Raw genomic sequence first — 121,896 nt, forward strand, 5'->3', positions numbered from 1 at the left:
AGATATAAAAGGACCAGCGAGGAGAGGGACCTCATACCACCAACAAAGAGCCGGGAGCACCACGTGTCCTTTGGATCTGGGGTTCCTGAACTGAGAAGCTCCTGGACCAGGGGAAGATCGATGACAAGGACCTTCCTCCAGAGCTGACAGAGAGAGAAAGAATTCCCCAGGAGCTGGTGCCCTGAATTAGGACCTCTAGCCTCCTAAACTGTGAGAGAATAAATTTCTCTTTGTCAAAGCCATCTGCTCGTGGTATTTTTGTTATAGCAGCACTAGATGACTAAGACACCCCCAAACCAGATGAACATTGTCCAGATGTTCATCAGCAGTTGTTGTGTTGCTGTTAGCTGCCACCGAGTCAGCCCCCAACACATGGCAACCACATGACATCAACAGTAGAATAAACAAATAAATTGTGGTATAGAAATGGAATATGCTGTCACAATGAAAAAGAATGACCTACTGACAGACAACCAACGTGAACGTATCTCACAGACATTAGGTTGAGCAAAGGAAGCCAGACACAAAAGACTACATACTGTATAATTCCATTTATATGGAGACCCAGAACGGGAATAAAAGTCAGAAGAGGGGTTATCTCAGAGGTGGGAGAGGGGAAAGGAGTAGACTGGAAAGGGGACAAGGGAATTTTGGGGGGAGACTGGAAATGTTCTATATATGGATCTGGGTGATGGTTACTCAACGGTCCAAAAAACCAAAAACCAAACCCAGTGCCGTCGAGTCAATTCTGACCTAGGGCAGAGTAGAGCTGCCCCGTAGAGTTTCCAAGCTGCACCTGGAGGCTTCGAACTGCCGACCCTTTGGTTAGCAGCTGTAGCACTTAACCACTACGCCACCAAGGTTTCCACTTAAGTGTAAACGTACGTAAAAAGCCATCAAGCTGAACACTTAAGATTAGAGCACTTTACACATTGTCATATGCATGTTATGCCTCAATTTAAAAAAATTAAGGAATAAGTGGGATAATTTTGTCATCTTTCATAGCAAAAATCATTATGTTCAGTCTCAATCTGAAATCAAGAGCTAAAATTAATGCCTCAAGCATCTTACTGTTCGTCATACTCATTTTGGCTAACTTTAGAAGCATTTTTAATAAACTGATCTTCTATAGTTACAAAAACGTTTCTTGAACTTAAAAAATTCCTTCATTTTGTTTTCATTTCCTTTTTCTCCTGGTAAATGAATGCATAATTAAATTTAAACTTTCGTTTAAAAAGCCATGTCTGTCATTTATAAAAACTGTATTGGTGGTAGCAGAGTCCTCTGAAGCTGGGGCGGGGTGGGGGTGGGGGGCAGGGGGCTGGGCCGAGGCACAGAATGTGGGCGGGAAGTTGGTGTGAGAAGCAGTTAGAAGCCCCCAGTCACCTCTGGAGACTGTGTAGTCAAGTGGATGCCCTCTGCCGCCTTGGAAGAGGTCTGGTGGTTACATTCTGGAGATTTTGTGACAGAGCGGATGTGAGCATTAGGGACACAGGCCATTGCAGGGGGCGGGGGTTGAGGGAGGGTGAGGCAAGGGTTGAAAATGAAACTGTCAGAGCCCAGCTCCCTCCCTCCCAGCCGGAAGCTCAGCTTCCAGACGGAGACAGCCTCGCTAAGGCAGGACAACCTGGGCAGGGCATCTGCAGTGTCCTCTGTGGAGAAGTAGAAGAGGACCTGATCAGCAAAAAGACTAATCGATAATGACATTTGGGTCCCTGAATGAAAAATCTGGCTCACTGCCCAGCCCCGTTACAGGGAAACACATGGTTCTTCCAGATAGCTTTTCAGTGCTTCCTTTTCAAATATGAACAGAGGTCCAGAGAGCCCCTGATAAGTGAGGAACACTTCAACATGAAAGACAGAAACCAGCGCCAATAAACACAAACAAGGATGGGGAACAACCCAAGACACTGCAGGAAGCAGACGAAGCAGCATCCGGGTAGAAGGCTGGCAACAGGATTTGCATTCCAGCTCTGTCACTAGCAGGGCCGCCACATACAGTTGTGCAGGTTGAGGACTGCCCAACTCTATGGGGTGCTCTTCACATTGAGGCTTGTGTGGATGGTCCACCTGGGATTGTACAGGGCATCATTATACTACGTGGGGGCCTGGCCCATTGCCTGGCCCTGGAAAGTAATAATAATAAAACCTCACACTGGGGGCACCTGAGAGCAGAGAATCATCTAGATTGTTTTCATAACCTCCGTCTAACGTAAGTCTCCTAAATTGGGTCTCAGTAAATGTCTGTCAACTAAATAAATTAGTGACAGAGTGAATGAGTGGGTAAATAATTATGTGTTCAGTGATTTATGGTGTCCACAGCACTTCCCCCACAAGACTACGATAAAGCAGACAGCATAATGTAGTGGTCATGAGTCCTGGTTCTGCCGACTATCTGCTTCAAATCCCAGGCATTTAATCCCTTTGAACCTCAGTTCCATCATCTATAAAATGGAGGTAATAACAACGATGCCTGCTTAAAAGGGCTGTTGTGAGGAGAAACTGAGGTGCATGATAAGCACTTAACAAGGTCCTGGCTAAACTTTATCAATTAGAATTAGATTTGACTACAAAAAGCAGAAAACCCAAATAAATGATTTAAACGAAGATACAGGTTTATTTTTTCTCTCTCTTCTCTTATTTAAGAAGTCAGGAGGTGGGGCACCCTGGGTTGGTATGGTGACTACACCTTCATCAAGATCCTAAATTTTTCTATCTTTCTGTTCCAGCAGCCTCAAGATTCCTCATGGACCAAAATAGCTGCCAGGGTGCCAGGCATTATGTCCATGTTCCAAGTAGGAAGAAGGAGAAACCAAGGGAGGGCAAAAGGTGTGTACCTGCCAGCTGTCAGCCCTACCTAACGACTACTGCTTGCTTCTCATTGGCCACCTCCAGCTGCATGGGAGGCACATTGCTGCCCAGAACAAAATCAGGGCCTGTTAGTAAGGAATGGATATTGGGAGGGCAGCCGGCCATCTCTGCCACATGAGGGCTCAATAAATATTAGCTGTTATTATTACTATTGTTTTTCCCACTTTAGAGAGGAGAAAAATAAAGCTTGGAGAAATTGGCTAACCTGCCCAAGGTCTTTCTTATTCAATTCATTCAACAAATGTTAACTAGGTGCCTACTTTGTGCTCGTCCCTTGAGATACAAATGCTGAATAAGACACGGGCTGTGTTCTCCAGGATATGGAAACAAATCATTTCAAAGAGTATGGCAAGAGCACAGAGGGAACCGACCTAAGGCACAGGCTGCAGCACGATGGCCCAAAGGACAGAGAGCACTCGGTCTGGGGTGAGGGTATGGGGCTGCAGTCAAGGAGGGCTTCCTGGAAAAGGTGGCGATCTCCACCATAGGGATAATAACTGTTCCTACTTCATAAAAAAAACTTCATAAGGAGAAGGTTAAATACGACAGTGCTTGTGACGGGCCTAGCACAGTGCCTGACAGTCAGTGCTGCCATAGTCGCAATCTCATCACCATCATCATCGTCATCACTTTTATTATTATCCCACTCACTTTGCAGAAATAAAAATGGCCACTTCCCCCTTTAGAACATATTGCAAATGAAATAATCTTCAAAGGCTACTGATCTCCAGTACGTATTTAAAAACAGAACAACATGAAACAAAAATGCTCCATTTTCCGTTGACCCCAGGGCAGAAACTGACCTTGGGAACAGTAACATTTCTCATCCGCACCCTCTCAGGGAGGAACTAACTGGATTTAGAAAGCTGGCATCTGAAGTTTTTATTGCAAACACTGCTGCTGTCTCTTCACTCCATAAAGAGAAAGAAACAGCAAGAGATTAAAAAAAAAGACATTTAAAAAAAAACTTTTTTTTTTAAACCAAGACAGCTTGGTTCTCCTGAAAGGGCTAGAGAAATGAGGCTAGTTCACAATTTTACTCAAGCGACCCCAGAAGAAACCCCAAGAAAGTTTCCTGGAAGTCCATAAATCAAGGCAGGATCTGTTTAGAAACAGGCCCAGAGTGAAACCAGACTACGGTGGGGACCGCAGGGCAGCCTTTAAGCTGAACCTCAAAAATAGCTTCTGTCCCCTGGTATTTTGGGAGTGTCCTTGGCAGAGCATAGCAAGAGCCAGGGGCCTGTTTGGATGTCTCCTCCAAGGGCACACCTAAAGAATGCTTCTCCTGGCCTCCCCTTGATCTCAAGCCCCACCTGGCCATGGAGCTATGTCAGCAGCAGTATAAAAGGTGCAGAGACAAAGGGGGCATTTAAGCACCCAGAAATCATCTTCTAATTTAGGAACTGGGCTGCAAAATATCCTTCTCCCTTAACGGCTTGGGTTGAGAATTTGATTTTGAACTTCTCCTGCCAGGTCTCCAAAACTTCTTCATGCCTTAACAGAAGGCGAGTGTAAGACTTTTAGGGACTGAAGAGTTGTGGGTCTGAAGTTGTCCAGAAGATGACACCCATAAGAGCCCCTTCCAGGCCTCTTTGTTTACTCGGTGCCTTCCTCTGGGGCTGAGGACGCCTGGTCTGGGCTGCTGGCGTGGTGGTAATTAGGAAGCACTCATTACGCTCGCACAAGGAGTGTGCAATCCCGTAATTACTTTACTCCCTACATCCTTGCTGGGAGGCGAGTTGGAATTGTTCTCCCTGTTTTGCAGAAAAGAAAATGAAGGCCTCGGTGAGTGACGGAACAAGTTCAGGGTCAAAAATTAGTCAGCACAAGGGAGATGGCAGGATGTGGGTGGGAATCTGGCCGGCACTGGTTCCAGCCCATTTTCAAATGCTTGCAGGTCTAAGTTCAAGGTCCGTGTGCCTTATTCTTGAAGAAGAGGCCAAGGAGTGGGTGCGTGTGTGTGTGTGTGTGTGTGTGTGGTGTCTGTGCATGTTTCTGTGTGTGTATCTATGTGTCTGTAGATCTCGGTGTGTGTCTGCGTGTGGTGTTTTGTGAGCTCGTCTGTGTATGTCTGTGTGTGTCTATATGTGTTTCTGTGTTTGCCTATGAGCTTCTGTATGGGTTTGTTGGGTGCCATCGAGTCAGTTCTGACTCATAGCAACCCCATGTGACAGAGCAGAGCTGCCCCCATACGGTTTCCTTGGCTGTAATCTTTACAGAAGCAGATTGCCAAGTCTTTCTCCCACGGAGCCACTGGGTGGGTCTTTTGGTTGGCAGCCGAGCACATAACCATTTTGCCACCAGAGCTCTTTTCTGTGTGTGTAGAGGGAAGGAAAGAGGAGAAAGATGGAGGAGTGGCCCGGAGACAAGGAGAGGATCCAGTAAACAAAGCTTAGAATGGCAAAGCTGGAAGACCCATTACAAATCATCTGGTCCTGCTAAGATCTTACCGTTAATTTTGGTAGGTGTGATAATAGCATGGCTGTTTCATTAAAAAGAAAAAGAAGCGATCACGAGGGAAAGGCGCACACAAGTAACTACTGTGAAATGACAAGATGCCTGCATTGTGCCTTAGAATACTCTAGCAAAGAAAGAGTGAGGTGGGAGAGACTAAACAAAATGACACAGGGAAAATGCCTTGGTTCAAACGCTGGTGCCACCATTTACCAGCTCTATGCCTTTAGGCAACTCACTTGACCTCTCTGACCCTCCATTTCCTCATCTATAAAATAGAGACGATAATAGACACCTACTGCTTGGGGTTCCACATGAGGATTCATATCAGATGGGGTCCTGGCAGGAAGCAGGTCACATGTTCACACTGGGGAGCTGAGAAGAGTTTTACAAATGGACTGTTCATATAGGTGTGGGCAGATGCAGGGAACTCAGAAAAGGTTGCTGCAATACCCCAGGCTAATAACGGGGGTGTTACCACCAGAAGCTAGTAACAGAGGGAGCATTACAACTCCTGGATAGCAACCCAGTTGTGGCATTCACGATCTCCAGACCTGAAGGCTCCAAGAAGGGAGTAGTTGCCAGACCAGAGGGAGGGAGCCCTATGGAGAGGGTGCCTGCCCGGAGCTGTGACCTTTGGTCGAGGGACACAGTAGTCCATGGTAACTCAAAAGGAGAGCTGGTGAAATAAATACTCAAACCTTCCTCTGCTCCCTTCCTCCCATCTCCTGCCAATGTCTCTCATGGGTCAAACCCAATGGAAGTCAGAGGGCATCATGGATTAAATTATGTCCCCCAAAAATGTCTATCCACTTGGCTAGGCCCTGATTCCCAGTATTGTGTGATTGTCCGCCATTTTGTCATCTGATGTGATTTTCCTACCTCTATGATGTTGATGATGTTGAATTAGCAGCATTTATGTTAATAAGGCAGGACTCAATCCACAAGACTAGGTTGTGTTTTAAGTCAATCTCTGTTGAGATATAAAACAGAGAAGCTAGCAGAGAGACAGGGGAATCTCATACCACCTAGAAACAAGATTCAGGAGAATAGTGCTTCCTTTAGACCCAGGGCCCCTGCAATAAGAAGCTCCTCACCAGGGAAGACTGGTGACAAGGACCTTCCCCCAGAGCCGAGACAGAAAGCCTTCCCTTGGAGCTGGCACCCTGGATTCAGAATTCTAGCCTCCTAGACTGTGAGAGAATAAATTTCTCTTTGTTAAAGCCATCCACTTGTGGTATCTCTGTTATAGCAGAGTACTAGATGACTAAGACAGAGGGTAAGAGAGCCCTCTGATGCTGTCCCACGTGGGTCAGTGCCCATGGACTGGAGAAGGGTGGAGGAGGAGGATAGAGACCAGGACTGGCAGCCCAAGTTTGGACAGCAAGCTTCTGGGTGTGCCATTAGAAGGAACAGGGGAGCCCTCTCCTTCTCCTTCACTTCTTCCCACTGGCAGGAATATGGACGTGATGGCAGGAGCTGCGGCAGCTCCCCTAGACCACTGATGGCAGCTACATGTTGAGGTAGCCACCATGGCAGACAGGGCACAGCCTTGGGCGGTTCCCTGAGAGAATCGACCTTTTAATATAATCAAGCCAGTTGCTTTGGCTGTTATTACAGCAGTTGAAACAATATCCTGACTTATACAAGATTTTAATTAAGTATTTGCTCACATTTTGGAACTATTTTAGGCTGAGATTTTTTAAAACAAACAAAACTGACTGGAAAGTTGTAGACTCTTCTCATAACAGCGGTAAGAAATCTGCTATCCAGGGAGATTCAATATAATACAGCAGGGAACAGTGTTTGGTGAAAAAAAATTTTTTTTTATAAATCTTCTGGAATTGAGATGTTCAGTAAACCAGTTCCATTCATCAGTTCCCCCAAACACTCTAAGCTCACAAGTGAGCAAACCAGACCATGCCTTCCTGGTAGATACCAAAAAAGTCCTAAGAGGAACTCTGACTGGACCAATGTATACCACATGCCCATCCCTGAACTACTCAATGTACTACTGTAGTCAACTGCTCTGATTGGCTGGTGCATAGTCAAAAGCTCTTCGTGGGTGGAGTTCCCTGAGAACCTGAGGGGACAAAGAGAGTAGGCAAGGGGTGGTTCCCCAGTGGAGATACTGGATAGTGGAACAGAAGGTAATAGATGCAGGAGAGCCCAAAATCAGCAAACATTCTTCATACTTATGGAGACAAAGAGAATTTAGAAAATAATATAAAGTAGCTTGATCCTAGTGTGGTTGCTTTGGGATTTGCCATCAGCCACCCTGCAAAACGTCCTTCTCGCAAGTGAAAGTGTTGAGCCAAGCTACCTCTCCCCTTCCAATACTCAACATGTGCAACTGTCCCCAGAAAGTAACCAAACAGGAGAAAGAGACACCCCCAGAGACAGAGACACTCCCAGCTCAAGACCCAAAGAACATCTCCAAAGCTGTCAACAGAGCACCCTGTGTTTCAGTGGGAGTAACTTTCTGTGGATACAACAGAGGAGTTATGTGAAATAAAGGGGCAATTATGTGCCAAAGGGTGGGGTGTGAGGCTTGTCAATGTCACGGGAAAGATGGCCCTTCCACCCAATGAATAGGAGTCATCTGCTCCAACCCCCAGATGGCATTATTACAGGGGTGCAGTTTAATTGAAGAACAGCATGTTCCACCCTATTCGGGGGCGGGGGGGAGGCAGTATTTAAAGCAAGAGTGTTTGTAATTGGGTCTAACTGATACCTGTCTTAGTTTCAATTCCCCTGAAAGCAGACCCTGTATCTTAGTTGGGGTTTCCCCAAATGCAGACCCTGAGACAAAGATTGAAGGACAAGTCATTTATTTGGAAGGTGAAGGAAACACCAATAGGAAAGGTAAGTGAGCCAGGGAAGGAAAAGCAATCAGTATTAAGCAAGTTATCGAGACAGTTACCACTGTGGGCAACTGGAGCTTAATCTCACCAAGGAACTCTAGAAGCCGACGTAGGAAACATGTCTGAGTTACCCTCCCTGAAGAGCGAGGGAGCTGGAGAGTTTATACACCACCGCCTTCCATTCATTGTTTGAAGACTGCTGGGAGCGAAAGAACCCCCTTGCCGATGAGTTGATTCTAACTCATAGAGACCCTGCCACACAGGGTAGAACTGCCACACAGGGTTTCCAACGAGCCACTGGTGGATTTGAACTGCTGACCTTTTGGTTAGCAGCCAAGCTCTTAACCACTGTGCCACCAGGGCTCTGGGACAGAAAGAAAGGGGAGCATTAGTCTTCTAGCACTTCTAGCCTCCAGGGAAAGACCTGTGTATGAAAAGATAAGAGGTGCTAACTATTAGAAGGTAGGCAGACAAAGTTGGCACGTAGTTTATTTGAGAGACAATCCCAGGAAGAACAATGAGGGCGTAAGAAAGTGAGATAGGGAAGGGAGGAAAGTAATAACGGTGCATTATTAATGGACTGGTAATCTTTTGGGGCAACTGGGGCTCAATCCCACTAGAAAACTTTGGGAGACTGTGTGGAGTACACTTCAGAATTTTCCCACATGCGAGGGAGCTGAGATATTGATCCACAGTGCAGCCCTTCACTGGTTGAAGGTTGTGCCTGGGGGCATCAACTCCCAGGCACTTCCCTTGTGACCTGTCCTGGGCACACTGAGCACACTGGTCACACACAGAGATGCAGGAGCTGGGAGTCAGCAGCCACAGGTGTGTACAGAACGATCCACCAAGCTGTGAGGAACTACAACTGGGACCAGGCTACTTCATGTTATTTTCCTAGATCTTCTTTCTCTGCATGATGAAGAGTATGAAGAATGTGTGCTGATTTGGGGCTACCCTGCATCTTCAAGTACCAAGGGGAACAAGAGTGGGCATCAGCACTGGCCAGGAAACTCAAGAGAAGGAGAATAAAAAGAGGAAAGTAAAAAACCCAACATTTACAAGGTGCAGGGCCCTTGACATCCATTAGCTCATTTCATTCTGAGCACAACTCCATGAGGGAGCTTATAATTTTCATTTTACAGACGAGGAAACTGGGGCTTAGAGAGGGAACGTGATTTGCCGTTGGTTATGCGGCAGTTCAGAGGCAGTGCTGGAATTCCAGCTCAAGTTTAGTCTACGACGTCAATTCTCTCTCTAATACATTTTTTTTTTCACAAATGTTTAAAAAGTTATCAAAGAGGAAGTCAAAAGGAAGCTTTCTGGTGTCCTCAAATTGAAAAGATGTTTTACAAAAGATGGTTTTCATTTGTTCTTTTGCTCATTCCACACATTTATTAAGTACCTAGGATATGCCATATCTGGAGAACAAGATAGATCACTTCTTGCCCCTTGGGGTTTATATTCTAGCAGGTAAAAGAGACATTAAACAACTAAATACACATATGGGATTGAAACAGGAGGCAAGAGAAGCATGGATGGACGAATGGGGAAGTGAGATGGGGAAGGCAAGGTAGCCAATTAAGAGTAATTGTTTGACTACAGTTGTGGTACAGTGTTTCTCAGCCTTGGTCCTTTTGACATTTGGGATGGATCATTCTTCGCTGTGAGCAAAGAACCATCCTGTGCATCACAGGATGTTTACTAGCATCCACGGCCTCTATCCACTAGATGCTAGTAGCAGCCCTACCCTGGAAGTGGTGATCAAAAACGTCTCCAGACGGCCACAATCGATGTCTGTCCTGTCAGGGAGCACAACAGACAACTCCTGAGGGAGCAGGAGACCAATGGGATACAGACCCCAAATTCTCACTAAAAGACCACACCTAATGGTATGATTGTGACTAGAGGAATCCCAGAGACAATGCTCCCCAGAACTTCTGATGGCACAGGACAGGAACCATCCCCGAAGACAAATCATCAGGCATGAAAAGGACTGGTCAGTGGCGGGGAGAGAGATGCTGATGAAGAGTGAGCTAATTAAATCAGGTGGACATGGGAGAGTGTGTAGGCAACTCTTGACTGGAAGGGGGATGGGAAGATAGAGAGAGAGGGAAGATGGCAAAATTGGCACGAAACGAGAGACTGTAAGGGCTGACTCAATAGGGGGAGAGCAAGTGGGAGAAGGGAGAAAGATGTATGTAAACCTACATGTGACAGACTGATTGGAATGCTAAAGGTTCACTTGAAGCTTAATAAAAATTAAAAAAAAAAAAAAAAGTCTCCAGACAAAGACAAACGCCCCCTTGGGGGGCAAAATTGCCCCTAATTGAAAACCATTTCAGTAAGGGCTAAATAGGAAAGGCAGAGGGAAATATGAAAACATGTAACAAGGGAATATATCCTAGCTACACCCCTGAGGAAGTGACTTTAGGGTGACATCCAAAGGTCAGTAGGCATTAGCCAGGGAAAGGGCAGGCCTGGCGCGTCCTGAGTAGAAGGAACAGCATGTGCAAAGGTCCTCATGCAACTCTGAAAGAAGGCTGGGCCACAGAGAACGAGGGGAAAGGACACTATATGACCTCAGTAAGATGGCCAGGGACCAGGTCACACAGGGCCTTGTGGTCTGGGTTATGGATTTTAAACATTATTCACGTGGCTTTTGCTTTTAAAAGTATTTTAGGAATGGTTAAAATAAAAAGAAAAGTAAACTAAACTAAAACAGACAATACAAAGTGCTGATGAAATGTGGAGCAACTGGAACTCTGAACCATTGCTACTAAGAATGGAAAACGGCACAGCTTCTTTGCAAAACAGTTTGGCAGTTTTTAATGAAGTTAAACATACAATTACAATACAATTTAGCCATCTCACTTCTAGGAAGTTACCCAATGAAACTCGTCTATATAAAAACCTGTACAAGAATGTTGATAGCGTATTTATGATGGCCAAAAATTGGAAATGACCTGTCCTTCTACTGGGGAATTAATAAACAAACTGTGGTATACTCATACAGTGGAACTCACCAATAAAAGGCAGGAACTCTTGACACATGCAACACATGAATGAATCTCAAAAGCAGTAAGCTGAGTTAAAGAAGCCAGAGTCTAAAGGCTCCACGTTGTATGATTTCATTTATATGACATTTTGGAAAAAACAGAAATACAGGAACAGAAAATAGATCAGTGTTTGCCAAGGGTGAGCAGAGGGGTAGACTACAGATGGGCACCGGGGAATTTTGTGGGGGTGATGCAACTGTTCTATATCTTGATTGTGGTAGTGGTTACACACTGTGTGTGTCTGTCAAAATTCACAGAACTGTACACTCAAAAAAGTAAATTTTACTGTGTGTAAATTATGCCTTAATAAAAAAAAAAGGATTTCAGAAGACTCAACAGTAAGACCATCAATTGTACATTTGGGGAGTGGGGGTAATCAAGCTTAGCTAAACCATTTGGGCCACACTTAACTGCAATCAAACCGAAGGAACGTTATGGAAATACAGACTTTTGGTAATCGACTTAAGAAATGACTGTTTCTAGCAGACACGAAAAAGGAGTGTTCCAAACGAACAAATGCAAAAGGCATTTGAGGAAACACGACTGGATTTCACCCTTGTCTTTATGAACTTAGCTCACTGACAGACCAACCTTGTCGAAGGAGGGGGAAACTATGCTGAGGGGGAAAGAATCCTCTTTGCTCAGACTTGGCCATCGCCAGATTATAGACACATTTAATTGTGATTCAATTTCAGAAATTTCGCAAATCGTCTATAAGAGTGTCATTAAAACCCAGCCTCAAAAATAGGAAGCTGACATAACAGTTAAAATTGATGTAGACCTTTAAAATTATATCTGGCCCATCCAAACCCCATCATTTTAAATGAGACGCCGTGCTGCCAATAACTACAAAGAGTGTCTAATGAGTCAATGCCCCTTGCAATTTCAAAACTGTGGTTTTTCATCTTATGGCTGGTGGGGACTTCCACATAAGTCACAGTGTTAACCGTGGAACAAACAATAAAAAGATGGCAAAGTGACAGAGGCACAGACCAACATCTGTATGGATGAGAGTCCAAATAAATTCTATACTGGCGGTGCTTAAAGCAGGGCCAGCAACTGTCCCGCCTCTGCCAGTTAGTAGCTGTGTGGCCTGAGTAAGTCCCTTCATTTCTCTGTTACATCAGTTCCCTCATTTCTAAACTGGGAATGATAACAGTACCTATCCCACAGGACCGGTGTGAGAATTGCATAAGGTAATGTGCATAAAATGCTCAATAAAGTTGTGCGTTAGTTTTCCATGGCCGCTGTAACAAATTACCAGAAACTCAGTGGCTTTAAGCAACACGAATTTATTACTTACAGTTCTGGAGATCAGAAGTACAAGAATGGGCCTTATAAGGTTAAAATCAAGGTGTCAGTAAAGCTGTATTCCTCCTGGAGGTTCAAGGGGAAATCCATTCCTTGCTTTCCCAGCTTCTAGAAACCACCTGCATGCCTTGGCTCACGCCCCCACCTCCATCTTCAAAAGCAGCAGCACAGCATCTTACAACCTCTCTCTGACTCTGGTCATATTGCCTTCTCTGCCTTTGACCCTCTTACCTCCCTCTTATAAGGACGCTTGTGATTACACTGGGCCAACCCAGATAATCCAGGAGAATCTCCTCATCCTCAAAATCCTTAATTCAATCATACCACCCATGTGTGGTAATATATTCCCAGGTTCAGGGGATTCAGGCATGGATATCTTTGGGGGGAGGTGGCATTATTCTGTCAACCACAGGTGACTATTATTATCACCATTATTAGTATAGCTTGATGGTTATAAAAACTCCATGTCAATTTGGAATAATGATGATGACATAATGATAAAGGAAAAAAATGCTCTTAAGCTACTATACAGGCATATCTTGGAGATATTGCAGGTTGGGTGCCAAACCACCGTAATAAAGCGAATGTCACAATAAAGCAAGTCACACGAATTTTTTGGTTTCCCAGTGCATATAAAATTATGTTTACACTATCCTGTAGTCTGTTAAGTGTGCAATAGCATTATGTCTAAAAAAAAAAAATGTACCTGCCTTAATTTAAAAATATTGCTAAAAAATGCTAACCATCATCTGAGCCTTCAGCGAATCATAATCTTTTTGCTGACGGAAGGTCTTGCCTCGATGTTGATGGCTGCTGACTGACCAGGGTGGTGGTGCTGAAGGCTGGGGTGGCTGTGACAATTTCTTAAAATAAAACAACAATGAGGTTTACTGCAGTGATGGACTCTTCATTTCACCAAAGAGTTCTCTGTAGCATGTGATGCTGTTTGGTAGCATTTTAGCCACAGTAGAACTTCTTTCAAAACTGGAGTCTTTCCTCTCAAACCCTGCACTGCTTTATCAACTCAGTTTATGTAATATTCTAAATCCTTTGTTGCCATTTCAACAGTGTTTACATCATCTTCACTAGGAGTAGATTCCATCTCAAGAAACCACTTTCTTTGCTCATCTGTAAGAAGCAACTCCTCACCCAGTCAAGTTTTATCATGAGGTTGCATCAACTCAGTCACATCTTCAGGCTCCACTTCTAATTCTAGTTCTCTGGCTATTTCTACCTCGTCTGCAGTTATTTCCTCCAATGAAGTCTTGAACCCCTCAAAGTCATCCATGAGGGTTGCAATCAACTTCTTCCAAACTTCTGTTAACGTTATTTTGCCCTCCTCTCTTGAATCACGAATGTTCTTAACAGCATCTAGAATGGTGAATACTTTGCAGAAAGTTTTCTATTTACTTTGCCCAGATCCATCAGAGGAATCACTATCTATGGCAGCTATAGCTTCACAAAACATATTTATTAAATGATAAGACTTGAAAGTGAAAATTACTCCTTGATCCATGGGCTGCAGAATGGATGTTGTGTTAGCAGGCATGAAAACAACATTAATCTCCTGCACCTCTCCATCAGAGCTCTTGGGTGACCAGGTACATTGTCAATGAGCAGTAATATTTTAAAAGGAATCTTTTTTCTGAGCAGTAGGTCTCAATGGTGGGCTTAAAATATTCAATAAACCATGTTGTAAATAGATGTGCTATCACCCAGGCTTCATTGTTCCATTTATAGAGTACAGGTAGAATAGCTTTAGGATAATTCTTAAGGGCCTTGGGATTTTTGGAATGGTAAATGTGCATTGGCTTAGAGTCACCAGCTGCATTAGCCCCTAAAGAAAGAGTCAGCCCATTTTTTGAAGCTTTGAAGCCTGGTGTTGACTTCTCCTTTCTAGCTATGAAAGTCCTAGATGGCGTCTTCTTCCATATAAGGCTGTTTTGTCTACATTGAAAACCTGTAATTTAGGGTAACCATTTTCATCAATGATCTTAGCTAGATCTTCTGGATAACTTGCTGCAGCTTCTTCATCAGCATTTGCTGCTTCATCTTGCAGTTTTATGTTACGGAGGCAGCTTCTTTCCTTAAACCTCATGAACCAAACTCTGCTAGCTTCAGTTTTCTTCTGCAGCTTCCTTATCTCTCTCAGCCTTCGTAGAATTGAAGAGAGTTGGGACCTTGCTCTGGATTAGGCTTTGGCTTAAGGGAAGGTTGTGGCTGGTTTGATCTTCCAGCAAGACCACTAAAACTTTCTCCACATCAGCAGTAAGACTGTTCGGCTTTCTTATCATTTGTGTGTTCACTGGAGCAGCACTTCTAATTTCCTTCAAGAACTTTTTCCTTTGCATTGACAACTTGGCCAACTGGTACAAGAGGCCTAGCTTTTGGCCCATCTCAGCTTTCAACATGCCTTCCTCACTAAGCTTAATCATTTCCAGCTTTTGATTTAAAGTAAGAGACAGGGAACTCTTCCTTTCACTTGAACACTTAGAGACCCTTGTAGGTTATTAATTGGCCTAATTTCAATATTGTCATATCTCAGAGAATAAGGAGGCCTGAGGAGAAGCAGAGAGATGGAGCAATGGTCCAGACAGCGGAGCAGTCAGAACACACACAACATTCATTGATTAAGTTTGCCATCTTTATGGGTGCAGTTCATGGTGCCCCAAAACAATTACAAAAGTAACATCAAAGATCACTGATCACAGATGACCATAACACATATAATAATAATGAAAAATTCTGAAATATCTCGAGAGTTACCAAAATGTGACACAGAGACAGGAAGTGAGCACACACTGTTGAGAAAATGGTGCCAACAGACTTGCTCAATGCAGGGTTGCCACAAACCTTCAATTGGTAAGAAATACAGTATTTGCAAAGCACAATAATGTGAAGCACAACAAAACGAGGTATGCCTGTATTGAAAGCTTACGTAGGAAAAAAAACTGAAAGAATACCAAAATGCTAATAGTAAAAAAAAAATTTTTTTTTTTTTTTAATAGTGATTGGGGTTAAATTCCTGTAAGTGCGGTGTTTGTTTCTTTTCTCCATTTTTCATAATATTATTATATTACTTTTATGTTAAAATTTTTTTTAATTAAATTTAAATATCTGTTAAGGTTTAAAATATAAATATCTTAATTATATATGTATGTTATATTTGCATATCATTCTAGCTATAAATTGCTGTATAACAAACAACACTAAAACCTGGAGGCTTAAAAAAATGTATTATTATCACTTATAGTTCTGTGGGTGGGCTGGGCTCAGCTGGGTGGTTCTTACTAGGCATCTTTCACGCAGTTACAGTCAGATGGTTACTGAGACTGAACTCATCGGAAGCCTTGGACTGGGAAGGATGTCCAAGATGGCTTCTCATGCTCTCCAGCAGAGTGGCCTGTACTTCCTCCATGGTGGCCAAGAGGCAGGAAGTCCAGAGCTGTCACAGCATTATTTCCACCATGTTCTATTAGTCAAAACAGTCACAAAGTCAGTCCAGATTCATGGCAGTGGAAGAGCAGACCCCATATCTCAATGGGGACTGGCACATGCATAGAGGGTTTCATGGACTGAATTATGTCTCCCCCAAAAATGTGTGTATCAGCTTGGTTAGGCCATGATTTCCAGTATTCTGTGGTTGTCTCCATTTTGTGATTGTAATTTTATGTTAAAGAGGATTGTAACACCCTTACCAGGTCACATCCCTGATCCAATGTAAAAAGGGTTTCCCTGGGGTGTGGCCTGCACCACCTTTTATCTCTCAAGAGATATCTCTCAAGAGATGAAAGGAAAGGGAAGCTAGCAGAGAGAGGGGACCTCATACCACCAAGAAAGCAGTGCTGGCAGCAGAGCACATCCTTTGGACCCAGGGTCTCCACACAAAGAAGTTCCTAGTCCAGGGGAAGATTGATGAGAAGGCCGACAGAGAGAGAAAGACTTACCCTGGAGCTGACACCCTGAATTTGGACTTTTAGCCTATTTTACTGGGAGGAAATAAACTTCTCTTTGTGAAAGCCATCCATTTGTGGTATTTCTGGTTACAGCAGCACTAGATGACTAAGAGGGAGAGAAGGAATTGATGGCAGCCATTTTTGAAGTCAAGCTAATATATATCTCACTCTTCTCCTAAGCCTTTCCCCATATCATCTCAGAATGTCACATATTTTCTCCCTCACCCCCATATCATTCCGGTTGTCTCCCTTTTCTTCTTTGAAGGGAAGGTCATTGAGGAAGCTCATCTCAGTTCTGTGGGTTCTTGGTTAGGACGTGAAACCTGTCCCTTCCAGCGTCACAGCATCATCAAGAGTCTAAGCTTCCTAGAGAAGTTGAAGTATGTGGGATTTTTCTGTTTTGTTTTGTTTTTTGCTTGCTTAACATTCCTTTCCACTTCCAGTACTAGCATCCTGTGGGGGAACTACTGGTCAACCACGGTGCCTTACCCTCCATTAGCCTAGGAATGGGCATGTGACTAAGGCCAAGCCAAACAAACTCTCTGGAACTTGAATCTTGAACAAAGTGGCAAAAAAAAATTCTGGAAAAAAAAAGTTTGCAGTGGATATTTTAGTTGTCTCTCAACAACTATTACACTCCAGGTGTAGGAATGGACCTGATTAGTCTAAGCCAGGGTTTCTCACCTTTGACACTGAGGCAGGCAGCCTCAGATTCCAACACTTCTAAGAGACACCTGTTCTCACTTATCCTCCTACACTGAGTAAAATAGGCTGCACTTTCTTCTGAAATTGTCCTTGACAAGATAACCACAAAGGGGCCATAGATGGCCTCAACCTGCCTCTGGGTGGAGACTTAACATCCTAATGAAGAAAAATTCATTCCTTCCTCCATCCTGGGTGATTGAACCTTTGTGTAAAGAAAATGCATAGTCATCCCCAAGCTCTGAGCACCTGCGTGAAGGTCAGTCCTGAATATTCACAATGAATTTGCATTTCCTTGTCTGCTCGCTGTAAAAGCCCACCTCCACAAGCTGCCTGTGAGCAGTCTTGGAGGCAACAGCCCCGACTGCTCCTTTCCTTGTGCAAGGAAATAAAGGCATCTTTCTGATCTCCCACCTCAGCCTCTTGTTGGCTGTAACAAGTCACGCCAAAGAAACCTGGGATTTTCACCCAGCAACAGCACTACTGGCATTTTTGGAACAGATAATTCTTTGGAAGGGGGATGGTCTTGTACAATATAGAATATTTAGCAGCATCTGTGGCCTCTATCCACAAGACACCACCAGCAACCTCCTAGTTGTGATAATCAAAAATGTCTCCACTGGCCTGACAGAGACTGGAGGAACCCCAAGAGCATGGCCCTGGGACACCCTTTAGCTCAGTAACGAAGTCACTCCTGAGGTTCACGCTTCATCCAAAGATTAGACAGGCCCATAAAACAAAATGAGACTAAAGGAGCACACCAGCCCAGAGGCAAGGACGAGAAGGCAGGAGGGGACAGAAAAGCTTATAATAGGGAAGCCAAGGTTGAGAAGGGAGACTGTTGACGTGTGGTGGGATTGGTAACGACCAATGTCACAAAACAATATGTGTACTAATTGTTCAACGAGAAGCTAGTTTGTTCTGTAAACCTTCATGTAAAGTACAATAAAAAAAAAGTCTCCAAACATTGCCAAATGTCTCTAGGGGGCCAAAATCACCCCCCTGTGCCTCTTGATGATGACTGGATCAGAACTAGACAGGCCCAAGCCAGTTTGGGCCAATGAAATACAGGAGAGATTTCCTGCAGTCTTCTGGCAATAACGAGTCCCTGGGTGGTGCAGACAGCGCTCAGCTGCTAACCAAAAGATTGGAGGTTCGAGTCCACTCAGAGTCACCTTGGAAGAAAGGCCTGGCAATCTACTTCCAAAACATCAGCCACTGAAAACCCTGTGGAGCACACTCCTACCCTGACACACATGTGGTTGCTGTGAGTCAGAATCAGTCCAACGGCAACTGGTTTCGGTTCTGGCAACACAGTGTCCTTACTTTTAAGAGTGAGTGGAAGCGTGCCCCGGGTGTTACCAATAATCTTATAGTCCTGATTACTACTGGCTGCCATTTTGTAGCCACAGAGGGAACCAGCTTTCAAATGAAGCAACATGTGGATGGCAGAGGAAAGAAACAGACAGAACCTGTGTTCTCAGTTACGCTCTTCAACCTCTGAATCAACCACCCTTGGAGCAGCCCTGCCTACCAACAAACTCCTTTACTGCTTAAGCCAGTTTGAGTTTTCTATTACTCGCAGCCAAAGCATCCTAAGTGACACGTCGTGGGAGCTGAAGACAACACCCATCATTTTATGCAACCGAGATCCCCCAGGGCATTTTTTCTAATTCTTTCCAAACTTGCTTCTTGAGCTTTCTCTCTCCATTTCTATAAAGTGCCTTACATCCTTCTAGCAAATTCCTTTTCTGTTCCTGTTGGCAAGAACTCATTTCTGTGATTTGCAACAGGAGAATCCTGTTTCCTCAGCTGACTAATTTCAGCCAAAAAAAAAAAAATCCCTAGCCTTCATACTTATGACCATGGGGCTACCTTAGAACTTGTTGGCTGGACAGGACTGACTCACCTGGTATTTCACGAAGTGCTGCTTGTGAGACTCACAAGAAAGGTTGAACCTCCTGTGAACAGGCTGATGGTAAAATCAACTGATAGGAAATATCCCAATAAGTTCTAAAGGCAGCACTGTAAATGGGGGTCATGCCAGGGGTAGCCCAGTGGAGGCAGCCCAGTGGGGGCACCACAGTGCTTCCAGGGGACCCTAGATCCAGCAGGTACAAGTCTTGGAACCTGAGAATTAGGTGAACATGCAAAAGGAACAGCAGAACTTTAGGTCTGAGAGACCCTGGCTCCCCCACGGATTCGCTCTGTGACCCTGAGGGAGGCACTGCATACTCCAAGCCTTAGTTCTTTCATCTGTCAAATAAGGATTATCATATTAACTTCTCAGGGTTGATGAGAACTGTGACTGAGATGACACATGGCTAACCAGTTTAGTGATGAGCCTCAACTTGTTGAAGTGTAACTGTGAAATCATTTTATGATACCTGCTACTAAATATTCTCTGTTGAAACCTCTCTTTTCCCTCTGGGTGATAATAATGATAGTGGCAGTAATAGTAGTAAGGACAGTAGTAGAAGTAGCAAGACACTCTCACAAGCACATACCATGTGTCAGGCATGGCTCTAAGCACTTTACATGTATTAACTCACAATTCTCAGTGACCTTATGAGATGGTGGTTGTTGTTCTTAGGTGGTGTTGAGTCAGTTCCAACTCATAGTGACCCTATGTACAACAGAACGAAACACTGCCCGGTCCTGCATCATCCTCATAATCATTGCTATGTTTGAGCCCATTGTTGCAGCCACTGTGTTAATCCATCTCGCTGAGGGTCTCCCTCTTCTTCACTGACCCTCTACCTTACCAAGCATAATGTCCTTCTTCAGGGACTAGTCCCTCCTGACAACATGTCCAAAGTATGTGAGACTAAGTCTCTCCATCCTCACCTCCAAGGAACACTCTGTGCTTCTTCCAAGACAGACTTGTTTGTTCTTCTGACAGTCAATATTCTTCACCAACACTGTAATTCAAAGGCATCAATTCTTCTTTGGTCTTCCTTATTCATTGTCCAGCTTTTGCATGCATATCAGGCAATTGAAAACACCATGGTTCGGGTCAGGCACACCTTAGTCCTCAAAGTGACATCTTTGCTTTTCAACACTGTAAAGAGGTCTTCTGCAGCTGATTTGCCCAATGCAAATATTGGTAAGAACCAGTATTATCCCCATTTTACAGAAACAGAGAAACAAAAAGTTAAATAATCTGCCCAAAGTCACATAGCTTGGGGTGGGGTGGGGGGGGTCCCTCATCTACCTCTATCCAATCCCACAATTTCTCATGCTCTTTTGGTTATCAAACTATCTCATTTCAGTTTTGAGAACCCAAACCTCTTCAAATTTTAAAATGTCAGTCTCAACAAATGAAAACCACCTACACTCAATGACATGGATGAGTCTCACACTCATGATGTTGACATAAAAAAGCCAGACACTTCCAATGCTAGCACTTTTAACTGTGAATAGAGAGAATGTTCTCTTTAAATTGCTTCTCTCTTTACTTCTTTCATGTTTCTTGAAATGATTTAGTTACACACAGTTTCCTTCCTTCTCTCCTTCTTCCTTTTTTTGAGAAGACCTAGGTCAGAATTGGTTCAATGCTGAACCAGACCTGAGGCTGAATAGTGGGTGGATTAAAAGGTAATTTAAAGAGGGAAGGATTAGACATTGCTTTGGAACTGAAAACTGGATTATGTAACCTTCTTGTTCCTGCCTGTATCCCTGCAAGAATTGTCTTGTCCAAAGTTAATGTACTAGAGAAGAAAATCGGCTTTATTTAGGGAAGTGATAAAATCAGTTTAGATGATTCATTTCTTCATGTATTTATTCGACAAGCATTCAGGGAGAACCTTCTCTCTCCCAGATCCTATGCTAGGCCCTGGGGTATATTCCAAGATGAATAACACTGCTCCAGCAAGGGGCTCCTAGTCGGCTGAAGGAGACACATATGCAGACTAACGATATCAATAGAAGAGGGTCAATCCATGCCAAAATGGAGGTTTGCACAAAGGCTCAAGTTCTGTTTTCATCTCACCTAGATATATGTTGTTGTTGTTCTTAGGTGCCATTAAGTTGGTTCCGACTCATAGCGAACCTATGCGCAACAGAACACTGCCTGCTCCTGAGCCATCCTTACAATTATTTTTATGCTTGAGCTCATTGTTGCAGCCACTGTGTGAATCCGCCTCATTGAGGGTCTTCCTCTTTTCCCCTAATCCTGTACTCTGCCAAGCATGACACCCTTCTCCAGGGACTGAACCCTTCTGACAACATGTCCAAAGTATGTAAGACACAGTCTCGCCATCCTTGCCTCTAAGGAGCATTCTGGCTGTACTTCTTCTAAGACAGATTTGCTCGTTCTTTTGGCAGTCCATGGTATATTCAATATTCTTTGCCAACACCACAATTCAAAGGCATCAATTCTTCTTCAGTCTTCCTTATTCATTGTCCAGCTTTCACATGATTGAAAATACCATGGCTTGGGTCAGGCGTACCTTAGTCTTCAAGGAGACGTCTTTGCTCTTCAAAACTTTAAGGAGGTCTTTTGCAGCAGATTTACCCAATGCAATGCGTCTTTTGATTTCTTGACTGATGCTTCCATGACTGTTGATTGTGGATCCAAGTAAAATGAAATCCTTGACAACTTCAATCTTTTCTCCGTTTATCATGATGCTGCTCATTGGTCCAGTTGTGAGGATTTTTGTTTTCTTTATGTTGCTTTTTTTTTTTTTATGCTGAGTACTGAAGGCTGTGGTCTTTGATCTTCATTAGAAAGTGCTTCAAGTCCTCTTTACTTTCAGCAAGCAAGGTTGTGTCATCTGCATAATGCAGGTTGTTAATGAGTCTTCTTAGAATCCTGATGCCCCATTCTTCTTCATATAGTCCAGCTTCTCGGATTATCTGCTCAGCATACAGATTGAACAGGTATGGTGAAAGAATACAACCCTGACGCACACCTTTCCTGACTTTAAACCAATCAGTATCTCCTTGTTCCGTCCGAACCGCCTCTTGATCTATGTAAAGGTTCCTCATGAGCACAATGAAGTGTTCTGGAATTTCCATTCTTCGCAATATTATCCATAATTTGTTATGATCCACACGGTCAAATGCCTTTGCATAGTCAATAAAACGCAGGTAAACATCCTTCTGGTATTCTCTGCTTTCAGCCTGGATCCATTTGACATCAACGATGATATCCCTGGTTCCACGTCCTCTTCTGAAACAGGCCTGAATATCTGGCAGTTCCCTGTCGATACACTGCTGCCGCCGTTTTTGAAGGATCTTCAGCAAAATTTTGCTTGTGTGTGTTATTAATGATATTGTTCTATAATTTCAACATTTGGTGGGATTACCTTTCTTGGGACTAGGCATAAATATGGATCTCTTCCAGTCGGTTGGCCAGGAAGCTGTCTTCCATACTTCTTGGCATAGAGGAGTGAGCACCTCCAGAGCTGCATCTGTTTGTTGAAACATCTCAATTGATATTCCATCAATTCCTGGAGCCTTGTTTTTTGGCAATGCCTTCAGAGCAGCTTGGACTTCTTCCTTCAGTATCATGGGTTCCTGATCATATGCCACCTCTTGAAATGGTTGAACATCAACTAATGCTTTTTGGTATAATGACTCTGTGTATTCCTTCCATCTTCTTTTGATGCTTCCTGCGTCATTTAATATTTTCCCCATAGAACCCTTCACGATTACAACTGGAAGCTTGAATTTTTTCTTCAGTTCTTTCAGCTTGAGAAATGCCGAGCATGTTCTTCCCTTTTGGTTTTCCATCTCCAGCTCTTTGCACATGTCATTATAATACTTTACTTTGTCTTCTCAAGACGCCCTTTGAAATCTTTTGTTCAGTTCTTTTACTTCATCAATTCTTCCTTTTGCTTTAGCTGCTCAGCATTCGAGAGCAAGTTTCAGAGTCTCCTCTGACATCCATCTTGGTCCTTTCTTTCCTGTCTTTTCAATGACCTCTTGCTTTCTTCATGGATGATATCCTTGATATCATTCCACAACTCGTCTGGTCTTCGGTCACTAGTGTTCAATGCGTCAAATCTATTCTTCAGATGGTCTCTAAATTCAGGTGGGATATACTCAGGGTCATATTTTGGCTCTTGTGGACTTGCTCTGATTTTCTTCAGTTTCAGCTTCAACTTGCTGAAATGAGCAATTGATGGACTGTTCCACAGTCGGCCCCTAGCCTTGTTCTGACTGATGATGTTGAGCTTTTCCATCATCTCTTTCCACAGATGTAGTCAATTTGATTTCTGTGTGTTCCATCTGGCGAGGTCCGTGTGTATAGTCACCGTTTATGTTGGTGAAAGAAGGTATTTGCAATGAAGAAGTTGTTGATCTTGCAAAATTCTATCATTCGATCTCTGGCATTGTTTCTATCACCAAGGCCATATTTTCCAACTACCGATCCTTCTTCTTTGTTTCCAACTTTCGCATTCCAATCATCAGTAATTATCAATGCATCTTGATTGCATGTTCAATCAATTTCAGACCGCACTAGCTGATAAAAACCTTCTATTTCTTCACATTTGGCCCTAGTAGTTGGTGCGTAAATTTGAATAATAGTCGTATTAACTGGTCTTCCTTGTAGGTGTGTGGATATTATCCTATCACTGACAGCGTTGTACTACAGGATAGATCTTGAAACGTTCTTTTTGACGATGAATGCAACACCATTCCTCTTCGAATAGTAGACTATATGATTGTCTGATTCAAAATGGCCAATACCAGTCCACTTCAGTTCACTAATGCTGAGGATATCGATGTTTATGCGTTCCATTTCATTTTTGACAATTTCCAATTTTCCTAGATTCATACTTCGTATATTCCAGGTCCCGATTATTAATGGATGTTTGCAGCTGTTTCTTCTCATTTTGAGTCGTGCCACATCAGCAAATGAAGGTCCCGAAAGCTTTACTCCATCCATGTCATTAAGGTTGACTCTACTTTGAGGAGACAGCTCTTCCTCAGTCATCTTTTGAGTGTCTTCCAACCTGGGGGGCTCATCTTCTAGCACAATTTCAGACAATGTTCCTCTGCTATTCATAAGGTTTTCACTGGCTAATGCTTTTCAGAAGTAGACTGCCGGGTCCTTCTTCCTAATCTGTCTTAGTCTGGAAGCTCAGCTGAAACCTGTCCTCCATGGGTAACCCTGCTGGTATTTGAATACCAGTGGCATTGCTTCCAGCATCACAATATGACAAACTAACAGACACGTGGGGGTCTAGATATATACTCACCCCAAAACGAAAAGTAAGTAGTGATATAGGAGATTCTTATGCAGAGGGCCAGTGGTAACAAGTTCTTACTGGTGGTTTCCAAAAGATCTTGACTTTCAAGGCAACTGGTGCTTTGGCGAAGGACTGTGGTTAAACTTGAGACCCACTGGACTGGAGGAAAGTAGAGAGAGAAAACGAAGATGGTTTATCAGTTAGTGTGCTTTTGGCTGCAAGTAACAAAAAAGCCATCCAAAACTGGCTTAAATAACAAAAAAAAAAAAAAAAAAATTTATGAACTCCGCAAATAAGAAGTCCAGAGTTAGGTGGTTCCAGGGACAATTCAACAACTCAAAGATGATGTCCAGGGCATAGGTGCTTTCTATCTCTTTGTGCCTCCATCCCTTAGCCTGGTAAAGAGGCACATTTCCTTCCATATCTCTTTTTATAAATGGGAGAAACCTTCCCTGGAAGCTCCCAGGCAGACTTTGCCTCGCATCCCATTGGCCAGAATTTAGTCACATGTCTATGACCTCCCTGCAAAGGAGATTTGGAAAAAGGGCATCTTGCCTTTTCAGCCTCTGTCATGGTGGGTGGGGCCTGCCAGTCAAGAAGAAATGGAAGGCAAATGTTGAGTGGCAGACCACCAAAGCACCTGCCTCAGAAGAGAAATAAGATTCATTTGTCAGGCACGTTTTTAACCCCGGTTGTCCCCAAAATTTCCAGCTTCCCCTTAAATATCTAACTGACAATAGGACCCCATGACTCCAAGAAGACGAAACTTTCATCAGGTTCTTTCCGCCAGATATTACTCAGACTCTCTGAGGGTTTTCACATGTTCCATGGATCATCATGTGGTTGCTTGGCAATGCCGTGAGACATCTCTAGAAAGACTGCTGATGCCCTTGTCTGACATCTCTTAACTGTCTGCTCCAGGATACTGCTCCTGTCGCTGATACCATCTCGACCTGGAAGTAATACCCACCCTCTTCCTGAAGAAGAACTATGGCTAACTAATCCCACCCCCAACGAACATTGGCTTAAACAAACAAAAAAAAAAACAAAGTAGATGTTTATTTCTAACAACAACAACAAAAGACTGTGTGTATCTGCTGAATATCAGCCTTTTTTTGTCTCTCTCATGGAATAGTCTGTGGCAATCTGTCTGGGCTGCTTGAGCAGCATCATGGGGTTAGGGCACCCAGGTTCCCTCTATTTTGTTCTCTTCTAACTCTTGCACATTGCCCTGTCTGCATGGTTCCAGCTGACACCCACCAAGTCCACCCCAAGCAGCAGGATGAAGGAAAAGATGAAGGAAGGGAACTCCCCCAACCATTAGAGGCATGGCTTCAAAGTGGAACATGTCTTTTCCACTCACATCCTATTGGCCAGTGTATAGTCACATGGCACATCTAGCTATAAGGGAAGCTGGGAAACATAGTCTTTAACTGAGTAGCCATGTGCCCAACTACAATCCTATTACTATGAAAGAGGAGAACAGATGTTGGGGACCATTTGTACCTGACACAACAGCTAAAATGAGCCCATAGCAGTGAACAAAATTTTATTGAAGCCTTGGGGATAACAGAAGTGAGCCTGACTCCCTCACCTGCCCTGGATCGGAGCAGTGGGACTATCCATGTCTGTGTTAGTCATCTACTGCTGCTATAACAGAAATACCACAAGTGGATGGCTTTAACAAAGAGAAGTTTGTTTTCTCACAGTAAAGTTAGCTAAAAGTCCAAATTCAGGGTGTCAGCTCCAAGAGAAATCTTTCTCTCTCTGTTGGCTCTAGAGGAAGGTCCTTGTCCTCAATCTTCCCCTGGACCAGGAGCTTTTCTGCACAGGAACTCTGGGTCTAAAAGATGCACTCTTCTCCCGGTGCCTCTTTCTTGATGGTATGAGGTCCCCAACTCTCTGCTTGCTTCTCTTTCCTTTTATCTCTTAGGAGATAGAAGGTGGTGCAAGCCACACCCCAGGGAAACTCCCTTTATTTTAGATCAGGGTGACCTGAATAAGGGTGGTGTTACAATCCCACTCTAATCCTCTTAACATAAAAATTACAATCACAAAATGGAGGACAGCCGCAGAATACTGGGAACCACGGCCTAACCAAGTTGATACACATATTTTTGCGGGGACATAATTAAATCCATGACAATGTCCTTCAGTGGAAAGCTCTGCTCCATGGGGCTGCCCCTGCTGCAGACTTCCCCAGGCCCAGTGAGGCCATCACAAGAATTGTGAGTCCATTTCCTTCAGCATAGGCTCCTTTGCTTTCAGTCATTAGAAGGTTCAAAAAGTAAATTAGCATAGAGTTTTAGCCTTGTAGGTATATTGATACACATAAGCTGGGCTTACGAAAAATGTTTTTGTCGTTCTAACTAACTACAGGGATATTTTTATAAATGATAATAAATTTCTGCTGAAACACTGCACAAAAATTTTATAGACAGTTATTTTGGTGTCACTCCCTCTGACAGTGTCACCCAGTGCAGTCCACACCCCCCCATGCCCCTCAGCGACACCACTGCATTCACCCCATGTGTGGATCCTCTCCACCAGCTTCCTTCCAGCATAAGGGGAAGAAAGGCTCAGGTCAGATCCTCCCTCTCTGCACAGCTGGGTCTCAGTGATCCTGGTGCAAAACTGGATCAAAAAGATCAAGGACATTTCTCCCAAGGACTCCAGGGACGCTTCTCTCTAAATCGAAGCTTAGAAATTAATTGTTTTTCTCTGCCAGGTTACAGTTCTGCTACAGACCCACTCAGTCTACATGACATGATCCCAACTCTGCTGGATGACCAGAGACAAGTCACATAGCTACCTCAGGCCTCCATTTCTGCATCTGTGAAATGAGGTTAATGACAGCCCCTCTCACAGGGCTGTGGGGAAGATGGAGAGAGATGATGGAGGTAACGGGTTAGCTTAGTGCAGAGCCTGGCCGATAGTTAGCATCCAATACTTGTAGCTATTATAATTATTATGAAACAATAGTAAACAACTCAACTTGGAGAATGTGGATAATGTCACTGTTTTTGGACTTCCCCCAAAAGCAGCGGTTCCTCCCAGATTAAAGGGGGAAAACCGTTTCCATCTTCAAATACAGAAACTGCTTCTGACCCCTTTAAGGATTTGAAAATCTAGACCCCACCTCCAGGACTGGCTACATAATTTGGTAGGCCCAGTGCAAAACAAGTATGTGGGAACACTTGTTAAAAATTATTAAGATGGTAGAGCCAACGTGGCACTATAGACAGAAGCACCATGCCATCCCTCCACAGCAAAGACCCAAAAAACTAAGTAAAACAGAGACAAATGCCAATCCTGGAACCCCCAAGTGTCAAATGAAGAGATGAAGAACTCAACTAAGCACTGAATGGAATAACAAACTGACAGACAACAGAGAGCAAGGAAAGATATGAGCGGAGGTCCCTTATCAGTTAACCCAGCACAGATACACCATCTTGGACTCCTGTTGGAGATCAGCAGACAGGGAGAATGAAAAAGCAGCTTCATGGAGCTCCTAGCAGGAGACAGAGCACCTGGTAGCCAGTGATACATGCTTTCCCATCTTCAACCCTTCTTCCCCCTGCTCAGCCTCTGCTGCTTCCCAGCAAGCCAAGGTTACTTGGCTGGGAGGTGCCGGCTCCACGTCATTGGACACACCTGGCCCATACCAGCTGGCTCCTTCAGTGTCATTTCTTTGTTATTGGTGTTGCCTTTTTCAGCTTCTTTTTGTTTCTTCCCTGCCTCTCACCTCCTCCCCCTCCTTTCTCTCAAGCACCTGGCTCCATATGCCATCTTTGCTTTTTCTTGACAGGCTGTGAAGCGCCACTCAGCTGGGGAACTGCTTCCTCAGTCTGTGCCACCACGTTGGTGGGATCCCTGGGACCTTTCTGTTTGTTTGTTTTCTCTTTCTTTTTTCCTTTTTTTAGTTCCATCATTCCTCAGTTTCTTGTCTTTCTCTACTTACCTTCTTTTCCTGTCTCTTGAATACCTGGTGCTGTGTGCCATCTCTGTCCCTTCTAGCTGAGCTGTACAGTGAGGCTTGGGAGCCACTTCCTTGATCTGCGCAACCGCACCAGTGGGATCCCAGAAGGCATTTCCTTTTTGTTTTTAATTTATTTATCTTTTCCTTTCTCTTTTTGTTTTTCTTCATTTTTCAGTTTCTCGTCTCTCTCTACTTTCCTTCTTTTCCTGTCTCCTGAATACCTCATGCTGTGTGCCATCTCTGCCCCTTCTAGATGGGCTGTGCCCTGAGGCTTGGAAGCCACTTTGCTGGTCACAGGTGGGATCCCTGGGGGGAATTTCTTTTTTAATATTTATTTATTTATTTCTCTTTTTCTTTTTTTCCTTTTAATTTTTCTTCATTTCCTGATTTCTTGTCTCTCCAAGCCAATGGCAGGCTCCCTCAGCACTTTTTTTGGCTCCTATTTCTCTCTCCTGTCTCTCTTTTTTCCATACCCAGCTTAGCTCCACACATCACAACCTCTCCTCTCCCTCCTATCTATCGGTACCGTGCACCGAACACATTGCACCTCTGAGCAGCACAGGCACGGCCTACTGGAGCTGCCCTGCACTGTCCCCAAGCCTGCCTTGTAGGCCCCAATATGTGCCACAAACAACCCATCCCAGCCCCTCCCCTTCAGCTGGACCTTCACTGCTGCACCATAGCTCAGCAACTGGCCCTGTCCATTAGACAAGGAGGTGAAAAGTATCGTGTCCACAGACAAGCAAACAACAAAGAACACCCAGCCCACCTACTCAGACATAACCAAATACAACAAAAAAGCAAGATGATATCAAAACATATTAAAAAAAAACAGACAGGATGGTTCCAGTAGGTGTCCAAAATAAAACACCAGATGACTTTCCAGTATTAGAAAAGGCACTCAACTACCTGATAAGAAATTCAAATTTCTAGTATTCAGAGCTATCCAAGAGTTGAAGCAAAGAGCAGACAAAAATGAGGAAAAATAGACAAATTCATGGAAAATACAGACAAAACAATGGAAGAATTCAGGAAAATAATGCAGGAACAAAATGTAAAATAAACTCACAACTAGAAATCATACACAAATAACAATTAGAAATCCAAAAGATAAACAGCAAGATTTCAAAAATGAACAGTGTCACAGAAGGTCTAAGGAGCAGGTTTGAAACAATGGAGACAGCATCAGCGAAATTGAAGACAAATACTTAAATACAATTTTGTTTGAGGAAAAAATTAGAAAAAAAAGGATGAAGAAACCTGAGAATTATGTGCGATATAATCAAAAGCAAATATTTGCAAGTGATCGGAGTTCCAGAACAGGGGAAGAAAATGGAAAACACAGAGAGGGTCACTGAAGAATTGCTGACGGAAAACTTCCTTAATAGCTGAAAAGCTGACCATCTAAGAAGCTCAATGAACCCCATATAGGAAAGACCCCAAAAGAAAATCACCAAGGCATTTAATAATCACACTCACTAAAACCAAAAAGACAAAGAAAAATCCTGAGAGCAGCTCGAGAAAAACGAAAAGTCACACACAGAGGGGAAACAATAAGACTAAGCTCTGATTACTCAGCAGAAACCATGCAGGCAAGAAGGCAATGGATGACATATATAAAACCTTGAAAGAAAAAAATTGCCAACCAAGAATAATATATCCTGCAAAATTCTCATTCAAATATGATGGTGAAATTAGGACATTTCCAGATAAACAGAACTTAATGGACTACGTAAAAACCAAACCAAAGTTACGAGAATTATTAAAGGTAGTCCTTCAGTCTGAGAACAAACATCAGACCACAGCCTGAATCCAGGATGCAAGATTGTACCAGCCAGATACCAACCTAGGAAATGAACTCTCAAGGACTATCCAAATCCAAAAGAAATACAAGGGAATAGACAGTGTAGATACAGAACTTTCTAATGCAGAGGAAGGCAAGGCAATACTGAGTAATAATAAAAAAAAAAAAAAAAAATTTTTTTTTAGACTGGTTCAAATCTGGGAAGATACAGGTAAATTTCAAGGTAACCACAAAGAAAGTTAACAAACCTACTCATCAAAATAAAGAAGAAAAACATAAAGTCTCAATAATAACAAAATCTACAAAAACAAAAGCAATGAAAAAGAAATCCACAAACAAAAGGAATTTGGCACAGAAGAGTAAGAGGAACATAGAAAACGTCTTTACCACAAAAAAAAAAAAACATTACAAAATGATAGCAATAAACTCACGCCTATCAATAACTACACTGAATGTAAATGGCCTAAATGCACCCATGAAGAGACAGAGAGTGACAGAATTGGGGGGGCGGGGAACCAGGATCCATCAATATGTTGTCTACAGGAGGCACACCTTAGAAACAAAGAAGTAAATTCATTAAAAGTCAAAGGACGGAAAAAAATATATGAAGCAAACAGCTACCAAAAAAAGAGCAGGAGTGGCAATACTAATCTTAGATACAACAGACTTTAAAACAAAATCCAACCTAAATGACAAAGAAGGGCACTATATAATGATTAAAGGGACGACCTATCATGAAGACATAACCATAATAAATATTTATGCATCCAATGACAGGGCCTCATAAAACAAACTCTAATGGCACTGAAAAGAGAAATTGACAGTTCCACAACAATAGTAGGAGACTTCAACACACCACTTGCAGTAAAGAACAAAACATCTAGAAAGAACTCAACAAAGATACAGAAGATCTAAAGGACACAATCAGCCAACTTGAACTCATAGACATATATAGAATACTCCACCCAACAGCTACAAAGTACACATTCTTTTCCAACGTACATTCTCCAGAATAGACCACAAAGCAACCCTCAACAAAATCCAAGACAACGAGAAAATACAAAGTCTCTTCTCTGATCGCAATGCCATCAAAGTAGAAATTAACAATAGGAAGAGCAAGGAAAAAAAACCAATTACATGGAAACTGAATAACACTCTCCTTAAAAACTTAAAAAATAGAAGAAATCAAAGATGGAATTAAAAAATTCCTAGAATCAAATAAGAATGAAGACGCTTCATACCAAAACCTTTGGGACAGAGCAAAGGCAGGGCTCAGAGGTCAATTTATAACAATAGATGTACAAGTCAAAAAAGAAGAAAGGGAGAAAAACAAAACATTAGCTACACAACTCAAACAAATAGAAAGAGAACAGCTAAAGAAGCCCACAGCCACCAGAAGAAAGGAAATAATAAAGATCAGAGCAGAAATAAATGAAATAGAGAATAGAAAAACAATAGAATCAACAAAACCAAAAGTTGGTTCTTTGAAATGATCAACAAAATTGACAAACCACTGGCCAAACTGACAAAAGAAAAACAGAAGAGGACAAAAATAACCCAAATAAGAAATGAAATGGGGGACATTACAACAGATCCAACTGAAATAAAAAAGATCACAACAGAGTATTATGAAAAACTATACTCTAACAAATTTGAAAACCTAGAGGAAATGGGCAAATTTCTAGAAACACGCTACCTACCCAAACTAACACAAAATGATGTTGAAAATCTGAACAGATCCATAACAAGATAAAAAATTGAAAAGGTAAAAAAAAAACTTCCCAACAACAAAAAAAGCCCTGGCCCAGACGGCTTCACTGGAGAATTCTACCAAACATTCAGAGAAGAGCTTACACCAGTTCTACTCAAACTATTTCAGAACATACAAAAGGAAGGGATATTTCCGAATTCATTCTGTGAAGCCGGTATAACCCTGATACCAAAACTAGGCAAAGACATCACAGAAAACAAAATTATAGACAAATATTTCTCATGAATATAGATGCAAAAATTCTCAACAAAATTCTAACCAGTATAATTCAGCATCATATCAAAAAAATAATACACCACAACCAAGTAGGATTCACACCAGGTATGCAAGGATGATTCAACATTAGAAAATCAACCAACATAATCCACCACATAAAAAAAAAATAAATAACATGATCATCTCAATCAATGCAGAAAAGGCATTCGACAAAGTCCAACACCAATTCCTGATAAAAACTCTCAATAAAACAGGTATAGACGGGAAATTCCTCAACGTAATAAAGGGCATTTATACAAAACCGAAGCCAACATCATTCTTAATGGAGAGAGGTTTAAAACATTCCCCTTGAGAACCGGAACAAGATGAGGATGCTCTTTTTCACCACTCCTATTTAAGATTGTGCTGGAAGTCCTAGCTAGAGCAATAAGGCAAGAAAAAGAAATAAAAGGCATCAATATTGGTAAGGAAGAAGTAAAACTGTCCCTGTTTGTGGATGATATGATACTATACAGATAAAATCCAAAAGACTCCACCAGAAAACTACTGGAACTAATAGAAAGATTCAGCAAAGAAGTAGGATACAAGATAAACATATAAAAATCAGTTGGCTTCCTATACACCAATAAAGAGAATGACAAAAAGGAAATCAGGAAAACAATACCATTTATAATAGCCCCTAAAAAAATAAAATACCTAGGAATAAATCTAACCGGGGATGTAACAGACCTGCACAAAGGAAACTACAAAACACTAATGCAAGAAACCGAAAGAGATCTACATAAACAGAAAAGCATACCATGCTCATGGATAGGTAGACTCAACATTGTGAAAATGACAATTCTACCCAAAGCAATTTACAAATACAATGCAATCCCGATCCAAATAACAACAATATTCTTTAAAGAGATGGAAAAATTAATAATTAACTTTATATGGAAAGGGAAGAGGTCCCAGATAAGCAAAGCACTATTGAAGAAAATGAGCAAAGTAGGAGGACTCCAACTGCCTGACCTCAGAACCTACGATACAGCTACAGTAGTTGAAACAGCCTGATACATTGACCAATGGAACAGAATTAAGAACCCATTCAACTACCGTCCCCTGATCTTTGACAAGGACCCAAAGGCCATCAAATGAGGAAAGGACAGTCTTTTTAACAAATGGTGGTGGCAAAACCGGATGTCCATCTGCAAAAAAATGAAACAGGGCCCATACCTCACACTATACACAAAAACTAATTCAAAGTGGGTCAAAGACCTGAATATAAAACCAAAAACTATAAAGACCATAGATAAAAAAATAGGATCAACGCTAGAGACACTAACACACAGCTTTAACAGGATATAAACCATAACTAACAACACACAAACTTCAGAACATAGACTAGATAACTGGGATCTTTCAAAAATTAAACACTTGTGCTCACCAAAAGACCTCACCAAAAGAGTAAAAAGAGAACCCATAGACTGGGAAAAAATTTTTGGCTATGACAAATCAGGCAAAGGTCTAATCTCTAAAATCTATAGGAAAATCCAACACCTCTACAACAAAAAGACAATCCAATTTAAAAATGAGTAAAAGAAATAAATAGATACTTCAGCAAAGAAGACATTCAAGTGGCTAACAGACATATGAGGAAATGCTTGTGATCACTAACCATTAGAGAAATGCAAATCAAAACCACAGTGAAATACCATCTCACCCTGACATTACTGGCAGGAATTAAAAAAAAAAAAAAAACAGCAAATAATAAATGTTGCAGAGGCTGTGGGGAGATTGGGCCGCTTATGCTCTGCTGCAGGGAATGCAAATGATTGTCTTAGTCACTAGTGCTGCTATAACAGAAATACCACAAGTGGATGGCTTTAACAAACAGAAATTTATTTCTTCACAGTAAAATAGGCTAAAAGTCCAAATTCAGGGTGTCAGCCCCAGGGGAAGCTTTCTCTCTCTGTCGGCCCCCCTCAATCTTCCCCTGGACTAGGAGCTTCTCTGAGCAGGGACCCTAGGTCCAAAGGATGCTCTGTGCTCCTGGTGCTTCTTTCTTGGTCATATGAGGTCTCCGTCTGCTCACCTCCCTTTCCTTTCTATTCCTTAAGAGATAAAAGGTGGTGCAGGCCACACCCAGGAAAACTCCCTTTATATTGGATCACAGATGTGACCTGGGTAAGGGTGGTATTACAATCCTACCCCAATGCTCTTTAACTTAAAATTACAATCACAGGACGAAACCAAAAGCAAAGAAGTTTCCTGAATAAACTGAATGCTTCGAAGGCTAGCATAGCAGGGGTAGGGGTCTGGGGACCATGGTTTCGGGGACATCTAAGTCAACTGGCATAATAAAATCTATTAAGAAAACATTCTGCATCCCACTTTGAAGAGTGGCATCTGGGGTCTTAAACGCTAGCAAGCAGCCATCTAAGATGCATCAGTCTCAACCCACCTGGAGCAAAGGAGAATGAAGAACATCAAGGACACAAGTAATTACGAGCCCAAGAGACAGAAAGGGCCACATGAACCAGAGACTACATCATCCTAAGACCAGAAAAACTAGATGGTGCCCAGCTACAACCAATGACTGCCCTGACAGGGAACACAACAGAGAACCGCTGAGGGAGCAGGAGAGCAGTGGGATGCAGACCCCAAATTCTCATAAGACCAGACTTAATGGTCTGACTGAGACTAGAAGGACCCCGGTGGTCATGGCCCCCAGACCTTCTGTTGGCCCAGGACAGGAACCATTCCCGAAGCCAACTCTTCAGACATGAATTGGACTGGACAATGGGTTGGAGAGGGATGCTGGTGAGGAGTGAACTTCTTGCATCAGGTGGACACTTGAGACTATGTTGTCATCTCCTGCCTGGAGGGGAGATGAGAGGGCGGAGGGGGTTAGAAGCTGGTGAAATGGACACGAAAAGAGAGAGTGGAGGGAGAGAGCGAGCTGTCTTATTAGGGGGAGAGTAATTGGGAGCATGTAGCAAGGTGTACATGGGTTTTTGTGTGAGAGACTGACTTGATCTGTAAATTTTCACTTAAAGCACAATAAAAATTATTAAAAAAAAACTACAATCACAAAATGGAGGACAACCACACAATACTGGGAATCACGGCCTAGCCAAGTTGACCCATATTTTTGGAGGACACAATTCAATCCATGACAACGGTATAACCATTTTGGAAAACAATATGGCGCTTTCTTAGAAAGCCAAAAATTAGAAATACCGCATGATCCAGCAATGCCACCCCTATATCCTGGAGAAATAAGAGCCGTCACAAGAATAGACATATGCACATCCATGTTCATTGCAGCATAGGTCACAATAGAAAAAGATGGAAACGACCTGGATGCCCATCAGCAGATGAATGGATAAACAAATTATGGTGCATACACAAAATGGAGTACCACGCACAACGATAAAGAACAATGATGAATCTGCAAAGCATCTCACAACATAGATGAATCTGGAGGGCATTATGCTGGGTGAAATAACTCAATCACAAAAGGACAAATATTGTATGAAACCACTCATGAAAAGGTTTACACACAAAAAGAAACAATCTTTGATGGTTATAAGGGAGGGAAGGGATGGGGACGGGAAAACACTAAATAGGCAATAGATAAGTGGTAACTTTGGTGAAGGATAAGATAGTACACGATACTGCGGAAGCCAGCACAACTTGTACAAGGCAAGGTCATGGAAGCTCCATAGATACATCCAAACCCCTTGAGGGACCGAATTACTGGGCTGATGGCTGTGGGGACCACGGTCTGGGGGAACATGTAGCTCAATTGGCATTACATAGTTTATAAAGAAAATGTTCTATGTTCTACTTTGGTGAGTAGTGTCTGGGGTTTAAAAGCCTGTGAGAGGCCATCTAAGATACTCCACTGGTCTCACCCCTTCAGGAGCAAGAAAGAACGAAGAAAACTAAAGACACAAGGCAAAGATTAGTCCAAAGGACTAATGGACCACAACTACCACAGCCTCTACCAGACTGAGTCCAGTACAACTAGATGGTGCCCGGCTACCACCACTGACTGCTCTGACTGGGATCACAATAGAGGGTCCTGGACAAAGTTGGAGAAAAATATAGTACAAAATTCTAACTCAGAAGAAAAGACTAGACTTAATTGCCTGACAGAGACTGGAGAAACCCTGAGAAGATGGCCCCAAGACACACACTTTTAGCTCAGTAATGAAGTCACTCCTGAGGTTAACCCTTCAGCCAAAGATTAGACTGGCCCATAAAACAAGACAAAAGGAGCACGCCAGCCCAGGGGCAAGGAATAGAAGGCAGGAGGGGAAAGGAAAGCTGGTAATAGGGAACCCAAGGTGGGGAAGGGGTAGTGTTGACATGTCATGGAGTTGTTAACCAATGCCATAAAGCAATATGTATACTAACGGTTTAATGAGAAGCTAGTTTGTTCTGTAAACCTTTATCTAAAGCACACACAAAAAAAGGAAAGCAGAAAGAAGTGGCACAACAATTTAAAAAATATATACATGTAAAATTAAGAAGTTTAGGATGATGACAACAGAGCATTAAATCAAGTGTGGGGTCTTTTGAGCACAGGAAGTCCCTGAGACCGCACAGGTCATATGCCCGTGAAGACAGCCCTGCTCAGCTCCAGCAGCAGGACAAAAAAACAGAGTTGTAAAATAGCAGGTTGCAACATATACTACGAAAACACCAGGGACGGACACTATCCTTCTTTTACATGCAGCAACCTAACATTGTCATAACAGCAGCCAAATGGATTGCAACCTTGCGGTGAAATAGAGGCCATGCTGAGGTCCTTACATACACCATCTCATTTAACTGTTAAGGAACAGACGGGAAACTGAGGCTCAGAGAGGGAAAGGAACTTGCCAAGGTCAGTCAGATTCTGCAACTGGCACCCAGAAGCACTGTGTGTGTAACTAAAGGGTGCTCCACCCTGACCCCACAGACAGAAGGGTGGGGGAAGTGGCAGTGGCCTCTGGAAACCCCCTCCCCCCAGTCTCCTCCCTGCTAAGAGCATGGGGCCAGGGCTACTTTCTATCCTTGGCTCCAACTTCCCTCCTCACTCCTCCCCGCTTCTTTCTCAGAACACACGTGATTCCCCTGGTTCCCCCTGAGGGCCTCCCTCCTCCCCACACCGGGCCAGTCCACTCTCACAGGACAGGCAGCTCGGGTGACAGTGATGTATTTAGTTTCTTTTATTTGTAACAGCTTGAGTAAAGTCTAAAATGTTTTCCGGAATTGGAGGGGTAGGGGAGTCTTTTTAAGGACAGGAAAGAGCCCAGTGAGGATGTAAATGAAGAAAATCTGGACTGGTAACCATCCTAAAAAACCATCCTCCTAGCTCCAAAATCATGTATGAGTTCCTATAGTATATAGTATGCACACACTATTTACTACAGGACTCCTGGTGGCACAATGTTAAAGCACTTGGCTGCTAACCAGAAGGTCTCAGCCAACAACAATGCACACTACACATTTTATATATATGAGGAGCCCTGGTGGCACAGTAGCACAGTGGTTAGGTGCTATAGGATATATTGTATATATATCGTCGTTGCTGTGTGCCATTGAGTCAATTCTGACTCATAGTGACTCCACAGGACAGAGTAGAACTGCCCTATAGGGTTTCCTAGGCTGTAATCTTTACAGGACCAGACTGTTAGGGTTTTTCTCCCAGGTGTATATGTATGTGTGCGTATATATACATATTTATTTATATTTATATATTTACACACACACACACACACACACATATATATATATATATATATATATAAATTGCAGAACTAGAAGCAGCATCAAGAGCAAAACTGGGTTCAAATTCCGGCCCCACCATTTCTTAGCTACGTGACCATGGAAAGGTTGCTTAACCTCTCTATGCTTCAGTGTATTCTAACAGTGATAATAATATACAAGCTTCACAGGGTTGTGGTGAGAGTTAAAAGAGCCAATGCATGTAAAGCATTTAGGACAGTGCCTGGCACTCTGGTAACAATAAGTGTCAGGGTTAATTACTATCATTACTACCATCCTTACTGTTATTATTTTAGAGGTGATGGGAGCTCTTGGGGAGAACTGTATGACATCACATGTGGATTGTATTTAAATCCCACTTCGCTACTTATTAGCTATGTGAACTTGGATAAGAAAATTAACCTCTCTGGGCTTCAGTTTCTTTATTTGCCAACTGGCATGTAAGTCTCATTTGGACCAATGACACACAGGCCAGGACTTGTGCTGGGACCACCAGCGGAAAGAAGCTGGCTTTCCATGGGGCTGTCAAGCTGGCAGGATGTGAGCCTGGAGCTGCTAAGCCATCCCAGTCACCTCGGGAGGAGTTCTTGCCTGAGAGTGAAGGCAGCTCAGGGGAAAGCAGATTGGAGAGCTGGAGAGAGAATAGTAATGGCATTGCTTGAGCCCCCGGATCTGGCTGCGCCTGAAGCAAGCCACCCTTGGACTTCCCAGTTCCATGAGCCAGTAAATTCCCTGTTTTGCAAAAGCCACTTTCAGTTGGGTTTTTCTCACTGGAAAGCGTCCAGGCTGACACCAGGAGGTTAAGCAACTTGCCCAAGGCCTGAAAACTAGTAAGTAGCAACTACTCTGCTGTACCACATGCTACATCATCCAGGCAAGTACTCTGCACCCGGGTGCTCATTGATTTCACCTCCTTACCCTCTCTGAGTGGCCATTTTTCTCATCTGTAAAATGGGGATAAGGCCAAGCTTACAGGGCTGTTGGGAAATATGAAATGCAAGATAACCCTGTTATCTAGCACCGTGCTTGGCTGGAGCTCTGTGTAACTAGTTTCCCGTCCTTTGGGCTGTGGTTTAACCCATTCGTTATTCCATTCCAGGGGTGTCTCTGGCTGCTCCCAAATCAGTCAACCAGTCAAGGTGCCCCAACTATGTTAGGACAATATTGTGTACATGGTGTGAATCTCAGAGATAAGAGCCACTTGCCTTCCTGGTTGTGTGTCCTCAGCCTGGACAGAAGGAGCTGGATGACCCTGAATATCTTCCAACTCTGAGTTATGAGGTGGAAAGAAGCTCTGTCATCTTGGTTTCAAGGATAGGTGGGCTCATCTGGATATGACCTTTTCCTTAAAGAAGACAGTGTTGGACAAAATCAGTTTAGTCCCTTTTCTTCATGAAGTTTACATTGAGTGGTAGAGACTGATAATAAACACATAATGCTAATATATAAGATCATACCACATGGCAACTCTAAGAAGTCCCCGAGTGGTACAAACAGCTAAGTGCCCAGCTGCTGACTTAAAAGTTGGCAGTTTGAGTCCACCAAGAGGTACCTCAGAAGTAAGGCCCAGGGATCTATTTCTGAAAAATTGGCCACTGAAAACTATATGGAGCACAGTTCTACTCTGACATACATGGGGGCGCCAGGAGTTGGAACTGACTCACCAGCAACTGGTTTTGTTTTCTTTTGGTTAATGCTAAGGAGAAACTATATTGTCAAATGCCTGATAAACGCTAAGAAGGACAAGGGATAAAATGATGGGGACACTTCATTAGGAGCGAGGTGGGGGGCTTCTCTGAGGAGGTGACGGTTGAGCCAGGAACTAGTTTGGATCCTGAGCTTTAACACTGTACTATCTCCCAGGACCAACGTTACCAGGAAACTCGCTGATGTTGCTAAGTCAGTGATCCTTGGGAGGCTTGGTAAACAGCCATTCTTCTTCACTAACCACTCTTTAGGACATTTTTAAAAGTTTAATGGGTCATTGATCTGTAGTGTTGATTTCCTCCATTAGCGAAATCCGTGAAGGAAAGGCCAAAGAAGCCAGACCATTCTTCAGCTGTGCCTGCCAGGAAGAGGTTTTAGCGATTGTGACACACATGGTCATTTGTTTATTTTTCTAACCAGTCACCACTGAAAGATTCCCAATCACCACCATCAGACTGCTGCGGGGAGACCGGGGCTTGGCTGGTTCTAAGTCATGCCTTGGCAGGGAAGCTGGGAGCTTTGCAGATCAAAAACCCACAAAGCCAGGCCTTAGAAGGGCCTCTGAGGACTCAGCACTCAGATCCCTCCTCCCGACCAAACACTAGGTGCTTGGGTCACAGATAAGAAGCTGAGTTCCCTGCCCTCGAGGAACAATAAGTAGGAGGAGAAACAAGCCAAGGAGTAAATAAGCAGAGGAGTTTCAGACAGAGCTGAGTGTTATGATGCAAATATACAAGGCCATGTAGCAGAGAGTGATTGGGGTCATTTTAGAGAAGGGTGTCAGCGGAGACTTATCTGGGGAGGTGACATTTGACCTGAGACCTGAAGGGTGAGCAGATGTGTGACAAGAGTGACCCAAGCAGAAGGAACAGCTGCTCCAAAGGTCTTGAGGTGGGAACTAGCTTGGTGGATTCGGGGACCAAAACCAGACTGGTAGGGCTGGAGTGGAGCAAGGAGGACAGTGCACGAGAGAGGATGGGAAGCTGGGCGGGGTGCTGGGCAGGTGTGGCAGGCAGGGTTCATAGGCCAGGGTTAGGAATTATTCGGGGTTTAAGCTAAGTAGGTTGGATAGCCACTAGAGGGTTTTACATAGGAGAGTTTCCCGATTCAAATATTAATAGTGCTCTCTGGCTGCTGCTATGTCAAGATTGGACGTAGGAGTGATTTAGCTGGTACCTGAAATTTGGTATCAATCCTTGTGACAAGGTTTTACCCTCTGCCACTGCACTGGGCTGAATGGTGGCCCTCTAAGTCATAACCCCTGGTAGCTGTGAATGTGACCTTATTTGGAGAAAGGGTCTTTGCCAATATAGTTAAGGATCTCAAGATGAGATCAACCTGGATTACCCAAGTGGATCCTAAATCCAGCGGCCAAGCCAAACAAAGCCCATTGCTATCCAGTCAATTCCGACTCATGGCGACCCCATGTGTTACAGAGTAGAGGTGAGCTCCATAGAGTTCTCTTGACTGTAATCTTTATGGAAGCAGCTTGCCCGGTCTTTCTTTCATGGTGCTGCTGGGTGTGTTTGAACCGCCAAACTTTAGGTTAGTAGTCGAGTGCAAACTGTTTGCACCCCCAGGAACCTAAATCCACTGAGAGGTGTCTTTGTAAGAGTGAGAGGGAGGGCATTTAGATGAATAGAAGAGAAGGAGACACAGAGGAGAAGACCATGTGAAAACAGCAGCAGAGATTGGAATGATGCTGCCACAAGCCAAGAAATGCCTGGAGCCACCAGAAGCTGAAAGAGGCAAAGAAGGATTCTCCTCTATAACCTTAGAGAGAGTGTCCCTGCCAACACCTTGATTTCAGGACTCTGGCCTTGAGGACCGTGGGAGAATAAGTTTTCTGCTGTTTTAAGCCACCAAGTTTGTGGCACTTTTTAAAGGCAGCCCTAGGGAACGAACACAGGCACTAAACAGCCCAAACTTGGACCTTGCTTGATTGAGCATCTTCCAGCTCCACGCCACCCCCAAGATTCTGTCATAGCTTTGGCCCCTCTTCATGGCCCCTCCAGTCCCTGGGTGGCACTCCCTGTAGGTATGAGTGCCACTTCGACTCAAGATGGGCACTTATTTCCCTACTTAGCCCCGTGCATGGGAATTGGAATGAACCAGCCCTGTCCTCCATTCACTCTAGGAGCTCACAGTGCTGTGTGTTCCAGGTGAACTTTGTTGTTGTTGTTGGTTGCCACTGAGTCGATTTCGACTCATAGCAACTCCATATGACAGAGCAGAATTGCCCCGTAGGGTTTCCTAAACTGCAGTCTTTACAGGAGCCAGGTCTCTTCTCCCCCTGAACTGCTGGTGGGTTCTAATCTCCAACCTTTCAGTTAGCAGCCGAGCACTTAACTGTTGTACCACCAGGGTTTTCTTCCAGACAAACTATCACTCAAATTATATACAGGTGAGAGGGAAGAGTACACAGCCTGCAGAGCACTTCAACGGCCCAGACTTGAAATAGGCAGCTTTTGAGTGTGGAGTTCCAAACGTTTCACCAGAACGGACACCTCTCGTTAACATTGCCTCTCCCCTAGAATCCTCAGTTTCTAAAGGTATTGCCTATTAAACCAGTTGCATTTAAAAAAAAAAAAAAAAATTTTTTTTTTAAACAGGAAGTAAGTGAATTTTTATTGAGTAAATTGCTCAATAAAAATTCACTTACTTCCTGTTTGTTATTATTTGAAGGTATATAATAATAATATCGAATTAAAAATGGATTGGCAGAAGGATGAACAAACCTATCTTGGAAGAAGTACAGCCAGAATGCTCATTAGAAGCAAGAACGGCGAGACTTCATCTCACAAACACTGGACACGTTGCCAGGAGGGACCAATCCCTGGAGAAGGACATCATGCTTGGTAAAGTAGAAGTCAGCGAAAAAGTGGAAGACCCTCAAGGAAATGGATTGACACAGTGGCTGCAACAATGGGCTCCAAAATAACGATTGTGAGGATGGTGCAGGACTGGACAGTGTTTCATTCTGTTGTATATAGGGTCGCTATGAGTCGGAACCGACTCGACAGGACTTAACAACAACAACGATAATGATAAACCAAAAATCCACTGCCATCGAGTCGATTTCGACTCACAGTGACCCTATAGGACAGAGTAGAACTGCCCCATAGAGTTTCCAAGGCTGTAATGTTTACGGGAGCAGACTGCTGTGTCTTTCTCCCATGGAGCAGCTGGTGGGTTCTAACTGCCGACCTTTTGGTTAGCAGCCGAATGCTTTAACCACTAACCACCAGGGCTCCTTGAAATAAACCATAGCTAATATTTATTCCCATGAGAATGGAAATTCCAGAACACTTAATTGTGCTCATGTGGAACCTTTACAAGGATCAAGAGGCAGTTGTTTGGACAGAACAAGGGGATACTGATTGGTTTAAAGTCCGGAAAGGTGTGCATCAGGGTTGTATTCTTTCACCATACCTATTCAATCTGTATGCTGAGCAGATAACACAAGAAGCTGGACTATATGAAGAAGAACGGGGCATCAGGATTGGAAGAAGAGTCATTAATAACCTGTGATATGCAGATGATACAACCTTGCTTGCTGAAAGTAAAGAAGACTTGAAGCATTTACTAATGAAGATCAAAGACCACAGCCTTCGGTATGGGTTGCACCTCAACATAAAGAAAACAAAAATCCTCACAACTGGACCAATGAGCAATATCATGATAAACGGAGAAAAGATTGAAGTTGTCAAGGATTTCGTTTTACTTGGATCCACAATCAATAGCCATGGAAACAGCAGTCAAGAAATCAAAAGACGCATTGCATCGTGTAAATCTGCTGCAAAGGACCTCTTTAAAGTGTTGAAGAGCAAAGATGTCACCTTGAAGACTAAGGTGCGCCTCACCCAAGCCATGGTATTTTCAATCACATCATATGCATGTGAAAGCTGGACAATGAATAAGGAAGACTGAAGAAGAATTGATGCCTTTGAATTGTGGTGTTGGCAAAGAATATTGAATATACCATGGACTGCCAAAAGAACGAACAAATCTGTCTTAGAAGAAGTACAACCAGAATGCTCCCTAGAAGCAAGGATGGCGAGACTGTGTCTTACATACTTTGGACATGTCAGGAGGGATCAGTCCCTGGAGAAGGACATCATGCTCAGCAAAGTACAGGATTAGGGGAAAAGAGGAAGACCCTCAACGAGGTAGATTTACACAGTGGCTGCAACAATGAGCTCAAGCATAGCAACGACTGTAAGGATGGCTCAGGAGCAGGCAGTGTTTCGTTTTGTTGTGCATAGGGTCGCTGTGAGTTGGAAGCAACTTGACGGTACCTAACAACAACAACAATATTTATTAAGCCACTCACTATACTAAAAGGATTACATGTAGTAACTCATTCATTCCTCACACCCCCCTTCTGAGCCAGGTACTTTTATTACCTGCATTCTATAAAGGAGGCACAGAGAGTTTAGGTAATTTGCCCAAGACTGCATAGTTATTTAGCAGAGCTGGGATGGGGGCCCAGGCAGCCTCGCTCCAAAGTCTGTACCACTCTGGAGACTGGGTTAGAATCCTGTCTTCCATACCAATGAGCAGTGCTACCCTGGAGAAGTGATTTTGCCTCAGAGTCCTCAACTGTAAAGTGGGAATAACAATAGTGACAATTTTGTAGTGTTGTTGGAGGGGCTGTTAATTGAGAATGTGCACTTGGAATACCAGGCACAGTGCCTGCCACAAGCACTCAAGGAATGAGTTGGAATTCAACCAAGAATTCCAGGTAGCCACCCTGGGAGGCCTGGCATGGGAACAGTAAGAGAGATGATTTGATGCTCTGGGTTCTCTGCCCTCATGGAGTTCATAGGCTTTGCAGAAGATGCCACGCTGGAGTTGGATGATTTAAATCAGAGTCCACAGAAAGGCAACCTGACCAGCCTTCCTTCCTGTGTGCCCCAAGGACCACAGGCATAAGAATTCCCGGGGCAGGGGGGAAGGGGGACAGTAAACAATACAGATTCCTGGGCCTCACCTCCGTACCAAAGGTATCCAATCCTTTGGAGGTGGTCCCAGAAATCCGCATCGTTCAACACACTTCCCAGGTGATTTTAATGCATCATGGAATTGGAGCTCCACCAAATCCAGGCTGAGCAGGGTCAATGTAGGCTTTCTTTGATTCTCTGGGAAACATTGAAAATCATTCTAGGACCCCCCTTCTGATGGGCCCAGGGTAGAAGACCCTAAAGGGAAAATATGGATTTCAAACAGGAACTCTTGCCTCTAGGGAGTAATGGCTCTTCCCAGGCAGCCCAGCGGATCATGAAACTCTCCTGTTTCGTTAAAATCGGCGGGCCTCCTCTGGCCAGAGCCGGGAGACGGTGAACGGGGCTTGCAATCTTCCGCCGGTGCTCTAGCTGGGAGTACTGAGTCCAGGACCCTGGCGCTGCAAGAAGGATGCGTGACTATTTCTAGGTCACTCTGTAACTCAGGAGGCCAAGCCGAGGTTTGAATTCAAGACCCACCCCAGGCCTTGCCAACCCTCGTACAGTGGGCTCGGTGCCCACGCCCGAGCCCGGACCCCCGGAGGGGCGGGGGAACCTGCGCGCTGCCCAACGTCTCGCGGGGCTGAGGCCACTTCCCCCGGCACCTCCTCCGGACTCCGCCCCGCGGAAGTGCTTGCCCTCATCCTCGAGCGCGGATTGGCCCTCCGGCTTAGGGGGCGGGGCTCTCGGCAGGCGCGGTGCGTACTTCCGGCTGCCGGGTTGACATGAAGAAGCAGCGGCGGCTGGGGCGGCGGTAGCGGCGAGAGTTGAGGCTTGCAGTGGAACTCAAAGCTAAGATCGCGACGCGGCCTGAGGCGGCAGACGTCGCAGTGGGCCGAGGAGGAGACGCAACAGCCGCCCTGGCCCGTCATGGAGATGGAAAAGGAGTTCGAGCAGATCGACAGGGCTGGTAGCTGGGCGGCCATTTACCAGGTGCGGGAGCGCCCCCGAGCGCGACAGGCTCTTTGCTTAGGCCGCGGGAACCCTCCTCGGAACACCGGGCCCCGTTCTCCCTCTGCGTCCTGCCCTCCGTTTCGGCCCTGCTGCCTGAGGATTCGATCCGACAGCGGCAGAGGCCGCCCCCTTCTCTCTTTGTCCCCCGGGTGGGCCTGCGTCTCGCTCGGGCCTCGCAGCCTCCTGAGATCCCCCACCTACCTCATATCCTCTAGCCCGGCTGACCTCTTAAGCCTGGAGGCCGCCCATCTAGACTCTTCGCGCGAATCCTTCGCACCGCGACCCCGCCCCCCTGCCTATCCACTCTTTGTCCCCTGGGGTGGATTTAACACCCCCACGACTTCCTTTTCTAGACGGGACCACCTCAGACTCTCTTCCTTTGTCTCCCGGGGGAAAGGGTTTCGCCCCCTCCCCCCTCACATTTCCTTTCCTCTGGTCTCAGTGTCCGTCGAGTCCAAGGATGACAGAGCCCCTTTCCCCCTTCCTGCTCATTCATTTAGTGTCTGTAAAGTGACGCGCCTATTCCGTGCTAGCCACCACTATAGGCGCTGGAGAGTGTTGAACAAGACAGGTAAAGCCTTATCCCTGTGGAGCTTAGAGTCGAATAGGGCAGTCAGACATACGCAGATGATTTCGGATGGTAACAAAAGATGTGAGGAAAACAAAACATAATGGGGTAGGGCGCCTCCAGGTGAAAGGTGGACTACCTTAGTGAGAGAGAGCAGGGACTGTCTGTCAGAAGAAGAGACCTTTGCTTTGTGGGCTGAATGAAGAGTCACAGCAGGCTATGAGTGTATCAGGCTAAAGAGCTTTCCAGCCAGGAGGTCTGCAGTCACCATTCCATCAGGGCCAAAACAGTGCCTTTTCAAGCAGGGGCTAGGGAAGGTTAAGGCTTTACTCTCAGTAGCATCTTTCCTCAACGGGCAGCCCATCCTTGGTTCAGAGCTGAGACGAACTGTCTTCCGAGACCTCGGGTGGGTTACGGTGGTTCGTAAGCAAAAAGTTAGCAAGGTAGGGTTTGTCACCTATCTCTAAAGCGTCAGATTAAAAATACGAAGAGGTCTGCTTTCACAACCAGTTAAATCCTCTAAAGAAAATACACATTCCCCATTAAATGTCATCGCGGGGGTTGTGAGGATTAACCAAAACCACACTTGGTATCTTGAATAAGCAACGTGCAGAATAGAGAGATTTTGTTACTTGTGTAAAGAGGGAAGGCAGTTTTTTCTGTTTTCAGCTTGAGCTCAAAAGGCAAATTGTGGTGTCCATCAGCTGGTCTTATTAAAATCTATTTTGAGCTCCCCTTAAAAAGGAGAAACAGCATTAAGCAGCTCTTTGGTGCGCTTGACTGACGAAAGCCTGTTTTTGGCAGCCTTGTTTTCATGTGGATTTGCATTAAGCTTCTTTGACAGGACTCTTTTTACTTGGACTGTGATGTATATTATCTTCTGATAGACTGTAATATTTATAATGTTGCCAGACCACTGTAATCTGTATAAATATGATGGATCAATATAAAAGTTTGTATTCCGTGCCTAGTCTCTGTAGGCTAATGGAATGAGTGCCACTGGTGACTTTGAGAATGTGTGGACACATTATCTACATCAAATTTAATGCAACAGAGTCTAAAATGGCTTTAAAGGAAAATTGTTGCTCTGAAGTGTCGGAATTGACTACAACATACTCCATCACAATTGCAGGCTTTGGAGAAAAAATCTTTTGTACTGAAACTGACTCAACTGCAAATTTATATTGTAGATAAGTTCTTGGTTGAATCCGATTTCTTACTGTTTTAGGTGCGGGTAGTCTGACCTGTCACCTAAGCGTTGTTGAAATTATATTAAGCAAGCTGCTAGCATGAAGCATGTTGGTCTTCAACTAATTTCCTTCATTGTTCTTAAGTTTCTGTATCACATTTGAACTACAAGAGTTAGTCAAGATTGCTTTATCTTGAGATTTCCCCAGCTTCTTAATAGATTGCCACATTACTGGAGGTGGTTTCTTCTGACCTTAAGGAAATATCCACTGTGGCCTTTTCTTACCTCTTACCATGCAGATATTCTAAAATTGAAGTCAGAGGCTCTTCCCCTTACTAAGTTTGTAAGTTGTTCTTTTTTGTACAATTGTAGCATTTTTTTAAATGTGGAATTCAAATGACCTTGAGTGTTAAGTGGCAGATTTTCCAAGTTGTGTGTCAGTTTACCGGAACCATTATTTTCCAAGAATTAAAAGCAGTGTGCTTATGGTTGGTAGAAAATGAGTTTAAAAAAATTAATGTTGTATATAAAAAAATATAGCATGGAAAAATGAGGGTAGCCTTAGAGTCATATATTGACCTCACTTACTCTTTTGTGACTAGAAAGATAACGTGTAATTTTTGCTTAAAACTTTGCTATAAGGTAGCACAGTCATCTTTCACTATCCTAACCTTTTTTCTAACTAGTACAAAAAAAAAAAAAAGCAAGAACTTGGGAAAAGAATAAAGGGCGAAGTGGGCTTTTTGAGTGCCGAGGAATGTGGCAGCTTAGAAAACAAATGTTCCAGGCAAAGATTCTATGCTAGCTCAGTCTGATAAAGAGCGTAGACGGGTTTGTAATCTTCAATGCTAATAATAGCACAGATACTAATAAGCATTTGGTGCTATAAAAAGTCAGCTTTGATAGCATCATTTAGATAGCTTTAAAAATTGTTTTCTAGCATTTAAGCACTTTGGTGTGAAAAGTGGAAGTACTGCTTGGCAGGTCTCAAGTTTGAGTTGGCTTGGCTGTCCAAAAGAGGAGAGGCACAGATATAAAAAAGAATCGGTTTTAGAAGCTGGAAGGAGAGAAGAGAGGGCTTGAATGATGACAAGAATATGATACGCCGCCCTCCATCTGTGGTTTAAGAGAGCTTGGATCAGGTGTTTTTGAATTCTTTGATTCTCTGACACTGGTCACTCTCTTTCAGTGTCAATGGTTTCATTGTTTCAGATGAAGGAGATGGCAACAATAGCCCTCGACTTGCAGGCAAGATGTATTCCACGTTAGGGGCAGCCTTGGTAAAATGGGCCACTCTTCGAGTTGACATTTGTTTGTACAGCTGCTTTCATCGACGGCAACGGGTTGTTTTTTTTTTTTCATTATCAAATGCGATCTAATGCCCAACTGCATGAAAACCCATGTCGTAACAATAATTCACTAAAATTCCGTATTGCTGTGTACAGCTTGTGTTGTTATAGTCCAAGGAAAAGAATATTAAGACTTCCCAATAGTGTTTATTTAAATACTGTTCTCTTCCGAGACAAAAAGCTGTATTTTGGTACAGAGAAGAAAGGTCTATACGCCATGATTCACTGCACTTATTTAAAAAAAAAAAAAGACAAATGGAAATGGCATGGAAAGATTGGGAAGTTCTAGTCATCTTGAGTGATGCATTAGATCTAAATGTTCTTGTTTAGTCCTAGTTTGAGTGAACTAAGTTTAGGTATCTGATCATCACTTTGGAATTGGTGTAATTGTCTGGACCAGTATAAATGAGCCGGGAGCACAAGTAGAAATAGTGGAGGGAAGAAATTTTTGCTATCATTGTTTGTTTGACATCACTGGCATATTTATAGGAATACTTGGGTACTTTTGAACCTACCAGCTGCTCAGCAGGAGAAGGATGTGGCAGTTTGCTTCAGTAAAGATTACAGCCTTGGAAACCCTATGGGGCAATTCTGCTCTGTCTTACAGAGTTGCTGTGAGTCGGAATCGACTCGACGGCAGTGGGTTATTGGTTTTTTGGTACTTTGGGAAGTAAGTAAACCATGCCAGATGGTTCTGCAAAGTCAGCTGGGGATAACGGTCATGTCGATGGTTTTCAGCTTCCAGATATGTAGTGTCGGGATCCATTGCTTCCCCACTGCATTTTGCATTTTCGTATGAATAGCTCCTCAAAACCCATAAAAATGCGTGGTCTCGAATAATGTAATTGAACATACACCGAATTTCATGGTAGAAATGAGTAAGAAATTTTCTGTAGGAGTTTTTCAGACCATCACCTAGTGAAATAACTGTGCCTTTTCTTTTTTGCCTCTCTGCTTCTTGTTTTGTCTGTTTTCTGTGGCTGATCTTGTAGGTTGCAGAATTCTTGGGACAATTTTTGTTGTAGGCAGTGTTTTTAATGGTAGGTATGTTTTCTTAGGGACTGCCTCAGCCCAGGTACGTTTTTGCACAGACTGGCATTCTTCCCCACAGTGTTCATGTTAATTAGTTAATGCTAACCAATTAATACTGACACAAGGGCTGGGCTGTTTCTTTATACTGCCTACGTTCAGGAAGATTGGAATTCTAGCTGGGTTATTGTTTCCGAGGCCTTGCAGTTTGACATCAGCGGTTCCCGGTGCATGTTTAGAGTATCCAGGAGTGCTGGGGACTTCGGAGCAGCTCTGGATTCCCTCTACCACATTTCATTAGCTGGTCACCGTGGCATCCTTTCTACCACTCCAGTGGTCTAGAGCCTTGTATTTTGCAGTTCTTTCTAGTTTCACGCTGCAGAAATGAGTGAAACCAGCCACCCCCTCCCGTGTACCCCTGTTCTGGCCATACCAGAAGATGCAGGTGCTCCACACTCCTTATCTTTCATTCCTCTACACGTTTGCTTAACAACTTGTCTAGAAAGCCTTTCCTCCACAATCTGGCTTGCACCTCCCAGCTCAAATGTGCGCCTTTTGCACTTGTTTGCTCTGTCACCTGTGTGCTCATGCTTTTTCATTCATATCTCTTCTAAAAGTTTTCTCTCTTTGGAGCTGTTTCTGTCATTTGCTGTGTCCTCTGGAGTTTCTGGAGTCCAGGCCTCTTGAGGTCAGCCGTCCCATCTTTCTCATTCACCTTGGTGTCCTCTGCACCTGGCCCAAAGTAAGTGCCTAACAAACGTTGGGATTGAATAGATTTGTGAGCACTTGGCTAGGCCCTGACGGTGTAAAGATGTCCAAGATGTGGCTCCCAAATCCCATTCTGGTGAGGAGAAAATGATTAGAAACAGAGTAGCCAGCGCTGGTACCAATAGCAGAGGTCACACTGTGCGAAAACCGTCACATTTTGAGTCATGGCCCGATGAGAATGTATGTATTCCCTCCTGGTGGCTTTGGAAGAAAGGCTTGAATTCTTACCCAGTAGAAGTTGATACCTCCAGCTTGTTTCACAGCAGCTTTAAATTTAACTGCAAATTCGTTCTTGGCCTGAGGTAATCTTGGAGGTAACAACTGTCCCTCCACTTCTACTCTGACACGCGTGAAGTTGCCATGACTTGTCTCAGTGGCACCTGGTTTTGAAAAATTGTTGAGTTACTCTGTCCTCTTCACTTTCAGTTTGTTCTCATGTGTCTTCTAGGGCTTTGTGTGTGGTTGATTCATAAAATTTTTTTTGATTGTGGGATATAAAATATAGTTCTCCATAAAGTAACAACCCTTACAAAGGTCTGTGATTTTTACAGACTGTAAATAGTGAAGACAGACACTTTTGGCCTTTGATCAAATCACCCTCAAAGCAGAGAGAGTAGTTAATGTTTTTGCCTTTTCTTGTGGTCTTAGGGTCTGAGTTCTAGCTACAGCTCTAACAACTCTTACTTCCGTGGGGCTTTAGTCTCCCCCTTTTTAAAAATGACCCTGGACTAACTGATCACTAAGGTCACACCGAGTAATAAAGATCCCTAATGTACTCATAGAAGGAGCCCTGTTGGTACAGTGGTTAAGTGCTTGGCTGCTAACAGAAAGGTTGGTGGTTCAAACTCACCAGCTGCTCTGTGGGAGAAAGCTGGGGCAGTCTGCTGTAGCAAAGATTATAGCCTTGGAAACCCTGGGGGGCAGCTCTGCTCTGTCCCGGGGCGTCGCTATGAGTTGGAATCTACTTGACAGCAGCGGGTTAATGTATTCACAAAGAGAATTTAACGTTCCCGAAATAATCCTTGTAAAACTTGAAGTGGTTACTCAGTTCTGTCAGTGTGGGTGTAGGTGGGTACGGTTAGGTTCAGAAATTGAAAGGTTTGTCAGTATAGTTAAAGGCTCAAAAGATTTGTTGAGTCTTTTTTTCCCAAGAGGTATTAAGCATTTTTCACAAATAGTACTCGTTTGATATCGTGATGTGGGAAAATGAGTAACACTGACACACAGCTCTGCTTGCAACTTTTCTCTGAGTAGCAATTGGGTGGTTTTTCCTGTAAAAGATAGAGGAACTGATTCTTGAGAATTTACGAAAGATTCAACCCCAGCTAGGTACATGAAGAGTCGTTACCCCTTATGTTGTAGTTTTAGAAAGAAACCTACATCTGGTCTCAGCTTCGTTTGAATAATATGACAGTTTACACATCTGCCACTCTTGAGAAGAAAGTACCTAAGTCTCCAGCATTTTAGAATTATTGTTTTACTGTGTGTAGAAACTAGTCTTCATAGTGCCCTAGCTGCTTCCCTCTCCTTTTCCAAGCCAACTTGACTGTTGTATCTTGCTGATTTACGCTTGTAAATTTTGAAATGTCTGAAAACTAGAAACTAGACCATTTCCCATGGAAGAGTTTTATCCCCGCCCCCCCCCAAAAAAAAAAACACCCAATGAAAAGTCTAGCACTCAGATATATTGATCTTCAGAACTTGGTACAAGTCACACTGCGACAAAGTAGTAACTACTGATAAATGGTTTCCAATCTTTTTTTTAAATTTGTGGGTTGGTTCAGTTTGCCTGTCAGAATGCTTGCTCTACCAAGGCAGTAAAATGTTATGGATATACTCCATGGTAAGTGGATAGAATTAGTGTTTTAAGAAATCATTTCTTCAATACAGACTCACAGAATAAACATGGCTTACTAGCAAAGTGAAAATTAAGGTCTATATTTTCTCCTGGGAGCCCTGGTGGCGTGGTGGTTAAGAGCTTGGCTGCCAAGCGAAAGGTCAGCGGTTCGAACCCACCAGCCACTCCGTGGGAGAAAGATGTGGCAGTCTGCTTCTGTAAAGATTGCAGCCTTGGAAACCCTATTGGGCAGTTTTCTTTTGTCCTGTAGGGTCGCTATGAGTCAGAATCAACTTGATGGCAGTAAGTTTGGGGGTTTTTTGTTTTGTTTGTTTTAATATTATCTGGGAAATATAAAATTTAGAATCTACTTAATCTAGTACTTGCTGTACCAGAAAATTCTAAATCCTTAATTTAGGGTTGGCCACTTGTTGAATAAACCTTTGGACCACGTAGTTTTGTACTCTGGGCTCCTCTCTTTTACTGCAGAGGTTTCCTCCCAGAGACTCAGGCATGCTTGCTTTTACAGATCAAGAAGGAAAAGCCTCAGCTGTGTTTGTGGCTTTTGTGGGTGATTGGCGCCACTTGCACAGATAAAATGAACATAACAAAACTAGATTTCCAGAAATTGCATTTTTTAGTTTATTAATTAGTGATTAGTGAATGAAAGTCTTTGTCTTATCTCCGCTACTCTGTTATGAAACATTTTTTCCTTGGCTTTTTTTTTTTTTTTCTTAATGATCCTCCTATTGGTACATCTCTTCCTTTTGAAGAATCTTATTCAAAAATTGCTACACTAAGTTCCAGCAAACAGCTTAGCTAATTGTCTTTTTCTTTCCCCTGATCGGGTACTGGTTACTCAGAGGATTATACACTATTGTGAATTACTTACAGGAAAGTGAACGTCAAGTAATTATTCTAAATAGTTGGAGTTCTCTTAAGAACACAGGGTTACTTAAAAATGTCTGAGGATGAAATCACTTCTGAATATAGCTTCACTCTAAAGAACAAATAGGCAAACTGCATTTAGCATAATACGGTAAATTGGCTTTAAATTCCCTTGATGGTTGAACATTTGTCACTGTTATAAATATCCCTTTTAGATTTTGTACTGCTGCGCTGTTGATATATTCAGGGCTCAGTCTGCTTCTTCAAGGGTGAAGGCGAGATACGCCTTCATTGGGTCATAAGTATTTGTGTGGCTAACTTTTACCTAGAAAGAAGAGGCCTCTAAAAAGGTACCCAGTGGTCTTTTGGGAGGAGGGTGTTATTTTTTTTGCTGTTGTTATTTTTTTTACTCTGATTTGAACTGCATTTTAACAAAATCTTTGAGTCAAGAGGATCCCTGGTGGCATAGTGGTTACGAGCTTGGCTGTTACCCAAAAGGTTGGTGGTTTGAATCCACCAATTGCTCCTTGGAAACCTTATGGGACAGTTCTGCTCTGTCCTGTAGGGTAGCTGTGAGTCCGAATCGACTCAATAGCAATGGATTTGGCTTGGGTTAAGAGCATTGCCATTATTACTGTCTAGTCCCTGTTGCCATGGTTTTCAGGATCATCCCTGGAGGTGGGGGTGAGCGGAACAGTACCAAGATGAGGAGCAGTCCCCCGTCTATCAGATGGATATTCACACTCAAGTATCAGCTGGTCCACATCTCTCTTGAACATTCCTTGAGACTGTATCCCAGTGGGTGCTGGGTTTTAATGGATCTTTGATGGAGTGCTCATGGTACCATTTCTAAGTATATTTAAATATTCTTTCATGATCTACTGACAGTTTTCCTTGAATAAATCCTAGGAGTAGTAGTGCCATTAGCAGTATTTTATTAAATCTATTCACACCACAAGTAATGGCAGAGGCCTGCTACTTTCTTTTATTTTTCTACCTGCCAATTAGAATGTGTTTGAAAGTTTGAGTAACAGTTTTTGACGGGTGCACAGTGGCAGCTGGTAGGTTCTATATTCATCCTAACTATTTGTTTTTGTCCTTTGTTAACATGAATCTTCCCCAGGAAACTTATAAAAACATAGTTATCAGGCGGAGAGAATCACTGAAAGAGTAGTTGAAGTTTAGCAAACCTACTAACTTTTTTTTTTTTTTTCAGGATTGCATGTTTGTCAGCTAAGCCTTCTTTATGCAACTTACTTTACTGCTTGATGGCAACAGGCTTTTGTGTTTCCCAACAGACTTCATTCATTGGAAGATATTGCTTGTGAAAGTAGGAAATGAATGGCATTCAAAGATGGAAGCCTACTTTGGAAGTAGTAGTCTGCTGTGTTCCTAGCTGTCACTGTAAAATGCAGCTGGAAGTAGGTGTGGCCCATCACCTAAAGTTTCCTATCTTCAGTTTGAGGAGGTGGTTACCGTTCTAACCACTTAAGAACTGCACAGTACCTGCTGTTTTATGTACAGGGCAAAGCGTATTTCTAATGGTTTCCCTTATACTTGCCTTCAAATCAGTAAAATGTCACTCTTTGGTAATGTTTAAAAGTCAGGTCCATTTTAGAAAGAAGAAATGGTAAAACTGAAGTTAAAAGATTACATTGACATCACACCTTTAGTTTTGTAAATACCTTTAATGTTTGATTTTTGTAGGTTGATCATAAGGAAGTGATAAGTATGTTAGGTTATTTGTGGTTTGAGCTAATTTTAGTCTTCTGTTCACAGCTTGCTTTATATCCTTTGACATTAAAACATGCTTTCTAGAAAGACAAATTTTGAATGTAGGACACAATCTGTATTCTACATTTGACTCCATTTCAAAAAATGTTTTCTCAGTCCTTTGGAAGTTGGACAATTTGAAGCATTGTAACTTTATTTTAAAATAATTGATTCTTTTGCCTAGTGACATCTCTGCTTTTCCAGCAAGTAAATTTAATTCTTTGATAGACGTTTGGAACTCTTGCTCCAAGTCAGTGGTTGGAAAGGCATAGTTGATGTTAGAGGATTTTTAAAAATGTTATGAGCAACTCCGAGATGAATTGAAGTAAGGCTTTCATAGGCTGCTTATAGGAAGTCTTCCCTATCCTGCCCCCTTAGTTGTGTTGTTGTTAGTTGCCATCAAGTCAGTTCTGACTCATGGTGATCCCTTGTGTGCAGAGTAGAACTGCTCTGTAGGGCTTTCAAGGCAGTGACCTTTCAGAAACAGATTGCCAGGCCTGTCTTCTGAGGCGCCTCTGGGTGGGTTTGTACTGCCAACCTCTTGGTTTCTAGTCTAGCACTTAACCAGTTGTACCACCCAGGGACATTGAACAACTAGGTGGTCATATGAGGAGCCAGGAAGGTGGGGCAACTTTCCTGGAAAAATTGGGGCTTTGTGCCCTATCCGTGCTGGACTTGGTAGCATTAAATGGCTGTTCTATGATCCTCCTTACCTGAAAGTAGGACAAAACTTCAAAATTTCATATTCATTCAAATTAAAACTTTTACAACCCATTATTATATCCGTAAAAATAATAAAACACCCTGTGAGGGCATAAATCAGGTTATTTTATGTAATTGCTGAAGCCCTCATTGATGACTGCAGTTCCCTTTGAATTCTTCTCATGTCTAAAGAGGACTATGAGTCTTGTCATTGGACCAAAATCTCCCGTTCAAGGAAGAAATGCACAGTCTGATCCGTGTTCTACCGTTGTTCATAATAAAACCCAATAATAGCTGACATTAATGGAGTTCTGTTATGTGCCCCAGGCACTGTGCAAAGTGCTTTACGTGCAGTGCTGTTTATTATATGCCAGAAATTGGCCTATAAGAGCAGGAAATGTTTTAGGAGGACATCAGATCATCAGTGCTTTTCTCACCCTGAAGTCTCCAGTGTCCTGGATCCAGCTTTGTGATGGCACTGCAGCCATGTGATCATTGTACTGGTTTCCTAGTACGCTTGACTGCAGAGAGACGAGGAGTTGTGCTAAGCCTCCCGAATTGTTAGGACATAGGAGGGGAAGGCCTGTAGTTTTTGACCTTTGCCCAGTTTTCTGACCTCTTACCTAGCTGTCACAAATTGGACGCCCACAGTCATATTTTGCTTGGGTCACATAGTGTTTTTAAAAGAGTTCTATTTCTTGCCATTGCTTGTAAATCAGAAGAAATCACATAAAAATCTCGATTTCTGGTTTCTCTTGAAAAATCTGAAAATCAGACTGCCTGCACCCACATTCCTGCATGGCAGCGGGTCCTGGATTCAAGGAATGCAGCTCCTTTTGGGTGGACATGTGTGAGCGCTTTAGTTTACTACAGCCCACAGTGGTCAAAGTTGACCGAAAGGTCGCTGGTTTGAATCCACCAGCCACTCCGTGAAAGAAAGATGTGACGGTTTGCTTCTGTGGGAACCCTATAGGGCAGTTTTACTCCGTCCTATAGGGTCACTATGAGTCGGAGTCAACCTAACTGTACAGGTTTACAGTGATGACACTGGCTTCATTTATGAGCACTGCCTGGTCCTTGGACACACTTGATTTCACAGCCTGTGTTCCAAACTTGTTTCCTCTTGGAGTTTGAAGTTAAGATTAGAATTAAGGTGATTTTTTTTTTTTTTTTAAATGCTTAGCTGTGTAAGAAGTTGGTGTACAATCATCAGGTAAAATCAAATCCAGGGACGACCAAGTGGAGGTGGAAGGTTGGTGGCTTGTGTGAAAATGCCTGAGGGAGTGCCCTGGATAGTAAAGTCCAGAATAAAACAATTAGCCAGATGCTTCTTTTCTTCTCGCCCTTTCCCTTGCCCCTTTGTCCTTCGCCCCCTTTTGCTGTTTTGGGGAAGCTAGAAGTTACCACCGTTTTTTTCCACCTGAGGCAACTGAATGTGACTGTATTTTTATCCCATGGTCAGTTATTTCCATGAACTATTTTTGATGACCCACTTGGAAAGTAATTGGGTGGGCCCTATGGGAATTGATTTAAAAAAAAAAAGTGACTTGTCTAAGTATGCTTGCTTTGAGAAAGCTAAGCAGTGCTTTTAATGACTCTATGTCACTTCATTAGGGATGATACCATTTTTCATGTGTCTGAGCCCATGATTAGATGGTTTATCTTATCCTCTCTACCAAGGGAAAAAAATAAATGATAGCTGTGATAAAAATAAAATCTCTAAGTTGCAGGGAATATGTGGAAAAAGTTTGTCTCCCTATTCAGCAATAGAAGTTCATATTGTAGGACATACCTTTTCTTTGATCTTTCCTGGATATCTGTTATTCCATAGGTATGTTGTCTGTGACAAATTAGAGCAAGCACTACATAAGAAAGTTTCTTTATCATTATAAAGCAATCAAGGTCTTTGTCCTACTGTTTTGTGCTTCCCCCTCCCCCTGCCAGGCTGAATCTCAAAGAGACAAAACCAGCTCAGTGTTTGAGTACTGAATCAAGTGGCTTGGTGTCATGTCTACATTATACTTTTTTGGTGTGTAAAATTAAAATCAATAGCTGAAGGCCAAATTCTCCATAAAGCTTTTCACCCATCCTTCATTTGCTCTTCTGTTCTGGATTGTAAGCTCCTTGCAGGCAGGGTCCATTTATCCAGCCACTCTAAATATATGAGCAGCCATCATTTGCCATGCTCTGGAGACTCTATGGGGCAGTTCTACTCTGTCCTATAGGTCGCTATGAGTCGGTAATCAACTCGACGGCAGTGGGTTTGGTTTTTGGTTTTGGTGCTAGGCAGGGGGCATAAGGGGTGAGCAAGACAAACTTGGTCCCTGCCCGTAAGAAGCTTAATAGTCCGGCAGGGAAAGTGGCCTGACACAGACAGTCCTTTTTCAGAGTGGTAAGAACTCTCATAGGCCTAGGCCCCAGGTGCTTGGAGACACTCAAGAAGAGATGTCTAATCGGGATTGGGAGTAGGTGAAATAGGCAGAGCAGTGGTCAGATAAGGGTAGTCTATAAAAGTAATATCTAAGTGGAGATGTGAAGGGCAAGTTGTCCTCTGGACGCTTAATCAAGGCCTACTCCTACTTGCCCTTCTCTGTTCCTGTTAAGTGTCCCATTACCTAGGTCTGTAAGCATAGAATCATATTTACTTTCTTCCTCCTCAGTCCTAACCCCCTACCCCACTCCCCAGTTCATATTCATTCTCTCTCTTTCTCTTTCAGTGTATGTACTTTTTTCTCCTCTGTCCCTTCTTTTCTATTCCCCCGGCATTACGTCTCACCTTGACTGCCCCAGTGGTTTCCCAGGCCCCCTTGCCCCACACTGGTCTTTGTGTGTCACACATTGCTAGGCAGATGTTTCTTCATAACCCATAAATCAGATCCTCTCCCTCCTGCCTTTAGTGGCTCACAGATTCTGTCCACTGAACAGTGTTCCCCATCCTCCCTTTCTCTACCTGATCACACACAAGTTCCCTGCATTTCTGCCTAGTGGGCTGCTTTCTTTCCTTTAGGCCACCCCTCTTGGCCTCCACTGTGCCGTAAATCATTGTGTTCTTCTTGGCGTTAACAAAACCCCTTCCGTTGTTCTGCAAGGTGAGAGCCTGTACCCTTTGAGACACATCACACATGCCACCAACTTCTGGAAACCTTTTCTTCTCTTCTCTCCTGTTCCTCTGAACCCTTCTAATAGGGCGATGTAGTAGAGGTTACGTCATGGCCTTGACCTCACTCCACCATGTGCTAAAGTCATCTGTGTAGGTGTCCTCTCCAGGAGGGTAATTTTTGTTTCATACTTGATTTTCTGGCCCCTGCAGCACTGCCCTCATGCATTGAACTTAGCAGGCAGGGGTACAGAATTTCCTGAAATGAACTGATGACTTCTGTGTAAAGAGTTTTATTTTTCTTACCCAAGTATGTGTGTAGGTAATCTCTAGTCTGTACAAAAAGGAGAATTATAATATATTTTAATGTGTAGAATCAAGGTTTCTAAAAAGAATCTGTAAATATAAGCCTGCCTTACCAAGAATAATTTGAGAATACGGCTAGCCCCTGATATGCAGCAGGCGTGATGAGACTAAATTTATTCAACGTGAATTTTAAAGACTGTTTCTAACACTGTCGGCTGGCTTATCCCATTGTGTGTTCTCAGGTACGCAGATGACTGTATGAGTGAGTCTTTCAAGCCAGATACCTTATAAGTTTACTAATCATGATCCTACTTTTAAATGGGCTAAATGATAGGCTTTCATTTTTAGACATTTTTACACTCCAGATACGATTACAAATTCTGAGACTTTATGGTTATTTAAATATAAAAAAAATTACCATCTTGAGTAATTCTGAATCATTTACTAATTGTTGCCTGTTTTCCATTCATACGTTTATTAAACTTTTTCCATCTCAAATGGAAGCAGTCAGAACTAGATCTCTGCAAACCATTTAAGTTGTGAAAATACCTGCCCCGTTTTCCTTCTTCTGATTCTAGCAATGAAGATTATATAGTAGTAGTAGTCCTGGATTCAGTGTTTAAAAAAATAATTGTTGATTACTGTTGTTAGGTGCTGTCGAGTGGGCTTCGACTCCTAGCAACCCTGTGTACAACAGAACGAAACATTACCCAGTCCTGCGCCATCTTCACGGTCCTTGCTACGGTTGAGCCCATCATTACACCACTGTGGCAATCAGTCTCAGTGATGGTCTTTCTTTTTTTCCTGACCCGTGTTGAGGTATAATCCATACTGAAGGCTATAGTTTTTGATGGTCCTCAGTACAAGCTTCAAGTCCTGTTCCCTTCTAGCAAGCAAAGTTTTGTCATCAGCATATTGCCGGTTGTTAATGAGTCTTCCTCCAATCCTGATACCGTGTTCTTCATATAGCCCAACTTCTTGGATTATTTGTTCAGCATACAGGTTGAATAAGTATGGTGAAAAGATACAACCCTGACACATACCTTTCCTGATTTTAAACCATACAGTATCCCATTGTTCTGTTCAAATGACTGCCTCTTGGTCTATGTACAAGTTCATCATAAACATAATTATTCCGGAATTCCCATACTTCACAATGTTATCCATAACTTGTTGTGATCCACACAGTCGAGTGCCTTTGCATGGTCAATAAAACACAGGTAAACATCTTTCTGGTATTCTTTGCTTTCATCCAAGAATTGTCTGACATCAGCAATGATATTCCCCATTCCACACCCTCTTCTGAATCCGGCTTGAATTTCTGGCAGTTCCCTGTCAGTGTACAGCTGCAACCGTTCTTGAATTATCTTCAGCTGAATTTTACTTTCATGTGATATTAATGATATTGTTTGATAGTCTCTGCATTGTGTTGAATCACCTTTCTTTGGAATGGGCACAAATATACAGCTATTCTAGTTGATTGACCAGGTAGCTGTCTTCCAAATTTCTTGACATAGACGAGTGAGTGCTTCCAGCATTACATCCATTTGTTGAAACATCTCAGTTGGTATTCCATCAATTCCTGGAGCCTCGTTTTTTGCCAGTGTAGCTTGGACTTCTTCCTTCAGTACCATCAGTTCTTGATCATACGCTACTTTCTGAAATGGTTGAATGTCAACCAGTTCCTTTTGGTACAGTGACTGTGTATTCCTTCCATCTTCCTTTGATGCTTCCTGCGTCATTCAATATTTTGTCCGTAGAATCCTTCAGAATTGCGGCTCAAGCCTTAAATTTTTTCTTCACTTCTTTCAGCTTGAGAAATGCTGAGTATGTTCTTCCCTTTTGGTTTTCTAACTCCAGGTCTTTGCACATTTCATTATAATACTTTGCATTTTCAAGCTGCCCTTTGAAATCCTCTGCTCAGCTCTGTTACTTCATCATTTCTTTCATTTGCTTTAGCTGCTCTACGTTCAAGAGCAAGTTTCAGAGTCTCTTCTGACGTCCATTTGTTTCCTTTTTAATAACATTTTGCTTTCTTCATGTATGATGTCATCCCACAACTCATCTGGTCTTTGGTCATTAGTGTTCAATGCATCAAATCTACTCTTGAGATGGTCTCAAAATTCCAGTTGGATATACTCAAGGTTGTACTTTTGCTCTTGTGAACTTGTTTTAATTTTCTTTGGCTTCAACTTATTCAGCATATGAGCAGTTGATGGCCTGTTCCGCAGTTGGCCCCTGGCCTTGTTCTGACTGATGATATTGAGCTTTTCCGTCACCTCTTTCCACAGATATCATTGATTTGATTCCTGTGCATTCCATCTGGCGAGGTCCACATGTATACCCCAGTTCCCCAGTGCCGTCGATATAGTCACCGTTTATGTTGTTGAAAAAAGGTATTTCCAAGGAATAGGTCATTGGTCTTGCAAAATTCTATCATGAGATCGTTGGCATCGCTTCTGTTACCAAGGCCATATTTTCCAACTACTGATCCGTCTTTGTTTCCAACTTTCACATTCCAATCTCCAGTAATTATCAATGCATCTTGATTGCATGTTTGATCAATTTCAGACTATAGAAGTTGGTAAAAATCTTCAGTTTCTTCATCTTAGGCATTAGTGGCTGGTGCATAAATTTGAAAAATTGTCATATTAACTGGTCTTCCTTGTGGGCATATGGATACTATCCTATCACCGACAGTGTTGTAATTCAGGGTAGATCTTGAAATTTTTTTTTTTTTTTTTGACAACAAATGCAACACCATTTCTCTTCAATTTGTTATTCCTGGTATAGTAGACATATGATTGTTTGATTCAAAATGGCCAATACCAGTCCATTTCAGCTCACTAATGCCTAGGATATCAATCTTTATGCATTCTATTTCATTTTTGACAAGTTCCAATTTTCCTAGATTCATATTTCATACATTCCGTGTTCCAATTATTAACGGATGTTTGCAGCTGTTTCTTCTCATTTTGAGTTGTGCCACATCAGCAGATGAAGGTCCCAAAAGCTTTACTTTATCCACATCATTAAGGCGGACTCTACTTTGAAGAGGCAGCTCTTCCCCAGTCCTCTTTTGAGTGCCTTCCAACCTGAGGGGCTCACCTTCTGGCAGTATATCAGTATTGCGCTGCTCTTCATAAGGTTTTCACTGGCTAATTTTTTCAGAAGTAGACCAATGGATCCTTCTTCCTAGTGTGTCTTAGTCTGGAAGGTCTGCTAAAATCTGTCCACCATGGGTGACCCTATCGGTACCTGAAATACTGGTGGCATAGCTTCCAGCATCACAGCAGCACGTAAGCCAAACTGACTGACAAGTGGTGGTGTTGATTACTAGTCAAAGATTTGAAAAGAGAAGAGCTTTTCTGATGGATGGATGACAAAGTAGAGTAAAACGTGCTTTCACTATTTTCCTTTTAATGGCAAGGGTGGAGATTAATTTTGTATGTTTGTGTGTGTGTTTTCTTCTAGTTCTCTTTTGCAGTCGTTTAGGTGTCACTGAGTAGATACCATAAAACATAACATAACAGAAGTAGATGTATGGAGTAGAAAAAGGATATCTCACAAGCCTCTTGACAGAGTGACTAGAACATAGCCATTATGTGTCCCAGGTACTACAGGGGGAAAAACAAAGCAAGTGTTTTTAAGAAGGGGTGAATAAGAATGAATTATAAAAAGGCATGCTTATATATGTATGTGGGCCCAGGCTGCTCGTCTTCAGGCGTGATTCATCAAGCTTTCCTGTTCAGTCAGCTGCCGTATTGGGGAATTGTTGAATTACATGCCGTATATTATTCTAGTTGTGTGTTAAACAGACCCCTCTGGGTCTCTCCCTATTCCTTCGTTTACCTGGCTCATTCTGAGGCTGCTGTCAGCCCTGGGCCAGGTCAGTGTTCATTTGGGCAGCCTGCTCTGCATCCTCACCACATCCCCGGAAACTTCATCTCTCTCTCTTGCCATCATCTACTCCACTTAGACCGCCCCGGCCTTTGAGAGTTCTCGACCTTGAACATATTATTATACTGCCAGCTCTCCGCCACAGCCTCCTGTGCTTCCACACTCCCTTGCTCAGTTACTTCCTCTCCACTGGTTTTTCTCCTTCTTCCAGATTTCCAGCTGGTCCTGTCTCCCAGAGTCCTCACTTCCTCCCCATACAGCCAAGGTCCCATGGTCTGCCCCTCTCAGTGCTGCCTCTCTAGCACTCCTAGCCCTTTTGCCCATCTGCTTTTCATCAGCCTTCATAGCCAGCTCTAGCCCTGAACCAGTCCATCCTTTCTCACCCTGGCTCCAGGCTGCTAAGTGCTACTGGAGAATGTCTGCAAAGTTTATTGAGCTACTAAAAATCCATTCTTTAACTTCAGATCTGTCTCCCTCAGCTTCTGGCCATCAGATCTAAAACTTCCCTGCCATCCTTTCCACCTTCTTCCTCTCGCGTAGAAAAAAGAGCCATTGTTCCTATCTAAGGTGACCCTTGGATCTGTGCTCTTGACATCTGCCCCCTCACCTGCTCAGGGAATCCTGCTGTGTGGTGTATCTTCAACCCTCCCCAGGGGCCTAGGGAGGGTAACTAGTGCCCAGGGGCAATCTCTAAGTTGCATGCCTCTCACACACCCCCCTCCCCTGCCATTCAGGCTCCGAGGGGCGATCTCTAAGTTGCATGTCCTGTCCTTCCCCAATTCAAGGGACCAGAGGAGTCTCTAAATGGTGGCCCTTTCCTCCCCAATTTCAAGAGGAATAGACATTGGTAGCGGTGACTCCTCAGCAGAAATGCCTTCTCCCTTCTTGTCTGGCTGCCTTAGTCAAGCGCCTTTCATATTTGTGCCGCCATTCATATTTGTGCCACCTCAGAATGTCATTCCACACCTCATCTGGCACTCCCTTGGACTTGCGCCCAGGGACAAGTGTCCTCGTCTGTCCCTCCCTCCTCCCTGTCCCTTGCTATGCCTCTGACCCTCCCACTCTTTTACCATCTTCTTTGTGCCAGTTAAACATTCTTGGGCTTCCTCCAACCAAGACTTTCCCCCCAGCCACTGCTCTATAGCTTTCTTCTCCAATAGAAGTTTTTGCAATAAAGTTGGTGACTGTGTCCATCCTTTATCCCCTAGTCACTCTTTGACCAGGGAAGTTAGACTCCACCCTACCAAGCCCCTGAAATGATTCTTGATAACTGCACCCTGAGCACCATTTAACATGGTTGACCTCTGTTTACTTTCCCTGGTGTCAATAACTCTTTTTCCTTTCCTTTTATATTTTCATACCTCTCTAGCTAATCCTTCTAGGTCTGTTTGTGAGCTTCATCTCTGTTTGTTCCTCAACTGGGGGTGTTCCTAAAGGGTCTGCCTGGCTGTTCCTTTCGCCAAGCTCTTCCTAGACAGTCTCAATTATCCACCCAGGAAGCAGTCAAGGCCTTGAATTTGGAGCATGGACATAGATAACTCCTGTGTTGTTCCTGGGATGGCCTTCTGAACCACTTTTATTTCCTGAAATGGTGGTTGTCTTAGCCTGGGTTTTCTAGAGAAGCATATATATATATATGTATTAAAAAATAAATAAATAAATTTTTTTTTTGTTTTTTTAAAGAGAGAGAGAGATTTATTCAAGGAAATGGCTCACGTGGTTGTGGAGGCTGGTAAGTCCCAAGTCCGTGGGTCAGGCTGGAGGCTTCTGACTTATGTAGCTGCAGGCGCTAACAAACCCGACATTGGCAGGTCAGGCAGTTGGCCACTGGCTCAGGTCCTGAGAACCGGAGGTCAGATGATGATAAGCTGGATGCAGAATCCACACCCCCAAGGAAACTCCCCTTACAACTGATTGATCACATCAGATCATATCATGGAGGTGATGATATCACAAAATGGAGGATAACTACATCATTACATAACTGCCAAACCACTGAGAATCATGGCCCAGCCAAGTTGGTGCACACCCTTAACCATCGTAGTGGTGCTGTCTGTCTCTCACTGAGCCTTTGCATTTGCTATTTCTTCAGCCTGAAACATTCTGCCTTCTACCCTAGCCAACACTTGTTATTCCTTCCAGTCACATCTTGGGCATCCTCTTTCCCTGACTTCCGCTTTCTCCAGGTCCAAATTAGGGGCCAATTCTGGGCCCTCCCAGTGCCTCCGTGTGCTAATTGCCTATTTACTCACCTATTGCCAAGTAGCCTGTCAAGTCTGCATTTGTTTTGGGACTGCTTTTATTTTAGCCATTTTATGTCTTAGTACCCAATATACCAGTTGCTGTCAAATAGATTCCAACCCATGCATGGCAGCCCCACGTGTGTCAGAGTAGAACTGTGCTCCACAAGGTTTTTCAATGGCCGATTTTCTGGAAGTAGATCACTAGGCCTTTCTTCAGAGGCACCTTTAGGTGGAGTCAAATTGCCAGCCTTTGGGTTAGCGGGTAAGCACATTAACAATTTGCACTACCAGGAACTCCCAGCACCCAGTATAGTGCCTGGCGTATAGAAAGTACCCAGTAAGTAGTGCCTGAGTGAATGGATGAACTGTACTATCTAGAAGGCTCATGAATTGGAAACTAGGGCTGATAGTGTGGCATTGAGTTTATAGTATTGTGCGAACCATGTCTTACTGATCCACTGCCAGTTTACATTCACTTTGTTTTCCCTATTACCCTTTATATTTCTCTGTGTGGCATATCCCTCCAGTGAGATCGTAAGCCTTTTCTGAGTGTTTGCATGTAGCTGGACTTCATTTCCTTGGCCCTAATCCCAGCACATACTGATGCTTGGTGGAACTATGTCTAATCTATAACCTATCCTTGTCTTGGTCAGCTGGACCTGCCTCCATGCCGTGTGTAGACCATGCCACTAAAGGGGCAGTCTCCCTGTGGTTTATTAGGTCTTGTGTTCCAGTGTGCTTACCACGTATGAGAGACTCTCCCTTGCTCAAACTTCACAGGTTTGGTACGTGGGCCTGACCAATGCTGACAGGAAATAAAGGCATTTATTAAAAGCCAGAGAGTAGTCAGCTTGCAGGAAGCAAAGCTCTTGTTAGTGTGTGATTTTGTGGTTGGTTTGGTGATCCTCTATAAAAATAAAGAACTGGACAAGAGTGGGAGGAATGTGTTTTGTTCTCTAAAGTTAGATCATTTTTCCTAAGTAGTTTGCCTTTAGAGTTTCATTTGAGTGGAGTTTCCTGAGATTTTGACCTTGCCAGAAAGCTCACTATAAAAAAAAAAAAAAAAAAGTCTGGGTAGGTGAAGCATACTACCCTTGGTTCAGCCCTGAAGATTATTCTGTTATTTGTGGATCTCAACTTTCCCCTGAATGAATTATTTCTTTTAGAAGGATCAGCACAAAGTGGTTCCTATGAGGCAGAGGTTAAAGATGTCTCAGACATCTAACTTTTCCAGACTGCTATCGTACTCCATCATCTCTAACATCAACTACTCAGGCTCCACTCAGTACTCTCCCTCCCATCTTTGGGTTCCATAATTCACTGCAGCATCTCACAGAACTCAACCGAACCATATCTCAAGGAAATGGCTCACATGGTTGTGGAGGCTGGCATGTCCCAAATCAGTGGGTCAGGCGCCAGGCTGGAGGCTTCTCCTGACCTGTGTGGCTGCAGCAGCTGATGAACCCAAACTGGAAGGTCAGACGATGGGCTACTGGCTCACAAGGCTGTGGAAGCTGGCAAATCGAGTCAGATGGTAGGCTGCTGGCTCCAGGAGCTGTGGAAGCTGGCGAATCCCAGAATCGCCAGGTCAGACAGTAGGCTGCTGGCTCATGCTCCAAGAACCAGGGGTCAGATGATCATGAACTGGATGCAGGACCCAGAGACAGAGAACTTCCCAGAGCGTTCATACACATTTGATGCAGACCCTCAAGGAAACTACTCCTGCTTGAGAAGGAAGTGACTTGAGTCAAGCTCTTTAGTAAGGGTAGTGACTGGGGTAAGGGTGGTGACTTGAGTCACACCCTCTAATAAGGTTGTGACTCAAGATACATTCCTAATCCTGCCTTATTAACGCAACCACATAGAGGCTAGGATTCGTAACACATCACAAAATGGAGGATAATTACATCAGATTGCAAAATGGAGGCCAACCATACAATACTGGGAATCATGGCCTAGCCAAGTTGACACATAACCCTAGCCATCACAGGTTCCATTTGCCTTGTTTGCATAGTCCCACTCCATCATTGTGTGTGAGTCACAAAGACTATGACTTAGAAGGGCCATACAAAGTAATTCATTGCACTGTACCCCCCATTTTCTGGATCTTATGAAAACAGCATAATTTGTCCATATCATATGTTTATCTGAATAGACAAGGGGAGGGGAGAAATATAAAAATTGTGAAGCCTTGTTCTTGCCTAGGCAAGCTTAGCTTTATAGCTTGGGGCTGAATGGCATGTCTATTATGAAGAAGGGGTATTTAGAGCTGGCTTGGCTTCTTGTTCCGTTTGATTTTTTTTTTTTTTTTTTTACAGTTGTCTTTTAAACTGGACTTTGTGTGTGAACAATCACATTTAGAATAAAGGCACTTAGTGTCACAATTTACAGAGCACTTCTTGTTACCAATTTTAAATGGTAGAACCATTTATGGGAAATGACTTGGGGCAGAAATTAAGATCCTCGTCTTTTAAGTGAACTGAGCTCCAGCTTGATAAGTGGTCCCAGGGCAGACCTGTGACCGAAAGAGAACCCCCTTCTGCCTGGTCAGGTCCTCTCCTCCAGACATGCTACTTTTCAGGAGCCTTGCCTTTGCTTGTCATTGGGCCACTGAGTCAGTAGAATGAGATTGCCTCTCCAGACTGTAGTGCTCACCTACTTTGATTTTTGTCCATCCCGGTTAGAACAGTGGTTCTGAATCCTCAGTGTTATTTCCTGCAGTTTTTAAAACATAAAAATGCCTGTTAACTTAGCAAGATTAGAGGCCAGAGGCAGAAGGGTTGAGAACAGAATAGAAATAAAGCTTTAAAGGGAGGGTTATTGGCAGGAGTGGCACAGAACATGTTGAGGGTTGTGTGGGAAGCAATCAGCATTTGTATCCCAGTACACTGGGTTCAGACGTACTTCTTCTGTCTCCGTGTTATATAGTCTCTGTGTTACTGATTTCTACCCACAATCATACTCTTTGTCTTGTTTCCCCCCTTCCTTTCTTTCCTTCCTCGCCACCCTCTCCCCCTGGCTACCACAACTACCACTAGCAATTACTGACATGCTGGATCTTAGGGCTGCTTCCCTATAAGGATATAGGGCCTGTGGTTACCAAACTCTGTGGGTTCTCTCCCTGTGTGCCTCGTGACGTTTGACTGACTGCAAACTAGCAATAACTGCTTCTTCTGTTATCTTATCTCTCTGAAGTTACTTTCTGCCTCTGCATTTAAGAGTACATCTATAGTCTATCAATGCCAGTTGAAGAGGATGGGTGATAGAATCAAACACGTGCTTAAGCAAGTTGGGACCAGTGTTGAAAAACTAACCACAGTAGCCTGTAAACTAGAACAGGATCGGTTTGTGGAAAAACTTTGTGTTCATGGTTTTTTTTTTTTTAAATATCCTTGAATAGTCTGTTTTAAATCAAGTGACTTTGGGCTAAAGCCATGTCCGGTCTTACGTATCATGCAGTACCTGGCTTGTGAGGCTCAAAATTTATTACTATACAGAGCGTCCCTTTAAATCTTATTTGGGTCAGTTCACAGGAATGATGTTCAGATGGACTTTATTGGCTGGCATGAAGTCAAAGTGGTAACCAAGCATGAAAGTACAGGCAGTCCCTGATACACAAATGTGTCACACTTCAGCAGTTTCAAAGTGGTTGTCTGGAACTCTGAACATATTTTCCTGTAGAATCAGTGTTATGAATGGTGGTTAAGTTCCAAGCCATCCCATGTTGTTGTTGTTAGATGCCGTCGAGTCAGCTCCGACTCACAGCTACCCTGTGTACAACAGAACAAAACGCTGCCTGGTCCTGTACCATCCTCACAATTGTTGCTATGTTTGAGCCCATTGTTATAGCCACTGTGTCAGTCCATCTCATTGAGGATCTTCCTGTCTTTCACTGACCCTCTACCAAGCATGATATCCTTCTCCAGGGACTGGTTCCCACCCCCCCCGCCCCGTAACGTGTCCAGAGTTCGTGAGGCAAAGTCACGCCATCCTCGCTTCTAAGGAACATTCTGGCTGTGCTTCTTCCAAAACAGATTTATTCCTTCTTCTGGCAGTCCGTGGTATATTCAGTATTCTTCTCCAGCAATGTAATTCGAATGCATCACTTCTTCAACCTTCCTTATTCAGTGGTCCAGCTTTTTTTTTTTTTTTGTGCTTTAAGTGAAAGCTTGCTGATCAAGTCGGTCTCTTATACAAAAATTTACACACACCATGCTATGTACTTGTAGCTGCTCTCTCGCTAATGAGACAGCATACTCCTTCTTTCCACCCCGTATTCCCCGTGTCCTTTCAACCAGCTCCTGTCCCCATCTGCCTTCCCATCTTGTCTCCAGACAGGAGCTGCCCACATAATCAATCTCACGTGTCTACTTGAGCCAGGAAGCTCACTCCTCACCAGTATCATTTTCTGTCTTATAGACCAGTCCAATCCCTGTTCGAAGAGTTGGCTTTGGGAATGGTTCCAGTCTTGGGCTAACAGAAGGTCCGGGGACCATGACCTCTGGGGTCCCTCTAGTCTCAGTCAGACCATTAAGTCTGGTCTGTTTATGAAAATTTGAGGTCTGCATCCCTCTGTTCTCCTGTTCCATCAGGGATTCTCTGTTGTGTTCCCTGTAGGGCAGTCATCGGTTGTAGCCCGGCACCATCTAGTTCTTCTGGACACAGGCTGATGTAGTCTCTGGTTTATGTGGCCCTTTCTGTCTCTTGGGCTCATATTTACCTTGTGTCTTTTTGGTGTTCTTCCTTCTCCTTTGATCCAGCTGGGTTGAGACCAATTGATAAATCTTAGATGGCCACTCGCGAGCATTTAAGACCCCAGGCGCCACTCGCCAAAGTGGGATACAGAATGTTTTCTTAAATCATTTTGTTATGCCAGTTGACCTAGATGTCCCCTGAAACCATGGTCCCCAGACCCCCATTACTGCTGCTCTGGCCTTTGAAGCATTTGGTTGTATTCAGGAAACTTCTTTGCTTTTGGTTTAGTCCAGTTGTGCTGACCTACCCTGTATTGTGTGTTGTCTTTCCCTTCACCTAGAATAGTTCTTGTCTACTATCTCATTAGTGAATACCCCTCTCCCTCCCCACCATCGAAACCATCAAAGAATATTTTCTCCTGTGTTTACACTTTTTCTCCAGTTCTTATAATAGTGGTCTCATATAGTATTTGTCCTTTTGCAGCTGACTAATTTCACTCATCATAATGCCTTCCAGATTCCTCCATGTTATGAGATGTTACATGGATTCATCATTCTTATCCAGGTTTTGCATGCATATGAGGCGTCAGAAAATACCTTGGGTTGGGTCAGGCCCACCTTAGTCCTCCCATAACCCATGCTGAGTGAATTGCAACTCATAACGATCCTATTGGACAGGGTAGAACTGCGTCACAGGGTTTCCAGGGAGCATCTGGTGGATTCAAACTGCCGACCTTTTGGTTAACAGCCGTAGCTCTTAACCACGGAGTCACCAGAGTTTACAGCCCTCCCATCCCATATATTTAATATATAACATACCCGAAATATTCCTGTGATATTTATTGTATATCACAATGCATAGAATTACTGTATATAAAATAGTATTATACATAATAATGATTTTATAAATCAAAAACATTCTGGGATCCATCTGGGGGTAGTGTGTTTGTGTATATGTGTGCAGATCCCCTTTCCATCCAACTCTGGCACCGGAAGTGGTTTTTCCCTCACTTGCAAGTAAATTTGGATTCTCATAAATTTGATGTACGGGCTGGATTCAAGGAGGAGATTGGAGACCTGAGGGATATGATTAAGCTGGAGTTTCTGGGGCTGGAGAGCAATGACAAGTAGTTCCCAAGTGCGCTTCTTGGGTCAGGCTAGCTCCTCATTACTCTCTTTTCTTCTGAGGTCTCCAGGCATTGGCCTGTTTGTTCTTTGGTTACCATATTTTGCTTCTGGAGGGTTTTTGCCTGTGGCCTACAACAGAATATCCATCAGAATCTCCTGTTTTTGAAATAAATATATAGTCTTTTTGAGGTTTTCTAGCTAACTTCTAGATCTGCATGTTGTGGCAGAATTATTACATGTTAATTTTGCTGCGAGAAATTAGAAAATCCCAGATGTCTAGTCTTTATGAAATGTACGAGTATTTCAATCTTATTCTCGTTCATTGTATATCACAATGCATAAAATAATAGCTTTTATAGTTAAGAATGCTGCCTCCCTTGATTATATTTCTTATTTAAGAGTAGTTGTCAGGCAAGATCTTTTCATGACAGTACATGAAACTGTACTGTGCACTTCCAAGTTGAACCCTTTAGAACAATCCACTTCAGTACTTTAGAGTCCAAGATGTCTTCTGCCAGGAGACTGGAGAAACCTTTGCGTAGGTAATCTCTGTGGGCCCTTATGACTTAGTTTGTGTTGTGCATGGTACAAGGGAAATCGATTTTTTAGGGTGAGGACTGGCAGCATAAGGCAGTCCTAGCCCAGAGGACCTACCTACCAGACGATTTTGAATGTCACAGCTGGGGGTGGCCTTGGCAGTGTTGATGCTCTCTGGTGCTCTTGTTCTTCATACATACCACCACCACCACCATCCTCCAAACCTGCAGGCACTCAACCTGTACCCCATTTTTGTCCTCAACCAAACAGTACCAAAATGTTAAAGCATTCAGCTGTTAGCTAATAAAGATAACAGGCCCAAGAATTTTACATTTAGAAGCCAGCTCAAGGGCTTAGAACTGGTTTTTCCGGTTTGCACCCCTGCTGATAATTTGCAATTCTAACAAGGTACCAGGCAATGCTAATGATGCTGGTTAGGGAGCAAGGTCCAATTCTGAGAACCAGTAGTAGAGCAGTGGTTCTCAGAATTTATTATACGTAAGAATCACCTGGGGATCAGACTGAATCAGAGTGTACAGTTTAACAAGACCCTAAGGTGATTTTTATGTATCATAATTTTTGCGTGTGTGTGTGTGCATTAGGTGAAACTGTACAGAGCAAATTAGTTTCCCGTTCCATAGTTTGTACATAAAGTGTTTCATGACCTTGGTTTCATTACCCACAATGTGTCAGTGCTCTCCCTATTTCTACCCTGGGTTCCCTGTTCCGTTTCCTTTTGTCCTGATTTTCTACCCCTTCCTGTCTTCTCATCTTTGCTTTTGGGCAGGTATTGTCTTTTCGATCTGGTATAATTGATTGTTCTAAGTGTTATTAACTTATGGGTTTTTCTATTGTTTGGCTGGGAGGTGGTCCTGGGAATGGCTTCAGTTCCAGATCAGAAGGGTGTTTTTGGGCCATTATCTCAGGGTTCTTCTAGTCTCTGGCAGACCAGTAAGTCTGGTCTTTTTTGTAAATTTGATTTTATGTTGTACATTTTTCTCTTGCCCTGTTGCAATCGCAGTCAGAGCGGTTGGTAGTGGTAGCCGGGCACCATCTAGTTCTTCTGGTCTTGGGATATATAATAAATTTTGAGAACTGCTGCCCTACTATCAGTTTTCAGAATTAGTCCCTACTCCCTAACCAGCAGCATTAGCATCGCCTGGTACCCATGTTAGAATTGTAAATTCTCAGCAGGTGTGCGAACCTATGGGTTCAAACCAGTTTGAAGTTCTACTTGTAAACCAGCTTGTAGAGTGCTGGAAGGGCAGAAGCTGCTGTTTGGCTTCTCAGCAGAGGGGGACACCCCTGTACATTCATGTATACTCAACCCCACCTAGAAAGGAAGAGTTTAGGTACCACTTCTGAAAGGTTCGGAGTCTGTCATCGGTGTAACCCAGAAGATGAGTCAGGTGAGGCTGGAGGCGGAATATGGCTACTTACCAGAACTACAGGTTACCCCACAAGCACCGCTGGCAGAGTGTGGTAGAGGTTTCTGGGGTTTTTTTTCCGCTTAATAATTATGAACATGGAAACTGGGGTGTAGGGGAGGTTGTCATCGGAACACAGCAGCTGTCATATTAAACCTCATTCTGCTTTTAGCAAATTTTATCCAAATGAAACTTTAGGTTTTCTCTATTGTCAGTTCTTCTGAAAAATGTATACTTATTTTTGCCAGAAAATCACCCAAATACTAACTAAAAACAATTTTTACCTCTGCAAAGATGCTATGTTCTTTTAAAATATATCAGAAGCAGGTGACCCATACACCAAAAAACCGAACCCATTGCCATTGAGTCAATTCCTACGCTTAGTGACCCTGCAGAATGGAGTAGAACTGTCCCATAGGGTTTTCAAGGCTCTAATCTTTATGGGGAAACCCTGGTGTTGTAGTGATTAAGTGCCACAACTGCTAACCCAAGGGTCGGCTGTTCAAATCCGCCAGGTGCTCCTTGGAAACTCAATGGGGCAGTTCTACTCTGCCCTATAGGGTTGCTATGAGTTGGAATCGACTCAACAGCACTGGGTTTGGTTTTTTGGTTTTAATCTTTATGGAAGCAGACTGCCATATCTTTTTTTCTCCCACGGAGCAACTGGTGGGTTTGAATCACGGACCTTTTGATTAGCAGTTGACTAAACCACTGTACCACCAGGACCTCATAGATTTTATATACTTTCAAATGTATTCTTCTATATTTAATAGGTTTCTGTAGACTCTCTTTTTGGTTAGAGGATGTATTCTGAAATGTTAGGCACTGCTTTTTCTGTCTCATAATTTTTTTTTTTCTTACCACAAAGCGTTTTTTTTTTCTGTATCGAGAAATCCATTGGGTAATTATAAAATCAGTGGACACTTCAGTTTACAAGTTAATATTTGTATCTATCCTTACTTGTACTAACTTGAAACCTAAGGTAGTCTTCAACTCTGAAATTTACCCTCACATCCGATTGACTGACTTTATACCAGAAACGTGCCTCTAACCCTCATTCCTTCTCTCATTACCCTTCTCTTGCTTTGGTTCAGACCCTCTCCCTTCTCTGGCCGTTCACTCTGGCCTTCAGCTGGCTCCCGTGCTGCATTCCATCCTCTTTGACAGGATGAGGTGTGATGTATCACTGTATCTACCTAGGCGAAAATTGGCATTTGGTTATAAAAAGAACATATTCAGCTTCTGACATGCAAAATAGAATTTTGCAGCACGCTATCCTTTTTAACACTTAGTAACATTTTATATGAATTAATATTTGTTATATTGCTTGTGTATTGCTGTCTTCTTAGCTAGAATGTGAACCCTGTAGGAATGTGGGATCTTGACTTTGACTTCTCTCGCTTTGTATCCTTAGCACCTCATGTGCTATAGGGCTCGGCCTAGAGTTGCCCTGTGGACTTATATAATATACACATTAGGAAAAAAAAAATTTTTTTTTTTTTTATTAATTCTCCTTAATTAAACTACTTACTAGCCCTCCCCCTCCCAAAAAAGAAAAATTCCTTTAAATATCACATTGCCATTTCCAAGTTCAGATCATACCTTGACATTTACTGTTTTGGTGAAAGAGAGACTACAGTTGAAAGAGAAACAAAAGTGGGTTTTAAAATGTCAAACAAAGACTTAGGGAGAAGAGGACAATGGGAGTAACTGAAGGACGCACTGAGTGTCTCTTTGGGGTGATGAAAACCTTTTGGAAATGGATAATGGTGATAGTAGCGCAACACGGTGACTGCGTCACTGAATCGTACACTTAAAAATGGTTAAAATGGCAAGCTTTTTGTTATATATATATATATTACCACAATAAAATTTGAAAAAAAAAAGTCTGAGGCTTATGTGCTGATGATTTGGAGTGTTTTTTAAGAGGTTAATTTTAATTGCATGCAATTTTTGCCTCATAGTCAGCTATAGAATTTAGTCACCATGTAAGATGGGATACCTCTGTAAATCTTTCGTAAATGTTTGTAGAATTAATAAAATGTGTCTAGGATTCAACCTAACAATTACTCGTGTACAGAGAGTCATAATTTTCCCTAATAAACCCTTATGACAGCCATCTGTAAATTCATGTGAATTATTTTGGCACTTAATTCGTTCAGAGTTTATTGGTGACTGCGGTTAGCAGGCCGTGTGCTAGGCACTGGCACAGGTGGTCAGGAGCACATACGTGCGGGTTCTGTCCTCTTGGAGTTTACAGTCATAGGCAGGAGACCAACACTGAACTGTCACCAAATATTAATTGTGGCAGAAGTGCTCTGAAAGAAAAATAAAAGGCACAATGAGAGTATTTAATGAGGGGCTTTGAGTTGGCATGAAGGGACCACTGACCACTTCAGCTGAGGACTGAAGGATGAGAGAGAGCAGGGAGGTGGAAAAGCCTGCGTCGCCCTTAGACGTGGCTTGGCAGCGTGAAAGACCACAGAGATGTGTGTGGCCAGAGTGCTTGTCTTTAGATCATATTACCTCCTGAGATAATGGTCCCGTAGGTTCTCTTCACTCGTATGAAGTAGTACTTCCTCTTTGTTTATCCACATCAGAACATTTTAAGGGCTTGTCTTATTCGAGAATACTGTGATTTGTATTCACTTTACTCATATTCCTTCAGATTTTATAAAATGTTTTTTAAAAAAGCCTTTCAACCTTTGCTAAGAGTTTTTAATTTTCCCAACTTATGCTGTATTCCTTTATAAGGTGATAGGTTTACTGTGGAAAGCAAAATAGAGTGACATTCCCTTCTCACTGTAATATAAACACTGTAAACATTTTAGCCTATATTCTGCCAATCCTACTGGTTTTATTTTCATTGAATTTTTTTATTGAGGTAATTCTAGATTCACTGTGCCATTGCAAGAAATAGTACAGAGAGGTTCCTTGTGCACTTGGCCCAGTTTCCTTCCATGGTAACATTTTGCACAGCTATATAAACCCTGAAGCCCTGGTGGTGCAGTGGTTATGAGCTATGGCTGCTAACCAGGAGGTTGGCAGTGTGAACTCACCAGCCTCTCAGGGAGAGAAAGATGTGGCAGTCTGCTTCTGGAAAGATTACAGCCATGGAAACCCTATGGAGCAGTTTTGTTTTTTTTTTTCTGCCCTCAAGAAGCATCCTCTCGCCCAGCTGTATCTCCTGCGTGCCCTTGTTTATTTTCTCTAAACCTATTTAAGAAAGCAGCCACCAATAGAAGGAATAGTTAGACTGAAAGCAGGATTATTAACTTGAATGTACTTTACTAACTTACTGATTGCTTATAGCAGGGCTTCAAACCTGATTGTCTGGTTTGCACCCCTGATGAGAATGTGCATATCTAACAAGATACCAAAACCAAAAAAGCCAAACACATTGCTAGTAGAGTTGATTTCAGACTCCAGGGGATGCTAACGCTGCTGGTTAGGGATTAGGGACCAGTTCTGAGAACCACTAGTAGAGCAGTGGTTCTCAAAATTTATTACACATAAGAATCACCTGGGGATCAGACTGACTCAAGCTACATTTTAACTGGATCCCCAGGCAATTCTTATGATAAATTTGGACACTTGCCGTGCTACTATTCTCAGAATTGGACCCAACTCCCTAACCCTAGCATCGTTTTGGTACCTTGTTAGAAACGCAAATTCTTAGCTGGGCTGTGAACCTGAACAAACAGGTTTGAAGCCCGAGTTTACAGACAATTGAATGATACTCAGAAGGTTTCTGTCCAAGAGAGAACTATATACTGCCATTCTGAACGTCCTGAAGTATCAGCAATGTCTGAAAAATGCATAATAGCGATACAAATTTTAAGTTGCCTTAATTTAAGCAGAGCAGAATAAGTAGAAGAGTAAACATGAGGAAAGTACCAGTAACAAAGTAGGCTTTGAGATCTTCACTCTTAATCTTGAGTGTGTGTAGTTCTCAGGTGATTGTCAGTCATCTGTCTCTACTGACTCCCCTCTCTGTGAGACAAATAACTGAAAAGATATTTGCCAGCCTGGCTGGTATGTATGTGGTCAGTTGACTTGCTGTTTATGGTTTTCAGTGTTGCTTGGATTTTCTAAATGAGACTGTGTTGCCTTTATAATCAGAGAACACCCCCAATTTTCAATTTAGGGGTGTGAAAAGGAAAGAAACAAGAGACACAAAAAGTAAAAAGGAAGTTGTTTCAGAGGAACTCGGTTCAGAAAGCATGAAGAGAGCAGGAGAGAAGACAAGATGATTGATACTGGTCATCAAGGTACATGGGGTAGCTAAAAACACATCAACCAGAAAGAAGCAAGGCTGCTGCAAAAATTTAAAAGCAGGAGATAACTGTCGAGGGACTTGGTCCAAACAAACAGAAAGGACCTAGAAGCAAAACCAGTTAGGTATGATTGTGGTGAAAAGAGAGCTTTTTCTGTCCAGAATAGAATCTCTTGGTGGAGTTAAAAAAAAAAAAAAAAACCAAACCCATTGCTGCTGAGTCAGTTTCGACTCATAGCGACCCTGTAGGACAGAGTAGAGCTGCCCCATGGGGTTTCCAAGGAGCAGCTGATGGATTCGAATTATCGACCTCTTGGGTGGCGGCAGTAACTCTTAACTGCTGTGCCACCAGGGCTCTGGGCGGTGGAAGTTAGACTCTCCATAATGAGTAGTAACTGTTGAATTCTAGTTGCCCTTATTCAGTAACTCTTCGTCTTTCTCTTTATCATAAGAACAGAAGGAAGCTGCTTAAATAGGAGAACCTGTTTATCAAACATGTTAAAATTATTAACAGTTATTTTTGTTAACTTAGTTTTTATTGAACATGGTTTTGGAGATTCTAGATAAATAAGAAAAATTAAATTATTGCTGAAATATTGGGAAAGACAAATTTATCCTATTTACCACTGTGATTGATACACCTAGAAAACCCAGCTGGAAAAAACTGCATGATTAAATGAAGGTGGGTTTGATGGCTGGATAACAAGATAATAAATAGATTAATGTCTGTAGTATGATCCTATCTGTATAAAAGCAAACAACAAGAATTCATTATTTATGTTTGCATGTGTTTGGAGAAAGATGGGGAAGAGTAGACACTACTGAACTGTTAGCATTTTTCCCCATTATATTTTTGTGTTGTATACACTGGACGTGTGTTATTTTTACAATTCTTAATGACAAATCTCATAAATGGTTAGCTATTTTGGTACTTAGGAATGTTTGTATTTTTCTGGTGTTCTGTAACCACCCCCAAAAATACTAAGGTCTTTATGATATACCCGCAGTCCCCTCTGTTCTGGCTGGTGGCTCCCTGCTGGGAGCAGTATCCAGGTGAGCTGGTGATCCCCTCTTCGCCCCGCCTTCCCTTTGCCCCAGCATCTGATCTGAAGTATTCTCAGTTGATATCTGTAAAACCAATCAGTGAGATGATTCTGCTTTTCAAAAACTCTTCCTGTTCTGGCCCCAGTTTTTTTGGTAGTTGTGCTCTACATTGTCAGGGCTTGTAACCATTACATGGTGGTATTTCCTTTACAACCATCCTTTTCTCTTAGATCTATTATTAGCAAAAAAAAAATTTGTTGTAAAAATAAATTGTGGTATTGTCGGGTGCGGCTGAGTTGACTCCAGCTCGTAGTGGCCTCATGTGACAGAGCAGAACTGCCTGGTAGTGTTTCCTTGGCTGTGATCTTCAGAGGAGCAGGTCACCAGGTCTTTCCTCCTGCACAGCCACTGGTTGGGCTCAAACTGCCAGCCTTTAGGTTAGCAGTGAGGCACTTAACTATTGTGCCACCAAACCAACCAAAACCAAACCCAGTGCCTTCGAGTCGATTCCGACTCAGAGCGACCCTGTAGCAGGGCTCCCTAAAAATATATTAGCAAATAGTAACGCACACTCTGTGTCCTTTAAATCTCTCTGGTCATGTGGGATGCCTGAAGCTCATTCTCTACTAGATTCCTCAGGAAGAGTTTATAGACAAAATATTGCATGAATTAATGCATGTTTATAAATTATCTGCAGCGTTTATATTTGAAGGCCATTTTGTCTATATATAAAAATCTTGGGATCAGACTTTCTTTTCTTAAATGATTTAAATATGTTATTTTATTGTCTTCTGGTATTTGCTATCAACATTTGACAATTTGATTATCTTTTCCTTGTAAGTGACTGGTCTTTTTGCCAGGATACCCAGAGGATTTATTTTTAACATTTTTTCTTCAGAGTCTAATTGGTCACCACACCATGTCTTGGTGTCAGCTATTCTGAGTCTTTTTCAAAAAAATCAATGTGCTCTTTCAGTTTGTAGTTTCAAAACTGTTGTTGTTGTTGTTCATTTCAGTAAAGTCTTGAATCCGAGTTTTAGTATTTCCTTTGTTATATTTCTCTCCTTAGGGTCTCACTTTTTTAATCTTTTTTTTTTTTTTAATGTTTGATATAATTTCAAACTTAGGGAAGAGTTACAAGAATAGTACAAGCAACTTAGTTCTTTTTTATTTATTTATTTTTTAATTCCTCATTCTGTTTCTCCTAAGGCATTGAGTGCTGTTTACCAAGCAGTCCCCGGGTTACAAACGTCCGGTTTACAGACAACTCAGACTTGCCCTTTAATAGTATGTAAGTTTGCCCTCATTTTGAAATGACTGAACCAACCCCTACCAAAAACCAAACTAAACCAGCCACCGTCGAGTCGATTCCGACTCATAGCAACCCTATGCTCACAGCGAACCAACCCCTGCTCGCAACAAATTCTTCATCCCGGTCGCCTTCACTTGCCGCTCATGCAGCTTTTGAATCATTGAAAAGGCTTCGCTCTCCTCTTGCACTAAAGTCAGGCTAGGTAAGAACTGTACGCACCTGTCCTGACTTACCTAGCGATTGGACTAAAAGGTACAGGAATGGATCTCATTCTTAACCGGGGGACTGGCTGCCGGTTTTTGGCTTTCATGTTCCTGCTTATTTAGTCTTCATTTCTGAAAAGATTTTTTTTCTTTTAATTCTTTCCTGATTTGTCACCTCTCTTTTTAAATCTTACCTTTTTTACAGTCACCTTGTTACTTTGATTTTCTATCTTGATTTATATTATTCTGTAGCTTCTGTCATTTTCTTAATAATTTTCATCTGTTGTAAGGGCATCTTCCTAACTTGCTTTTGTTTTCTATAGGGATATTGTTTTGTCCCTTATTCTCTTTTTTAGAATAATGCTGTATGGAACTCAGCTACTTTTATGCTGCTCATTTTTAAGTGAACAAAGTTGCCCTGTTCTTCTAGGAAGGAAGAGGCAGGTCAGAATAGATTTCCTAACTCAAGGCTCTCAAGCTCCCTCTTCAGTTGTCTTTGTGAAGTGATTTTAAAAATGGCCTCGGACTTTCTAAGTCCTGTTCTTCCCTCCACCCAGACTTTTATCTCAACTTTCTCATTCCTTTGCCCCTTTTGTTCATATCTTGGTCAGTCTGTTCTCTTCAGCACAGGGCTTTGTCCTAGAAGGGTATTTTAATTGCTTAGTTCTCAGAGTTTATAGGACCTAGACTGCCCCAGCACCTTAGGGGGCAGGTGCTGGTGCTCAGCTGTGAGTGGGAGTCTGCAGCATCTGCCCTCTTTGGCTGCCCACACACATTGGCCGGTCACACCTCCCAGCGAGTACCTAATAGTGATACAGGGTTCTGCTGGTCGCAGAGCCATCAGTCAGCTGTTACGTTCTTTTTTCCACTTCCTCCCACAGGTGCTGATACCACATGGGTCTTACCAAGCTGCTGGGGGTTTGTCCCCACTTGCTGTACTTTTGGACTCAAGAGGATACCTTGTTCCTGACTTTGTCTTAGTTGCTGTCTGTGTTAGTTTTGCTCTCCTTGTTCTGTTAATTTTTGTGGATGGATTCAGAGAAATTTTTAAAACTTAGCTTTTTTTGAGTAGAGTCTTTTTTAAGACTCTCAATAATGAAAACTTTCAGACCTACAATAGTAGAGAAAATGGCACAATGAACCCTTGTGTATCCCTCACCCAATTTCCACAAGTATAAGCTCATGGTCAGTCTTTCATCTGTACACTCCGTCCATTACCCCCTCCCAGCTCTGAATTATTCTAAAGAAAATCCCAGCATCATAACAGAGAATTCTTTTTTAAAAAAAACTGAATGTTTCAGGGACCAGAGCAGCCAGAACCACTTTGGCTTTGGACTCAGAGGAAGGGCAGCTATCAAGGAAAAAAGATGATATAATTCAGGTCTGGGCTGAGGTGCCCAACAGCCTGGATGTGCACTCAGAGCGCAGCTTCCAAGGAGCTGAGCAGCATGGCAGACCGCTAGGCACGAGGGGCTAGCAAGATAGTGCTAGCACTTTTCTGCCTAAGTATTGTTTACCACAGAGAACTCTGCTGCATCTTGATTGGGTCCTCCTGCCAGTGGGAGCCTCTCCTCAGCCTTGTGTCAAGAGCTCCAAGTAAAAACCTTCCTCATAGCCCAGCCATTGACTTGTCCTTTCCCTCATTTTTTAGGGAGGGTGTGAAAAATAAAAATAAAATAAAGTAATTTTTTTTTTTTTTTTAAATTCCGTCTCACATGGAGTGTAGCCTTCTCCAGGAATGTACTGCATGAGAAAATGGTGCTGCCGGCAGAAGTAGAGGGGAAGAGATGCATTCTTCCTAGAAGCATTGCTCTCACACCCACCATTCCCAGTTATCACAGCAGGAAATTACTCATTACTGGAAAATGAACCGGGAGCCTTCTTTTGAAGGGGTCAAAGAGAGAGCAGACCGAGTTCTCAAAGTTGGTTTGGTCGTTGATATTTGCTTATACAGTCATTTTTTTGTTTTCCATTGTCATTCTCATGCTGTACCTGTTTTCTTCATTCCAAACCCACAGCTTTCCCCTTGGTTCTTTTTGACCGGTTTAGACACTCATTCAGTAAGTCCTGACTGAGCGCCTGCTGTCTGCAGGAATTGGCCTGTGGTATGAGCAAGCCAGATCTGGTGAGTGTCCTTTGAGACAAAGAGGCTCACTATTACCTCTTTTGGAAAGCCCCTCTAACTGTGTTGAATAGAGGCAAGTTTAAGAATTATCCGTGTGCCCCGTGCACCCTTGGGAGTCTGGGCACACAGCCTTCAGTCACAGGCTTCTGTAGTGTGGTTGTGGGCCACTCTCTTCTTTCTGGCCATTGGTGTGGTGGCAAGGGCTTGAGAGAGTGACACAGCAGCAGCTCCTGAGATTGCTCCAGTGGTTGGTGGCCATCCCTTCTCCAGCCTAGCCCCTGGCCTTCCCAGCTGAGGTTTCCTTTCAGACAACGGCGTCAGAACAGACTGGTGGGAAAAACTTGGACATAGCTGTATGACTTATTTCCTCACATTGATGTCAACCAAACTTTGCAGGGACAGGCAACAGGTCAGCAGGACCTGAAAGACCTCTCCCTCTCTCTCTTCCCTCTCCACTAGATGTGGCTGCTCCACAGTTTCTCCTGAAGTTACTACTCTCATTTTTACTGGCTAACCTTGATGTCTTTCTCTTCTTCTTGTAGAACAGACTTCCCCTTTCATCAGTACTTTCTATTCAACGGTATTTGATTGTGACCACAGCTGGTCTTCCCCCACTAAGTGGGAACTCACTGAGGGCAGGGACTGGAACTTAGCTACCAGCTCATTAACACTTGGCACAACTTGAAATGCAAGAACAAAGATTGGCTTGCAAATACAGTTATGTATTGTGGTCTTGATCCTGAAGGTGGTCCTCAAAACTTGACTTTGTTATCTTATGTAAGAGTTAGCTTTAAAGACTATACCTAAGTGGTAAAACCAATTACCTTTAAAAGTGTTTTACAGTTCTGGCTTTTTAACCATCCTGTCCTGAAATGTGAAGCCCTGGTTAAGCGCTTGGCTGCTAACCAAAAGGTCAGTGATTCGAACCCACCAGGTGCTCCCCGGGAGAAAATTTGGCGGTCTGCTTCCATAAAGATTTAAGCCTTGGAAACCCTATGGGGCAGTTCTCTGTCCTATAGGGTCTCTGAGTTAGCCATCAACATGATGGCAATAGAGGGGCAGGGGGTTCTTAAATGAACACATTTTAGTGAAATTTTTACTGTTTGTGTAATCTTTTGACATGGTAGGAAAACATTCTAATAGTGATTTTTTTTTTTTTTAAGTTTATATATCCTGTTGCATGAAAATGTGACTAGATTTTAGTGGCTCTAAAGTTTTTAATTTATTCTTATCTTTGCAAAGTGTTTGGTCCTAGGGCTCTATTTTCCTGCCAGGGAGGAAAACTGTGTAGCTAATTGTAATATCTTTAAAGGATATTACTTCTGCGAGCTATCGGTAAAGCCTGAGTTATTTATGTAATAACAGTGACCTTGAATCTGTGCCTAGCAATATGTATATGGATTTTGGTCGCTATATAGTTTTAGTTGTGGAATCAAGGTATTGAGTAAACCCTTTTAAGGAAGGGTTTGGCATCTGTCAGCCTTTAGAAGCTTCTAAAAATTGATCATATGTTACCAGCAAAGGTTTACTGCCCGTTTCCACTGTATTAGAATATTTATTTTTTATGTATTCAGCTCTGGGAAGGCGGACGGCCTAAAGATTACGCAGCTGTTGCCCAACGTTTATGACTGGAGGGGGGAAGGAGAACCCTTTTAAAAATCCTATTTTACTAAATATGTTGGGCAGGTAGTAAAATGTTGAGATAGTTTAGCTTGCTATTATTTGAAGTAGTTACTCTGAGTGTTGCTTTGCCATTAAATAAACTTGATAAAATAAAAGGTGCTTCACCTGAGTTACAAGTCAGATAACTGTCGTGGAGAACTTTTTTTTTTAAACAGACCTTCTTACGAGCATGGTGAACAGAAACAATTCAATGTTTTTAATTTTTTTTCCTGTATTTCACTAGAAGTTTAACACAACTCATCCAAACCAGATAAAAACAAAGAAAGAAATTTGGACTAGAGCCCTCCTATGCAATCTTTCCTTGCAGGAGAACAAAGTAACAGTATTCATTTTAACTACAGAAATACCTTTAAAATTCACTGTATTTTAATCTGCTGTGTTTCTCCTGATCTTTAATTTGCTAAATAGTTGCAAAGAATGAGTCTCGCCTGCATCATCGTCTTAAAAAACAACTCTCCTGAATTGTAATGGTTCATCTATCTCTGAAAAACAGTGTTTTTGCTCATTCTGAAGTCAAAGTTACCAGATGGCAGCTGCATTTTGTTACTGTTTGAGTTCAGGGAGAGAGAGGAAGATGTATTTTAAAGCTTCTGCAGTAAAGAAACACCAAGATTACGCTGAGTGTAATAGGGGCAAAGTGGAACTGTTAGACTGACTGAACCAGAAAAAATTCCCATTCTTAGCATAGTATGTAACTTAAAGGCAATATAATGGGCATAGTTGAAAATCGTAGGAGGAAAATAAAGTCCAGATAGATTACAGTTAAATTTAAAAAAGTGATATTACCCATACCGAGGAAGACAACTTCTTAACTTTAGAAGCAATAAGGGAAACCATAGAGGAAAAGGTGAATAGGTGTGAATGCGTAACAATTTAGAACAACTTTAAAAATTTTTACTACACAAGTAATACGTATTCACTGTAGGAAGAATTGAAAAACCCAAACCACTCAATCTTCAATCAACAGCAGCAGCTCCAGTGTTACTGCTCTCTCAGCAGTTGGCAAGGACTTGCCCGCACTTACGTTGAACTTCCCATACAGCACATTTTTTAAACGTGCAGACAAATAAATTGGAAAAGTGGTTTCCAGCACAAATAAGGAGCTGATGGCTTGAATATATGTAAAGAGCTTATATGAATTAGAAAAGGGCAGAAAGACAAACCACTACATGTGCAAAGTCAAGCAGACATTGAGTGCCTTCTAGCCAAGTGGCGCTTTGGCATTAAAGCTGTACATACTGTGCACATGAACCGCTGCTGGAATGGACAGACATGGCTTATATTGTTGTCTGCATATCTTCATTGGAACATTTTGGGGCATAATAATCAACATATAAATTAAAATGTTCTGAAAACATTTTTCTTCTTTAGATGAGCTTTCAGAAGATAGTGTAGGAGAATGAATTTATGAAGTTGGGGTAGGCAAATGATTCTTAAACCAGATACCAAAACAAAAACAAAAAACACCTAACTATAAAGGAAATGATTGATAAATTGAACTACGTTTAAATTAACTTTTGTTTATCAAGACACCTTAAGAGAGTGTGGTAGATTTGTTTGCAGAAATAGCCACAAATTCCTTCCATCCCTGTCGACATATTCCTGAGTGTGACTCCCATTAGGAGGTGGCATCTCTTTTGTCACTTTTGTGTTTGTGCTTGGCCATGTGACTTGCTTTGACCAATAGGATATTAGCAAACGTGACACTAGCAGAGGCCTTAAAAAGTACTTGCACATTGGGGCTTGCCCTCTCTTGCTGCTTTTGGGAATTCTACATCACCACCATGTGAACAAGCCCAGGCTAAACTGTTGGGTGATGAGCAACACATGGCCTGGTTACTATCATCACCCCTGTTGACAACTAGCCACACATGAGATATGTGAGTGCGCCCACTGGACCACAGGCTAACCCCATGTGCGTATGTGAGCTCAGCCAACATCACATAGAACAGAGACAAGCCATCCTAGTTAAGACCAGCCCAATGGCCAACCTGTACAATAGGTTGTTGTTAGTAGTTGTAAGCCACAAAGTTTGGGGGTCGTTTGATACACAGCAAAAGCCAGCTGACACAGAGGGTGAAAAAGCAAGCCGCAGAGATGTCTGCAATATGTACATCCACCAGAGAACTTGTGCCTAGAATACATAAGGAACACCTGCATATCATTAAGAAAAAGACAGCCAAATAGGAAAAAGTAGATGAACAACTTGAGCAGGCACTGTACAAAAGAGGATCTCCAAACTATCTGCTAAACTGGTGAAGATACTACCATTAATCATCAGGGAAATACAAACCAGAATCACAGTGAGACACCTCTGCATATCCACCAAGTAGAACACCAAGTGTTGGCAAGGATGGAGGACAGCTGGAACGCTTCTCCCTGCTGGTGAGAGTGTACGTTGACATAACCACTTTAGAAACTTGTTTGGCAGTACTATTCGCTAAAGCCAAACAATACGCAGCTCCTTTACTAGTTCATTTCTAAGTATGAAACGTGTAAGATGTGGGCCAAAAGACATGTTAGAATATTTGTAGCAGCTCTGTTCATAATTGTCAGCGGAAACAACTCAGATGTTCATGTATAGTAGACAGGATATATAAATTGTAACATACAGTGGAATACTAAATAGCAAAGAAGAGGGACGGATTTCTCTGGTGAATTTCTTGAACGTCGTTTTTAGGACATGAAGCCGGTCACAAAAGAGAATGTGCTTTATGGACCCATTTACGTAAAGTTCAAACACAGGCAAAACTAATCTATTGTATTAGAAGTCAGGAGAGTGGTTCCCTTTGGTAAGAGGGCAGTAGTGATTGGAGGAGGCATAAGTGGAATGCCAGAATATTCTAATTCTTGATCCAGGTGTTGGTGCTCGTACCGTTGTGTTATTTGCACAGATTCATCAAGCTGTACACTTGTGATTTGAGTACTTTTCCATAGATGTTACACCTCATGAAGTAAGTTTATTTTTTAAAAAAATCTATGGTGTGAGGAAGCTGATTATTTTAGAAAAGCCATGTTTAAACCCATCTGTGTGTGTTATTTCTTAGACATGATAGCAGCCATTCTAATTAATATAATAGGCTAAAAAAAAAAAAGGAATATAATATTCTTGGAGTTTAATTTTTGTGTGAGATTCTGTTCTTCAGAATACATCCCCAAATGTATCCTGTCTGGCATAATGTGCACTGCAGCCTTGTAACTTCTGAAACCTACCAGTTGCTGGAAGCTCACTGGCTAGAGGTTTCTTAATGATTTTAAAAAAACAGCATTTATAAGTAAATTACTTAAAAATAACCAAATTAGAGTAGCTCTAAAGTTAGCCCCTTTACTTTCACATGCTTGCATTTGGACAGTTTCTTGAGTAGGAATTTTATAACCCTGGGTATTGCATGACTTCGTAGTGAGGAAAATGTGTAGAAAACTACAGGCGTATGGACTACAATGGGTTTCTGTCTCTTGTAACCTCGCGATAGGACATATCATGCCTTGGCATGGTAATAGTAAGCACTCAGTAAACTGGTAATTTCTGTTGTTGTTATTCAGTAAACTTTTCTTCCACCAAAATGTCACAAATTTTTCTCTGGAAGTCCTGAAGTTAAGATCAATGCTGGTTTTTAAGCAGCATCCTAAATTAGCTTTGTGTTCATAGAGTTGCATCTTTCATGGATAGTTGTTGTTAGGTGCTGTCGAGTCAGTTTTTGACTCATGGCAACCCCATATGACAGAGTAGAACTGCCCCATAGGGTTTTCTAGGCTGTTAATCTTTACAGGAGCAAATCTCCAGGTCTTTCTCCTATGGAGCCGCTGGGTGAGTTTGAACCACCAACCATTCAGTTAGTAGCTGAGCGCTTAAATGTTCTGCCACCGGTGCTCCTTTACTCATTGATTTGGGATCTAAAAAAAGATGAAAAATTTGTGTGTAGACCAAGTTATCCTTAAATTACCCATAAAGTGCAATGCATGTGATTTTATGTGCGCAGCCTAGTGCTGTTGTTCTTGGGCACGTTTCAGCTTCAGAGCCCCGAATTTAACCAACAGGAAGGAGCCTAAAGAAAACTCCAGGCGCAGATGAAGTCAGGGCCTTCTTCGAACCATGCGTTCTGCCTTTAAGAGAGTGATCACATCCCTGGTGTGGAATTGGGAGATGGAGGGGTGGGTGGTAGCCCAGTGGTCTAATCTATTCTCTTTCATGATAAATCCTCTCTATAACCTTGATGACTAGTCCTGGTTATGTTTGTAAAGATGACTCTTGACAGGGCCTCATTCAGGGCCTTGCATGTGTTTATCTGTCCTCTCCACTGGAACCAAGCTGCATGGAGTTTGTCCCTCTTGTTCGTCTTGATATCCTTAGTGCCTACCACATAGTAGGTGTTCAGTAAACATCTGGATGATTGAAGGAACTCATGAATTAAGTCTAAACCTTGCTTCACACACACAGAGTTCTTTGGAAAGCCATACAGAAGAGCTTGGTTACCTGCTTCCTCTCCAAGTTGTTCTATTTTTGTGGCCTCTCTGCAGAACTATCACTCTAAATGCCTTTAGGCATTGGTCCTGTCTCACACTTAGTTACTTCTTCACCCCGGATCCTCTAAATGGTGTGTAGAAAAGTACACTACATGTAGAAAGTACAGGTAGTCCCCGACTTACCACAGGGTTCTGTTCGGACAACTCTGTCCAAGGTCAGAATACCTTGGTTTTTTGTTTTTTATTTTAGTTTTCATCTGTGAATGAACATCTGAGAACGATAACATCAGCAAATTACTTGCCGCGACATTGTGTGTAGCCCATATTATTAGCGATAAGATGTTTAAAAAAAAAAACAGAACGGTTCTAAGTACGGCCTTAAGTCAAGGGCTGCCTGTACTAACGAGATGCATGTGGTTGATAATAGCAGTATACTCTATACTTTCGCCGTAGTTCTGCTGACGGCATCTCACACTGCTCTCCTGGTCTGGGAATATTAAAAACAATTCTTAACCAAAGCTGGTTTCATTTTGTTACTCTGTCTTCCTCCCATTCACATTCCTAAACGGCGCACAATGGCATCATCAGCAATACCAGCTTTATAAGTCTGGTTCCTGGTTATTTCCGAGCAGGAATACCCTGTAGTTTCCTGTGATGCCTCCTGGCCTGGGACCGAGAAGTGTCGGGAAGTTAGCCCCAGAGGGAGGCGGCTGGCGGTTGGTAGTCTGCTTCCCTGTAAGGGAAGGTGTAAACCTTCTACTTTCAGATGGCCGCCAGTTACTTGTGTCCTTAGTCAGCCCTGCGACTGTCCTCCGGCAAACTGCCAACACCCCAGGCCCTGAAATTCTTCAGCCGTCCTTATGGAAAGCAGAAGGTAAACAAAACAGAAGTGAAAGTAGACTTAATTTTTTAGACTGTTCTTTTACAGGAACAGTTTTGCAGTTCTCAGCATTTAAAAAGATACTGGTTCCAATATGTTTTATTGACATCAGTTACTGTAAGTCTGATTCATTTTCTCCCTATTGATTTCTGTCCAAGGTGAAATTCATGACGTTTAGCAGAAAACATAAGTGATTTTTTTTCAAACAGATACTATTAAGAACAGTAAAAAATGAGGTTTAAAGTCAGTGGCGCTTGAAAAAGCGATTTTATAGCTGTGCGTTAATGATTTTATTCTAATTTTGTACAGAAATGATATCAGCAAAGGCTCCGGTGGCTTGCTGTGACGATCTGAGAATGCTGGTACCACCCTCTTCCAGATTCCCCTTTAAGGCCCAAATTCATTTTATCTGCATTAAAGCTTTTCAGAAGTAGAACACCATAGCCATGGGTGTCTGCAAGCTGATCATTTTCAAATGAGTCATGTTGCAGCTGCAAAATAATTCTCAGTTCAAGACCTGCATAAGACCTTCGAGTATCGAAAATGGCTGCAGTACGAACCACAAATACATGATGTGGCTTTGTTCTTATAAATGATTTAGGGTCGCCTTCAATGAGAGCAGTCCCTTTTTGATATTTTTAAAGGTTTCTTGTTTTAAATGACAGGGGCCCTAGTGGTACAGTGGTTAAGCACCTAGCTGCTAACCCAAAGGTCAGCGATTCGAACCCACCAGCTTTTCTGCAGGAGAAAGACCTGGCAGTTGGCTTCAGTAAAGATTTACAGCCTTGGAAACTCTGTGGGGCAGTTCTACTCTGTCATATAGGGTTGCTATTAGTCGGAATCGACTCAACAGCCATCGGTTTGGATTGGGTGTTTTAAATGGCTGTGAACCATAGAGTTCTTAAAAATTAAGTAAAGGACAATGTTAAAGCTCTGTTAGGCTTCCAGAAGATCATTTACTCTGGAGGTTATCTATCCCCAATATCCTCTGCCTTCATCCTTACACTAGTGTGTCTTGGTACTGATGTCCTCGTGGGCGAATGCTGGACCTGTTTCTGTCCTCCATGTCTCTGAGCGCAGGGTACTGATTTTCCTCGTGAGTGACTGCTGGGCCTGTCTCTGTCCTCCGTGTCCGAGTGCAGGGTACTGATTTCCTTGTGGGCGAGTGCTGGGCCTTTCTCTGTCCTCCGTGACTCTAAGCGCAGGGTACTGATGTCCTCGTGGGTGAGTATCGGGCCTGTCTCTGTCTTCCATGTCTGAGCGCAGGGTACTGATCTCCTTGTGGGCGAGTGGTGGGCCTGTCTCTGTCCTCCATGTCTGAGCACAGGGTATTGATTTCCTTGTGGGCAAGTGCTGGGCCTGTCTCTGTCCTCTGTGTCTGAGCGCAGAGTACTGATTTCCTTCTGGGCGAGTGCTGGGCCTTTCTCTGTCCTCCATGTCTCTGAGTGCAGGGTACTGATGTCCTTGTGGGTGAGTATCGGGCCTGTCTCTGTCCTCCACGTCTGAGCGCAGGGTACTGATCTCCTTGTGGGCGAGTGCTAGGCCTGTCTCTGTCCTCCATGTCTCTGAGCGCAGGGTACTGATGTCCTCGTGGGTGAGTGCTGGGCCTGTCTGTGTTCTCCATGTCTCTGAGCGCAGGGTACTGATGTCCTCGTGGGTGAGTGCTGGGCCTGTCTGTGTTCTCCATGTCTCTGAGCGCAGGGTACTGATGTTCTCGTGGGTGAGTGCTGGGCCTGTCTCTGCCCCCCATGTCTCTGAACGCAGGGTACTGATTTTCCTCGTGGGTGAGTGCTGGGCCTGTCTCTGTCCTCCGTGTCTGAGCGCAGGGTACTGATTTCCTTGTAAGTGAGTGCTGGGCCTGTCTCTGTCTTCCATGTCTGAGCACAGGGTGCTGATTTCCTCATGGGTGAGTGTTGGGCCTGTCTCTGTCCTCAGTGTCTCTGAGCGCAGGGTACTGATGTTCTCGTGGGTGAGTGCTGGGCCTGTCTCTGTCCTCCATGTCTCTGAGTGCACACCTCTTTCATTCATGTTTCTCCACACTGCATCCTGGCTGCATTCCTATGTACTAGCTTTGCATTTACAAATTCTTTGACTATGTTCAGTCTAGAGTTTATCTTGACTATGGAGGCTTTTTAAATTTCAGTGATTATCATTTTCATTTCTAAGATTTCTCATTTGTTCTTTTCCATCTGCTTGTTCTGGTTCCATGCTTCCCTGTTGTTGTTCACGATAGCTTCTTTCTTATGCATGACTTCGTCCTGTACCCCGATTTTAAAGATTATTGTTACTCACAATAGCTTCCTCCTTATGCATGACTCCTTCGTGTACCCCTGATCTTAAATATATTTATCTTTAAAGTCCCTGCCCGGCTAGGAAATAAATTTCACATGGAACAGACTTATTTTCTGGTTGATTTGTTGGTTACCTTTTTTAGAATTTGTTACCTTCAGTGGCGTTGGTATTTTGCTTTGCAGGTCACTTTGTTTCATTTTCATCCTCCCTTGTTGGTTTTGAGCCTGGCTCTGCCTCTGTGGCTTTCTCTATATTCAGTTGACCATCGCTGGGTATTTAGAGCAGAGGGTGTGCATCAAAGCATGAAATCAGGCCTTCTGTCTCCACAGGAAGTCCTCCTAGCCAGCTTGGTGAAGGAGGTCCTAGACCTCCCCTTCTCACCCTGGTCCCCTGATTCGTGGGGAGTTTGTAAAGCCGTTTTTGATTCTCTTTTTTCCATGTAGTTTTCCAAATGCACGTAATTGTTCTCTTTGTGATTTGTGACTCCATTATCTTTTAACCTTGCCCCAGACCGGAGTATGAGATGACCCAGTACTCCCTGGAGCTCTGCCAGGGATGGTTCCTGTATATCCTGCTGCTGGTCGCTGCTGACCAGCTTTGTTCCTTCCTCCCTCCCTTCCTCTGCCTCTCTTCCAGCTACCACAAAAGATCCTAATGGGCAGGCATTTTAAAAATCTAAACCGAAACAAGCTCAGTTGCTGGTTAGCTAGTATTGGTTATTGGTTTAAGCTTTTTCTTTATTAACTGAGCATTGTAGTTTATCTTAAAAGTTAACAATGTTGAGTATATGATTTCTTGCATATTGGCTATGTGAATGTATGGATAAATATAGTAGAAATGTTGTCCTGAGATTTTTGTAGGAAACTATATTGTCCCATTAACTTCCATATGTAAAAGATACAGCATCGCTTTTGACTTCAAAGACACTTACCCCCTGACTTTGATGACTTGTATATTTCTTGGGGTATACCTCGTTACTGAGAGATTTTATGTTGTTTATAATGAGATTTATGATTAACAAAATCTGTTCAGCACACATTGCTTTGAAGATTTGGTTCCCAAAATTTTAGTCTAGCCGCTGCCTTTCCCCACCCCGCCTTTCTGTACATATCTTCCCAGTCAGTGACAGGCGCAAGTGTTCCGGGAAGTAGATACCCTGCATGCTCACTTACTGCATTTTAAATTATCGCCGTCACGTACTTCTGCATTTGCCTTCAGTCTAGCGCTGTCCATTTCTGAGAGTCCGTAGCTTCCATCAAATATTAGGTAACCAACCGCTCCGGCAGTCAAACGAGGCAACCATTTGTAAAAAATGGCGAGGGGGTGGAGAGGCTTAGATGTGATCGATGCTAAGGGCCCCTATAGTTCACCACAGTTCTAGTGGGTGAAAGGTACCACTGGAGTGTTTTCTTTCTCTGGACCTGTACAATAGAGGCCACTGCCAGAACCATTCAAAAATAATGCTTTCTGGCCCCAGACCTTCTCTTGCCCCAGGACAGGAACCATTCCCGAAGCCAACTCTTCAGACATGGATTGGACTGGACAATGGGTTGCAGAGGGATGCTGGTGAGGAGTGAGCTTCTTGGATCAGGTGGACACTTGAGACTATGTTGTCATCTCCTGCCTGGAGGGGACATGAGAGGGTGGAGGGGGTTAGAAGCTGGTGAAATGGGCACGAAAAGACAAAGTGGAGGGAGAGAGCGAGCTGTCTCATTAGGGGGAGAGTAATTGGGAGTGTGTAGCAAGGTGCATATGGGTTTTTGTGTGAGAGACTGACTTGATTGGTAAACGTTCACTTAAAGCACAGTAAAAATTATATTAAAAAAATGCTTTCTGCTTTGAATCATGTTACATTAACTATTTTGGTGATATCAGGAGGCTGTGTGACCTGAGTATAAAACAAATAATAATAATAATTAATAACTTACATCTTTTAAGAAGTAATTGAGGATATAGGATTTGATCAGACATTTACTTTAGCATGTACCCTTTCAGGAACATCCCTGTCCTGTAAGATGAATCATGTAGTATAGCAGTAAGGACTCTCAGAGCTTTGGGGGACCTCTAGAACCATTCATTAATTCAGGCAACAAAACTATGTTGAGTGCTATCTTAGTTGTGTAGTGCTGCTTAACAAATACCACAAGTGGATGCCTTTAACAAAGAGAAATTTATTCGCTTACAGTCCAGGAGGCTAGAAGTCCAAATTCAGGGCACCAGCTCTAGGGGAAGGCTTTCTCTCTCTCTGTTGGCTCCAGGGGAAGGCCCTTGTCATCAATCTTACCCTGGGTCTAGGAGCTTTTAGTCCAAAGGACACGCTTCACTCCCCAGGCGTCTTTCTTGGTGGCATGAGTTCCCTACCTTTCTGCTCTCTCTCTTTTTATCTCTTGTAAGGTAAAAAGTGGTGCAGGCCACACCCCACGAAAACTCCCCTTACATCGGATCAGTTCTGTGACCTGAGTAAGGGCGTTGCATCCTACCCTAATCCTCTTTAACGTGGTTAAGAGCTCGGCTGCTAACCAAAGAGTCGGCAGTTCAAATCCACCAGCCTGCTCCTTGGAAACCCTGTGGGGCAGTTCTGCATTGTCCTTATAGGGTCACTTTGAGTTGGAATCAACTTGACGGCAGCGTGTTTGGTTTTTGGTTTAATCTTTTCCCATTAACCACAGGCAGAGATTAGGATTGACAACACATAGGAAAATTACAGCAAATCACAAAGTGGAGGACAACCACACAACACTAGGAATCATGGCCTAGCCAAGTTGACACATATTTTGGGGGGACACAATTCAATCCATTACAAGTGCCTACTCTGGGTCTGGGCTGTGGCTAGGAGGGGACAGAGGGGAGTACGTGCCAGGCGGATTCGTACTGCTGACGGATGCTGGCTCTGCCGCCTCTGGTGGGGTAGCTTTAAAGTGAGCAACACACTTCACCGTGGAGCCGATAGGAGACATTCACCCAGTTAAGAGATGGAAGAGAAAAGCGTATTTAAACCACGATTGCTGTGTTTAACTTAACGATGTGCTTGTGTAAACACGAAAATGTTTCTGCAGCTGGACTGGCTTTTATGCCTCCATATTTTCAAGAAAAATAGAAATCTCAAATTGGAAATAAATCAGCTTTTCAGTCTAGTTTGACTTTTTGCCTGATTGGATTTGGGAGGTCATTGAGTAATGGATAATGAGCTTTCCTGAATAAATTTTAGAATTCATTCACTCGGGGCCCTGATTTGTTCTGTGTTACCAGAGTTTTGTATTCACTGTGAGATCATCTGTTTTATTAAATGAGTGGGGGAGGGTGGGAAATCAAGAGCTGTAGCTTTAGAAGTGAGTCCGGTAGTGTTGGTCTCCGCCATGCTCACTTCCTTGCCTCCTGTAAGATCTCCAGCTTAGTAGATGTTTTGTTTAAACTTTATTAAGCAAGTGTAAATCTTTCTAGCCCAGTTAAATCATAGTTTAGGAAAAGGAGAGGTAGGTAGAGAATCTATTTGTTACATGTTGGTATATTTACTTTTCCCCTTGTAAAAATTCTACTGTAGGGTGATCCCATCCCCAAAATGCAGAGGTGTACTTTGAATGATTCTTTAACTATTCAGTGTTGAGTAGAAGCCTCCGAAATGTCCTATCTTAAAAGATTTTTAAACTAAGGTATGTGCACACATATGAAATGAACAGATCTTAGGTACGTATTTCAATAAATTTTTTAACCACCTTTGAGGTTTAATTTATAAGTAATAGGATATTCCCATTTTAAGCATTCAATTCAATGAGTTTTAACCAGTGTCTACACCCGTGTAACCACCAACACAATTAAGATACAGAACAATTCTGTCACCCCAAAAAGTTCACTTGTGCTCCTGGTCCCAGTCAATTCCATCCGCATTGCCACCCCAGGCAACCACTGATGTGTCTTAGTATACGTTTGCGTTCCTCATTGTGGTGAATACCTGATGAGCCCTGTCCTTCAAAGCTGGGAGATATTCTGGCATTATTTTTTTGCGTTTTCTTCCCTTCTATTTTTTGTTTTGTTTTGCTAACTTTCTCTTACTTTTTCGTGGAGAAGGGGACTTGACTTGCTGGAAGATTTCTTCTTCATCTTCTGACTCTTCAGTTGAGCTTGTCATTTCTGCTATCATGTTTTTAAGCTCCAAGAGAAACTTTTTTTTTTTATATAACATCCTGTTCTTGATTCCTGGATACAATGTCTTATCTTGCTGAATATATTCATAATACGTTGTTGTTTTAAAGGCTTTCTTCTCTCTCCAGCTTATTTCTTTTAAGGGGCATTTTTTCTTCTTTTGCTTTGTTTTTTAATCTCTTTTATATTTGAGACTTTCCTCTGACATTTTATAATCAGTGGTTGTCCATGCACGATGAAGACTGGGGGTTTACAAGGCAAGTTGAGAGCTCTGAGCTGGGTGAGGAGCTTGTCAGCACTGAGCTAGCCACGGGCTTTAAGTGGATTGTGAGTTGCACACCCTGGTGATGGTATCTTTGGTCTTTCCTCTTGTTCTGTCAGGTGACCTAGAGAGCGCTCTTCTCTTCTGCCTGGAGGGCAGAGGTCTGGCCACCAGCAGTGTGTGTAGCTAACGGAACAGAGGGCACAGGTCTCACTTAACCCCATTATTGATGTGGCACTCACACTTAACCATTGTGCTAATCTGCCTCCAGTGCAATTTAACATTTTCTAGAAAATACGCCTACAGATTTCTGGATAAGTGTCAGGTGCAGTCACCTAGCAGCATGGATTGGGGGAGGGGTCTGGTTCTTCTCAAACCGTCGGACCTCCATCCCCTGCAGTGACACCACCCCCCCCCCCGCTTTCCAGAGGGGCCTGATGCCTCCAGTCCTGGAGGACCCTGGAGGTGGAAATTGGGTTGGTTCTCAGCTTTCCCCCCTGCTCACTTGTAATTGAGCATCCTCTGATCTCCCAACTACCAATTGGCCTGATCTCCAACTTCCAGAATTCTGTTACTGTTGTCTTCTCTCCTATTCTCCCACTGTGAGTTGTCTTTTAATAACACAGGCAGTCCCCAGTTATGAACATCGGACTTACAAACAACTCGTTCTTAAGAATGGACCCCTATAAAACCTATTATATTAAAAATTTGAGTTAAATGCAATGGTTCATAATAAGGAACGCACATACTACTTTGTGACGCTCGTGGAAACACTGTGTGGGTTGGAAGTGTTTTTAAAGCGTTTTATATGCACAGAAAGGTAAAATATGTACTATATACTAAGACAGACATTTGACTAACTGATGGTAAATAAGAACCATATGTACCTGTTCTGACCTGACCTAAAGACAGACTTAGGAATGGATCTCATTTGTAACGTGGTGACTGCCTGTAATAAACTATAAATTAAAAGTAGATTGTTTAATTCCCATGGTGTTTTGGTACAGAGTCAAGTTAGCCACGTTTGCTTAGTCCACCATCTCTCCCAGTAGGCATGGGCGATTTTTTTGTTAGCCCAGGCTCTTCCTCTTTCTGACAGTTTGGAGTCGCGGAATGTGCGTACCATCTCCCAGAAAAGCAGCGGGAGCATTTGATGGTATAAAAGGGCGTTTGATCTGCTCTTAATAACTGTTGCTTTACAAAAGATTACAGTTGGCGCTCCCAGGCCTGACCTTCAAGGCTCTTCATGATCTGGACCACCCACCTGTGTTCCTGGACCACCCCTCCCACCTTGGCCCATTCACCTTTCCTTACATAAGATGGAATGGCAGCCCCTCTGCCCTTGCCTGTGCTGGGTTTTCCTGAGTGAGATGCCTTTTCCTCCCTTTCCATCTCTCTGCCCTCTTGCATATCTTTCCGGCTCCAAGCCCCATGCCGCAACTCAGTCGTGGTGGTGGTTCCCTTCTGTTTTCTTCCTGTGCCCTTGGACATTTCCCACACCACTGGTTATCTTTGAAACCCGTTTCTGCGCTGGGTCTGCTCAGTACTTGGCACATAGCTGGTGCTCAGGTAATGTTTGGATGAATTTCTGATGCCGGAGTTTTCAAAACAAAACTCTGTATCCTTTTTTTTTGCAGGATATCCGACACGAAGCCAGTGACTTTCCGTGTAAAGTGGCCAAACTTCCTAAAAACAAAAACCGAAACAGGTACAGAGATGTCAGTCCCTGTAAGTATTCACATCGCTGTTATGGGTCTCACTGTGTCCATCGCTGGCGGGCACGTCCTCAGCAGCAGGACCTTTTCAGCCAAAGCCTTCCTTAACCCCAGGGTTTGTTAATAAATCGATATCAGTGAAGGTTTATGACTTGATGGTTTCCTATAATAAAGGCATTAGAGACTTATAGTAATGGTTCCTTTTCCACTAGTGTAAGAGTAAGGTTTCCGTTTCTGGAAAATTCAGCTAAGTTCAAAGCACCTTTTTTAGCTTTGACTATTTTTGTGATGAATCATTTTCCTACCAGCTGAAGCAGAGTACAGCAAGCATAATATAACCTTTTCTCAATGACTCAGCACCCGTGTTATTAGAACCCAAGCATCGTAATAAACTTGATGCCCTACGAGAACATTAAGGGGTGAGAGCTGTTCATTACCTCCTAAAAACACAAGACAGCTCTGCCTGTCCAGTTGCCTGCCGGTCTTTGGCAGCCTCCTCTGCCTTCTGAGTGATCAGCTCCCAGTCTGCTGATACCTAGAAAGTAAATAACTAACCGTGTTACAGTGTAGGTTGAGTAAGGATATGGGCATGTTCCTGAGTGAAGAACATGAGCTTTGCCATCTCCTCTAGGCACAGAGGCCTTTTTGACTCCACCCTCCAGGAGTTTTAAAAACCAAACCAAATCCTTTGCCATCAAGTTGATTCCAACTCAGCGACACTATAGGAAAGAGTAGAATTGCCCCACAGGGTTTCCAAGGAGTGCCTGGTGGATTCGAACTGCTGACCTTTTTGTTAGCAGCCGAACTCTTAACTGCTAAGCCACCAGGAGTTTTAGACGTTGCCAGTCAGAAACGGGTTGGAGCTGCCAAATCTCTCGTGGCAGTGTTCTCTGCTGAGACGTAGAAGATTCGCTCAGTCATCTCTCCAGCAGGCACTGACTGCGTGCCTCCCAGGTGGTGGCCTTCACGCTCCCTGCAGCAGAGTTGGCAGTGCATCCGCCCGGAATCGTGCAGAGCCCAGGTTCCCGGGGTGGAGTTAAAATGGACCTAGAATTGGTCCAGAGCAGTGTGCCTCTTGGACTGCTGCCATACTCTTCTGCCTGGGTTTGAATCTCAGATCCACCACTTTTAGCTGTGCGGCTTTGGGCAAATTATTCTCTTTTCTGATCTTCAGCAAGACAGGAATCACACTCACCTCATAGGATTGTGTGAAGGTGAAATAAAATAATAATCTATGCCTCTTTCCCCAGTTCCTTGCTCATACATAGCAAAACCAAACCCATTGCTGTCAAGTCAGTTCTGACCCAGCAACCCTATTCAACAGAGCAGAGGGTTTCCAAGGCTGTAATCTTTACAGAAGCAGACTGCCACATCTTTCCCTTGGGGAGCAGTTGGTGGGTTTGAACTGCTGAACTTTTGATTAGCAGCTGGGCACTTAACCACTGCACCACCAGGGCTCCTTTCATACATAGCAAGTGGTCAGTCAAGGTTGGCTGTTCGTGTAAAGGCTGTTCACCAAAGGCCACGCCAGGAACATCTGAAGTGCTTTTTACACCTGGTACTCTGATTCAGCAAGTCTAGGCAGTGGCCCCTCACAGTCATTTTTTTTTTTTTTTTTTAATGCTGCTCAGGTGACTCTGCTATGAAGTCCTACCCAGAAACCCTGTGGCCAGCAGATCTGATCTTGAAGGAACATTCACGTCCATATCTCCCGTAGCACCAGGAGAGCCCCCTGGGTCTCCAGCTTTTGCTGAACTTGCTCTGAATTAGGGAGTGTGTTTGCCTTTAATACTCCTGAACAGTTTTGGTCGGTACTCATCTAAATGGTTTTATGAACCAGTTTTGCAGAGAAAAAACAGCATGTTAAATATTCTTCCAGGGAAGTAATTCCCAAGCTTTTTCACTCCCCAGTCTCACTCCCCCTCATTCTTTTCTTCCTTCAACCCACTCTCCAGTAGAGGAAGTACGGGGAAAACGGGGAGGATGACTTGAGGTAGAAGAGGCCCTGGTGCCAGCCTCATTGTGATGATGGTGGTGATAACAGCAGCCCAGTGATCAGACACTTGACTTCTACCAGGCACTGAGCTAGGCATTTTACATGCATCACCTCACTTAATCTTCCGACAACCCTGGAACCTTCCATTTGGCAAGTGTAAAACTAATGTTCAGAGAACGAGTCATTTGCCAAGTCACCCAGTGCATTTGAACACACTTACGTAACCCACCAACGCCAACCACGCAGTCTGAGATCTTTTATCTCTGTGATACATTTCAGTATTACCTGAGTATTGCAATTTGTATTAACCCTCCACAATGAGAAACATTATTCCAAACAGCCACTAGTTTTAAAAACATCTCTCCTTAGGATCCATCTTTAGAACAGAAAACCCCCAACTGCTGTTCCTGTTAACTTCTTTCCCATGGAACTGGAGGAGAAGATACCTCTGGTGGTCGCCTGGGTTCATCACTCCTTATGCTGTGGCAGAAAGACAAGTGCCCACCTATTCTTGATAATTGCACCAATAGGAAAAGGGGCATGGCCCTCAGGGACCACTTTGTGGCAAAGTAATGGCAACAGGAAAAAAAAGTGGCTGTGCTTGTTTAATAATAACCTTGGCAGAACTTCCAAATGAGTGTTTATTTCTAGAACTATTCTAAAAGTTACATTTAATATACTTTCAGTGTTCGGGGTTTGGAGTTTATTTTTTCCAGTTAAATTCTCTTTATTAAAAAGTCTTGTAGCCAGTGGCACAAAACAATATGTGTATAAATTTTTGAATGAGAAATTAACTTGAGCTGTAAACTTCCACCTAAAGCACAATAAAATTAAGAAGAAAAAAAAAAAGTCATGACAGGTTCTGAATTTGAAAGATTTAGAATTGCTAAGGAGCCCTGGTGCCATAGTGGTTAAGCACTTGGCTACTAGCCAAAAAAGTCAGCAGTTCGAACCCACTAGTCACTCCGAGGAAGAAAGACCAGCGATCTGCTCCTATAAAGATTACAGCCTAGGAAACCCTATAGGCAGTTCTATTCTGTCATATAAGGTCATTATGAGTTGGAATCAACTCAACAGCACGCAGCAACAAGAAGTTCATTATATTTGAACTTTTAAAGAAACGTGTAGAAAGGAATTTAAGGTGTGACTTTCCCCACTGCTGTATACCTAGGTCGTTTCATCCTTCAACATTGGCTGTTGGTTAGGCTGAGGTGTGATAAACCCAGTGTACCACCTAGGGCCGTGAGGACCGGATGAAACTTTTTTGAATTTTATTCCTCTTTAAAAATTGAAGCCAGTGTATTTTTTATTCTATAAAAGTATATATTAGGCATCAGAAAATGGAACCTTTGATCCTCCTGGCCCCCCCCCCAGGATTTTGGGGACGCTAACAGTTATCACCTGAAGATTTGACCTAAGAGCTCATTTCCCAAGTAGGAGGTAATTCTTGTTTTTTATGTAGCTTACTCCTGTTACTATTTAGTGTTAGATCTCAAACACTTAAGAAAAACTTGACTGTTTTATCTCATCTATAATATTTGATCTTCTGACTATACCAGTTATCACCATATTGATAGCCAATCTCAATACAGTAAGGCCTCAGCCAGTGGGAACACCCTAATGACAGGTGTACCTTTTTCACCCTCCCTGGGAGGTACACTGCCTGCTCGTAAACTCTTTGATCCTCTAGGATTAACCTCTGAGTTCTGGTTTGCCTTTCAGTCGACCATAGTCGGATTAAACTACATCAAGAAGATAATGACTATATCAATGCTAGTTTGATAAAGATGGAAGAAGCCCAGAGGAGTTACATTCTTACCCAGGTAAATGGATTGTCCTGATTTTTAAAATGGTGTTTGCCTTACTCCGTTCAGCTTAAATTGTGTGCCACATCTTTCAGAATGTTGGGTTTTAAACAAACCAAGAAGCAACAAAAAATGTTCCTTGAGAGATTCAGTTTGTTTGTAACACTAATCTGGGAAGTATGACATTGCAGGGAATCAGAGCTTAGAAACAGCCTGAAAATGCCTGACTTGCCCGTGGTCTCTTGGCAGAGATGCTTGAGCTGCCTCTCCCCTGTCGATGCCATCAGTACTCGCCTCAGCACCACAGGCATCTGACGGTGAAGCTGACAGGTTGGCAGAGACAAGACGTCTTTGTCCAGGTTGCCATTCAGGAGGCCTGCATTTCATTCTTAGCGTGGTCCTTGTCCTTTGGCCCAGAAAAGGCATCATTAGATTACATGAACAAGTGTGATCTTAGAAAAATTGCTTAAAATTCTTATTGGCTTTAAAAGATACGGGAAAGAGATCATAAACATAGTTCAGTAATTGGCCCTCTTGTAAAACACTCAATGGCATGAGACCCAAAGACCATGAGTATCTGTGAAGAGGGTAAAGTATCTATTGAATTCATTTTCTCAAGTTTAATCTGTTATTTACAAGTTGGTCTAAACAGTCTAAGTTTCTCTTTTTTAATAATTTTTATCTCCTCATTATACCAGTTTATTAATCTTATATATGTCTTTTGAGTTAGAGGGTGATTTTGAACATATAATTCAGTTTAATATTTGCATATTAAAATTATGGGGAAGCCAGAAACTACTGTAAACAAAGGCTGACTTGGGGTGGGGAGCTAGCTCAGGGTTAATCTGCTGTGGCCCTTCTTCACTGCCTCTGTCCTGTCCTTCCCTCCCCTCCATAACCAGCATCAGCCCAGGTGCCTCCAGTCAGTACCTGGAACATTAGCTAAACGGTGTTCAGTCCTGGGGGTCCACTGAGTAAGTTCTCGGTATATGAATACAGAGCGGGCCTTTACCAAACCCTCAGCTCCTTGTCCTCCAAGCACCTCTGAGGTGGTTGGAGAGGGTGGGGACAGGGAGAGAGAGGTGGGAATGGAGCTAGAGATCCCTGATGGGGGCAAGCTGACAGGAAATGGTAGAGGCAAAAGTGGCTTCTTAGAACTTCTTTTTGGAAGAAGTCAAGTTTCGTACTTCCTGGCTTCAGCCATTTAACTTTGGTGTGTGGTCAGGAAGCTCGGAGCAAAGATAAAAAACCAAAAAACCAAACTCGTGCTGTCAAGTCGATTCCCACTCATAGCGACCCTATAGGACAGAGCAGCACTGGCCCATAGAGTTTCCAAGGAGCGCGTGGTGGATTCAAACAGCTGACCTTTTGGTTAGCAGCCATAACACTTAACCACTACACCACCAGGGTTTCCAACAGATGGATGTATATTAGCCTGGAAACTTCTCCCACCCTTTCCCCCTTACCCCTATGCCCTAGCAATTACTTGGAACATCTGAAGTTCTGTCTGTTTTGTAAAATGGTATGACGGATGTATCTAGCTGCTTACATAGTCTCCCTTTAACCTGGGATTTACAAAGCAGGCCGAAGCCCTCTGACCCCAACTTAACACCAAGTTTCTAATGTCACTGGGAAACATTTTCCAAGTCACAAAAACAAGAAAACACTTCCTGTATTTTAAATGTTGTTCATTATACAAAAGATACATGTATACATTCTCATTTTTTAAAAAGTTAGAAGTGTGAAAGTGTGGAGAATGATGTTAAAGCTGCCCTCCTTCACCTTCCCCCTGAAGTGGCAAAGGTTGGTATGTATCCTTTCAGATTTTCTGTGATTTGTAACCCTTCAGGCTTATTCTAAACTGGGATGATATTGAGGGTAGGGAAGGGGACAGGCTAGGAGAGAAGAGTAATGTCACAGCTGTGCAAGGCCCGCTGATGGATCCTGTGCAAAGATGAAGGAGTGGCTCAGCCCCCAGAGGATGACAGGCCCAAGTGGCTAGCCAGGTGACCACCTGATTCCTGCCTTCACAGAGTTGTTGTCATGTCAGTTGCAAGAAAGGGTTACACATGTAATCCACTGTTGTCTGCATACCTACAGTGGCTACTTAAGAGTGCTGACCTGTCTGGTTCAGGCAATAAGTCCAAGATGTGTTCAGAGAAGAAAGTGAGCGGGCAGTAAGGGCTAGCTGGTCAAGGAAAGTGTTGCAAGACTTCAAGGGGAAAGTGTTGAAGAAAGGAATGTTTAGATGAAAATATTTAAGACTGGAAACCATTCTAGAAGAAGGGGTGCTGGCCAGAGAGGTGATGAGCTCAGATGTGAAGGCAGTAGGTGATGTCCCTTCCAGCAGTACTAAACATTGAGAGACTCAGCACTTATACCCTGAATCCAGTAAAGATCTGTGCACATTGCCAGGTGAGCTGAAGGGAGACAGGGCTACCGCTCTGCCTACAATCCACTGTGCCTCGGTGACACCATTTCACTGGGGCCCCAACTCACTTTATGTGTGTCTGTATCTTATCTGTTTCTTGGTCCAAGGAGGGAGGCTGCCTCTGGTTGGTTCCCCATTATTAACAGGGATCATAGTGATAGCTAACATTTTATTGGATGCTTATTGGGTGCCAGGTATTGTGCTCAGTTCTTTATCTAATCACAGTTAATTCTCACAACCTTATGAGCAGGTACAATTATCAGTCCAGTGATACAGATCGGGAAACTGAGGCATGGAGAGGTGAAGTGATTTGCCCAAGGTCACACAGATGGCATGTAATTGGACTTGGGACTCAAACCACCGGAAGCATCACTGTTGGTCATTCTCCCACACTACCTCCTGCTTGCACCCAGTAGTTGTGCCCCATAGTCCGCCTGTCCTAAGGATGGATCTTGGTGAGCCCCTCAGCTGGCCAGTCCAAACCAGAAAGCAGATTCAGTGTTTTCTGCCCTTAGTTGGTCAGCCCTGAACTGAAATATGGAAATGACCTTTCACCTTGTGGTAGAAAATAGAATTGGGGTGACCGACCACTAGGCAGGTCCCTGTCCCGGCCTCGGCTACCACTGTGAGCTGGTGAGGACTGGGGTCTCACACTCCAGCATGTTTATGCTTACAATGTCACACGTTTTGTACATTGTTTGCTTGCAGGGCCCTTTGCCTAATACGTGTGGTCACTTCTGGGAGATGGTGTGGGAGCAGAAGAGCAGGGGCGTTGTCATGCTCAACAGAGTGATGGAGAAGGGATCGGTGAGTGTGGAGTCATTTACTGTTTGTCACTGGGAGTATACCCATCCAGAAAGTGAATACTTTAGTCTATATTTCTTTGATTTGACTTTATATATCTTTGACATTTTTTTAATATATAAAAAATTAAAGAAGCAGTATGTAAGTACACGTTTGTCATAAACAAGTGAGACAATTATGTGAATAAAAGAAAAAAAGTGAAGGTTGCCCTTGACCCCTCCCCAAGGTCATCCCTCTCTAGAGTTTGATGTGTCTGTTCTCATTTGACTCTGTGATCCCTAGGCTGCTGTCTTGCATTATGGAGTTGTGTAAACAGACTTATTTTGAAAGGCAAGTTTTTACCTTCTTCACCTTTTCTGCTCTTCTGGCTGGAAGGAGTGCACCCCTTGTTGACTGCAGAGGGCTCTGCAGCGATGGGGGCCCATTGCGCAGCTTGGCCACAGGCCACGCACCTCTTTAGTGTGGACACTGTCTGCTTGTGCGTGTACTTCAGGATTTGGGTCATCCTTTCTTCCAAGTTCTTTGCAACTCTTAAACCTCCCCTGGGACAGCCTGTGGCCTAGAGCCAGATGTTTGCTTAGGCCACCACCCTCTGTCCCTCTAGCAGCCCCCCAGCCTCCCTGCTTGCTCGCTTCAGTCCATTTTGTACCCTGCATCCAGAGTCATCTTTCTAAGCCAAGGCTCACCACACCTCTATCTAGCCGAAAACCCTGCTGGGGTCCCCACTGCCCCACAGAATGGCACTTAACGTAGCTTCTGAGACTCTGAGTGATCTGGCACTAATGAACCTGGGTCCATCTCCACTCCCCCACCTTCACCTCCAAACTCCAACCAGAATGAAATGTAGTTTTAATTCCTTGCCATGTTCCCTGAGCTAAGGACCTGAGTCTCAGTGCCCACCCTCACCCCACTTCCAGGGGTCCTTAGGCTGCATCCCACAGCGGAGCCTGTAACTGGCACTGTCCCTTCCCACGTGTCTCTCCTCCCATGTAAGACACATACATATGCAGAGACAAGTGTGGCATTCTGCCTAGTGAAAGGAAGCCACACGCCCACTACCCCCCTGCTTGCCCCTCTCTCCCCTCCAGACATTGCTAGCACATCTAGGCCCCTCTCCAGCCTCAGAGGTGGAGCCCAGGAGAAGGCAAGCCAAGGACTGTGCTGACCACTAGGAGCACGTGACCCAGGAGCAAGTTGTCCCCGCCAGAGAACTGGGTGTCCCCAGGCCTTGCCAGGTCCTGGCACTGTGATCTCCGGGCTTAGCTGGGACATGTTCTCGCAGCTGTCCTGGCCACCTCTGGACACAGACCTGGCTTGCCAGAAGAACATCAGGATTCCAGAGAAGCCACCCAACGAAAGAAAGCACAGTCACACCCTCGAGGGTAAAAACTACAAGTGCAAAAAGTAACACATCAAAGGAAGTGCCAGCAGTGAAAATTTGAAGCCTTAACCACAAAGCCTCTTCCCTCCCCACACACGGAAAGAAACGGTGTTTGTTACTCAGAGAAAATACTTCTCTTATGATAAAACACTTCTCTCATGATAGCATATATTTAAAATCATGTCTTTTGCCTCTGCCTACTTTTTTAAATGAAAATATTTGCTCAGCAGTAACAGATAAGGAGTTTATCTGAGTGTTGAATTGTTGAAATAATTCCTCTTAGAAAATCCTTTTTTCAGTAAAAGTGGTTTTTGTTTTCTGTGTGCTTCAGTGGCTTGATTAGTAAAATGTGAAGTTACAAAATGTGTAGTGACGCCTCACCTTTTGCCACTCTTGCCAGCAGTTTTGAATAAGGAAACAACACATTTACTTCCCTTTGAGCGTACTCCCAGCAGGGAGATTGAAACCTTGGGGGCTTATGGACCGGCAAGCACAGATCAGCCTTCAGGTTTCTCAGCTTCGGCACCGCTGAAATCTGGGGCTGGATAGTTCTTTGTTGTGAGGGGCTGTCTTGTGCATTGTAGGATGTTTAGTGACCTCAACCCACTAGATGCCAATAGCAACCTCCTCCATTTGTGACAACCAAAAATGTTTCCAGGTATTGCCAAGAGCCCCCTTGTGGTTGGGGGTGGGTGGCAAAATAGACTTCAGTTGAGGACCACTGCTCTAGATGGTAATTAAGGGTTGAAAGTTTTTAATTAAGACTTATTTATTCAAAAATCATCAGGCACAGTAGCATTGGCTTTTTGCTTATTTGTTTTCTTTGTTGCTGGGAGCACATGGTTTGCCTTAGCGACTGTTGTCACATTATAGCAAGGAGCCATCTCCCAGGGCTCCAGGGAAGTGTTCTCCACAGGCCTTGCTCTGAGTCTTCTCCCTCTGCAGGCTGACCAGAGATAACCTTGTGGCAGCCTTTCTGCTTGGGTTGCCCTGTTGACCACGACAAGCCATGGCTGCTTGATCGGTTTCATTGTAGCTTACTTGGACCATAGTCCCTGTTTTCCTTTGTAACTGTGCCCTTCCACTCAGGGTCATTCAGGCATGCAAATTGCCATGAAAAAGCAGTGTATGGTTAAAGGTTCTTAAAGTTTTTTTGAGACCAACATTATCAATTCTATTTCAGAAGAGCTGACTGGGAAAAATTATGAGAAGTTTACAGGGGTCTTATTTGCTCAGCTAATCTACGTATAAACTATCCACATAGCCCATGGTAAAAACCAGGTTGTAGAGTTTTCATTTAATATGTTATTATTTTCTGGTTTCCCTCCTTCACCAAATAGCATCGCATAAAGTAAATACCCCCTTCTTATTTGGGGCAAACGTGCCTGTTAGCCTTTTGTAACCCCGGGCTCCCTGGAGTTGTACGAAAATGACTGTTTGCTGTTAGACTGGGCTCGTCCACATGGCCTGAAGTTCTCATAAGCTTCCATTTTGAATTTGACCTTAGATGTGTCAGTGTCGAGTGCATATGTGTGTTGTTTACCCGTAAACCCGTTGCCGTCGAGTCAATTCTGACTCATAGCGACCCTATAGGACAGAGTAGGTCTGCCCCATAGGGTTTCCAAGGAGCGGCTGGTGGATTCGAACTGCCGGCCTTTTGATTAACAGCTGAGCTCTTAACCACTGAACCACCAGAGCTCCTTGTGTGTTATTTGGGCAGGGGAAATAAAGAGAGTTTTATTTGCCAATCCGGAAACATCACCCGAATCTTTCTCCTTACATCCCTACTAAAGATGCTTCGTTGATTTCAGGGGCTTTCGGGCACCAGACGCTGCCTTTTGTGTCATCAGCGCCTTAGGCTTTAGCCCTCCCTTTGTATCCTGCCTAGTTTTCTGTGTTAGTAATTCCTTGGGAAGCTACATCCTCTATCACAGGGCTGCTGCAGATGACTTTATAGACTTCCTTAAGGCTGCCCAGCTGTTAGTTTGGGAAAGCCCTGAAGATCCTACTGCCTGCCTTTTCAGTGGTCATGGCAACTGTGAGCGATACCAACGTGTTGGCCCTCCCATGCTGCTGCTGTTCAATGCTGACCAAGCTATGCCTCAAGTTGAACCCTGGTGGGAGACTGCTTTCTAACACAATCTCCTTTTCAAGTTGTTTTCTCTCTGTCTGAGAGGATAACCGGACGTAGTGATCTCCTGCTTATTTTGTTTTGCATGTTTAAAGCAAAAAATTTCTACGGGAAATGACAAAGAAAAGAGCATGGTATGTTACTGTAGATGCAGAATGGTTGTTATAAATAAATGTTGGTTGGCTGGAACTTAGCTGTGTGCCAGAATCCCTCAGGCCTACAGTCCCAGAGTCCTCGACTTGACCCAGATGCAGGGATGTGTTAGGCTTTACATTTGGTTTTGAAAGTGAATGCTTGTTTATGGAGGTGAGATTTCAAATACTCATCTTCCCTGCTCCTGTGACATGGAGCAGGGCCCCTTCCCCAGTAGCTCCTGGCCAACCTGGTGGCTTCTTTGCTTCACTGTCTTTCTGCTCCTGCTTTGGGTGCCCACGCCAGCATGGGTGGTTTTGTATGTACCCGGCCTCTTTGTTACTGGGTTCTTGAGGCATTAGCCCCATAGCCATCAAGTTGATTCTGACTCCGGGATCCTGTAGGACAGAGTAGAACTGCCTCATAGGGTTTCCAAGGCTATAATCTTTATGGAAGCAGATTGCCACATCTTTTTCCCAGGAGCAGCTGGTGAGTTCAAACTGCTGACCTTTCAGTTGGCAGCCGAGCACTTAACCACTGCACCGCCAGGCATTTATTGTTGTTAGGTGCCGTCAAGCCAGTTCCAACTCACAGCAACCCTATTTATAACAGAAGGAAACACTGCCTGGTCCTGCGCCATCCTCACAATCATTGTTATGCTTGAGCCCATTGTTGCACCCACTATGTCAATCCATCTTCTTGAGGGTCTTCTTCTTTTTCATTTACCATCTGCCTTACCAAGGGTGATGTCCTTCTCTAGGGACTGATCCCTCCTGATAACATGTCCAAAGTATGTGAGACAGTCTCACCATCCTTGCTTCTGAGGAGCATTCTGGCTGTACTTCTTCCAAGACAGATTTGTTCGTTCTTCTGGCAGTCCATGGTATATTCAGTATTCTCGGCCAACACCGTAATTCAAAGGCATCAATTCTTCTTTGGTCTTCCTTGTTCATCATCCAGGTTTCACGATTGAAAATACCATGGCTTGGATCAGGTGCACCTTAGTCCTCAAAGTGACACCTTTTGCAGCAGATTTGCCCAGTGCAGTACATCATTTGATTTCTTAACTGCTTCTTCCGTAGGCATTGATTGTGGATCCAAGTAAAATAAAATCCTTGACAGCTTCAGTATTTTTTCTGTTTATCATGATGTTGCTTATTGGTCCAGTTGCAAGGATTTTTGTTTTCTTTATGTTGAGGTGCAGTCCATACTGAAGGCTGTAGTCTTTGATCTTCATCGGTAAGTGCTTCAAGTCCTCTTTGCTTTCAGCAAACAAAGTTATGTCATCTGTATATCACACAGGCTGTTAATGAGTCTTCCTCTAATCCTGATACTGAGTTCTTCTTCATATAGTCCAGCTTCTCAGATTATCTGCTTAGCATACACATTGAATAAGTGTGATGAAGGGATACAACTGTGATGCACACCTTTCCTGATTTTAAACCATGTAGTATCCCCTTCTGTTCGAACGTCCACCTCTTGATCAGTGCACAGGTTCCACTTGAGCACAATTAAGTGTTCTGGAATTCCCATTCTTCAAAGTGTTAATCCATAATTTGTTATGATCCACACAGCTGAGTGCCTTTGCATAGTCAATAAAACACAGGTAGACATCTTTCTGGTATTCTTTGCTTTCAGCCAAGGTCCACCTAGTATCAGCAATGATATCCCTCGTTTCACATCCTCTTCTGAATCTGGCTTGAGTTTCTGGCATTTCCTTTTGGATGTACTGCTGCAACCATTTTTTGAATTATCTTCAGCAAAATTTTAGTTTCATGTGATAGTAATGATATCGTTCAATAATTTCCACATTCTGTCAGGTCACCTTTCTTTGGAACGGGTACAAATATGGATCTCTTCTAGTCAGTTGGCGAGGTAGCTGCCTTCCAAATTTCTTGGCATAGATGAGCAAGTGCTTCCAGCATTGTATCTGTTGAAATATCACTTAGCATTCCGTCAGTTCCTAGAGACTTCTTTTTCGCCAGTGCCTTCAGCACAGCTTGGACTTCTTTCACTATGATCAGATCTTGATCATATACTACCTCTTGAAATGGTTGAATGTTGACCAATTCATTTTGGTACAGTGACTCTGTATCGCTTCCATCTTCTTTTGAAGCTTCCTGGGTTGTTCAGTATTTTGCCCATAGAATCCATCAATATTGCAAAGTGAGGCTTAAATTTTTCCATCAGTTCTTTCAGCTTGAGAAATGCCAAGCGTGTTCTTCGGTTTTGGTTTTCTAACTCCAGATCTTTGCACGTTTTATTGTAATACTTTGTCTTTGAAGTCTTCTGTTCAGTTCTTTTACTTCATCATTCTTCCATTTGCATTAGCTACTTACATTCAAGATCAAGTTTCAGAGTCTCTTCTGACATCCATTTTGATCTTTTCTTCCTTTCATGTCTTTTTAATAACCTTTCTTCATGTATGATGTCCTTGGTGTCATCCCACATCTCATCTGGTCTTCAGTTGTTAGTGTTTAGTGTGTCAAACCTATCCTTGAGATGGTCTATAAATTCAGGTGGGATATAGTCAAGGTCATACTTTGGCTCTCGTGGAGTTGTTTTAATTTTCTTCAGCTTCAACTTAAACTTGCATATGAACAATTGATGATCCGTTCCTCAGTCAGCCCCTGGCCTTGTTCTGACTGATGATTGAGCTTCTCCGTTGTCTCTTTCCACAAACGTGTTGATTTGATTCCTCTGTGTTCCATCTGGCAAAATCCACATGTATAGTCGCCATTTATATTGTTGAGAAAAGGTATTTGTAGTGAATAAATTGTTGGTCTTTCAGAATTCTATCATGCAATCTCCATCATAATTTCTGTCACCAAGACCGTATTTTCCAACTACCTATCCTTTCTTGTTTCCAGCTTTCAAATCCCAGTCACCAGTAATTTTCAATACATCTTGACTGCATGTTTGATCAATTTAAGATTGCAGAAGTTGGTAAAAATCTTCAGTTTCTTCATCTTTGGCCTTAATGTTTGGTGCATAAATTTGAGTTATAGTCATACTAACTGTTCTTCCTTGTAGGTATATGAATATTATTGCATCGCTGACAGCATTGTACTTCAGGGTAGATCTTGAAATGTTCGTTTCGATGATGAATGCAACTCTACCCTTGAGCCATTACGCAGGTCTAATCACATACTTGGAGTATGGGAATAAATGCATCCTTTTAAAGCCTTCTAAAGTCTTACTGACAGCTGCCCACTCTCTTTGTCTGAGCAAGGGATGTTGGGCTCCCTCTTGCTATAAAATCAATGTTTCCACGTCCTGAGTGGCAGGACTGCTTGGACGCTAACAGGTTGGCTCCATTTGAGGGGCTCGCCTATGGCACCCCATCATTGATGTTGGGAGGTGACATGGAGAGACTGGTGAATACTTGCAAAAAGGCCCATGTCCAGGCCCTTTAGAAAGCCCCACCGACCTTCTTTTCCAGAACTGTGAAGTTTGATAGTGTGCTGACGTCACAATCTGGTGTTTCTTGTATTGTTTCTCTCGCTTTTGCTTTTGGTTTTTGGAGAACATGCAGCTTAAGTAAAGCAGGACTGATGGGCATTTCTGGTTTTGTCTTCACCTTCCTCAGGAGCCTCTTGGCTCCTCATTGTCCCCAGGTATGCCACAGGTCCCTGGGCCTGGTGCCAGAACCTGCCAGGATCTGGGCCTTCGTTGGCCCCATTTCTCACTGCTCCTCTGAGACTGATGCCTCTGCAGTCACTGCCCAGGAGACCCCAGTTGCCCTCATGACACTGTCACCAGGAGACCCCGGTCATCCTCAGCGCACTCTGGTCACCGAGAGACCCCAGTCACCCTCAGTACATAATGTCACCAAGAGACCCTGTTCACCCTCAGCACACCCTGTCACCAGGAGACCCCAGTCACCCTCAGTGCACCGTGTCACCAGGAGACCCCAGTTGCCCTCAGCACACTCTGTCACCAAGAGACCCCGGTCACCCTCAGCACACATTGTTACCAGGAGGCCCCGGTTGCCCTCAGCACCCTCTGTCAGATGTGCTTCTTCCAGAGAGCCTTCTTTCATCTGTCTTTCCCACTGTCTCAGCCAGCCCAGGACATTGACCTCTTCTAAATCCCCATGGCAATCCCCCTCGGCACTTCCCACTGTCTACCTTGTCACAGGGGCCATGAACAAGCTCTTCTGACAGACAAGCTTCTCCCTCCTTGCACCATTTCAGACACTGTCATCCTTGCATCCTTGGCCCCAGAGTAGGTATTGAGTAGGTCAGGGATCGTTGAATTACAGAGGTATTCACTTCATACCATTTACGAACGGGCTGTGTACACACACTGAGATCCCATATGATGAAAAGTGTACTTCTTCACAGTTTCCTTAATCCAGGCACATAGACCTTGCAGCTGAGCCCCTGTCTGCTGTCATTTTTGTCAGGAAGTCCTCAATTTAATGAAGTACCTTTAAATCAAGAATAGCAAGTAGTTTCTAAAATTATGTAACTAAAACAGCAATAGTCTTTTTCTCACCTGAACCAAAGCCAAGTAAAAGGTAGGGCTTGGGGCAGTGGGCACCAAGCCTTCTCTGAATGGGAACTTGCATTTGGCTGCAGCCATCAGCCTCTGTAGCGTTTTCACACGTGGCCTCTTCCAGCCTGATTGTTGATTAGCCTGCTCTTTTCCACAGAGGAAAATGTCTATACTCTGTGCCGACAGCACCATTCAGGTTCTTGGTCATCTTTGAAATGGCTTTGCAGAGTCGTGGAAGACTAGACTATGCTCTCTGGCTTCACCTTGTAGGTGACAGGGAAGGGGCAAGACCGAACCCCACTCCACCTCCCTGAAACACCCTCCCTGAATCTCCCCGTTGCGGTGGGTAACCAGGGGGCTCCTGGAGTTGGAAGTCAGCACTAGCTGCACCACTCCACACGCAGCCCTGTCTAGATCTTCACAGCCCGTCCCCAACTACACGGGAGGCTGGTGGGTACACTGACAGTGACTTCCAAGTTTGGGAGACCCCAGGATTTGGGTCACCATAGAGCGTGCAGAATGTCCTCAGAGTCTCCTCGTCATAGGAGGACAGTCAGGTGCTCACAGTAATTCAGTGTTATTTCTTCCCCCAGTTAAAATGTGCACAGTACTGGCCACAAAAGGAAGAAAAAGAAATGATCTTTGAAGACACAAACTTGAAGTTAACCTTGATTTCTGAAGATGTTAAGTCATATTACACAGTACGACAACTAGAATTGGAAAACATCGCAGTAAGTATGGCACGTGCTTAAGTACACCAGGCGGTGGCTGGTTGAGGTGTCTTTTCCCTTGTGTGACATTACCTAATGCCAAGTTGTCCAGGCTTTGTGTATCCTGAGCACGGTGTGTGTTTTGGCACTGTGGCGAGCTGAGGTCAGACCGGGGCACCTGGGGAGGCATTTTAGATATCTCTCTCTCTAAACTTTAGTACTAGTTAGTGCTGATTCTGAGGAGAAGGGGGCCTTTTACCTAACAGTGATCTCTTCCTGCCTTTGTGATTTCAGAGGGACTGCAGGGCGGCCTGCAAGTGAGAGGCCAGTGGACATGCTCCTGCTGCCATAGCCCTCGGCCTCTCTGGTCTGAGTGAGGGACAGGGCCCTTCTGGGCCTTTCCCGTATCACAGCCAGTGTAATTTTTAGGTGAGGTCTTTGGGTTTATTTTTGTAGGAAGAATTTCTAATACCAGCAGCTTGATGATGGTCTGTCATTAAAAGTTGGTCTCTGATCCTAATCAGAAGGGGGAAAATGCAGAACAGAATTTCAAATTCTCATGGACTCCAGACTTTCTAGAGCTGTTGGAGGCTGGGTGAACCTCCAGAACTATTGCCCCGAGATGGTCTTTCAACCTAAACTGAAAACATCCCCTGAAATCGTCTTAAAACCAAACAGTAGTTTAGCTTAACTCTGGTGGCATAGTGGTTGCTATGGCTACTAACCAAAAGGTCAGCAGTTCAAATCCACTAGGTGCTCTTGGAAACCCTATGGAGCAGTTCTGCTCTGTCCTACAGGGTCGCTATGAGTTGGAATCAACGGCAACGGGTTAATGGGATAGGGGACCAAACTGACAACAGCAACTGGAAAGGTTGGAAAGGTTAGACAGGAACTTAGGGGGCAGTGAGTTTCTGTCAGTGGGGGAGGAGCAGCTCAGAAGGGAGGGTGAGAATGGCTGCGCATCTTGAGGAATGTCATCAGTGTCACTGAATCGCATGCATAGAAACTTGAATTGCTGTGTGTTTTTGCTGGGTATATTCTCAACAATAACAATAAAAATAAAATAAATTATTTTTTAAAGGGAATACTCAGGCTGCTGAGGCTCCAAACTGATGTATAATCACGTTCTTTACTTTGGGTTTTCTAAAGACTGTGTGGTTTCCTTATGACTGTTTTCTTGGTGACAACTTGGGGACTGATCAGTTCAAACAATCACTTTAAGAATCATCCTTTGTGTCATACAGCTCAGCAGTTTTGTGCCCTTCAAGCACGTGCACAAATGTGGGCTAGAGCTTTCTTTTGTAGTGATAAGCAGTTTTTGAGGTATAAAATTAATAATAAAAAGACAGTAATGAAAATCCTTGCTCCCCCCCCCCCAAAAAAAAAAAAGATGGTCTTTGGGCAAGGCCAGGCACTGGGCTAAGAATAAGAAGCACCGCAGAAGGCCATGCCCGTGGGGGTCCTGAGTAATTCGCCTGGAGCCAGAGTTCTGTGGGATCCCGGCCAACGCTGGGAACAGGGACACCTGCCATCAAACATGGGGTCAGTCGTAGCCCTCTGAAACCAAACTCTGGGGTCAAGTCCTGGTGCCATCACATCAAACCATGAGCTCTGGGCAAGGGGCTTCTCTCAGTGTCAAGTTCCTCACCTGTCAGGTTGGGGTTTTGTGAGAGTTCTGGAAGTTAGTACTTGCGAAGTGCTAGACCAGCGCCAGGCTCCCAGTGCGTGTTTGGGACTGTGGGGTTGAGGTAGCACGGGCCTGTCCAGTGAGGAGCACAGATGGAGTGGAGGTGGGACAGTGGTGGGAGTCCATGGAGGGGGCTTCCTGGGCTGTGATGAAGGGCCGCATCCGCTGCCAAGGCACCTTCGTACCTTTGTCTTGTTTTTAACTGAATGCCTTATCGTCCTCATGGCTTCTGTTCTTGTATTAATAACTGAAGACCTAGAACTGAGCACAGGTTACTGAGAAGTGGAGAAAAGGTTAAAAGGGCGTGGCACTCAGGGAATGCAGCGCTGCAGTTTATCTAGTGCTTCCTGCCCGCTTGCTCACTCGCTCACTGTGATAACGCTGGAGTCATCGACTCACTGCCGCCGCCGCACAGAGAGGCTCTAGGGGTGTGATTTATGGAGGGGTTTTATGGAGCATTTTCAGGAATAATGTTGGCAACGTGTTGGAATGTGCCTGGAGGATTATGTGGTTGTTTTTTTTTTAATGCTTGTTAGCATTTGCAAGCCTGACAGGAAGAGCCTGGTGAAGACTGGAGAAAATGTCTCCTGCTTGTTTAAGGAACCCAAGCTGGGATAGAGCAGGGGCCGGTGTCTGCACTGCACCCACTCTGCACCCTCCCTTTTAAGCCATTAAAGAACATGGACATCGTTTTCTAGGGGGAAAGGAATGGAATTGCTTAGCGTTGTTCTGTAAATCACCCAGGTGTTACATGAGCTTTCTCTGAGTTCTGTAGAGAGATCCCTGTGTGTTTCATCGCTGCTGCAGGTAACGTGTGTGTTCATTGGCGGCGTAACTTCTCAAACATAAGCCCAGTAGCTGGTGGTAGGTGTTGAGGTTCTGTCACACGTTTTCATTACTGCAGGGCCTAGGCAGGTGGTTGTAACTCTACTCGGAGCCCTTTGGGGGCCAGGGCGGTCTTTGACTTCATCCTGCCTAGCGTGGTGGCTGGCAAGTGGCGGGCCCCTTGTGAACGCTTGCCCAATGAAGGAAATGTTGTTCGCAAGTGAGCCTCTGACCTGAAGCATTTTTCACCCTCAACTGCCCTCCAGGTGACCTGAGCAGTGTTTGGCCCTTGGCGCCACACAGCAGGGAGTCCCATATTCCTGTGCCCACTTTAGCGAGACTGGAGGTCCTGGGGCTCTTCAGAGTCTTAGCACCACATGGCTGGCCCCGTTTACTGAAAATTTACTTGAGCGCTCTTCTAGTGGTCACTTACAGCTGGAGCCCAGATGTCCACCCTGGGAGGGGGCTCCCAGGGCTCAGGGTCCTACAGGACTGGAGATGGCACTGGAGGCCGCTCTTCTTTCTGCTCTCCTGGGGCACACTGGGCTGGAGGAGAAACACTGTGGGCCCGGCTTCTCCTTTCAGAAGTTCCTGAAGCAGACTCTGAACATGGGCTCCGGAGCCAGGCAACCTAGGTTTGAGCTCCTGCTCTACCACTTAATGGAGGGGTGCCCTCCAAGCCTCGGTCTCCTCATCTGAAAAATGGAAGTGATGGTAGCGCACGCCCCCAGTGAGCTAATGTGCCAGTGCCAGAACGCAGTGATTGCTCAGGTCAGGGGCTGATTGCTGCTGATCTTGTCAGCAGCTTTTGACCCCATTGACTGACTGCTTGGCTGGGTCTTGCCACACGTTGCAAGCACCACTTCTTGGAGACCAAGCTGATGTCTGCTTTCTCTACAGTGGCAGTCCTCTGAGACTTTCAAATAGTCTTGAAAAGCCCCAGGTTACACAGAGCTAGTGCCACATGGGCAGATACCTTTTCATCATCACAAAACATGGCAGTGCCTTCTGAGAAGGTGGTAGTGTGTGGCAGTGCAGCATCACTGACGGGGGAGAGAAATCAGTTGTAACCCTGAAGAGAGGAGGCATGATAGGGCGTCAGAAGAGAGACAGGCAAGACAGCTCCATCCTACAGGAAGACATAGTCTGAGCAGGGAGCAGCCTGTAGGTCCCGGCGCCACATACAGGGTCTGGCACCTCGTGTTTGGTGAGGATTGGTTGACTGACTGAAAGGACCCTGGAAGAAATTTTGCCACCTATAGTATTTCTTCTGAGACTTGAAGCTGCTCTAGCGTTAGATGGATGCGAAGTCACGCTGTGCTTACTTGGAATTAGTGATTTCTGTCCGGGTGGTTCTCTTAGAATCCTCATGGATATTTTTCTCTTTCAGTCTCAAGAAACTCGAGAGATTTTACATTTCCACTATACCACGTGGCCAGACTTTGGAGTCCCCGAATCACCAGCCTCATTCCTGAACTTTCTTTTCAAAGTCCGCGAGTCGGGGTCACTTAGCCTGGAGCACGGCCCCATCGTGGTGCACTGCAGCGCAGGCATCGGCCGGTCGGGGACCTTCTGCCTGGCTGACACCTGCCTCTTGCTGGTAAGAAGACCCTTGGGGAAACTCAGGAAGACGAGGCACGTTGGTGCATCTCCTCAAGGCCTGACCACGGCTGTTTCTGTTACCGCCTCTCTAAGGACATTGCCTCAGTTACACTAGCTTTGATCTTCCGTTTTTTACAACTTCCCTTCCGTGAAAGTAGTTTTACCTTACATAGCTTTGTTCAGAAGGGTGCTCTTAATTTTAACGTGGAATCCAGGTAGATCCAAAGAGTCACATTCTGTCTCCACCTAGCCCTTTCAACCACCTGTGCTCAAATGGTCATGATTTTGCTGCATTTTTCACATTTTCTAGAATTCTCCTGCCTGCCTCCCTGTGATTCTTCCTAAGTAGAAACTGGAGAAGTCCCCCAGACACTCATAGCTAACACCGCACTTGAGAGTTGGAGCTGGCTGAATTGTGTCTCCTTTGGCTTTCAGATGGACAAAAGGAAAGACCCTTCTTCTGTTGATATTAAGAAAGTTCTCTTAGAAATGAGGAAATTTCGAATGGGGCTGATCCAGACAGCAGACCAGCTCCGCTTCTCCTACCTAGCTGTGATCGAAGGTGCCAAATTCATCATGGGAGACTCTTCGGTTCAGGTGGGCAGCGTCCTTGCTTTAATCTAGGTGTGTTGATTTCAAAAGTTTTTCTCTGAAGGAGGAGGCAGGCGGTTGTCAAAGTGCTGCAACTATCAATATGTCAGAGGAAATAGCTACCCTTCGTGTTTAAAATAGCTAGAAAGTTGTTGAGATTTTCACTGTGTCCCAATTTCTGCCTTTGAAGTGCTCAGGTAGAGAGCATTGGTAAGTAGAATAGTTTATTTTCCAAAGATTTCCCCTTCAAGAATATGGCTGGAGACTCGGGAAGCAGTGCGAGGCCCAGCTGCATCACCTCCTTCTGCTAAGTTCAGGGCCATGGCTCTCCTGCCACATCAGCCCAAACATGGCGTTAACAGAACTTTCTCTTGCTGCTCTTTCAAGGAGCAATGGAAGGAGCTCTCCCATGAGGACCTGGAGCCCCCACCTGAGCACGTCCCCCCACCACCCCGGCCACCCAAGCGAATCCTGGAGCCACACAATGGGAAATGCAAGGATTTCTTCCCAAACCACCAGTGGGTGAAGGATGAGACAGAGGACGGTCAAGGAGAAGGTGCCATGGAGGCAGAAACCAGAACTCCTTTAAATGCCTCCCACGGCGTGGAAAGGTAATGTGAGAGGGTCCTGGCTTCTTGGGGGTAAGGGGAAATGACCTTTCATTCAGAAACACAGGTTGTTTTGAAACCCCTTGGAAGCATCCTCCTCTTGGCAAGCCGAGCTTCTATACCCTTGGGAAACACGGTGGTTCCTGGACCCTAGCTGCTACTCCTCTGGGTGGAGGAGATCCGACATTGGCCAGAGCTTAGCCCCAGGCAAGGAACAGCATCAGTAGGGTTCTAGCGCCCCCTTGTGGTTCTCATTGGAATTGGGTGTTCCATGGTTGAGTAGGGTCTTCCCACTGAGGAGTGACAGTGCATGCCTCCGGGGATCAGGTCAGTCTTGCAATGTGAGATCCAGGCTTGCATCTGGTTCTTTGGGGGAACTTAACCTTTCTGGGTACTCTTTGGAGCTGATTGCCCTCTTGCTTCCTTACAGTTTGGCAGACATTGATTGAGTACCTATGATGCATGTGGAATCCTGAGATAACTAGAACATGGCCCTGGTCTCCAAGAGCTCACGTTGGGGAGGAAGCAAACCCAAACAAGATCGTGTTGGGAACCAGTAGGCAGTGATGCGGTGGGGATGCACACTGAGGGGGTCATCCTTCAAAAGAGATACTCAGCTCTCCTGGGTGGTCAAGGAAGGCTACCTGGAGGAGATGGCACTGAGTAAAAGCTGGAAGGATAGGGAGGAATTAGCCCCAGCCTGAGGCTACTGGTGGCAATACCCTTGGGACCTCCTTTGTGGAGGGCACTGTGAGATGTATCCACACTTTGACCCAGCGGTTGTACAGACGTCTAGAAAGTTACCCTACCAGATAAGTGTGCAAAGATACATATAAATAGAGGTGTTCGTTGTGGCATCATTTATCAGAATCAGAGATGAGCCGATCTTCTGTCCAGGCTTCAGATCGTCACACTTCATCCCCGTGCTGGGATAGTCTGCATCTGTTAAAGAACTAACTCTAGGCCTACTGATGTGGCACAGAGTCAGAGTTGGAGTATGTGAGAAAGCGAGCTACACAACAGCATGTGCACCAGCGGGTCCTTTGGCTAAACTTATCAGGATCTCACCCGGGCACCTTGCTGACACACGCATGTGGCCATGCCAGCCTAAGCCATGAGCCTCAGCCTCTGGTGTCCTGCGTGCAACTGGTCTGTTTGACAAAGACCAGAAGGTCACTTGGACACACAGTAATCCCCAGCTTGAGACAAAACTGCCCGGTGGGCCCCAGCACAGAGGCTGTGTGGTGGGCTGAGGCCCTGGCGGCCGTCCCACAGCGAGGCCATGCCTGTTGTCTAGGGGCCCTCATGGAGCTCTCGGGGCTGGCCTATGGGCCAGATGCTGCAGTCCACCCAAGGGCTCACCCTAGGCCAAGAATGAGCTGAGAGCCAGCAGGTGGCTTCCCACCTCTGTGTGTCCTGTCTCTGTTCATTGAGATTGGGGAGCAGAGCAGTGCCTTTCACACCCTCTGTGAAGGCAGTGAGTTGGAAAGTATGGATTGGGAAGCTAAAGGCCAGAGAAGTCCAGGAAAACGTGGAGTTGTACCAAGAACCTAAGTGCCACTGGGTCCTCATGGGTGCACAGGAGCACGTGGACCCCAGCCTTCCTCAGGGAATGCCCTGTGCAACTTCCTCCCTATTTCCAGGGAGGTGGTGTCTCTGGGGTCCTGCTGGGCCCAACAAAATGCTCTTGAGGTACAAAGGACAATTCGATGCACATCTGAGGCAGGACCTCCTGTGACCAGGTGGCCTCCTCGATGGGTGGAGAGAGGAGCTCCTGGAGGAGGAGGGCAGGGGAGACAGCCTGGTCTCTATGCCATGTGGGAGCCTGACTCCTCCCGGGGCCCTGAGCCTCTGCTGGCCATTCCCAAGGAGCCCCTAGAAGGGGACCACTGCACGCCATTCCCCCCAGGTTGCTCAGAGGAGTCACCAGACCAGGGAAGGAGCCAGCTAATGGCTTACAGGATGCCTGGGAAACGGCCCTCCTGGCAGGATCGGATTGGTGCTAGGGATTTGGGGCCTCACGACAGAGTGGACCCCTGGCTGTGGGTACTGCCTGTGGTACCTGACAAGCTGGTGTCTGCTCTGGCCTCCATCTGAGCAAAGACGGCTGACTTTCTGGCTGGCGTCAGTATCACCGTGTTCTGTGTGTGTGGCTTGTTTTGTCCTGGAATTACTCCGAGAATAGTGTCTTTGCCACTAGGGGCATTCATCCACTTAACCCAAAGTGGGTCACCCACCTCTGCTCCTCTGATTCCACAGCTCAAGTCAAGACACTGAAGTGAGAAGGCGGATCATGGAAAGTCAGCGTGGCATCCCAGTCTCTGTCCCCACCAAGGGGGAGCCCTCGCCGCCCAAAGAGGAGGAGGAGCAGGTGCTGACTCACTGGAAGCCCTTTCTGGTCAACATGTGCATGGTCACGGTCCTCACGGCCGGAGCGTACCTCTGCTACAGGGTATGTTTTCACTGATGGACGTGCTGGCCAGACAGCGTGTACAGAAGGCACCGGTGATTGACCGGTGTGCAGGACTCAGTTCTGTGGAAGGATCTGAGCCAGGTCTCAGAAGAAACAGATCAAAGGTTTTTAAGTCTGGAACTGCGGAAGGGCTGAAGGAGATCATTGAGGATTGATGCACTAGGGTTGTGATGAGCCCTGTGGTCCCCAGAATATACGTGTCTAATCTCAGGGCCTTACCTATTCAGGAGTAAGTAGAGAAAATGCCAAATACGTCTCTCTCTCTCTCTTTTTTTTTTGTTCATTTGTTTTTGAAAAAAAAAAAAAAATAGAAATACAACACATTGTTGTTTTTAACCTTTATAAAAAGCAGCTTTTTGTTATTCCTGGGGGACAAAAAGAGTAGTCACTTAGGAAACTTTCTTGTACCCTTAGGTGGTGTGACCTGATACACAGTTTATGTTTGGTTTCCCGGGAAGAATCCCAAATGTTTCCGAATATAAGGTCCTCTGGAGACGAGGGTTAGGACGGCGTCATGCTCAGTCACCTCCACTGTCGTGTGCGGGCAGCGCTCAGGACAGTGCCCGGGGCTTTCCCGTTTTAAGAAGAAAAACAACAAATGGCTGTCTCTAGAAAACAGAACCAGTTTCCAGTTTTGCTCAGGGTGTCCCAGATAGTTCTCCCCTTTGCGTTTCTCCACCAACACCTCCTTGTCCCAGCCGTCTTCTCATACCTGCCCACGCCACCCCACCCCGTGATAGGTGATGCCCACTAAGGGGCCCGTCGCACTTCCCCCT

At 43.8% G+C, this 121,896-nt stretch overlaps 1 protein-coding gene across 6 annotated transcripts; it reads left to right on the plus strand.

Annotated features, from left to right (window-relative positions):
• Positions 1-45,361: 45,361 nt before the first annotated feature.
• Positions 45,362-121,434, plus strand: PTPN1 (protein tyrosine phosphatase non-receptor type 1). Of its 6 annotated transcripts, none has more exons than XM_064276213.1 (10): positions 45,362-45,592; positions 97,367-97,457; positions 101,163-101,263; positions 102,983-103,048; positions 104,385-104,483; positions 113,218-113,355; positions 117,237-117,446; positions 117,884-118,045; positions 118,427-118,650; positions 120,907-121,434. In XM_064276213.1, exons 1-10 carry the CDS (start codon positions 45,530-45,532, stop codon positions 121,112-121,114), a joined length of 1,362 nt encoding a protein of 453 aa, XP_064132283.1. In that variant the 5' UTR covers positions 45,362-45,529; the 3' UTR covers positions 121,115-121,434. The 6 variants fall into 6 exon arrangements, with proteins under 6 accessions (XP_064132283.1, XP_010597732.1, XP_064132284.1 ...); XM_064276214.1 differs by having other exon boundaries at positions 45,566-45,592; positions 97,367-97,437; XM_064276215.1 differs by having other exon boundaries at positions 45,567-45,592; positions 97,367-97,437; positions 102,979-103,052.
• Positions 121,435-121,896: the final 462 nt, after the last annotated feature.

Source organism: Loxodonta africana, chromosome 24 (assembly GCF_030014295.1).
Source record: "Loxodonta africana isolate mLoxAfr1 chromosome 24, mLoxAfr1.hap2, whole genome shotgun sequence".
Taxonomy (NCBI): Eukaryota; Metazoa; Chordata; class Mammalia; order Proboscidea; family Elephantidae; genus Loxodonta; species Loxodonta africana.

Excerpts from the sequence above, each read along its gene's own strand:
- PTPN1 (XM_064276213.1), top strand. The coding sequence starts at position 45,530 with ATGGAGATGGAAAAGGAGTTCGAGCAGATCGACAGGGCTGGTAGCTGG. Across the intron at positions 45,593-97,366 it reads GCTGGGCGGCCATTTACCAG|GATATCCGACACGAAGCCAG; the intron begins GTGCGGGAGCGC and ends TTTTTTTTGCAG. Across the intron at positions 118,046-118,426 it reads TGGGAGACTCTTCGGTTCAG|GAGCAATGGAAGGAGCTCTC; the intron begins GTGGGCAGCGTC and ends TGCTCTTTCAAG.